Here is a 144,179-nt window from a genome sequence, read left to right on the forward strand (position 1 = left end):
GAGGCATCTACCTCCAATAGGAAGGGTTTAGATGGGTCAGGTCTGGAGAGCACGGGAGCAGAAGAAAAGGCAGACTTGAGACGTTTAAATGCATCTTCCGCTTGGGGAGACCAGGACTTGGGATTGGCATTTTTCTTGGTTAAAGCCACGATAGGAGCCACAATAGTGGAAAAGTGTGGAATAAATTGTCTGTAATAATTGGCGAAGCCCAAAAAACGTTGGATAGCACGGAGTCCGGAGGGGCGTGGCCAATCTAAGACGGCAGAGAGTTTGTCTGGTTCCATTTGTAATCCCTGGCCAGAGACCAAGTATCCTAGGAAAGGAAGAGATTGGCATTCAAACAGACATTTCTCCATTTTGGCATAAAGTTGATTGTCTCGAAGTCTCTGAAGAACCATGCGGACATGTTGGCGGTGTTCTTCTAAGTTGGCAGAGAAAATCAGAATATCGTCCAGATAAACCACAACACAGGAATATAAGAGATCACGAAAAATTTCATTAACAAAGTCTTGGAAGACAGCAGGGGCGTTGCACAGGCCAAAGGGCATGACCAGATACTCAAAGTGTCCATCTCTGGTGTTAAATGCAGTCTTCCATTCGTCCCCCTCCCTGATGCGGATGAGATTATAAGCACCTCTTAAGTCCAGTTTGGTAAAGATGTGGGCACCTTGAAGGCGATCAAAGAGTTCTGAGATAAGAGGTAGGGGGTAGCGGTTCTTTACCGTGATTTTATTAAGTCCGCGGTAATCAATGCAAGGACGTAGGGAGCCATCTTTTTTGGACACAAAGAAAAATCCAGCTCCGGCAGGAGAGGAGGATTTGCGGATAAACCCCTTTTTTAAATTTTCCTGGATGTATTCAGACATAGCAAGAGTCTCTGGAGCAGACAGAGGATAAATTCTGCCCCGGGGTGGAGTAGTACCCGGGAGGAGGTCAATAGGACAGTCATAAGGCCTGTGAGGAGGTAAAGTCTCAGCTTGCTTTTTGCAAAACACGTCAGCATAGTCCATATAAGCCTTAGGAAGACCGGTTACAGGGGGAACCACAGGGTCACGGCAGGGAGTACAGGGAACCGGTTTAAGACAGTCCTTGAAACAAGAGGTACCGCAGCTCTTGATCTCTCCTGTGGACCAATCAAGGGTTGGGGAATGGCGTTGAAGCCACGGTAATCCAAGAAGAATTTCGGAAGTGCAGTTGGAGAGGAACAAAAACTCAATTTTTTCGTGATGAGGTCCGATGCACATTAGGAGAGGTTCCGTGCGGTAACGCACGGTACAGTCCAATCTTTCATTGTTAACACAATTGATGTAGAGGGGTCTGGCGAGACTGGTCACTGGGATGTTGAACCTGTTGATGAGAGAGGCCAAAATAAAATTTCCTGCAGATCCGGAATCCAAGAAGGCCATAGCAGAGAAGGAGAAGGTAGAGGAAGATATTCGCACAGGCACAGTAAGGCGTGGAGAAGCAGAGTTGACATCAAGAACTGCCTCACTTTTGTGCGGAGTCAGCGTACGTCTTTCCAGGCGGGGAGGACGGATAGGACAATCCTTCAGGAAGTGTTCGGTACCGGCACAGTACAGGCACAGATTCTCCATGCGGCGTCGTGTCCTCTCTTGAGGTGTCAAGCGAGACCGGTCAACTTGCATAGCCTCCACGGCGGGAGGCACAGGAACGGATTGCAGAGGACCAGAGGAGAGAGGAGCCGGGGAGAAAAAACGCCTTGAGCGAACAAAGTCCATATCCTGGCGGAGCTCCTGACACCTTTCGGAAAAACGCATGTCAATGCGGGTGGCCAGATGAATAAGTTCATGCAGGTTAGCAGGAATTTCTCGTGTGGCCAGAACATCTTTAATGTTGCTGCATAGGCCTTTTTTAAAGGTCGCGCAGAGGGCCTCATTATTCCAGGATAATTCGGAGGCAAGAGTACGGAATTGGATGGCGTACTTGCCAACAGAAGAATTACCCTGGACCAGGTTCAGCAGGGCAGTCTCAGCAGAAGAGGCTCGGGCAGGTTCCTCAAAGACACTTCGAATCTCCATGAAGAAGGAGTGTACAGAGGCAGTGACGGGGTCATTGCGGTCCCAGAGCGGTGTGGCCCATGACAGAGCTTTCCCAGACAGAAGGCTGACTACGAAAGCCACCTTAGACCTTTCAGTAGGAAACTGGTCCGACATCATCTCCAAGTGCAGGGAACATTGCGAAAGAAAGCCACGGCAAAACTTAGAGTCCCCATCAAATTTATCCGGCAAGGATAATCGTAGGCCGGAAGCGGCCACTCGCTGCGGAGAAGGTGCAGGAGCTGGCGGAGGAGATGATTGCTGAAGCTGTGGTAGTAGCTGCTGTAGCATCACGGTCAGTTGAGACAGCTGGTGGCCTTGTTGCGCTATCTGTTGCGACTGCTGGGCGACCACCGTGGTGAGGTCGGCGACAACTGGCAGTGGGACTTCAGCGGGATCCATGGCCGGATCTACTGTCACGATTCGGCTGGCAGGTGGTGGATCAGAGAGGGATTGGCGTGGACCGTGCTGGTGGACCGGTTCTAAGTTGCTACTGGTATTCACCAGAGCCCGCCGCAAAGCGGGATGGTCTTGCAGCGGCGGTAGCAACCAGGTCGTATCCACCAGCAACGGCTCAACCTCTCTGACTGCTGAAGATAGGCGCGGTACAAGGGAGTAGACAAGAGCAAGGTCGGACGTAGCAGAAGGTCGGGGCAGGCAGCAAGGATCGTAGTCAGGGGCAACGGCAGGAGGTCTGAAACACAGGCTAGGAACACACTAGGAAACGCTTTCACTGGCACAATGGCAACAAGATCCGGCGAGGGAGTGCAGGGGAAGTGAGGTATAAATAGGGAGTGCACAGGTGAACACACTAACTAAACTAACTGCGCCAATCAGTGGCGCAGTGGCCCTTTAAATTGCAGAGACCCGGCGCGCGCGCGCCCTAGGGAGCGGGGCCGCGCGCGCCGGGACAAGACCGACTGAGAGCGAGTCAGCTACGGGAGCCGGGATGCGCATCGCGAGCGGGCGCCTGCCGCATCGCGAATCGCATCCCGGCTGGGAGAGGTATCGCAGCGCACCCGGTCAGCAGGTCTGACCGGGGCGCTGCAATTGCGAGGATGTTGCGAGCGCTCCGGGGAGGAGCGGGGACCCGGAGCGCTCGGCGTAACAGTAAGTTTGGGTTACATTGCAGTTTGGTAATCAAACAGTAACTCGTGTAGGTGTGATATATAGACCACCTGGCCAAGTTAAAGAATTAGATGATCTACTAGTTGAAGAAATAGCTAAAATGACAATGAAAGGAGAAGTTATCATTATGGGAGACTTCAATCTTCCAGATATAAACTGGAAAACCAAAATAGCTAGTTCTGCCAGGAGTACAGATATTCTAAATTCGCTACTGGGATTATCTCTACAACAAGTGATTGAGGAGCCAACCCGGAGGGAGGCCATTTTGGATTTGGTATTCACAAATGGGGATTTGGTACATGATGTTATTATAGGTGAAAGCTAGTGATCACCATCAATTAGGGAGGTAGACTAAGGAATTGTTTGATGCATGTGTCTTTACAGAGGAAGAGGTTCTATGTTTGCTTCTAAAGTGAAGACAAATAAGTCACAGGGGCCTGATGGGATACACCAAAAATCATTAAAATAGCTTAGTGGTGAGCTAGCAAAACTGTTAACAGATTTATTTAACGAATCAATGGTAACAGGAGTCATCCCGGAAGATTGGAAATGAGCAAATGTTGTGCTCATTCACAAGAAAGGTAGTAGGGAGGATCAAGCAACTATAGGCCAGTAAATCTGACATCAATAGTGGGGAAATTAATGGAAACCCTACTAAAGGATAGGATTGTGGAACATCTAAAATCCCATGGATTGCAAGATGAAAAACAACATGGGTTTACTTCAAGGAGATCATGTCAAACAAATCTTATTGATTTTTTTGACTGGGTGACCAAAATAATAGATGGCGGAGGGGCAGTAGACATTGCATATCTAGATTTTAGTAAGGCTTTTGACACTGTCCCACATAGAAAACTTATCAATAAACTGCAGTAATTGAGCTTGGACTCCCATATTGTTGAGTGGATTAGGCAGTGGTTGAGTGATAGACAACAGAGGGTTGTAGTCAATGGAGTATATTCAGAGTAAGGTCTTGTTACCAGTGGGGTACATCATGGATCTGTTCTGGGATCAATTTTGTTCAATATCTTCATTGGTGATGTCGCAAAAGGTCTCAATGGTAAGGTATGTCTTCTTGCTGATGACACAAAGATATGTAACAAGGTTGATGTTCCTGGAGGGATATGGCAAATGGAAAAGAATTTAGGAAAACTAGAAGAATGGTCAGTACTCTGGCAACTGAAATTTAATGTGGACAAGTGCAAGATAATGCACCTGGGGCGTAAAAACCCTCAGGTAGAATATAGAATATTTGACACAGTCCTGACCTCAGTATCTGAGGAAAGGGATTTAGAAGTAATTATTTTTGAAGACTTAAAGGTAGGAAGACAATGTAATAGAGCAGTGGGAAATGCTAGCAGAATGGATGTATAGGGAGAGGTATAAGCAGTAGAAAGAGAGAAGTGCTCACGCCGCTGTACAGAACACTGGTGAGGCCTCACTTGGAGTATTGTGCACAGTACTGGAGTCCGTATCTCCAAAAGGATATAGATACTTTAGAGAGAGTTCAGAGAAGAGCTACTAAACTAGTACATGGACTGCAGGATAAAACTTACCAGGAAAGGTTAAAGGACCTTAACATGTATAGCTTGGAAGAAAGAAGAGACAGAGGGGATATGATAGAGACTTTTAAATACATAAAGGGAATCAACACGGTAAGGGAGGAGAACATATTTAAAAGAAGAAAAACTACCACAAGAGGACATAGTTTTAAATTAGAGGGGCAAAGGTTTATGCAGTAATATCAGGAAGTATTACTTTACTGAGAGAGTAGTGGATGCATGGAATAGCCTTCCTGCAGAAGTGGTCACTGCAAATACAGTGAAGGAGTTTAAACATGCATGGGATTGCATAAGGCTATCCTTCATATAAGATAGGGCCAGGGACTATTCATAGGATTCAGATATTGGGCAGACTAGATGGACCAAATGGTTCTTCTCTGCCGAAACATTCTATGTTTCCTGGCATGTCCGTTGTAGTAAATTGTTGTATTCCTCATCCAGTTGTTTCGGTGTACCCTTATTTAGCACTATTAACTGTTAGCTATAGCTGTGACATCACTATGTTTATTATCCATGATCTGTGACATCTCTGTACACTTCCATGACTGTATGTGCTCAATAGCATAAAACCTCTTAGCATTATATCATTTTCCAGTACACTCCTGTTTTTGTCTTCTGATTCGGGGCTCCACATTTTCTGCATAAACAGAGAACAGAATTAGAACATTCTGCTGCCTTCAGCCACTACTAACTCTCTTCCACATGTTGACATAACTGCATCCTACATTAGGTTGAGGTGATTTGCAACTATGTACACTAGTTGTATTCATTTGTGTGCTGCTTCCCAGCCTGCGGTGCGTCACAATATATTGTATATATGTTTATAATGACTGACTACTAATAAAGGCAGAGAGGATATCTTTGTGCAGTTGCTGTAAATTAGATGGAGGTAGTGACATCCTCTGAAGAGACTGTTGTTTTGTACCTTGTCACAGATTATGATCTAGGACCATGATGAAGCGAGGAAAGCAAAGAAACCTACTGTTTCATTGAAGCAATCCACGGCCATATGACCCTTGTGGCATGGTGAAGTTTTCCTATTTATCTTGTCTAGTGAGTCTGATGGCATTCTGATGACTGGCTGACTTTAAATGGCAATCTAATTGTAATTTTAAAAAACTATTGACATGTAATGCAGGCATGCCAAAAGTTTTAATTGGTCAGGGTCTCAGAGCTGAGATCTCTAGATATAGCCAGCAGAAACAAATGACAGTCCGCTTCACTGAGACCCGACTGATGAAAACTTTTGACATGTCTCCGTGACATGGTCAAAAGTTTGGAGACTGGGATCCCATGCTGAGAACCCAACTGATGAAAACTTCTGATATGTTTCTGTGACATGGCCAAAAGTTATTTTTTTTAAAGGACAGGGACATGTTATGGTACTTTCCTTTATGGTACTGTGATGAGCAGGACATGTTTTTGAGGCTCTTCTGTCTCTACATACAATCTAAGAGTTGTTACCCGAAATGCGTTATTGGTCACAGTTTAAAATAAAACGTATTCTAAATCGACATCCTCTTCTTTGTGACTGTCCTTTGGAACCACAGCGCCTATATAGGGTTTTTTCATTTCTACATCTGATTCTGTACTACAGTGGTAATTCCCACTGAAAGATCTACCCCAAGACCCAAGTTCTGAATGGTTATACAAAATCATAAACCACTGTAATTTTCTAAAATACTGTAGATACCCATGAAAAAATATAGCATTAGAGATATAACATGGCAATCCCTCTTTTAGAAATAACACCCAGATGTATAAGGTGTGTAAGAGTGTCATAGTGTACACATTCCATTATAACATTTCACATGGGATGGGGGGGGGGGGGGGGAGGAGTTAGGGTATCCCCCCAGAATTCCTCTCATTCTGGGTATGAGTGCCAACAGTGGCTCACAGTCCTCACATACCCCCAGAACATACCGTAGGGGGAACAGCAGATATAGTTGGACCAGCAGTCATGCAAGAAATACATACAGGTTGGTATCAAATGTCAGAGGTAAAACCAAATGGTAACTCAGCAGCCACATAAGGCCCCTTTCACACTACAGGTATCATCCTGTAAAAAAACCTCCGTTATTACTCCCGGCAAAAAGTCCTAAAAACGGCCGTCAAAAAATCCCATTCATGTTAATGGGATTTTCTTAACATCCTTTGGCATCAGGCATGTCCGTGTTTACTAATGTCAGTTATTTTTGCTGGCACAAAAGACAGTGCACGCTCTAATTTTTGGTCTGGCAAAAAAAATTGTGAAAAACCGGACGTTAAAATCTATGGGAACTAGATGTTCAAAAAAAAAAAACATCCGTTATCATCAGTTATTGTCAGGTTTTTTAATATCCGTTTGATCCCCTCAAACCAGACACTGCAAAAACTGGGCAGGGACCAATAATCTCGTAAATACCACAGAGTGGACTATGACATGTGAGATTATAAACATTTCACCAAAAAACAACTGCCACTGGAAACAAGATGCACTCCACTAAATTGACAACAATATCTTTATTAGTACAAAAACACGGATCAAGTTAACAGACATATTAAAACCATTTAAAAGGCTCCTGAAGAGCCACAACACAGCCTCAGAGCAGGGCCATGACCCCCTGCTCCGGGTAAATGACCCCGTCCTACTGAAGATATAATATTAATAAATAGTGTCAACCCAGTGTGGCTACACAAGACAAATAAGGGCACAGTAAAACCACAATAATGTAGCATAAGGAATGTTTCTATCTAGAATACAATGGTAGCCTATAATACTGCCCTATTGCCAATATACAATACCAATACCACCTTTTTTTTTGACACTAGTAGTTGGTGGCGACACTAGTAGTTGGTGGTAGCACTTCTTATTGTACACATCCTTTCTTCGGTAGTTTGGTGCTTTAACGTTGGTTGCCAGGGGTTACCGCAGATAAGCTGCGCATGCGCTCCCATGTTCATCCGTATTACAGATGAAGTATGATGTCCTGTCACCCGGTGGTGACGGGGAGAGCGCATGCGCACCACTCCATAGAAACCATGTTTCCTGGCGCAAACGGGTCACGTGGCACGAGTTGTAAGAAGCGTGTCACGTGACCCAGGTCATGTGATTAGGCGTCCGGCTCCCGGAACTATATGGGTGGATCGAGAGGTTACACAGGAAGTGGGAGTTGTGCTGTGGCACGGATCTCCCCACCTCTACGCCAAGCCTAAGCACATGGGGCGCACCTGCCAGGTATTTTCATTAATTTTCATCCACCGCATCAGTATATAAGTAGGTTCTACACACAGTAACTACAACACCCCTGAGGAAGTCGCTTTGCGACGGAATGCGTGGGGTTTAGTGACCCCGTCCTCTGTCGCAGTATCTGTGTCGTTGGCCCATGTGGAGTACATTTACGTGTGGTATTGTATATTGGCAATAGGGCAGTATTATAGGCTACCATTGTATTCTAGATAGAAACATTCCTTATGCTACATTATTGTGGTTTTACTGTGCCCTTATTTGTCTTGTGTAGCCACACTGGGTTGACACTATTTATTAATATTATATCTTCAGTAGGACGGGGTCATTTACCGGGAGCAGGGGGTCATGGCCCTGCTCTGAGGCTGTGTTGTGGCTCTTCAGGAGCCTTTTAAATGGTTTTAATATGTCTGTTAACTTGATCCGTGTTTTTGTACTAATAAAGATATTGTTGTAAATTTAGTGGAGTGCATCTTGTTTCCAGTGGCAGCTGTTTTTTTGGTGATATGATGTATTGCACTGAGTTGCACCCACGTCTATATATTGTATTGCAGTGAGCCCCCCCCCCCCCCCCCCCCATAGTGTTCTCTCTTGTTAGATTATAAACATTGACATCCGTGATCTTAAACTGGAGACCTCCAGATGTTGCAGAACTACAACTCACAGCATGCTCGGATAGCCAACGTCTGTCCAAGCATGCAGGGAGTTTAAGTTTTTGCAACATCTAAAAGGAGCACTCCTGTGGAAAACTTTTTTTTTTTTTTAAATGAACTGATGCCAGAAATGTAAACAGATTTGTAAATGACTTCTATTAAAAAATCTTTCCCTTCCAGTACTTTTTAGCTGCTGTATGCTACAGAGGAAATTCTTTTATTTTTGAATTTCTTTTTTGTCTTGTACACAGTGCTCTCTGCTGACACTCTTTTTTTATTATAAAAATACAAAACAATTCCAAAAAACAAGAACACAAAACAAGCTTAACTAGCTACAACAGAAATGTAAAATAAAATAAAACCCTGCCTAACCGGCCAGCCCAGCTTTAATAAATTCCAAAATATACCAAACTACAACTATACTATACCTATACACCTAAGCAAACTATGAAATTCACACTCACTCACACACATAACAAAAATAAATAAATAAATAAATAAATATTATTTGCTCAACTTGGCTAATTAAATGAAATAAATAAACCAACATAAAATTCAGCACCACCTGGCTATAACTCAAAATCATCCATACTTGGGAAAATAAATAAATAAATAAATAAAGCAACAGAAAACATAACACACGCATAATCTCCAAAACTAAGAAAGACACACACACACACATATATTGAGAATGAAAATAACAACAGCACAACTTGGCTTATTAAAAAAAAAAAAAAAAAAAAAAAATGACAAATAAAAAAAAACAAAATAAAAAAAAAAAAACACAATAATAAAAAAATAAAAAAAAAGCACACCTCTGCTTTTTAAATAAAAGTTATATATACACACAGACAAAAAACACCTATATACAATAATAATACTACATAACTACAACTGGTCCGACTGCCCTTTTCTTATGGCTAATGCAACAATATAAAACGAAATACATGACACAATATACCAACAAATAAATAAAATAAAACAATAATATAAAACAATATACATAGCACAGTATACATACAAATATAATAAATGTGCCTCACAAAAATACCTACAAAAACCCAAAAATAAATCCTACACTAAAACTGTGCCCTCTCCCACACCACCCCTCCTGTACATGGGCCAGTCCATAACCGTTCGTACAGTTCTTAAGTCCAGTCCTTAACTGACCCATGTCAGATCCCTTAAGGAAGAAAGAGAAAAAAAAATAAATAAATAAATAAACAACACCCACAAATGCCCCCTCCCCACCTAGCACTCCAACCAACCAACTAAATACAACCTTACATACAAGACCACAACCCAATTTAGGCCCAAGTTCAGTGCCTGTAAGCCCTTCATACCATATCAGCTGAAAACAAAACAAAAAGCTATGGTGCACATGCAACAACCCACCACCAGGGAGAAGGATGGCAGATCTGATACACTGAAGAAATTTAAACTCTTTCCCTAACTCCCCCTACTATTCTCCCTAATTCTATCCCTTCATCAAACTGACCCTACTATCACCCTATCTCTATCCCTGTATGCCTTTCCTTAACCAAAATAAAGGTACTCTACCAAAAAGGTCTAGTACCTAGGGCACATCAAAAGAAAACCCTCTCCATAGGAGAGAAGCCCTACTGGTGTCAAGACTGCCATACTCCAAAGACCTGATCTTCCCGAGGTCACCGGTGATGTTCCTACAGACCTCCACCTCGGAGAGGACTTTCTGCTGGGTTGACACTAAACACCGTGCATTCCACGTGTGATACTTAACCACTAAGCTAACTAAAAATAAAGTGCCCCGATCTCGGCCACCGAGGGTCCTGAATGCCCCATAAGCCCACTCCGGATAGGTAAGGCCGACAAGCTGACTCCAGCCAATGGAAGCGCCCACCCGGTTGTAGACCCCTACGTTAAAGGGACAATGAAGCAGGAAGTGGTCCATGCTTTCCAGCGTGTCCACACACTCTTCTCGGGGACACCCCCGGTCATCAGAGTTCCTGTACTTCAGGTTGTCCCTTACACCTAGCTTCCCCTGAAAGCAGCGCCAGGCCAAGTCCCAAAACTTCTGGGGGATCCTTTTCAAGTTTAAAAGATACAACCCCACCCTCAGATCCCGACCTGGGCAGTCCCTGAGCGCCAGAGGCTTCTGGAAGTGGGTCAACAGAACCCGTTTGTCAAGGAACTGCCTTGACTGGGTCCTGATCTCCCACACTCCCAGACCCCACCGACGTAACGCCTTCAGAGTCGGGGTAGCGTAAGCCGGAAGATATCCATGGGGTGTACGGAGGTCCTTCACTTGCCCTCCTCTCTCCCATTCCTGGAAGAAAGGCCGAAACCATTCCCTGCAGGAGAGTACCCACGGAGAAGCCCTCTCTTTCCAGAGGTTCGAGATGTTAGCTTTCAAGAAGGTGTTTGTTAAGAACACCACAGGGTTTACCATAGATAAACCCCCTAGTCTCCTCGTACGGTATGTAACCTCCCTCTTGACTAGGTTCAACCTGTTCCCCCATAACAGTTGGAAAAACAGGCTGTAGACCCTAGTGTAGTAAGCCTCTGGCAAGATACATACACTGCCCAGATAGATAAACAAGGGGAGCAGGTATGATTTGATCAGGTGTACCCTTTCTCTGAGAGTCATAGACCAACCCTTCCACTGGTTCACCCTCTGAGTGGCATCATGGAGCTTACCGTCCCAGTTTTTGGTGGGATAATCATCCTGGCCGAATGTGATGCCCAGAATTTTTGCTGAGTCTTGGGGCCCTGGGAGGGTGTCCGGGAGATCAAATGTGGGATCCCCCCCTCCCAGCCAGAGACTTTCACACTTTTCCCGGTTGATCTTGGACCCGGATGCCTCCGAGTAGCGCTCCACCTCTGACATCACCACATCGACCTCCTCCCTCGAGGAGACGAAAATAGTGACATCATCAGCGTACGCCACCACTCTCTGGGTGACATCCAGCTCCACCAGACTCATGCCGACTCCCGCCAACGGCCCACGATCTACTCTCCGGACGAAGGGATCAATCGAGAACACGTATAAAAGCGGGCTCAAAGGACAACCCTGACGGACTCCGGACCCCACCTCAAAAGAGCGGCCAGACCACCCGTTCACCAGTGGGAAACTCTCTGCCCCGGCATACAAGATCTTAAGCCAATTCACAAAAGTACTCGGTAAGCCATATCTCAGGAGGACGGACCAGAGGTACTCGTGGTTCACCCGATCAAATGCTTTGGCCTGATCCAAGGACAGCAAGTACCCCTTCCAGAGACCCGCACTACTCCGCTCCACTGCCTCCCTGACACTAAGGACAGCACTTAAGGTGCTTCGGCCTGGAACAGAGCAGTGCTGAGCCCCCGAAAGGAGCCGGGGTGCAAACTTCACCAGCCGATTAAACAGTATCTTGGCCAGAAGCTTCCTGTCCGTATTGAGAAGAGCTATGGGCCTCCAATTCTCAACACGGCTAGGATCTTTACCTTTTGAGAGAAGAATCAGGGCTGACCTCCTCATTGACTTTGGCAGAGTGTCCGAGGAGAGACACTCATTGAATACCTTGGTCAAGAGGGGAGCTAAAGACTCCTTAAAGGTCTTATACCACTCGGATGTTAAGCCATCTGGACCTGGCGACTTCTTGGGGGCGAGCCCCTCGATCGCCAGTCTCACTTCCTCTTCCCTGATATCTTCTGCCAAAACATCAAGAGAGGGGTCTACCCCTGGCTCAGGAATGGCTTCAGCCAGGAAAACCGACATCCTGTCTCGATCTAGATCCTTCCTCCCCAAGAGGTGTGAGTAGAAGGATCTGACGACCTCCAGGATCCCTGATCTGGACCGATTCAGAGATCCTGTACTATCAACCAGTCCTGAGACTACTTTACTACTCACTGACATCTTGCAGTTCTTGTAAGGGTCGGGCGAGCGGTACTTCCCGTAATCCCTCTCAAAAACCAAAGATGCGTGCCTATCGTACTGACACCTCATCAGCAAGGACTTCACTCTGGAGATATCATCACGACTACCTCCAGTCGAGACAAGAAACTCGAGTTTCCTCCTCAGACCCTGATACAGGCGATACCTATTCAGGGACCTGAGGCTCGAGAGCTGGCGGAAGAACCCCGCAACCCTCTTCTTGAATATCTCCCACCACTCTGACTTACTACTACAAAGGCCCAGTAAAGGTACCTGACTCTGAAGAAAATCCTCAAAGGACTGTCTTATCTCCGCTTCCTCCAGGAGGGACGAATTCAGCTTCCAATAACCTTTACCCATCCGGGGGGTCTCTGAAACATTCAGGGAAAACAAAATCATACAGTGATCAGAGAACTCCACCTCAACCACGGACACTGCGGAAGAGACGGCTTCCTCCTTTAAATAAAACCTGTCTATCCTAGACCTGCGACTACCTTGATGATAGGTGAAACCCGCGTGGCCTGAGGGGCTCCGGATGTGGGCATCCTCTAGGCGAGCTTCCCTAACTATATTATTAAGGGCCACACTATCGCAATCCAGCGGACCGTTGGAGCCTCTCCTATCTTGGGACCTTGTGACATTATTGAAGTCCCCTCCAAAGATCACCAGCCGGCTAGTAAAAAGGAAGGGCTTAATCCTCATAAAGAGATTTTTACGGCCCAGCTTTGTTTGTGGGGCATAGATGTTTATGAGCCGGAGCTCTTGTCCCTTCATGAGGACATCTAAGATCAGGCACCTCCCCATTTCTAACTCAATAACCCGTCTGCATTCAACCGGAGCGGTAAAAAGGACCGCCACCCCACTATACGGCTCAGCCGCAAGAGACCAGTGGGAGGGCCCGCGCCTCCACTCTCTTCTGGCTTTCACCAGAGAGGCTAGATCTGACAACCTGGTCTCCTGTAAAAGGAAAATGTCGGCTTCAACACGGCCGAGAAAATCGAAGGCTGCGAATCTAGCCGTATCCGACTTTATACTGGCACAGTTAATAGATGCCAGCGTCAATGGGGTGAGTGCCGCCATCATTGGTGATTGAGTTAGACGGCCACACCTTTACTTCTGCTTCCCCTTCTTTTTTGCCCCCTCATCCCCTGAAGAAGAGGAAAGGGCAGGACCACTTTTCGACCTTTTCTTAGACTCTGATTGGTCCATGGGGTCCCCGTCTCCGTCCGGCCCCAGTCTAGCCCTGCCCTCCGAGGAAGGTGCCTCCGCAGGACAGGGCCCAGTTCCCCCCAGAGGCTCTCTCACCCTAGGCACCCCGCCCTCACCTTCCCCCTCCAAGGAGGGGGAGGAGATGGTATCGAGGACGAGGTACCGGTTTGACAGGTCAATCAGAGGGGGGGCAGTCAGGCTTCCGTTTTGGACCTGGCCCGTAGTACAAGGCTTAACAGAGGGCTCCGACCTCTTCTTTCTCCCTTTTCTTTTGCCCTTGTCTTTCTTTTTTGGCCTCTCCCCACTCTCCTCATCCACACTTTCATAGTGGGAGGAATCGGAAGGGTCGGCCATATTGCCTTCCTCTCTGCGCAGCCTCCTGATCTCCTCATTCAGCACATTCTCCCCCAGAGCTTCAGTGGTTACAGGGCCAGCTTCAGGACCAGGGGCCGGAGCTACCCCAGTCACCTGGGCACTCTCCAGCTCCCTATTCCTCCTACGAGTTTCCTCCCGCCTTAGTTTGGCGGGGCCCTTTATCCTCGTCACTAGCCCTGTTGTGCCCCCATCCCTGCTCGTACCCTCCCCAGCCGAGGCAACTTCACAGCTCTCCCCGGCCGGAGCAGTCGCAGCACGGGCGAAAGCACTCGGACAACGGCTGAAAGGGTGCCCGAGGACACCACACAGGTGGCACCGAATCTGCCTACAGGATGCGGCCAGATGACCCACCCCACCACACAAAGCACAGACCTGTACAGTACAGGCTGCGCTAAAATGGGTGGGGCTGCCGCACCTGTGACAGACCTTAGGCTGCCCCTGGTAGAAGACCTGGATCCTGTCACGTCCAAGGAAGGCGGCTGACGGAATGTGGGCAACTGTACTACCTGAACGTTTGAGTTTGACGGAAAACGTCCAGGCCCCGGACCAGATCCCGTGCTCATCCAAATTTTTCTTGGGCATGTCCGTCACATCCCCATATCGACCGAGCCAGGTCATGATGTCATAACAAGAAAGTGACTCATTACGGGTCAAAACTGTCACTTTCTTGACTGAGTTCTGACGGGAAATCGCCTTTACAGCAAAATCCCGCCAGCCGGGCTCGTTCTTCGCCACTTCGTAGTTTGACCAGAAGAGTTCGAGACCCTCCGGCCGAACGAAACTGACGTCAAACTCAGACGAACCGTAGGGGTGGATCAGGGCAAAGATGTCACTCGCCCTGAATTCCATCTGGAGGAGGAGCTCAACCACTTTAGCGCGAGGCGGGCACGCATCCTCGCCCCTCCAAATCAGACGGACCACATTCCTACGGTTATTGTCCTGCCCGGGTGTCGGGAGGGACCAGACCACCTCCCCATTCTGCTCTCGGAAAGCCCCCAAACCGTGCCTCTCTATCCAGAAAGACAGGTCGACCTCACCCCTTCCCTCTACCTGGATCGACCTGTCGCCCCTACGCAGAGCCTCCAGGAGGCGCTGTTGCAAGTAACCCCCGGGGCCGGACGGAGATGGGGACCCCACCGAATCCCCGGCAGCAACACTGGCATAGCTCCTAGGAGCAGTCACTGCCGGGGGGGCAGCCGGACCAGACCCAGACCCAGGAGCACCATTCACACCACAACTCCCATCATCCATACCAGATGTTGCATTCACACCACCACTACTCCCACCATCATTCACTCCACTGGCACTCCTCCCAATCACAACACTACCACCCCCATCATTCTCACAACCTGCACTCACTTCCTGCCTAACATATCCTGGGCTGGCTGGGACCTGTAGTACCGCCGGTTTTAATACAGGTTTTCTTGCTGGCTTAGCTGCCGCTGGGGTCAACGCTGATGGCTCCTCCTTCATAGGCGATGTTACCACCTGAGTCTGGGGCTGCCCCACCGGGCGCACCCCAGCTCCTCCCACAATGCCACCACTAGGCTTGCCCGACCGTTCAGGCTCTGCTGATGACACTGACGCCCGGACACTCTCCCCCCTTACAGAGGAGTGCCCCGCAGCGCCCGCAGAAACCACAGTACTCGGGGGACCGCCCCCCGAGCACACCGACCGACCTTTCTCTGCTTCCGACGCCCGGACACTCCCCCCCCTCACAGGAGAGTACCCAGCAGCGTCGGTAGTGCCCACAGCACTCGGGGAACCGCCCCCCAAACACACGGCAGCATAGCTCTTCTCTGGCATTTGGACATGCCCCCCGCCACCCTGGGGCGTCCCAGCAGTGCCAGAGTTGCCCAACATGAGCCCATCCTGCCCTTCCCTACCGGCAGGACGGGTGGGCTTCACATCTATTGCGTCCATAGCCATTTCAGACGCCATTCTATACCCCCCTTGCTGGCCCCGCTCCACCACAGGAACGGCGTCTTGCAGTTTGGGGGGCTCAGCAGCCTGAACCAGCTTTGCAGCTGACCCAGACTGCTGGAAAGGTACGAACATGTACTGCACAGATTGTTGGGTCTTCTGCTTCTTTGCTTTACGCCTGACTTTTCCATCCTCGCACTGATCTTCACCGAAGGTGAAATTCTGGAGGTGGACTGGGGATTCCTGCATGACAATTGCCCTCAATAAACCCCCAGCCTCACTCTCCACCTCGTCCTCCTCACTGTCAGTCACAGGGAGCGCCACTTGGGCCGGCTCTATGTAGCTGTCCTGGGTGTCACAGGGCATAGGAACAGACACAGCATCCTCCACCACATGCGCTCCTTCCTCTACCTTCTCCTTAACTCCTTCACTGCCATCCTCACTATCTTCACCGCCACTACTCTCCCCATCATCCACCTCAACCTCCACCTTACCTGGGGATTTCATGGCGGCAAACCTTTCATCATTTGCCAGCTTCTCTCTTAGGAGACCGCTGCCCTCCAGGATCTCTGCCTTCCTCTCCTCCAGCTTGGCAATCTGGGCTTTCAGGGCTGTGATCCTTTTCTTCAGCTCAGGCTTGCTTCTCCTGGACCCAGAGTTTGCCAGACTCTGAGTCCCACGCAGATCTTCTCTTGCAAGCCTGAGCTCTTTACTGCAGCGGTCGTATTCCGCAAAGCGTGCGGCCATGCGGGAGCAGTAGGTCTCACTTGATTCTTTGGGGCCTCTTTCAGCCCACATCTCCAAACTCTTCCTCCTTGTTTTCCTTCCACCACCAGATCTCTGACTGGCACCTGTTGCCTGATGAGCAGAGCTTGCATTGCTGCAGACTCTGCTGGATCTTCTGCCTCCGGCTGGAACAATGGCTGTAGCAGTTTTCTCTCCACCCCCCGCCAGCCTTGAAGAACGGGGAATGGAGGCCTGAGGCTCCATGCAGGAAAGTTCCCCCAGGGAGCCTGCCACACCCCTGGGAAAGCCTTGATGTAAAATGCTGCTTCTCTGGATGTCTGGAGCTCAAAAGAGACACACCCGACAGCTTCTCACACAGAACTCCTCTGGACTACAGGATGTGCTCTCTGCTGACACCTCTGTCCGTGTCAGGAACTGTCCAGCGCAGCATGGGTTTGCTATGGGGATTTTCTCCTGCTCTGGACAGTTCCTAATACGGACAGAGGTGTCAGCAGAGAGCACTGTGGACAAGACAAAAAATAAATTCAAAAAGAAAATAATTTCCTCTGTAGCATACAGCTGCTAAAAAGTACTGGAAGGGTAAAGATTTTTTAATAGAAGTCATTTACAAATCTGTTTCACTTTCTAGCACCAGTTGATTTAAAAAAAATAAAATAAAAATGTTTTCCACCGGAGTACCCCTTTTACGGTCCACAGTTTGGAGACTACCGATTTTCATGATAGAGTTATAGCCTGAGTTGCATTTTTCTATCAGAATTGGGTGAGGCGCAGTCTGTTTCTCTTTTCTTCTTGCTGGGTGCACTAGTGTATTCAAGGTGGTGCCCAACTTTTCTTCTGCTTTGTTTCCTACACCTTATTCCAGTGCTTCCCAACCACGGTGCCTCCAGCTGTTGCAAAACTACAACTCCCAGCATGCCCGGACAGCCTTAGGCTGTCCGGGCATGCTGGGAGTTGTAGTTTTGCAACAGCTGGAGGCACCCTGGTTGGGAAGTTCTGCCTTAGTATATGTTGGCATACCTTTTGCTGGTATCCAGACATGTACTTCTGGGGCTTTGCTGGAAGAGAGTGTAAACCCAGCCTTATACTGTAGAACAGTGGCCAGCTATAAGGTTTATGGGACCACAACTCCCAGCATACTAGAAGAAGTGCTGCAGCAGCACGGGCTGCACACCACTGTTATAGATCCCCATGTACATTGCTCAGGAATAGGTATAACAACTAAACTGTCCAGTGTGAACTCAGTCAAGGCAGTATTCACATCTCGTTTTTGCAATACGGTTCCCATATCAGTTTTTTTGTACAAAAACATATGTCTCAAAACAACCGTATATACCTCTCTACGGTTTTAAACAGTATACGGTTTGAAAACGGATGTCCGGTTGCATACGGTTTAATATGTTTTATGGAAAAAAACCAGATACGGTTTTATGTTTGTCCTTAATTAAAGTTCTTCTTGTTCTATTAGTGGGAAGAACTTTCGGCGGCACTGCGCATGTGCAAACTGCAAAACCGTATCGTGGAAGTCGGATGGAACTGTACGCACATACGGTTCGGTACGGTTCCCACTGACCACCATTTTACAAAAAACGTATACGGGTTGTATCCAGTTTTTTTTTACCCGGACATAAAACCGTAGTAGACTACTGTTTTGTGTATGGGAAAAAAACAGATAAGGCCGCATTCACATCTCGTTTTTACACTACGGCTGCCGGATCAAACGGTGACTCCGGTCGGCTCATTTTTGATCCGTATCCAGTTTTGTGACCGGACCTAAAACCTTGGTATACGTCCCGTCACAAAACTGGATACGGGTTAAAAATGAGCCGACCGGAGTCATCGTTTGACTCCGGTCGGCTCATTAAAGTGCATGGAGTTCAGTGCTGGTCCGAATTGGGTATGGGAGAGCCCGGTTTGCCCGTCCCCCAGCCGGATCAGGCAGCCATAGTGTAAAAACGAGATGTGAATTCAGCCTAAAACCGTATACGGTTTTCAATGACATGTCTATACATACGGTTTGCAATACAGTTCAATACGGTTTTGACACTGAAACTGGATACGGGACCCGTATTGCAAAAAGGAGATGTGAATGCAGCCATGTCACAGGTTGCTATTTTCTCACGATTTTTGCAGGAAGTTTCATAAAATCATGACGTGTGACTGTCCCCCTCCCCAACTCTGCTGTACTCCTGAGGAGTGTTCAGACTGGTAGCTGCCCGTCTATATGTTGGCACGGTACCCCAGGCGTTCCGTGCCCCTTGTTTTCCTGCTCCCGGGGTGAGGCGGGAGGGGGCAGGGAGCACAGCTGGGAGCAGGGCACGGGCGGGGGGAAGGAGAAGGAAGTGGCCGCGACTAAGCGCTCCCCATAGGACCGCACTGTCAGAGCGAAACCGCACAGCGACTCCGGGGGAGGCAGGACACTACAGGGCGCAGACATCCATGTGCGGCGGAGAAGGGAGCGGCTACTGAAGTGGGCACTTGACTGCATGGCATGTAGAGGGCCAGGAGGAGAGCGGCTGATGCCAATGGTGATGAGGGAGATTTCTCCGAGGGACAAGCGGCCGTAGGAACATGAAGGTCTGGCTGCTTCTCACCGCCGCCCTCTGGATTACCGGGGCTCTCTGCAGGGCGCTGCCTGGCATCCAGGTAAGACTGTGCCCCTCACACCTGAGCTCAGGTATGGCCGTCAGCAGATGGACAGCAAAGCGGGAAACTCACCAGGGAAAGTCTCTATTTACTAAGTGCCCAGAAAGGTGCCAGATAAACCATGGGCAGCCACAAAGCTCCATGATGATGTGAGGGCAGTGGGCACCACATGTGTGTTTGGATTAGGTTGGGTTCACACTGCGTTTTTCTTACCGTACATGGTATTATATTCTGTCTGTGACATTTCTCATTTTTTTTATACCATATAATTTACTATAGTAACATGCGCTATTGTATCTTCCATAAAAAACAACTATAGGTTACATTGCATTTTTTTTTCTTCTGTAACGGTAAGTCCATGGGAAACTGATTCGGCTCTATGGCACACAGTAGAAGCAATTGGTAGCACCTAAATACCAAACACAGTGTGAACCCAGCCTTATATGGGCTCTCCTGAAAGTCCTGGGCATGGGGGCCACAGTATTCATCACAAGATGGTGCACATAGCGGTCAGATTGAAGCCCTCCTGTCCTGCGAGGGGGACCACCGTAATGTTACACCCCTTGTTGGGTGTCATCCCCATGCTAGACACCTACATAGCAATGGGGGGTTCTGAGTATGAAACTCATAACTATAATAATTCCTATTTATAATGGTATCACCATTGATCTAACCAGTCAGTATTCTGCATTCATAACCTGTCAATATGCATCATAACAGTCTTTAGATATATACTACTCAAAAAAGGGTATACATAAAAAAAAACATGAATGAAAAATATACAATACAAGGGAAGAAGAAACTCCACTGAATGAGAAAATGAGCGCCACTCCTGGAAGAAGGACATGCCGAAATGTGCGTTGGGGTGGCACCACTCCAGCAGACCATAGTACATTCTTTTGCGCCTTATTGGTATCTATGTATTCTTTGCTTGCTCTACCATGGACATAGTGGGGGGAATGTTCCACCTATAGCTACATATAGTGCATGTGAATACTTTTACCTCGGAGATTTCTTTCATATCTGTGACGAGTGTTTGGTCTGGAGTGGCGCTCATTGTCTCATTTAGTGGAGTTCCTTCTTCCCTTTTTTGTATATTTTTATTTCATATTTTTTTAATGTATACCAATTAATATATATATATATATATATATATATATATATATATTTTATAGTGTAACAAGTGACTCCGTCCCTTTTATTTGAGTAGTATATTGTGTATTGGAGTAGACAGTAGGCCATATGCAGCTTATGCACATGCAAATATATAGTGATGTTTAGTAGCAACATTTGCCTTAGTGTTGTATAGTCTTTAGACGTAGCCCATTGATAGAAACCCGGCTGCCATTACCAGATAATGGCGTGGAGAGGACAATGGTGGGTTATCCTCCTCGGATCCCCAATATTCTCATATTAGAGTGACACTATCTAAGCACTTCCATACCATAATGTTATTTTAGAACAGTTCCAGGTGAGATTTTTTGTATAATGGCAGACACACATGCTTTACAAGAAAGCTCCAGCTGCGGAAACTCCCCACATCCTACCATTGTGCAAGGAACAGGATCTAGCTGCATGCACTTCATATATATCACTGTATGCAGTCCTGGACTACGGGGCCTTCTCTGCCTGTCTGCCCCCACAGTATTCCAAGAAATGGGAGTCACGGTTTTCTTACTTCCTTTTTTTTTTCCTTACTCAAGTTATGACATAAAACATGAGAATACGGGAGAATGGAAAGAGCTGTGGTGAGATAAAAAGCACCCAAGTTATAGGCAGTTCAGTTTCTTTTTAGTGTATTAGTCATGGTAAAAGGTGACCTAATTGCACTACTGGGTGCTCGTCTAGGATGGGTTCCCCTTTAAAGATAGAATGGCAGAATGTTTTTACTAGGACAGATGACTTCTTTTTCACAGCACAGGAAGCATGAGATACTCTACAGGTTGTGCCCGAAGTGACTGCTGACTTTCTCCACTGGCAGTCTGCTTCTTGCCGCAGCCTGTTCTGCCTAGGCCAGTGTTTCCCAACGAGGGTGCCGCTGTCTAGGATGGCTGCGGATGAGGCCTTAAAATGTGCGTGACTGCTGCTGTATACTGATTGCCGACACAAGAAATATACACCAGACAAAAAGTTGGTATAAAACTCTTTCTCAGCGAGAAACTCAGAGAGTTCCCAAGTGTTCTCAGAGAGAGTTCTGTTTATTATACGGAAGTGCATTTCTTTTTACATTTGACAAAAAAGGGAGGTTAGTTATCACGTCAAAATCATCATGTTACATTTTGATTGGTTATTTGAGCTTTGTGTCTGTATATATTAGCATATGTAAGCATCTATTTCTTTCTTGGCCAAAGTAAAAAAGCGAGGTTAGTTATCACGTCAAAATCATCATGTTACATTTTGATTGGTTATTTGAGCTTTGTGTCTGTATATATTAGCATATTTAAGCATCTATTTCTTTCTTGGCCAAAGTTCACTTATGTGGCTCTCTCACTCTTCATACTGGACAATCCCAGATCTTTGTCCTTCTATACAATCTGTATCTTCTTCAAATATTTTGTCTTCTGACGTCTCATCTTGGGCCTCCTGGCGTCATCCCAAGGTCTCCATCTTAGTTGCAAGCAAATAGCAAGCTGATATATGGGTTATTAGGAAAATAATGTTTTTCTGCAGCTTATTAGCATATATTTCTATTTCTTTATATATATATATATATATATATATATATATATATATATATATATATATTGATCAGTAATCAAAATGATAAGGTCATCCCTGTCACCACCAGCTGTTGCAAAACTACAACTCTCTGCATGCCCGGACAGCCAAAGGCTGTCTGGGCATGCAGAGAATTGTAGTTTTGCAACAGCTGGCGGCACCCTCGTTGGGAAACAATGGTCTAGGTCCTACTTACAGGGTTGCACCAGTCACTTTGTATAGATGGGCCCTGCTTCACTGTGGATCATCATCACTACCACCATTCGCTTAACGGCCTTGCATACTAGTATGGTCCTTAGATTTTGCACCATCCAGGCTCTAATCCTGGGTTAGGCTGGGTTTACACCATGTTTTTGCAATACAATTCCCATATCAGGTTATAGATTAAAAAAATAAAAAAAATCTCAAAACTGGACTAAACTGTATCAAAATGTGTGTACAAATTTTAACCCGAATACAGTTCAAAACTGTATACGGTTTGAAAAACGATGTCCAGTTGCATCCGTTTTTTAAGAAAAAAAAATGTATACCTTTTTAGCTTTTCACTCCATTATGAATAAAGTTTCACTTGTTTGATTGAAATTCCAAGAAAAAAACTTTCGGTGTGCAAAGTCAAAAACCGTATGGTGAAAACATACGCACATACAGTTCTGTACGGTTCCCATTGACTCCCATTGACTCCCAAAAAACGTATACGTTTCAATACGTTTTTTCACTTGGACCAAAAACCGTGGTAGGCTACGGTTTTGGGTATGGACAAAAACGGACAATACCGTACAAGACGCAAAAGGGACACAACCGGATTCATCGTTAGGCATACGGTTTTCAATATGGTTCCATGTGATTTTCAAATTGAAAACTTATACGGGAACTGTATTGCAAAAACGTGGTGTGAACCCTGTCTTAGTGTTTCTTTAATGACCGCTCGCTCTGGATGGCTTAACAGAAACATGGTGGTATGATTGTACTTAAAGGAAAACTGTCATCTTGCTCCCCCCACACTAACCAGCAGTACTGGCTGATAGTGCTGATCAGTTTGATGCTTATTATGCCAAGATCCGCACGGCATCTTCGTTTTTCCCTGTATGCTAATTAAGTGCTAACTGGCACAGGCAGGGTTACTGGCACTCTCACGTCATCGACGCCGGCCGCAGCGTAGCCCAGATCATCAATATTCCTCCCCTCCCTCTTCCTATTGAAAAAAACAAAAGTTGAATTCAAAATGGCTGACTTCAAAATGGCCACCATGGTCACCACCCATCTTGAAAAGTTTCCCCCCTCACATATACTAATGTGCCACAAACATGAAGGTAATATCACCAACCATTCCCATTTTATTAAGGTGTATCCAAATAAATGGCCCACCCTGTACTTTACCAGACTGGATCTCATAGGCCATTGTACAGTCAACCTTCTTCTATCCACTGGTCAACAGTTTCCTGTAGGCTGGAGTCCCACACAATCCACACATTACTGGTTCACTAACTCTTCACAGGACACTCTTATGTAGCTTACTGTCCGCCCTCCCATGACAGGTCTCTTGCCATGTGCTACCTCTCTGACCCCACTAGTTCTCTCTCATATTCAGGTGACCCAGTGCATAGCCTGGCTGTCTCATGTTCCAGTCTCTAGCCCACTGATGCTCCATTGAGGGTCAAGCCTGGAACTATAGACCATGCAGGCCAATGACGAAATCCTCCACTCCCTGTCCCTCTCTACAAGATCACCCCTTTCAGAAGACCATGCCCTTATGCAGACCTGACTTAATGTGACCGATTTTCACTGTACATTATGTATAGTGACCATTTTCTTTAAGAAGACCACACCCATTTTTAATACCATTTTTAAGTCTTCCCAAAGAGGTTTCACCTATAAAAATGCTATACTCATGGTTCTTTTGCTTGGGGGGATGTTTGCCCCTTATTCTTATATTACATACTGGCTATAATGTATATAAAGGAGTCATGCTACATTAGCTGTAGTGCTGCAGAAAGTGGTGTGTGCAATATATAGAGATAATACTGTATATGGATGTCTTTTTGTCTGCTGGTAGTCTGCATGTGGGTGTGTTTGGAAATAACAGATACACACCATGGGGATATTTATCATTTTCACCTGTTGTCAGTTTCTTTTTACCTGTTTTTTTTACTTTGCTTTTTACGGACATGTGCCAAATTTATCATTTGACGCATACCATATTCTTCCTTTGGTATGTGTGTTTTCCATGTCAGAATATTGTTGGCAGTGATTTGCGTCTAAACCGACAAATTAGCGCCAAAATACAACTGGCGCAAATTATAAATTACTGAGCACTGCAAAATACACAGGACTGTCAAAATCCTAGTAAGTTTACAAAATGAGAGTGGAGAGAATGCGCCATATTTTGACGAAAAAGATACTGCGTCCAAAAAATGCGCCAAACGTACGCAATAAAAGACACATAAATCCATTGATATATTCAGCATATACAGCAATATAGGGATGAGATGTAAGCATTGGTATATTTCATTTATTATGTGCCCAATAAGTATAATAGGTATATTTTCATAGGAAATACCAGTCATAGATGCAGGAACATTATTGCCTTGGATGTTACTATCTGTGTCCTGGAGAATCACATATTAATTTGTGCTGGGTTTGTGATAATACATGTTGGTGTCAGCAAACGTATGTATATTCTTTCAATATATTTGTAGAAATGCTGGGTGTTCCATAGAGGGAAAGCCGCGATGCGCAGATCTGCCTCCAGGAAAAGAGGTCCCGTAATGGGCCCCATGCATCTGTGGGCCTCAGTCTACAAGTTATACTGTTTTTGTCTACAGCAAGCAGAGCTCAGATTTACCAGAGCACTTTAAGAAATGAAAATCATGCTATGATTGGCTGCTATGGCAACAAAGACAATTCTTCTTTTATGCAGTTTTGATTGCCTAAACCTAATAATAAGCTAACACTTCCTTTTCTGTAGAGATCACTTCTCAGCAGACTACACAACTACAATGAGGATGACACCTACAGTACAGACCAAAAGTTTGGACACACCTTCTCATTCATAGTTTTCTTTATTTTCATGACTGTGAAAATTGTAGATTCACATTGAAGGCATCAAAACAATGAATTGACACGTGGAATTATAGACATAACAAAAAAGTGTGAAACAACTGAAAATATCTCATATTCTAGGTTCTTCAAAGTAGCCCCCTTTTGCTTTGATTACTGCTTTGCACACTCTTGGCATTCTATTGTTGAGCTTCAAGAGGTAGTCACCTGAAATGGTTTTCACTTCACAGGTATTCTGGTGTGGAGGAGGAGGTGTGATGGAGTGGGGGTGCTTTGCTGGTGACACTGTTGGGGATTTAGTCAAAATTGAAGGCATACTGAACCAGTGTGGCTACCACAGCATCTTGCAGCGGCATGCTATTCCATCCGATTTGCGTTTAGTTGGACCATCATTTATTTTTCAACAGGACAATGACCCCAAACACGCCTCCAGGCTGTGTAAGGGCTATTTGACCAAGTAGGAGAGTGATGGGGTGTTGTGCCAGATGACCTGGCCTCCACAGTCACTGGACCTGAACCCAATCGAGATGGTTTGGGGTGAGCTGGACCGCAGAGTGAAGGCAAAAGGGCCAACAAGTGCTAAGCATCTCTGGGAACTCCTTCAAGACAGTTGGAAGACCATTTCAGGTGACTACCTCTTGAAGCTCAACAAGAGAATGCCAAGAGTGTGCAAAGCAGTAATCAAAGCAAAAGGTGGCTAGAACCTAGAATATGACATATTTTCACACTTTTTTGTTATGTATATAATTCCACATGTGTTAATTCACAGTTTTGATGCCTTCAGTGTGAATCTACAATTTTCATAGTCACGAAAATAAAGAAAACTCTGAATGAGAAGGTGTGGCCAAACTTTTGGTCTGTACTGTATATATAGACAACAGATAATCCATCATTCACAATACGTAATGATTATAGATCTCCCCCTCTCCCTACTTACCTACAGGTCACAGAGCATACCCGTAACACATACCCGCTACAGTCATTAAAAAAAAACAGCTTAGAAGAAAGAACATGGATCACTGCTTGGTTTTATCTGGTGAAAAATGTAGAGGATACATTCCCTTTACCTTTGCCACATAAAGGCTGACGTGGAATGCCTTTTTTTTTATTACTTAACAACCATTGAGCGGGGAATTCTGGGTAGAAATATGGCAGCCATAGTGATCTGATTTTATATAATTTAAAGGGGTTATTCCAACTCTACAATCCCTTTAAAAAAAAAAACAACGTCCTTGTAATGTTGCCTTAGGTCTTGCAGCAGAAACCCTGATGAATTCTTGGTCAGCCACACATTTTAAAAGTTGCAGGGAAGAAGATGTAGTATTACATGGCTCTCATTCAAATGTCAATCAATGTCAGGAGCCGGAGGTACTCTCTAGATAATTGAGGGTGCCGAGTGGGGTACCACCTTATATGATGTCTATGCGCAGTTTACAATTAAACCACATAAAATTTGACCACATGCTTTAACCCTTAAGGACCACGGGCATATGGGTACGCCCTGACGTCCTGGTACTTGAGAACCAAGGGCATACCTGTATGCCTGTGGGAATTCCGGTCCCCGCAGCTCGCGGGGCGGGCCAGCGAGCGGTGGGGACCAGAATTCCCAAGGGCGTACAGGTACGCCCTTGGTCCTTAAGTACCAGGACATCAGGACGTACCCGTACTGAAAAGGGCATGCTGGGAGTTGTTGTTATGCAACAGCAGAAGGCACTACTACAACTCCCAGCATGCCCATTGGTAGTTTGTGCATGCTGGGGGTTGTAGTTATGCAACAGCTGGAGGCACATTTTTTCTATGAAAAGTGTGCCTCAGACAATTGCATAACTACAAACCCCAGCATGCACAAACTACCAAAGGGCATGCTGGGAGTTTCAGTAGTGTGCCACCAGCTGTTGCATGACTATAAGTCCCAGCATGCCCTTCGGCTGTAAGTGCATGCTGAGAGTTGTAGTTTTGCAACAGCTGAAGGCACGCTGGTTGTGAAACACTGAGTTTGTTACCTAACTCAGTGGTTCGCAACCAGTGTGCCTCCAGCATGCACTGATAGACTTTACATGCTGGGAGTTGTAGTTTTGCAACATCTGGAGGCACACTGGTTGCGAAACACTAAGTTAAGTAACAAATTCTCAGACTTTTGCAACCAATGTGCCTTCAGCTGTTGCATAACTACAACCCCCAGCATGTATGGTCTGTCAGTGCATGCTGGGAGTTATAGTTTTGCAACAGCTGAAGGTTTGCCCCCCACCTGGCCCAGTACAGGATACATTCACACGGGTTGGGATTTACAGCGAGTTTTCTGCTGCAAGTTTGAGATGCGGCAAATTTTCCGCCGCAGCTCAAACTCCCAGCGGGAAACTCGCTGTAAACCCCCGCCCGTGTAAATGTACCCTAAAAACTAGGGTTGTCCCGATACCGATACTAGTATCGGTATCGGGGCCGATACCCGCCATTTTCATGGTATCGGGTACTCGTTTTATGTCCCCGATACCAAGGCAGACACCTGCTGCACTGGCCGCATCCCCGTTCTGCCATCCGCATCACCGTCCTGCCATCCACATCATGGCGTCCTATGGAGGAACATGTGACACACACGTCACTCCACCTCCTCCCCTGCGCCCAGCGTAACGCTACGGAGGAAGGAGGAGTGACTTATATTTCACATGCTCCTCCATAGGAGGCTATGATTCTGATGGCAGAATGGGGATGCGGGCAGCGGGGCGGCAACTGCAGGTGAGCAACTACGGGGGGAGGGGAACTGCTGCTGCTGCTTACAAGGGGGGGCTGCTGCTGCTGTTTACAAGGGGGCACTGTGTACAGGGGGGCTGCTGCTGCTGTTTACAAGGGGGCACTGTGTACAGGGGGGGGGCTGCTGCTGCTGTTTACAAGGGGGCACTGTGTAGGGGGGGTCTGCTGCTGCTGTTTACAAGGGGGCACTGTGTACAAGGGGGGGGGGCTGCTGCTGTTTACAAGGGGGCACTGTCTACAAGGGGGGCTGCTGCTATTTACAAGGGGCACTGTGTACAAAATAAAGAACATCTTGTACGCCACTGTTTCCAAAACGGAGCCTCCAGCTGTTGAAAAACAACAACTCCCAGTAATGCCGAACAGCCACGGAGGCTGCTGGGAGTTTTGCAACAGCTGGAGAAACCATGTTTGGAAAACACTGTGGTAGGATATTTTGGTGGTGGAAGCAAATCCCCAATGTAGGCCTCAAATGCGCATTGCGCTCTCTAGCTTTGGAGCCCTGTCGTATTTCAAGGCAACAGTTTAGTGCCACATATGGGGTATTTCCGTACTCGGCAGAAATTGCGTTACAAATTTTGGGGGGCTTTTTCTCCTTTTACCCCTTATTAAAAGGTAAAGTTGGAGTCTACACCAGTATGTTAGTGTAAAAAAAATATATATATTTTACACTAACATGCTGGTGTTGCTTCATACTTTTAATTTTCATAAGCAGTAAAAGGAAAAAAAGACCCCCAAAATTTGTAACGCAATTTCTCCTGAGTACGGAAATACCCCATATGTGGACGCAAAGTGCTCTGCGGACGCACAACAGGGCTTAGAAGTGAGAGCGCACCATGAACATTTGAGGTCTAAATTTGTGATTTGCACAGGGTTGGTTGATTTTACAGCGGTTCTGACATAAACGCAAAACAATAAATACCCATATGTGACCCCATTTTGGAAACTACACCCCTCACGGAACGTAACAAGGGGTATAGTGAGCCTTAACACCCCACAGGTGTTTGACAAATTTTCGTTAAAGTTGGATGTGAAAATAATAAAAAAAAAAATGCTGGTGTTACCCTACATTTTTCATTTTCACAAGGGAAAATAGGAAAAAAGCCCCCCAAAATTTGTAGTCCCATTTCTTCTGAGTAAGAACATACCCCATATGTGGATGTAAAGTGCTCTGCGGGCAAACTACAATGCTCAGAAGAGAAGGAGCGCCATTGGGCTTTTGGAGAGAGAATGTGTCCGAAATTGAAGGCCATGTGTGTTTACAAAGCCCCCTTGGTGCCGGAACAGTGGACCCCCCCCCCACATGTAACCTAATTTTGGAAACTACACCCCTCACGGAATGTAATAAGGGGGGCATTGAGCATTTACACCCAACAGGTGTCTGACAGATTTTTGGAACAGTGGTCCATGAAAATAAAAAATTACATTTTTAATTTGCACAGCCCACTGTTCCAAACATCTGTCAAACGCCAGTGGGGTGTAAATGCTCACTGCACCCCTTGTTAAATTCTTTGAGGGATGTAGTTTCCAAAATGGGGTCACATGTTGGGGAGGGGGTCCACTGTTCTGGCACATGAGGGGTTTTGTAATCGCACATGGCCCCCGACTTCTATTCCAACCAAATTCTCTCTCCAAAAGCTCAGTGGCACTCCTTCTCCTCTGAGTATTGTAGTGCGCCAGCAGAGCACTTTACATCCACATATGCGGTATTTCCATACTCAGAAGAAATGGGGTTGCAAATTTTAGGAGGCTTTTTCTCCTATTACCCCTTGTGAAAATGAAAAATTTGGGGTAACACCAGCATTTTAGTGAAAAAAATCAAAACTTTCATTTTCGCATCCAAATTCATCGGAAATTTGTCAAACACCTGTGGGGTATTAAAGGGGTGATCCAGGAAAAAAAACTTTTTTTATATATATCAATCAACTGGCTCCAGAAAGTTAAACAGATTTGTAAACTACTTCTATTAAAAAATCTTAATCCTTTCAGTACTTATGAGCTGCTGAAGTTGAGTTGTTCTTTTCTGTCTAAGTGCTCTCTGAGGACATCTGTCTCGGGAACTGTCCAGAGTGGAAGCAAGGGTGTAGTTTACAAAATTGTATGCCATGTGTTTTTTGTTGTTGTTGTTCTGGCACCATAGGGGCTTCCTAAATGTGACATGCCCCCCAAAGTCATTTCAGCAAAATTCATTCTCCAAAATCCCATTGTCGCTCCTTCCCTTCTGAGCCCTCTAGTGCACCCACAAAGCACTTTACATCCACATATGAGGTTTTTCGGTTACACACATATGAGAAAATTGGGTTACACATTTTGGGGGTCTTTTTCTCCTTTTACCACTTGTAAAAATTCAAAAACTGGGTCTAAAAGAACATGTTAGTGTAGTTGAGATTTTGAATTTTCTCCTTCACTTTGCTGCTATTCCTGTGAAACAGCTAAAGTTTTAACAAACATTCTGAATGTAATTTTGAATACTTTGAGGGTGCAGTTTTTATTATGGGGTCATTTATGGGGTATTTCTAATATGAAGGCCCCTCAAATCCACTTCAAAACTGAACTGGTCCCTGAAAAATTACGATTTAGAAAATTTTGTGAAAAATTGGAAAATTGCTTCTGAAGCCCTCTGATGTCTTCCAAAAGTAAAAACTTGTCAACTGTATGATGCCAACATAAAGTAGACATATTGTATTTGTGAATCAATATATAATTTATGTGGTATGTCTCTTTTCCTTACAAGCAGAGAGCTTCAGAGTTAGAAAAATGCAAAATTTTCAAATTTTTCACCAAGAAATGATGCAAGCATCAACAAAAATTTACCATTCTGTTAAAGTAGAATATGTCACAAAAAACTGTCTCAGAATCAAATTCAGAAATAAAAGCATCCCAGAGTTATGAATGCTTAAAGTGACAGTGGTCAGATGTACAAAAAATGCTCTGGTCCTTAAAGGGGTAGTCCAGTGGTGAAAAACGTATCCCCTATCCTAAGGATAGGGGATAAGTTTGAGATCGCGGGGGGTCCGACCGCTGGGGCCCCCTGCGATCTCTCTGTACGGGGCCCCGGCTCTCCGCCGAGATAGCGGGTGTCGACCCCCGCACGAGGCGGCGGCCGACACGCCCCCTCAATACATCTCTATGGCAGAGCCGGAGATTGCCGAAAGCAGCGCTTCGGCTCTGCCATAGAGTTGTATTGAGGGGGCGTGTCGGCCGCCGCCTCGTGCGGAGGTCGACACGCCCCCTTCCCGCGGGCTGTCGGGGCTCCGTACAGGAGATCGCAGGGGGCCCCAGCGGTCGGACCCCCCGCGATCTGCAACTTATCCCCTATCCTTAGGATAGGGGATAAGTTGCTCACCACTGAATCACCACTGGACTACTCCTTTAAGGTGAAAATGGGCTTGGTCCTTAAGGGGTTAAAGGATGATGCGTAGATGAGCCATAACATTAATGCCACAAAAAAATGTAGGAAATAACATTGAATATCTTGTGACTATAGCACCTGACAAGGGAGGAATATGTTAGGCAGGAAGTGAACAGACAGATCTTGAAATTGATGTATTTGACACATGGAGCCATGGAGTGATTAGTACCTACCAAAAGTGGTCTTGGGAACCACAACCGGTAAACCTGCAATCTGGGGAAGGCTGTCAAAAGTTCTTACAGTGGACAGTTGAGCATCAAAACTGAATTACAGAGTTCTGGGAAATGTCCTGCTGGAAAACTATTGGTTCTGGCATTCATGTAGATGTTACTTTGACATATACCATCCACCTAAACATTGTTGCAACCCTTCATGGACACAGACCATAAAATTCATGACAGCAGATCAGCTATCTTGGTTCCAATCATAAGTCTGGTGTCCAGAATCTCCAGTTTATGATGATGTGACTTTCTATGTACTAGCTTTGGGGGGGGGGGGGTATGGTCACCATACGTGTCACCCAATTCCTACAGTTTGTGAGTGGAGCTTGGCATAGTTTTCTCTGTACAGTTCATGAACTTTAGGTGCAGCGTGCCAGCTAATCAGTCTGTTTCCATTGTTTGCAAAAGGAGGGAGATTACAGTTGGGTACATCCGGAAGGCTGAGATTTTGGGATTATTTGATGCAGTCAACTGAGAAATATTGTTAACTTTATACATCAGTATTAAACACTTTAAAGTGTACCTGTCATCAACAAAAACTTTTTATATAATGTAGATAATACCATTATATGTATATTTATAATATGCATTGGTAAAAAAAAAAAAAAAGTTTATATTGCTGGGTGAAAAAATGCTGTCTCTGCAGCTATTGCATGTGTGTCTCTATGAGGAGTCCAAATACAGGAAGTGTGAGGGTGGACAAGCAGGTCTCTGTGCGGTGAGGATAAGCAGGGTTCTGTACACTGAGGACAAGCAGGGCTTTGTACACTGAGGACAAGCATGGCTCTGTACACTGAGGACAAGCAGGGCTCTGTGCATTGAGGACAAGCAGGACTCATACACCTATGGAGACTAATAAAGTGTAAAAAAAAATTAAAAAGCAAAAAAAAATCCAGTTGGGTATCGCTGTGTGCAGAAATGTCTGAACTATTAAGATATAATGTTAAAGAGTACCTGTCACCAAACTAAACTTTTTATATATTATTCCTTGTGGAATTATAATAAATATGTAGAAAGAAAGAAAACAAATACAGATGGCGCCGTTACCAAAGGCAACAATTCATATAAGAAGAACAGTTGCACATGCCTGATGATAATGTGCTAAGAGCTCAACATCTTTGTGCGCATATAGAAATAGATGAGAGCGGGGCAGCCTCCAACCTGGACCCGACCATGGAAGGGTTCTGTAAACGAATCTTATAGTCACTGGAGTATCCAGAGTAGCAAAAAGGGGTTTTCTATGGGGCGCGTGCTGCACTGGTAACCGGTACAAACCGTGGACACCATGTTTAAATTAGAAAAGGTTTTGTTAAGAAGCTGACAATACATTTCGGGAGCATGTTCTCTTGAAAAAGGGAGCACATGCTCCCAAAACGTGTTTTCAGCTTCTTAATAAAACATTCGGGTCCTGATTGGAGGCTGCTCCTCCTCTCATCTATTTCTGTATGCGCACAAAGATGTTGAGCTCTTAGCCCAACATCATCAGGTACGTGTAACTGTTCTTCTTATATGACTTGTTGCCTTTGGTAACGGCACCCTTTTGTCCCTTTTCATCACATAACCTTAACATCTCTAGTGAACGGATAAGTCATGACTTACAAAAAAAATCTATATATATTTTTTGCAGACACTGGAATTAGAATTTCCGCGCCAGATGTCTTGCTGTGGAATCTCCGTGTGGAATCTCCGTGTGGAATTCCAATACGGAATTTTGCACGGAAATTCCATTGTGTGAACATAGCCTAAGAGTAGGTTCTCATGTGCATACCTTGCTGCGAATTTTGCACAGATTTTCCACAGGATATTTTGCTACCCATTGAAGTTAAATGCAAAATATGCAGCACAATATGCACATGTGAATATACTCTAATGCATTTTTTATTTTTCAGACGATATTAGGAAGCATTGCTTGTACCCATCGGCTGTTGCTAGATGGCTTTGCTTTCTGTAGAGACAATGCAGCTTGCAGGTCATAGCTTCCTACAAACTCTTTCCTTTTAATGGTCTAGAGATAAATTAATTATATTCTTGGGAACGTTTTAGGTCAATTTTTCACAGTAAATTGTAACCCTTTCTCATATCTCTAAAAATCACATATTGAAATGCTGGATAAGCAGTTCTTTAATCCCTAGTGTGCCTAGCATTGTGCTATTTTGGTAACATTCGACTATAGCTTTCCTGGGAAAATGTTTTTTTGGATTGGGCATTTAGAGAAACAAGTAGGCTAAGTAGTTTTTGTGGTGTTTATTGTGAATTTAAAATGTTGATACATTACAATATATTTCTTTCATGGCTTAAATGCTTTATTTCTGAAATAGATGGACAGTTTAAAAGGGGTACTCCGGCCCTAAGACTTCTTATCCAAAGTATAGGGGATAAGATGTCTGACCGTGGGGGTCCCGCCGCTGGGGACACCCGCAATCTTGCATTCGGCACCCACCTCTTTGAGCTGCATGCCGCGATGCCAACTCACAAACTGCCGGTGCCGACCACAGGGCCGGAGTATCGTGATGTCACGACTCCGCCCCTGTGTGGTGTCACACCCCGCTATGCAAGTCTATGGGAGGGGGCGTGACTGCGATTTCTGAAGCTCCAATCGCCTGAAATTGTATCTGTGCATGGATAGGTACAGACAGATACGGACAACTTAACTATTATAGGGCTGCGGACCTGATCGTAGTCTGCTAGTGACTACGATCTGGTCATTTTCTCAGGGGATCCAATTTAATTTTTTTTATTATTAATTTTTAATTATATTAAAGTATATGGAAAAATGGTTGTCAGTGCACAAATTGTATATAAAAAAAAACTTCATACACTTTCATAGAACACATTACTAGATTGAAAAACTGTCACTTTGTTTACCTACTTTACTGACGTTTTTTATTTTTATTTTACACTGGGAACACACCTAAAGATGTGCAAAACATTAAGCAGCATGAGCCTCTGTAATAATTCTGGTGCATTCTTAGACTGTCTAGTCTACGTTTACTCTGTCTGAGTATTAGAGAGTATTAGTAAATTTGCCCCAGAGTGTACTGTATATACTGGCAGGAGTTCATATCTCTCCAGTCACGTCCTTGGCACATGTCTCAGACCCTACGTTATCTTACTCCTGAACAATTTCATACTGGTTTCTTTTAAGGTAAAATGACTGGTGCGTGGGCGTGTGAGCCTGCAGAGTGCAGAGTTCTTAGGAAAACACACATTGTTGCATTTGGGAAGTGATCAAGTAAGCGAGGCAGATGTGTTTTTTGCCAGGGAACATGTTTTCCTGTTTTCATGCCACCTATGAACTTAATTGGGTGGAGTACACAATCTTAAATCTGTTGAGCAGATGAGCTGTATTGTACATTGCTACCGTACATGTATTGTAGGAGTATCAAAGAATTAGTACTGCAGGCTATGTTTCTGGTTGGAAACAGAATGCCAAACAAGGGTATATTTTATAACTACTCAGTTAATCTGCAGATTCATTTGTATTTATTCAGAATGGAAAAATGGGAATTTAAAAAGAAAGTTTTCCCATAACTTTGCAGTGCATTTTTTTGCGCGAAATGTTTTAGATTGTTAACAGGAGATGACACAGTGGAAAGTTTTAAGACGTGCACATCACACAAGACATCACCCAGAGACACCTGAACAATCAGCTCGGCCAAACATTCATGTGCTCTGAATGGGGAGAAGGGGGTACGTGGCTGCTTATCTCCTTAAAAACTGTACAAACAAGCAGTTGAAATTCTAGACAACCCCCCCCCCCCCCCATACACATTAGAGAGTCAGCTTGTCCCCCAGAAGATGACGGGTTTGGCTTACTTCTTACTATTGTGTGTGGGGCTCTAACAATCTAATAAGAATCACATGAAAGTCGAAACAAACATAATAGTACCATGAACTTGAACTGAGTTTTAACCCCTTAGGGCCTATTTTCACCTTAACCCCTTAAGGACTGAGTGATTTCACGTTTTTGCATTTTCGTTTTTTCCTCCTTGCCTTTAAAAAATCATAACCCTTTCAATTTTGCACCTAAAAATCTGTATTATGGCCTATTTTTTGCGCCACCAATTCTACTTTACAGTGACATTAGTCATTTTACCGAAAAATCCACGGCGAAACGGAAAAAAAATTCATTGTGAAACAAACTTGAAGAAAAAATGCCATTTTGTAAATTTTTGGGGCTTCCGTTTCTACGCAGTACATTGTTCGGTAAAATTGACACCTTATCTTTATTCTGTAGGTCCATACGGTTAAAATGATACCCTACTTGTATAGGTTTGATTTTGTATTACTTCAGAAAAAAATCATAAATACATGCAGGAAAATTTAAACGTGTCAGGATCCGGGCTGGCGGAGGGTGAGGACACTGGAAGTGGATCTTCTGTGCCAGAGAGGTGATGGTGTGGGCTGTACCAGGGGAACGGAGTCTAAGGGGTTACTGGTATTCACCAGAGCCTGCCGCAAAGCGGGATGGACTTGCTGCGGCAGGTAACCCCCAGGTCGTTCCACCCGGTAGCGACTCAACCTCTCTGGCGGCTGAGATTGCGCGGTACAAAAGGACAAGGCAAGGCAAGGTTAGACGTAGCAGAAAGGTCAGGGCAGGCGGCTAGGTTTGTAGTCAGGGGCAACAGCAAAGATTCTGGAAACACAGGCAAAGGACACACTGGAACGCTTTCACTGGGCACTAGGCAACAAGATCCGGCAGGGACAGGAAGGGGAAGTGATGTTTTATAGGGAAAACAGTGATTAGACTTGATTGGGCCAGGCACCAATTAGTGGTGCACTGGCCCCTTAAATTTCAGAGAGCCGACGCGCGCGCGCCATAGAGAGCAGGGCCGCGCGTGCCGGGACGGGACAGAGGAAGGATGGGGCAGGTGAGAAGAGACATGGGATGCGATCCGTGAGCAGGCACATCCCGTCCCGCGGATCGCATCCCCTCTGGTGACAGGGTATCAGCGCTCTCGGTCAGCAGCGCTGACCGGAGCGCTGCAAGCAGAGTAACGCCGCGATTGCCCCGGGAAGCAGCGGGACCCGGAGCGCTCGGCGTTACAATACGTTTAAAATTGTCATTTTCTGAGCCCTATAGCTGTTTTATTTTTCTGTGTTCAGGGCGTTATGAGGGCTAATTTTTTGCGCCGTGATCTGAAGTTTTTAGAGGTACCATTTTTGTTCTGATCAGACTTTTTGATCACTTTTTATTCACTTTTTTGTGGTATAAAAAGTGATCAAAAATGCTCTATTTTAGACTTTGGAATTTTTTTGCGTGTACTCCATTGAACGTGCGGTTTTAAAAGTGGTATATTTTTAGAATTCGGACGTTTACGCACGCGTTGATACCACATATGTTTATTTTTATTTTTAATTACACTGTTTTATTTTGTTACTAGGAAATGCCGGGTGATTTAAACTTTTAATTCAGAAGGGAATACCTGAAAGGGTTAACTTTTTTTTTTACACTTTTTTTTTGCGAGCTCATAGCCCCTATAGGGACCTATGAGCTTGCAATGGCTGATTGCATACACAGATTGTTGCCTTGCCATTGCATGGCAACAAGCTTTGTAATCGGCGGTTGATTGCTCCAGCCTGTAACTCAGGCATGGAGCAATTAATCGGAGCCCGGATGCCGACGGAAGAAGGTAGGGACCTTCTTCTCTCTGGGTAGCTGATCGGGGCATCGCGATTTTATCGTGATGACCCCAATTAGCTCGACTGAGCATCCGGGAAGCATTAACTTTCACTTTCGATGCGGCGCTCAGCTTTGAGCGCCACATCGGAAGGATTAATAGCGCATGGCCGAACGATCGTGGCCGCGCGCTATTAGCCGCGGGTCCCGGCTGTGAATAGGCAGCGGGACCATCCTGCTATGACGCGGGGTCCCTCCGGTTATAGACAGAGACCGGACTATAGACGTACTCATACGTCCTAAGTCCTTAAGGGTTTAAGGACTCAGCAAATTTTCGTTTTGGATTTTCGCTTTTTCCTCCTTCCTTTCTAAAAATCATAGCACTTTTAATTTTGCACCTACAGACCCATATAAGGGCTTGTTTTTTTGCGACACCAATTGTACTTTGCAATGACATCACTTATTTTAGAATATAATCTGCGGCGAAACCAAAAAAAATTATTTGTGGGGTGAAATAAAAATAAAAAACTTTTGGGGGCTCCCGTTTCTATGCAATATTTGGTAAAAATGACCCCTTATTTTTATTCTGTAGGTCCATACGGTTATAAGGATACCAAATTTTTTTTTTTTTCAAGTAAAATTTTTTTTTATTTCAACAGTAAATCGTACAAACAATCATTAGAAGAGGGTTAATCATATGAGCCGAGCAGATATCTGAAGAAGGCAAAAACATGCTGTCTGATCAGAGCACCACATAGTATATTATCTATGGCAACGGTGCAGGAATATGACCGCATCCTAACTGGTAGCATGGGAGATGGCGTCCTAGTCACATATCTTTTCATAGAGACCATATTTATCTTGGCAACAAGACATAATTAACAACGTAGCATACATAGACAACAACATATGGTCCTAAGTCGTAGATCGAAAAGCATCTCAATGTGGTGGTATTTAGACCTCTGCTCATCTCAAGCTAGGGGAATGAAACCAGGGCAGGAGTGGGGAAGAAAGAGGGAGGTATAAAAGAGAAGAGAAAAAAAAAAAAGGGGGGGGGGGGTTCCCTGTCCTAGTAAGAAAGGGAAAGTGGGCAGGGACAGAGAGAGGATAAGAGGGAAGAGAGGATACAAGAACATAGGTAGGATCAGTGGGACAAGTGGGCTTACCTCGCAGGCCGGCTCGGCTTCTCCCCCCCATGGCAGTTGTGCAGGCAGTTCAGTAATTAATGGGAAGGGTCGTGGAGAGGGGTGTGATACGTGGAGCGTGAGGAAAGCACATCTATGGGACTGTTAGGATCGTATATGGGCTAGGGTTCAGTCAGATGAGTGGAGGAGAATTCCTGAGAGTGTGGGAAAACAGTCCAGGGATGCCAAATGGCTGTGTGGCGCTGTATGTGGTTGGTTGTGTCCGCAGTCAGTTCTTCCATTTTGTGTATGTGGGACACTTCTTTTAGCCAGCTCGAGATCGTTGGGGGGATCACTGATTTCCACAGTCTAGTGATGACAGCTCGGGCCGCCATTAAAAGAAAAGTTATCAGTTTCGCAGTGTTTCTAGGCATGTTGGGAGGTAATATGGACAAAAGGACAATTTCTGGTGTGAGGTCAAGTCGTATCGAGGTGATACGCGCTGTCACATCGGCCACCCCCCTCCAAAAGCCCATAATAACAGTAAATGTCAGCCAAACATTGATCATATCCCCTCTGCCAGAGGCGCATCGCCAGCACATATCTGATACACCCTGGTAGAAAGACGCCTGTAGAACCGGGACTCTGTACCAACGGGTCAAGATTTTGTAGTTAGTCTCTTGAGCCTTGCATGAAACAGAGCTCTTGTAGCAAGAAATGATGGCCCTGCACCACTGGTCATCAGGGACAGGGTGACCCAGATCTCTCTCCCAACCCTGTTTAAAGGGAAGGGGGACGGCGGTTACAGCTTCTAGGATGGTAGAGTAAAGGAGGCTGACGGAATGACTAATGGGATGGTTGGAAACACATAGAGATTCAAATTTAGTCAATGGCCGGTGAAGGCGTAATTTATGCTTTATCGACTGGTAGTAATGGCGCAATTGCGTGTACTGGAAGGTATGTGTCACCGTGGGGACCGTGTCTGGGAGAATTCCCTCAATGGCTTGCAAGGATGTTTGGGTGGTAATGGCACGGAAAGTAAGTCTACCTGTGCGTGGGTGGCCCAAGAATCGGCTGCTATGTTGCGCTGGGGGAAATGCAGGGTGTTCAGGATGGGGGTCAAGGGGCCGTCTTGTGGGAAGAGTCCCAGTTTGGTCAAATAGGCCTTACGGGCTCGATGTATTGAAGAGAGTACCGGAGGGAGTGGCAGGGCTTTTTTCGGAGGCGGACTACAGCGAGGTTGCCACAGATATGCCATTAAGTCACAGCCTACTACCATGCCCTCTAACCCCACCCATTGCTTGTCATTTTGGTGGTGACAGCAGTCCAGAACTCTGGTCAATATGGTCGATAGGTGATATGATAGGTAGTCTAGAAGTGCCAGGCCTCCTTCTCTCTTCTTGTGAATGAGCACATGCCTAGCCAGTCGGGGGTGTTTGGAGGCCCATACAAAGGAAGACTGCATTCTAGAGACTTCACTGAAGAAGGATCGAGGGAGGTGGATAGGCAGACAAGAGAACAGATAGAGAAGTCTTGGCAATATGTTCATTTTCATAATATTTACTCTACCCAACCACGAGAAGTCTTTGTTATTCCACCTCGACAAGTCCCTCCTCAATGAGTCCAGTAGGGGCGGGTAGTTGAGTCTGTAGGTGTGTAGGTGTGTGATAGATTAGCCGGCACTTGGACGCCCAAATATTTTATGGATGTAGACTACCATTTAAAAGGGTATATCGACTTCAGATGTTGTACTACTGAGGTCGGGAGAGTGAGGTTGAGAGCTTCGCACTTGGATGGATTAAGTTTATAATTACTAAATTGAGAGAATCTTTTAATTGTCGCCAACAGGGAGGGAAGCTAGGTGTGAGGGGATGAGAGATATAACAGCAGGTCATCAACAAACGCTGAGCATTTATAATGGTTTGATTCAATGGTAAGCCCTTTGATATCTGGGTTTCGCCAGATATCAATCAGAAGGTGCTCCATACATAATACGTATAGAAGGGGAGAAAGGGAGCAACCCTGACGTGTACCATTACAGATACCAAAGGGCTGGGATAGGCGACCATTTACACGGATTTGTGCTTTGGGTTTTTAGAGTATAGGGCCATTATGCGGGAAAGCATGGTCGTGCCAACGACTAGCTGAGACAGTGTGGCTGACATGAAGCCCCAGTCTACCCAGTCGAAGGCCTTTTCGGCATCAAGGGAGAGAAGGAATAGAGGGAGTTTCCTCTGGGTTACATGGTGAACCGTCGAGAATGTGCGGAGGGTATTATCCCTTGTCTCTCTACCTCTAATAAAAACCGACCTGGTCCGGGTGGACAAGGGATCCCATGTGAGAAGACAGTCTATTGGCTATCAGCTTGGCAAATAATTTAGTGTCAGAATTCAGGAGGGAGATCGGTCTATAGCTCGGGCACAATAATGGATCCTTGCCGGCTCCAATTCCACAGGAGAAAACGGCATCTCCAGTTCTTGGGTAGCTAGAGGGCTAAGGCGAGGGAGGGCTGTATCCGAGAGATATTTGGATAGGAACACGGGTTCGATACCCGACGAGTCTAGGCGGGTGGGAGGGGGTAGGTTATATAGGGATATGTAGTATTGGCGAAATGCCTCAAGTATGTCCGGTGTAAGCGAGCAAACAGAGCCCCCTGCATTTCTGACTGAGGGAACAAATAAAGACTATCTTTTCTCCTTGAGAGCATTAGCCAAAAGTCTACCTGCTTTGTTCCCCCACTCATAAAAGAGGCGCCCCGTGAGCTGCTTGTAAAATTTATACTTGGAGGACAAACTCACCAGGAGCTCGCTGCGAACTTGTATAAGTTCTCTCATGACCGAATCCTGCTGGGTTTGCTTATGTTGTGTTTCCAGGGTCAGTAACCTCTCATGTATGCTCACTAGCTTCGCCGACGCTTCCCTCTTCAGCAAGGCACCATGTTTGATCAAAACTCCTCTGAGTACGCACTTTAGCGCTTCCCATTTAATCATGGGAGAGGAGGTATCAGTCGAGTGATCAGAGAGGAAGTATACGATAGTGGCCTTGAGATCCTCAAGGCATACCGTGTCTCGTAGGAGTGATTCATTCAGTCTCCAGGAGGATTGTGGCCGCAACAGAGAGGGGAGCGTCAGCGAGCAGTAGATAGGTGCATGGTCTGACAACAGTCGTAAGCCTATATCCGTGAAGACCATGGACGGCAGTAGAAAGTGTGGGCAGAAAATGTAGTCGATGCGGCTATATGACTGTCTAGGCGGGGAATAGAACGTAAAATCCTTATCATGAGGATGAAAGGTCCACCATGTATCACTTAGTTGCATTTCATGCAAATGTCTTCTAAGCGCTCTAAGCTTGGCATGGGAGATAGTGGAGTTGCCTGAGGATGTATCCAGGTGTGGGAACAGCGGGAGGTTCAGATCTCCTGTAAGGAGAATCGGGCCTGTGGCAAATTAAGGATACCTAATTTATGTAGGTTTTATTTAATTGTAATACTTCAAAAAATTATAAACTACATGCACCAAAATTAGTATGTTTAAAATTGGCATCTTATGACCCCTATAACTGAAATTTTTCTGTGTACAGGGGGGTATGAGGGCTCATTTATTGCGCCGTCATCTGTAGTTTTTATAGGTACCATTTTTGTTTTGACGCTTTTTATTAATATTTTTATGGTATATGAAGTGACCAAAAATGCACAATTTTGGACTTTGGTATTTATTTACATTAACGCCATCGACCATGTGGTTTAGCTAACCTAATATTTTAATAGTTCGGACATTTACACACGCAGCGGAACCACATATGATTATTTTTATTCTTTATTACATTATTTTATTTTTAAAAAATGGGAAAAGGGGGGTGATTTAAACTTTTTATAGGGAATGGGTTAATTAACTTTTATTTTTTTTTTAAATGTACACTTTTTTTTTACTCCCATAAGGAGCTAAAACATGCAATTTTCTGATTGCATACACTGATCAGTGCTCTGTCATTGCAAAGCACTGATCAGTTTAACTGGCGCTCTGCTGCTCCTGCGCAGGCATAGAGCAGTAGATCGCCGATCGGACAATGGAGAGGCAGGTGAGGACCCTCCCGTCGTCTGGTAAGCTGATCGGGACATTGCTACTTTGTCGCGATTGTCCCAATCAGCTCCGCTGAGCTACCGGGATTCTTTTACTTTCGATTTAGACGCCGCGATCAACTTTTATCGCGGCGTCTAAAGGGTTAATGCCTAGCATCAGCACGATCGGCCGTGCCCGGCATTAGCCATAGGTCCTGGCTGCCCGTAGCAAACGGGACCCACCGGGTTTAACCCGTTCTCTGCTGGTGAGAACAGCTTAAACCCGATAAATGGGACCAGGGCATACAGGTACGCCCTGATTCCTTAAGGATCGGGGATGCAGGGCGTATGCATATGCCCCGCGTCCCCAAGAGGTTAAGTGTAATTATTTTGGATTTTTATGTAAATGCTGAAGTGTTGAACAGAAGGGAAAAGAGCTTCTTTATACCGGTAGTGAGGAAGTAAAAAAAAAAAGATTAAATGCATGTCTTATACACATGTATTCTTATATACAGTTCTTAATATCATTATATTATTGTCTCACCTTAATGGACCTATCATGATCTGCAGAATTCCCTTTTCCCCACATTGTTTTATTTCAAGCATTGTAGTTACTGAACTGCCTCTATCATTATAACTCCCTTATGCAGCAGCATGGAAATATAAACAATGTAATACATGTGGTCTGAAAACATACTGTGAATATTTTCCTCTGCGGTGGTCTTAAGGCATAGCAGTGTCTACCTTGCAAGACTTCACCCATGAAGGAGGTTGGCAATGACTTTTCTTCTAATTTACTGTCTTTGTGCAAAGGGGCCAAAAGACGCTACAATTTATTATCCGAGTAATTTACAGTTTCTTCTGAATTGAACTACAAAAACACTGATAACAAGAAAAGGCTATATTGAAAAGTAACTTAAAGTGAGATGAATTGAAAACATTCCAAACTTACAAAGCATGTTAATAGTGAAAATTCCGATAACAGCGATTAAGAAGCACCTATTGTACTTGAATTTATTGTATTCATTTTAGAGCAGTTTCTTCTTATATATTGTAATCATAATATTTATGTAATTGGAGGTTGTGTTTAGTTAGTAACATACATAATGTTGTTCGAGCCCCAAATGTTGTGTAATATTCAGATAGAAAACTAACTTGCAGTGAGATAGCTGCAAAGATTGTGTGCCTTTTATATGCTTTGCTGTGGCCTTTGCATACATTTCAATTAAAACATTGCTGCTCCTCAATGGACAACCAAGCCTGCCTGCCACCACCAAACATATTTTGTTTCTGTGCTTTTTTTTCTTTTCACCAGGGAGCTCATGGCTATGTTCTGCATGGAAAAGGCAGTTAAAGTGAATGTGTCACCAAATGTGATTTTTTTTTAGAGGTTAAATAATTTTTTCACATTTTTTAAATATTTTTGGATCATAGGTATACCTCAAATATGAGAGACAATGAAAAAAAAATCCATCAAATCACATTGTCTGATCTTTTAAGAATTTATTTGCAAATTATGGTGGAAAATAAGTATTTGGTCAATAACAAAAGTTAATCCCAATACTTTGTTATATATCATTTGTTGGCAGTGACAGAGGTCAAACGTTTTCTGTAAGTCTTCACAAGGTTTTCACACACTGTTGCTGGTATTTTGGTCCATTCCTCCATGCAGATCTCCTCTAGAGCAGTCATGTTTTTGGGCTGTGTTTTTGGGCAACTTGGACTTTCAATTCCCTCCAAAGGTTTTCTATGGGGTTCAGATCTGGAGACAGGCTAGTCCACTCCAGGTCCTTAAAATGCTGCATGCAAAGCTACTCCTTCGTTGCCCGGGCAGTGTGTTTGGGATCATTGTCATGCTGAAAGACCCAGCCATGTTTTATCTTCAATGCTCTTGCTGATGGAAGGAGGTTTTCACTCAAAATCACATGGCCCCATTCATTCTTTCCTTTACATGGATCAGTCGTTCTGGTCCTTTAGCAGAAAAACAACCCCAAAGCATGATGATTCTACCCCCATGCTTCACAGTAGGTGTGGTGTTCTTTGGATGCAACTCAGCATTCTTTCTCCTCCAAACACGACGAGTTGAGTTTTTACCAAAAAGTTCTACTTTGGTTTCATCTGACCATATAACATTTTCCCGATCCTCTTCTGGATCATCCAAATGCTCTCTAGCAAACATCAGACAGGCCCAGACATGTACTGGCTTAAGCAGGGGAACATGTCTGGCACTGCATGATTTGAGTCCCCGGCGGCATAGTGTGTTACTGATGGTAGCCTTTGTTACTTTGGTCTCATCTCTCTGCAGGTCATTCACTAGGTCCCACCATGTGGTTCTGGGATTTTTGCTAACTGTTCTTGTGATCATTTTGACACCACAGGGTGAGATCTTGCATGGAGCCCCAGATCAAGGGATATTATCAGTGGTGTTGTATGTTTTCCATTTTCTAATAATTGCTCCCACAGTTGATTTCTTCACACCAAGCTGCTTGTCTGTTGCAGATTCAGTCTTCCCAGCCTGGTGCAGGTCTACAATTTTGTTTCTGGTGTCCTTCGACAGCTCTTTGGTCTTGGCCATAGTGTAGTTTGGAGTGTGACTGTTTGACGTTTGAGGTTTATACTGATAACAAGTTCAAACAGATGCCATGAATACAGGTAATAAGTGGAGGACGGAGGAGATGCTTAAAGGAAAACTGTCTGCTTGCTACCCCCGCACTAACCAGCATTACTGGCTGGTAGTGCAGGGACGCCGATCATTTTGATGCCTACCATGGCCTGATCCGCTGCGCCTTTCGTCCGTTATCTTCTTTCTTCTTGATATGCAAATTAGCTGCTAACTGGCACAGGCAGGGTTACTGCCTTCATCTGGCAATGTGACATAACCGCCGCCCGGCCTGCAGCACAGCCTGGCTTATGAATATTCATGTTCTCCATCATAATCTCCCTCTCCTCCACTGCGCATGTGCTGGCTTCCTGTTTAAACTCAGAAGCAGCTTCAGCGTGGCTTCATTCCAGTTGAGCTGAGCTTCAGTAAGGGTGTAGGCAGGTTCATGCCTGCTAGAGATGAGCGAACGTACAGTAAATTCGATTCATCACGAACTTCTCGGCTCGGCAGTTGATGATTTATCCTGCATGAATGGGTTCAGCTTTCAGGTGCTCCCATGGGCTGGAAAAGGTGGATACAGTCCTAGGCAACTCTTGCCTAGGACTGTATCCACCTTTTCCAGCCCACCGGAGCACCTGAAAGCTGAACTAATTTATGCAGAATAAGTCATCAAGTGCCGAGCCGAGAAGTTCGTGACGAATCGAATTTACTGTAAGTTCGCTCATCTCTAATGCCTGCCTTCATTTAATAATATGTTATTATATTGCCCATAAATAAAAAAAATACTGTATAGTATTGTACATTGTATGCTGGAATGAAGCCGGGCTGAAGCGGTGTAGACAGGAAACCAGCACATGCGCAGTGGAGTCCTGAAATCAGCGGAGAGGAGAGGGAGATTATGAGAGAGAACATGAATATTCATAAGCCGGGCGGTGCTGCGGGCAGGGTGGTGGTTACGTCACAGTGCCAGATGAAGGCAGTAACCCCGCCCGTGCCAGTTAGCAGCTAATTTGCATATCAAGAATAAAGAACATAACGGGCGAACGGCGCAGCAGATTGGACCATGGTAGGCATCAAACTGATCAGCATCCCCCGTACTACCAGCCAGTACCGCTGGTTAGTGCGGGGGGAGCAAGCTGACAGTTTCCCTTTAAGGAAGAAGCATGTGAGAGCCAGAAATCTTGCTTGTTTGTAGGCGACCAAATACTTATTTTCCACCATAATTTGCAAATAAATTCTTAAAAAATCAGACAATGTGATTTTATGGATTTTTTTTCCAGGAACTGTCTAAAGCTTTAGAGGTTTGCTATGGGGATTTGCTCCTACTTTGGACAGTTCCTGAGACAAGCTGAGGTGTCAGAAGAGAGCACTGTTGTCAGACAGAAAAGAACAACTCAACTTCAGCAGCTGATAACTACTGGAAGGATTAAGATTTTTTTAATAGAAGTAATTTACAAATCTTCTTAACTTTCTGGAGCCAGTTGATATAAAGAAAAAAACCTTTTGTCCTGGAATACCCCTTTAAAATGGACCTGTGATGTTTTCCCTTTCTATCTTTTTACCATATAGGCATTTTTAAGGTTTCTCTTTTGAGGTTAAGTGTATTTATACATGCCAAGGCAGCTTGAACTAAGCACATTCGGTTTGCACTTAAACGACACGTATACCTTGAGAACTTGGGGTTGTAAGTATCATGATTAAACAGAAATTTGCTTAGTTGCTGTTTAATCTAGAAGTACTCTTAAATGGACACTGCCAGTTATAAAAACATTTTATATGTTGTACATCTTGGCAAAATGTACGTCATAAAAAAAAAAGTATTTCCTTTTTATAGAAATCATGGCTTTGTCCAAGCTGTCCTTCCTACGTGCCCCCAGCTGCCTATTTAGTGAAGAGGGGGCCAGCACACAATCTTTCACTTTCTGCATCTTCTCTCTACAACTATTGTGAATCTGGTCTTTAGCACCGAGCCTGACAACCATGGACTCACAATAGCTGCAGAAAGCAGAAGATCGTGTGTGCTGGGCCCCATCTTCACAAAACAGACTGCATGTATACATAGTGATCACTGCAGGATATGGTGTGTGCTGGGCTCTTCACTAAACAGGCTGCCGAGGACCACAGTTGCATATATACATAGTGATAATCGCTATATGTATGTGAACTTTAGAAATTGGCCGACCAACTAATCGACAAACCAATTGATCAATTATAAAAATAGTTGACAACTATTTTAATAATGGATTAGTTGCAGATTAATCGATTAGTTGTTTTAGCCCTAGTTCACACACCATAAAATTATGCCTGCTACCACCCCAGACTCAGACCGTCATTTCTAACTGTCTAGGCCTGTTAATACCCGGCTCTTCCCAGTCCCCTGGTACCGAAAGTACTCAGGTAATAAGGAGGGGGGAGAGGTTAGTGTTAGCCCAAAACCCCAATCCCCCCCTCCCCGGTTATCTTCTGAACGGGCGCACTCTGCCATGAGACCGCTGAAAAGACCTGAGTACAGCACTCTGCATTATCAGCGTACTCATAGAAATGAACGGAGTGCATGCCGCCTACAGGTAGATGACACACTCCTCACTGAGAGAGCCGGGGTCCCGTCTGGGAGATCGTGATCAGCTACTTATCCCCTATCCTGTCGATAGAGGATAAGTTAATTTTCGCTGGCGTTCTCTTTTAATTTCTACCCGATAAAAATGACTGTTATTGCAAAACTTGTACACCAGTAGTATACTTGCATGTTGTAAAAATCCTTTATTTAGGAGCAGATGTGGGAGGGAAAATGTAGTTGGCAGGAGAGCAGATAATATAATAGACATCTGTTTTGCAGATGGGAAATAAGAGACAAATATATGCATTTTATAGACAATGCTGGCTCCCCAGTATTTTCTATAAAATGCTTATATTTGTCTGTTATATTATTTATTAAAACCTGTGAAGAGGAAGAGTGGTGCAGTTGCTTATAGCAACCTATCAAATTGCTTCCTTAATTAAAAAAAACCTCTAAAATATGAAAGCAGCAAGCTGATTGGTTGCTATTGGCAACTGCACCAATCTTCCTCTACACAGGTTTGAATAAATCTTCCCCTAAGTTCTTGAACTATGCTTCTGCAGTTATGTGCAAACAGTACTTTATTGTCTGGTTACAAAAATATGTTTTTGAAGAATTTTTTTTTTATGAAAAGAAGTACAATCTGTTTTAGTTTATATGTATTAAAAACTGTGATATTCTGTTGAATGTGGTTCACTGGAATCATTTGGTGTTCATACCTTGCCAAACCCAAACTGTTCAATTGGCAACCCATTTTATTAGCCAGAATACAGATTTGCCTTGTTTGGCAGACCCAAAACCATGCTTACTGTGCTTTCCTTATTCCCATCACTAGCTCCTTCCACTTTTTTGACCCCCATATTTTTTTTAAAGGGGTACTCTGGTGAAAACCATTTTTTTTTTATCAACTAATGCTAAATTAAACAGATTTGTAAATTACTTCTATTTAAAAATCTTAATCCTTCCAGTACTTCTCAGCTGCTGTATACTCCACAGGAAGTTAAATAGTTATTTTTGTCTGACCCCAGTGTTCTCTGCAGACACCTCTGTCTATGGGGAACAAATCCCCATAGTAAACCTCTCATGCTCTGGACAGTTCCTAACATGGACAAAGGTGTCAGCAGAGAGCACTGTGGTCAGACTGGAAAGAGCCATTCAACTTCCTCTTTAGTATACAGCAGCTGATAAGTACTGGATGGATTATGATTTTTAAATAGAACTAATTTACAAATCTTTCTAACTTTCTGGCACCAGTTGATTAGAAAAAAATAGTTTTCCACCGGAGTACCCCTTAAGTAAAGATTCTTAATTGGCGGTCCAGCATATGATCACTTGACCACTTTTATTATGTTAAAAACGACATTGCCCATGGACCCCTGTCTGTGGAAGTGGTGCTGATTGTGCTTGTGTATGACTACTTTATACTCACAGAGAATAGAGCTAGATTGCATGCGCAGTATTGAAAGACACAATTTTCATCCTAGAATGCCTGGATCACATCTGCCCATTCTTGTCCTGCAAAACAAATATTACAGTATGCTATAACCAATGGCAGCTTTATAAATGATCGGAAGGATTCAGGGCACTTGGGCCAAAGTTTTATTATGAAGGATGCTATTTTGCTAATAAATGTCAGTTATATTTATCAGTTTTATTTACTTACTATTTACTAAGTCTTGTTTTTAATTTGGGGATACCACTTTAGTATAGAATGCATTTGGAAAATTTTCAGATCCTTTCACTTTCTCACAATTTGTTTTGTTGCATCCTTGCGCTGAACTAAAAAAGAATTCCTATCATTCTGCACTTAATACTCAAAAAATATTTTAAAAATGAAAACTTAAATTTTGCATGGACACCTGAAATTTAGCACTGGGGCCTCTCATTTCTCTTGATAATCTTGGAGATGTTTCTACACCTTGATTGGAGTCACCTGTGTGGAAAATTCGGTGGACTGGACATGATTAAAGGGGTACTCTACTGGCCAGCATTCGGAACATTTAGTTCCGTCAGGCCGTCACACCCCCTCCCATAGACATGTATTGAGGGGGCGTGGCCTGCAGACATGTGGAGCATAGCCAACCCCCGCAGTGCACACACAGCGTTCAGAACTAAATGTTCCCAATGCTGGCCAGTGTTGTAGCCCTTTAAAGACACACTCCTGTCTGTATAAACTCTCACAACTAACAATGCATATCAGCAGAAAACAAGTCCAAGAGGTGGAAGGACTGTCTGTAGAGCTCAAATACAGCATTATATAAAGATACAGATCTGGAGAAGGGTAAAAAAAAACACTTCTACTGCGCTGAAAGTTTCCTAGAGCAGAGTGGCTTCCATAGATCATAAATGAAAGAAGGTTGGAACAACCAGGACTTTTCCTTGAGCTGGCTGGGAGTGGCCAGAAAAAAAGCCCAGCTAAAGGTTGCAATAAAGGGATGAGGACAGGGAGAATTTTTAGGGTTGAGGAAAAGCCACAGACCACTTCTCAGTTCCTATGCTTCCTGGCTGATGTTTTGGTCACTTTTGAATGCTGGCGGTGCTTTCACTCTAGTGGTAGCATGAGACGGAGTATACAACCCACACAAGTAGCTCAGGTAGTGCAGCTCATCCAGGATGGCACATCAATGCGAGCTGTGGCAAGAAAGTTTGCTGTGTCTGCCATTGTAGTGTCTATATCATGGAGGCACTACCAGGAGACAGGCCAGTACATCAGAAGACAGAAGACGTGGAGGAGGCGATAGGAGGGCAATTGGCCTATAGCTAGAACAATCATGAGGGTCCTTATCAGGCTTAGCCCCTCCCCCCCCCCCCCCCCTCCACCCTCGTGAAAGGAATTGAAAAGAGTCATAAGTCTAGGGAGAAGAATAGAGGAAAAGGTTTTATAGTAAAGATAAGTGAAGCCATCTGGTCCAGGGGAACGTCCAGAGGGGAGAGATTTAAGAACTTCCGTCAGCTCTTCTAATGTGATAGGGGCGTTGAGAGATTCCCGATCAGCAGCAGAAAGGGAAGCATCAAGAGTGGAACCACGTTCCACTGGATCAGAAGGAAGCTGAGAGTAAAGAGTATAAAGAGTAGTAACAGAGGAAAAGCTTAGAGATCTCATCAGGATGATAATGTTAAGTGCCAGAGGAATCCCTCAAAGCAGAAGGAGACTGGACAGCAGCCCGGTCCCGTAGACGCCTAGCCAATATGGTATGGGCCTTATTACCTTTTTCACAGAAACGCTGTTTAGCATAAAGCAATTGGCGTTCCACTTTTTGGAGAGCTATGTCACCCAATTGAGACCGGCAGCCACCAAGCACCTCAAAACCGAGAGGGAAGGAGCAGAAAGCAAGAGCGCTTCAAGTTTGAATATCTGTGCACGGAGCTCCCGGGAATGAGCCACGGCATCACGTTTCAGCCTGGAGCCCAAGGCAATGCAGTGACCCCGTACAACTGACTGAGCAGAGCCGAAGAAACAACAGATCCCTCATTAGTGGCAAAATTTTCAGTTAGGCAAGCCAGGATCAATTCCCGGGAGGACAGAAATTTAAGAAGGGAGTCATTTAGGTGCCAATGACAGCACCAAGAGAAAGGAGAAAAGGAAAGCAGAAAAGGGCTATGGTCAAACCAGGAGATATAGGCTCTAGAGATGCATCAGATGGCATGCGGACCATGGGTAAATTGTAGAAAAAATTTTTTTTATGCGAGTGTGCAATTTATGGGGATATGAGTAAAAAGAAAACAACTGGTCCGTCGGATGGTTAATGCGCCAGAGATTATATAACAAAGACCCTCTCACAAGCCGGTGGAAAATTGTAACAGAGTGACGATCCATGGAGGGCGAGAAGACCATATTAAAATCCCCAGCCAATAGCCAAGCTGATGGAGGGTATTTATGTAGTCTAGCAAGAACCCTAAGTAAAAAGGGAATCTGGGATATATTAGGGGCATAGAGATTACAGAGCAGAAGGATTTTACCTCTCAGAGAGCCCTCAATTATAACAAAGCGTCCTGCAGGGTCAACATAAGAGGAGGACACCTGAAATGGGCAAGAGTGGGAGATTAACACAGCAACCCCAGCCACCTTCTTGCCAGAGGAAGCCGAAAAGACCAAAGGATAAAGATGTTGAAGAAAAATTAAAGCCGTTATGGTCAAAGTGCGTCTCCTGGAGAAAGACTATATCGGCGTGCAGCGATACCAACTCCCACTGAAGGAGGCACCTCTTGGGGAAGTTAAGGCCCTTAACGTTCAAAGAGACGCACTTAGCCATAACACAGGGCATGAAGGAAAGACCTAGCTAATAAAAGAAAGTACTTCCTCAGATGTCCAAGAATGAAGCTCAGGACTGAGAAGGAGACAGGAGACCAGCCAGAACTTGTGTGCACAACAAGAAAACATAGACACCATCCAATTTCCGCCATCATATCCACCAGTGGAATCCCGCCCCCAAGGCCACCACAGGTAAAAGGGCTGAAAAATTAGGTGATCATAAGTACATTGGGAAACAAAAAAATGCCACAGGTGACCCACAGCTCACCTCGCAGTCTTTGTCGTCAGTGTTCTGGGTGGAGGAAGCAGCTGGAGGGGGGTCCGTCACCGCCGCAGCCTTCGGCGCAGCAAGCATAAAGATGGAGGAAGGAGCTGCCAGGGGAAGTAAAGCCGCTAAGAGAGCCGGGTCATCTGCGCAGCTTGCGGAGGAGACTTGCCTGAGGGGATGAGGTCGGTCACTGCAGGCACCAGGGAGCTCCGCAGGGGGAACGGGAGATGGAGTTTGGCCAGGGCCCTGAGTCCACAGAGAGGGAGCAGAGGCCCTGCGCTGGTCCCAAGATGGCTGGGGTACAGCAGAAGGTGGGAGGATCTGCAGGCTTAAGGAATCATTTAATGCTGCCAGGAGGTGCAGAAGTGTCCTGGGATACAGGTGGGTGCTTCTGGCGTCTCTTAGGGGTTCTCCCCATAGGAATGTGGCAGTTCAGCTTATTCAGCATAGAAAGCTTAGGGAAGCAGGGGTAGCGGTCTCAGTTGGCCATCACCATCGGCATCAAGCCACACCTCCCCAAGCCAAGATTTTTAACATTCTGTTTTCACTTTGTCATCATGGAGTATTGAGTGCAGAATGATGGGGAAACTTTCTTTTTTTTTATTTTCACACGGCCATAGCATAACAAAATGTGAAAACAATTATAGCGTCTGAAAACGTACAATGCATTGTATAACACCGAAAAGTTCTTAAATTATTAAAGCCTAAGAATACTATAGTATTTAATTTCTATTCTTTTTTTTTTTGTAGTTAGTTTTAGTTGATTAAGGGTGCGTTCACACATGCAATATATGCACATGTGAACATACCCTAAAGATATTTTCCCCCTTTATATAAAAAAGATTGATCATAATTCTTGTTGACAGTAACTGGGACATAGAGTTCCTGTTCTATGTCCCAGTGGATAAATGTGGATAAATGTAAAGTTATGCATCTGGGTACTGAGAACATGCATGCATTGTATGTCTTAGGGGGGATTAAACTGGCAGAGTCACTGGTAGAGAAGGATCTGGGTGTACTTGTGGATCACAGACTACAGAATATCATGCAATGTCAGGCTGCTGCTTCCAAAGCCAGCAGGATATTGTCATGTATAAAAAGAGGCATGGACTCAATGGACAGGGACATAATACTCCCCCTTTATAAAGCATTGGTACGGCCTCACCTGGAATATGCTGTTCAGTTTTCGTCGCCTGTTCATAAAAGGGACACTGCGGAGTTGGAAAGGGTGCAGAGACGCGCGACTAAACTAATATGGGGCATGGAACATCTTAGCTATGAGGAGCGATTAAAGGAGTTACAATTGTTTAGTCTTGAGAAGAGACGTTTAAGGGGGACATGATAAACGTATATAAGTATATAAATGGCCCATACAAAAAATATGGAGAAAAACTGTTCCAGGTTAAACCCCCCCAAAGGATGAGGGGGCACTCCCTCCGTCTGGAGAAGAAAAGGTTTAGTCTAAAGGGGCGACACGCCTTTTTTACCGTGAGGACTGTGAATTTATGGAACGGTCTACCTCAGGAACTGGTCACAGCAGGAACAATTAACAGCTTTAAAACAGGGTTAGATACATTCCTGAAACAAAATAACATTAATGCTTATGCAGAATTATAAAACTACATCCCTTTCCCTTATCCCCTTACGCCCTTCACTTCAATTCCCTGGTTGGACTTGATGGACGTATGTCTTTTTTCAACCATACTAACTATGTAACTATGCTCGTTTCTTGTCATGTGTAAAGAGAAAAAAGTAAATTAAATAAAATTAAAAAACTGCTTACAAAATAGTAACTGTTACGCCTAGCGCTCCGGGTCCCCGCTCCTCCCCGGAGCGCTCACGGCGTCCTTCTCCCTGCAGCTCCCCGGTCAGCGCTGACCGGGAGCGCTGCTCTGCCATGGCCGTTGGGGATGCGATTCGCACAGCGGGACGCGCCCGCTTGCGAGTCGCATCCCAGGTCACTTACCCGTTCCCGTCTCCTGCGGTCATGTGCTGGCGCGCGCGGCTCCGCTCTCTAGGGCGCGCGCGCGCCAGCTCCCTGAGACTTAAAGGGCCAGTGCACCAATGATTGGTGCCTGGCCCAATTAGCTTAATTGGTTCCCACCTGTTCCCTGCTTATATCTAGTCTCCTCCCTTGCACTCCCTTGCCGGATCTTGTTGCCTTAGTGCCAGTGAAAGCGTTCTTTGTGTGTTTATACCCTGTGTACCAGAACTATTGCTATCTCCCCTGACTACGAACCTTGCCGCCTGCCCCCGACCTTCTGCTACGTCCGACTTTGCTTCTGCCTACTCCCTTGTACCTCGCCTATCTTCAGCAGCCAGAGAGGTGCCGTTGCTAGTGGATACGACCTGGTCACTACCGCCGCAGCAAGACCATCCCGCTTTGCGGCGGGCTCTGGTGAAAACCAGTAGTGTCTTAGAACCGGTCCACTAGCACGGTCCTCGCCATCCCTCTCTGGCACAGAGGATCCACCTCCTGCCAGCCGGCATCGTGACAGTAGATCCGGCCATGGATCCCGCTGAAGTTCCTCTGCCTGTTGTCGCCGACCTCCCCACACTGGTCGCCCAGCAAGCCCGACAAATTGCCCAACAAGATCACCAGCTGTCGTACTTGACCACCATGACTCAGCAACTCCAGTCGCAGCTACAGCAGATTCAGTCTCAGCTACAGCAGCAGCAACCATCTCCTCCGCCAGCTCCTGCACCTCTTCCGCAGCGAGTGGCCACTCCTAGCCTCCGCCTGTCTTTGCCGGACAAATTTAATGGGGACTCTAAGTTTTGCCGTGGCTTCCTTTCCCAATGTTCCCTGCATCTGGAGATGATGTCGGATCAGTTTCCTACTGAAAGGTCTAAGGTGGCTTTCGTAGTCAGCCTTCTGTCTGGAAAAGCCCTGTCATGGGCCACACCGCTCTGGGACCGCGATGACCCTGTCACTGCCTCTGTACACTCCTTCTTCTCGGAAATTCGAAGTGTCTTTGAGGAACCTGCCCGAGCCTCTTCTGCTGAGACTGCCCTGCTGAACCTGGTCCAGGGTAATTCCTCCGTTGGCGAGTACGCCATACAATTCCGTACTCTTGCTTCTGAACTATCCTGGAATAATGAGGCTCTCTGCGCGACCTTTAAAAAAGGCCTATCCAGCAACATTAAGGATGTTCTGGCCGCACGAGAGACTCCTGCTAACCTGCATGAACTCATTCATCTAGCCACTCGCATTGACATGCGTTTTTCTGAGAGGCATCAAGAGCTCCGCCAGGAAAAGGACTTAGATCTCTGGACACCTCTCCCACAGTCTCCACTGCAATCTGCGCCTAGGCCTCCCGCCGAGGAGGCCATGCAAGTGGATCGGTCTCGCCTGACCCTGGAAGAGAGGAATCGCCGTAAGGAAGAGAATCTTTGTTTGTACTGTGCCAGTACTGAACATTTTCTGGTGGATTGCCCAATCCGTCCTCCACGTCTGGGAAACGCACGCTCGCACTCAGCTCTTGTGGGTGTGGCGTCTCTTGATGCCAAGTCGGCTTCTCCACGTCTCACGGTACCTGTTCGGATTTCCACTTCAGCCAGCTCTCCCCTCTCAGCCGTGGCCTGCCTGGACTCTGGAGCTTCTGGGAATTTTGTTCGGGACTCCTTTGTGAATAAATTCCGGATTCCGGTGACCCGTCTTGTCAAGCCACTCCACATTTCCGCGGTCAACGGAGCCAGGGTGGACTGTACCATACGTTTCCGCACGGAGCCCCTTCTTATGAGCATCGGATCTCACCACGAGAGGATTGAACTTTTGGTCCTCCCCAATTGCACCTCGGAAATTCTCCTTGGACTTCCCTGGCTTCAACTTCATTCCCCAACCCTGGATTGGTCCACTGGGGAGATCAAGAGTTGGGGGTCCTCTTGTTCCAAGAACTGTCTAAAACCGGTTCCCAGTAACCCTTGCCGTAACTCTGTGGTTCCTCCTGTATCTGGTCCCCCTAAGGTCATTAAGGACTCTGCCTGCCACAGGAAATGCCCCTCCCCCCCTCCCAGTTCCATCAGGCAAGCTTCTGTGTCCCCTCATGGCCCTCGTCCTGGTGTCACACTGCCCCGTGCCAGGTCCCGCCCTCTGCCCTCTCTCCCCATTCCTACTCCTGCGGTTCTGCCTGCCGTTGAGGAATCCCTCCATCCTTTCCCGGTGTCCTCATCCCAGGGGAGGCAGTTACCCGATAAAGAGAAGGGGAGACCTAAGGGGGGGGGTACTGTTACGCCTAGCGCTCCGGGTCCCCGCTCCTCCCCGGAGCGCTCACGGCGTCCTTCTCCCTGCAGCTCCCCGGTCAGCGCTGACCGGGAGCGCTGCTCTGCCATGGCCGTTGGGGATGCGATTCGCACAGCGGGACGCGCCCGCTTGCGAGTCGCATCCCAGGTCACTTACCCGTTCCCGTCTCCTGCGGTCATGTGCTGGCGCGCGCGGCTCCGCTCTCTAGGGCGCGCGCGCGCCAGCTCCCTGAGACTTAAAGGGCCAGTGCACCAATGATTGGTGCCTGGCCCAATTAGCTTAATTGGTTCCCACCTGTTCCCTGCTTATATCTAGTCTCCTCCCTTGCACTCCCTTGCCGGATCTTGTTGCCTTAGTGCCAGTGAAAGCGTTCTTTGTGTGTTTATACCCTGTGTACCAGAACTATTGCTATCTCCCCTGACTACGAACCTTGCCGCCTGCCCCCGACCTTCTGCTACGTCCGACTTTGCTTCTGCCTACTCCCTTGTACCTCGCCTATCTTCAGCAGCCAGAGAGGTGCCGTTGCTAGTGGATACGACCTGGTCACTACCGCCGCAGCAAGACCATCCCGCTTTGCGGCGGGCTCTGGTGAAAACCAGTAGTGTCTTAGAACCGGTCCACTAGCACGGTCCTCGCCATCCCTCTCTGGCACAGAGGATCCACCTCCTGCCAGCCGGCATCGTGACAGTAACAGTAATACAGTAATTTAGCATATATCGCTGATGTCTCTACCAGAGATCCCTTTCTGCTTTTTCAATTGTGGATAATTTTCTGGACCTTATGGAAATGAAAGATGGGTTTTCCATGGTTCTTTTTCTTCTTTTCTCTGAATCATTTTTCTGGGAAAGAAAACGAAAGCATTCACCCAGAGATGATCACTGACATAAAAGCTGATGAGAGTTATCATGTCACTAGGTAACATTCTTGTTTTCTCTTGACTTGTGTTCATTGGGAGGGTGATACTCCCATGGGTCAGCTTTACATGGAAATACCCTGTTATATTGCTCTCCTCACCTGGCAAATAGTCTGTCACAATTGCAGAAACAGCAAACCACTGTAAAGGTGGGAACAAATAGTAAAGAAAAACCCCAAGCTCCTCAGTAGTGCCGGGAAATGGTGCATTTAAGTAGAAACAAAACTTACAGCTAGACATGAGTTCTTGCCCTTTTCAGGTTGACACTAGTTTCTAAGTAGTAGTAGTATTTTGAAAGTATAACAAGATACTAAAACATTTACATTAAAAGACTAGAACAAAGTATACTTAGTGTAAGATGGCTGCAGGACATGTCAGTGGCACCATCCAAATGTGGTGTTTCGGTACAAAACTCGACCCCTTATGCCGAAACACCAAATTGAAGTTGCAGAAAAAGGACAAAATCCCGCTCAGGATGCTTCAAATCACGGCTTTATTTCAGGCCAGTGCACATAGACAGGTAGACAATTACGCGTTTCAATCGCAGGTGCGCTCTTAGTCGTATACTGCATCGCATTGGTGTGCCATCCAGCACTTGCATCTGTGCTGCGGCCATTATGTTGGGGTGATCTTGTGTAGCTCTCTTTGACCAAATTGAAGTTGTGACTGCTGGAACCCCACATGATCTCCTGCCCTGTACCCGGCTCTCCTTATGCACGGAGCGATCTCTGCTCCGTGCACGGATTACTGTCGACCACCGCACAAAGCGGTGGATATCCAGTGGGTAGGAAATAAGAACTTATGTATTAGAGTTCCCCTTTAAGGGGTCTTTAGTGCACTTTGGGCATTTCCTAGCCCCTTGGCGCGCAGGTACTTCTTTCTTGATGGTCCCTGATAAATTATTATAATCTCCCTCTTCTGCATGTAGCACTGCAGTATTTGAGCCAAAGTCAGAAGTATATTCAAAAGGAATGGGACATATAAAGGAAGAACTTCTATTTCTCCTTCCTTATGGATCCACTTCTGACCTTGGCTCAAAAATTGCAGTGGCAGTTTGACAAAAAATGCCAGAAAAAACGTGTGGAAACCTAGCCTAATGAAAATGTTCCAGTATGAAGGTACAAAATTGCCATTTATTTTTCATCTACATTTATATGTGTAGGCTTTAAAATCATTTCTATCATTGATGTTCTATGTACATTTTTGTGTTATCTTTCCAATACAAAGGCTTGTCTAGCCTAGGTGGTTCTAGGAAATTTCAGTCAGTAGTAGGACTGCCCTAAAGTTTCTGAAACCAAATCTATACATTCAGTCACAGGCTTTACATTGACCCACAATCCCTCGGAAGCCCTGCTTAATTTACCAATCAAAGAAAACATGAATTAGGGTGCGTTCACATGGCCGTTTGCCCCCGTTCCGTTTATTTAAAAAAATGGATAAAAAAAAAAAAAAGGATAGAAACGGCTGATCAAACAGTTTTTTAATCCGTTTTTTTTCTTATTTTTTTTTTTTAAATCAGCCACCTACAGACTCAAGCAGCCAGGACTACTACTACTCCCATCATGGAACAGACTTGTTTCCATGGTGGGAGTAGTAGTTCCTACTGTTCCATAATGGGGGTAGTAGTACAGGGGCTGAGGGATTGATCGCACCGGGTCTCACTTCTGAGACCCAATCCGATCGAAGTTATTAAGCAGGGGAGCGGGCGGCATGGTCCGCAACATTGCGATGTACACAATGTCTTTTACTTTCATTTTTAAATTCCCCGCAGGGAGCTCTGAATGGCCAGTACTGAGGAGCCAATCAGGGCTCCCTGCGGGATTTTTAAAATGGACAATGTATATTAAAAGCTCTGTGGGGGGCAAGATATATAGTGCTATATATCTAGCCCCCCAGCGCATTTATAAAGATATAACCCCCGCCAGCGCAAAAATATATACCCTGCAGTATATATATGTGACCCCCCGCATGCGCATTTATAATTATATACCCCCCGCAAACGCATTTATGTGACCCTCCGCCAGCGCATTTATGTGACCCCCCCACCAGCGCATTTATGTGACCCCCTGCTGGCGCATATGTCATTAATGCAGCGCTATCTGTGAATAGTATTTTACTCGCAGAGCATTGCACCAGACGCCGCTGCGATGCTGCTGATAGAATACTATTCATACATAGAGCTGCAGGGGCATATTGTATAGTAGTGCTGTGGGGGCCAGATAATACTATATATCTCGCCCCCACAGCACTTCTATATAATATTCCCCTGCAGCGCTATGTATGAATAGTATTCTATCAACAACATCGCGGCGGCTGGTGCGATGCTCTGTGAGTAAAATACTATTCACAGATAGCGCTGCATTAATGACATATGCGCCAGCGGGGGGTCACATAAATTCGCTGGCGGGGGGTCACATAAATGCGCTGGTGGGTATATATTGATAATTGTGCCGGCAGGGGGTATATAATTATAAATGCGCCTGCATTATATATATATATATATATATATATATATATATACTGCGGGGGTATATATTTTTGCGCTGGCAGGGGTTATATCTTTATAAATGCGCTTGGCGGCTAGATATATATCATTATATATCTTGCCCACCACATCGCTTTTAATATACATTGTCCATTTTAAAAATCCTGCAGGGAGCCCTGATTGGCTCCTCAGTACTGGCCATTCAGAGCTCCCTGCGGGGAATTTAAAAATGAAAGTAAAATACATTGTGTACTTCGCAGGGTTGCAGACCATCCCGCCCGCTCCCCTGCCTAATAACTTCTGATCGGATCGGGTCTCAGAAGTGAGACCTGGTGCGATCAATCCCTCAGCCCCTGTACTACTACCCCCATCATGGAACAGTAGGAACTACTACTCCCACCATGGAAACAAGTCTGTTCCATGATGGGAGTAGTAGTAGTCCTGGCTGCTTGAGTCTGTAGGTGGCTGATTTAAAAAAAAAAAAAAATAAGAAAAAAAACGGATTAAAAAACAGTTTGATCAGCCGTTTCTATCCTTTTTTTTTTTATCAATTTTTTTAAATAAACGGAACGGGGGCAAACGGCCATGTGAACGCACCCTAATTCATGTTCTCTTTGATTGGTAAAATAAGCAGGGCTTCTGAGACCCGGTGCAATCAATCCCTCAGCCCCTGTACTAAAACCCCCATCATGTAACAGAGTCTGATCCATGATGGGGATAGTAGTACAAACACTAATGTAGTTCCCCCCCAGCCACCGGCAAACTCCCGCAGCTGGGGAATTATTACTCCCATCATGGAACAGACTTGTTTCCATTATGGGAATAGTAGTAGTCCCACAACACTGTAGGAGTCTGCTGATGTCACCTCTTCTGAGCATGCTCAGATGTAATTACAGATATTTTAAACCCGGGTGAAAACGGATGACATTAAAGGTTCATCCGTTTGCCATAGACTTCATTGTTAAAATTATGATGTCCGTGTTTTCTTCCGTTTTTTCATGGAAGAAAAAATACTGCATGTGCCGTTTTTTTCTTCCATGAACGGGTGCAAACTGGTGCACGGGTGCAAACTGGTGCACAGGGATGTAAACAGATTGTAAAAAAATCCCATTGACATCAATGGGATTTTTTAAAAACCGTTTTTAATCCGTTTACAGTCTACAAAAACGGAACTGAAATGGGGATAAAAGAACGGGGACAGACGGCCGTGTGAACACACCCTAACAGAAATAAATTAATAACTTTTATGTTTCTTGTTGCAAAACAAATTATTGGAAAAGTAGGGAAACAACATTCCTTATACCCTTCTATGGGATGGATTACTGTATGTTCAATTTAAAACATGCTTCTCTATCCAATGATTTTTCCGGGGGAAAAATTCAGCAAAATATTGTCCCAGTCATCCTAGATTCCTCTGCAAGCCAGACTCTAAAGCCATCCTGAACCTCCATGTCTAGTCTAGGTTCATCATGTTGTCATGTCTTTATCTGTTGTTATGATGTTTTCTTTCATTTATTTCTGTGAGAATTGTAGTCATTTAATTTAAAACTACTTGAGCTCTTGCGTGAGCCTTTTTGATCACAATGTTAATCTTATTGTTTATTAACCACTTAACGACCACGAGCGTAAACTTACGCTCGTGGCCGATTCCCGTTATGTGAAGCACCATCAGGAGCTGAGCACGCTTCATACCTGGAAAATCCCAGTTGCTATCAGCAGCCAGGACCCGCGGCTAATACCGGACATCGCTGATCGGGCTGATAACCGGTATTAACCCTTTAGAAGCCGCAATCAAAGTTGACCGCGGCGTCTAAAACAGGAGAAAATTATTGCCGGTTAACTCAGTGGGCAGTTTGGGACCGCTACGATTTCACCGCACAGCTGAGAGTACAGCGGGAGGTTTATTAACTTGTCTCTCGCCGTCCGATGGTCACTCTACTGCTCCGTGCCTGAGATCCAGGCTGGAGCAGCAGAGCACCGATAACACTGATCAATGCAATGCTATGGCTTTGCATAGATCAGTGTCTGCAATCAAGGTATTGCAAGTTATAGTCCCCTATGAGGGCTATAACAGTGCAAAAAAAAAAGTGTAAAAAAATAGTTAGAGTAGCTTCAACCATCCTTTTTTTTTTTTTCTTCTGTCCCTGCCTATTACCCATCTATTCCTAACCCCCTCCCTGCCTTTAATTAAAAAAAAAAAACTATTTTAGAAATGTCTTTTTGTCTGCCTGGTAGTGTGCTCACTTACCAGGCAGACGTCCCCAGCAGGCACAATGTCACTGATGTCTGCTGGGGCCGACTTCCACCCTTAGTTCGCCTATACAGGGTGCCTCCAGCTGTTTTACCACTACAACTCCCAGCTTGCCTTGACATCTATTGGCTGTCAGGGCATGCTGGGAGTTGTAGTGGTGAAAAAGCTGGAGGCACCCTGTGGTGAAAACAATAACTTTGTTATGGCCGTGGCGCTACCCCTGCCCCGCTGAAAACAATAAATTTGTTATGGCTGCAGCGCTACCGCCGCTGAAAGCAATACATTTGTTATGGCCATGGCGCTGTGCAACACTCCCCCCCCCCCCCACGCTGAAAGCAATACAGTTTTTTATGGCCGCAGCGCTAAAATCCCCCCACCCCAACCCAAAACAACTGTCTTATTGATAGGCAGGGAGCAAGCGCAGGCTGAATGAATTCAGACCAATTGCCTGGCCGCCATCGGTCTGAATTCAGGCGTAACGTCACGCCAGCCTGCAGCCGGCCACTAGGAGGGAGACCCCTAGTGGCCGCTTTTCAAACGTAAATTACACCATATTAATAAAAAAAATTATAATGAAAATATATTAGAGATATGTTGTAGTACATATGTACTACAACAAATAAAATAAAAAGTTGGTGACAGTGCCCATTTAATAAATGTGATTTAACCCCTTCCCTAATAAAAGTTTGAATCACCCCCCTTTTCCCATTTAAAAAAAAATTTTATTAAAAATAAACATATGTGGTATCGCCGCGTGCATAAATGTCCGAGCTATGAAAATATAATGTTGATTAAACCGCACGGTCAATGGCGTACACATAAAAAAATTCCAAAGTCCAAAATTGCGTATTTTTGGTCACTTTATATACCCAAAAAAAATGTATAAAAGGCGATCAAAAAGTCCCATCAAAACAAAAATGGTACTGATAAAAACTTCTGATCATGGTACAAATAATGAGCCCTCATATATCCCCATATACGGAAAAATTAAAAAGTTATAGTGGTCAGAAGATGACAATTTTGCATATACTAATTATGGTGCATGTTGTTAGAATTTTTTTTAAGTAGTAAAATAAAATAAAATCTATATAAAGTAGGTATCCTTGTAACCGTATGGACCTTCAGAATAAAGATATGGTGTCATTTTTACCAGAAAGGGTATTCCATAGAATTGGAAGCCCCCAAAATTCACAAAATAGAGGGTTTTTTTTCTTCAATTTTGTCCAACAAATATTTTTTTTCTAGATTTGCCGATGTCATTATAAAGTACAATTGGTGGCGCAAAAAATAAGCCCTCATATGGGTCTGTAGGTGCAAAATTGAAGGTGTTATGATTTTTAGAAGGACACCACAAATACCCTTATTAAGGAAGGCAACTATGTACAAAAAAAAATGTGCCAACAATGCACAAAAAAGCCTGTTACCCCTAATAATAAAACTTAACTTTTATTCAATATGTATATATATATATATATATATATATATATAACAGACGTAAATTAAAAATACCTATATTGTCACAGTCTTATGGAATTTTATAGTGTAACACAGTGTGAAATGTGTTGGGAAAGATATCTAGCGCCCAGTACTATAGCCAATGCCACCAACACTGTGATGTAATTAGAATATGTATTAGTTTAGCCTAAGTAGTTTTAGAAGGGGATGAGGAAAAAACGAAAATACTAAAACTGAAAAACCCTGCGTCCTTAAAGGAGTACTATGATAAGCAAATAAATATCACCATAGAATAGGGTTCGTAAATACCTTTAAATAGAGGTGGTGATCTCCAGGATCGGTCCAGCGGTTCTCCCGCTACAGCCCCCGGTAATATTGCATACTTCCGGGTACTGTACGTCTGAAACTGACGTCATAATTGACGTTACCCATCATTCCTAGCGCATATGATTCCGGTCACAAGCCCTCCCTCAGTCTTTCTCCTCACCCCAAATATTATTCTTCACAACGCCCTTCACTGCCTCGTATTTGCCTCCCCCTGTCTCTAGCCAACACCCAGAGCCACTACGCCATATCCTCCCCCCTGCGTCCTCCAATCATGCTGAAATTGCGCTGCATATTGGCGTAGGTTTCTTTGTGAATATAACAGATAGTTACATGTCCGGTCACATGTCCATTCCTTGTATGCTGGCGAGTGCGCATGCGCGCGGCTCGCCGGATGATAGGAGGGAGGTTAGAGAGGCGTTTACTCAGCCCAGTGAATGCCAGCTGAGTAAACGAACAGCGTTATGAATATTCAACTTGGGGCGTGACATGGACGCACTGTCTGGGGAGGGCTAATAGAGGGGAGGAACGGAGAAACGATGACGTTTCGTTGCAGACATGGCCGTTGACACGCACATACTGAGTGTAACTCCCCTCCGGAGCGCTCGCGGCGTTACTCTCCTTCTTGCAGCGCCCCGGTCAGCGAGTCTGACCGGGAGCGCTGCTCTGTGTCCCTCGGCGGGGATGCGATCCCCGTGGCGGGACGTGCCCGCCCGCGGGTTGCATCTTGTGTCACTTACCGGCCCCGTCCTTCTGCTCAGTCCCGGTGTGCGCGGCCCCGCTCCTTAGGGAGAGTGCGCGCCGGGTCTCTCAGATTTAAAGGGCCAGTACACCATTAATTGGTGCCTGGCCCAATTAGTTCTAAGCACTCCCCACTCCATAAAAACCCACTTCCCCTTCCTGTCCCTGATGGATCTTGTTGCCTTGTGCCCTGAGAAAGCGTTTCTGTGTCTTCCATTGCCTGTGTATCCAGACCCTTGCTGGTGCCCCTGACTACGAACTGTTGCTGCCTGCCCAGACCTTCTGCTACGTCCGACCTTGCTCTTGCCTTGTCCTTGTGTACCACGCCTGTCTCAGCAGTCAGTGAGGTTGAGTCGCTATCGGGTGGAACGACCTGAGGGTTACCTGCTGCTGCAAGTCCATCCCGCTTTGCGGCGGGCTCTGGTGAAAACCAGTAACCCCTTAGATTCCGTTCCCCTGGTACGGCCCACGCCATCACCTCACTGACACAGAGGATCCACTACCCGTGTCGTCCCTGCATACCAGTCCGGATCCTGACACTGAGGAACGATAGTCATAATGCTGTGAGGGAGGCTGCACTTCCGGATTCGCTGTAAAACAACGATGCGTACACAGAAGGCAATGGAGGTAATTGGGAGTATTATATAACTTTGTAAATCAGAGCTAATGGTGTTAAAAATATTTAGTTTAGAGTACTCCTTTAAGGGGTTAATAAAACATTTGATGAAGTCAGATACGTGGAAGGAGTTACAAACAAGTGCAAGTGTACACAAGCCTTTACTTTAGTTAGGGGAAAAAAAGAGATATGGACAATATTATTTAATTTTTGCGTTACACTTTTTACCCAAAATAGGTAGTCAAGGTCTGTTGGTTAACCTTAATGTTGTCATCAGTCTCCAAGATCACTTGCACCCAAAGATTATTTTTACTATTTATTTTTAGAGTGCACATTTTTCGAGGGTGTACTTAAATGGGTACTGTCAGCTATAAAAACTTTTTATATGTTGTACATCTTGGCAAAACAATAGTTTTTCTAATATACTTCTTTTAAAAATTTTCACATTTTATTAAAGAAAACTGCCTTTGAAAATCACACCACTGGGGGGTCACCATACCTCCTGAGACACTGATGAGTCCCACAGCAGCATGAGCATGTCCAAGGGTCATGGACACGAGATGGCTGATTGATGGCTGTAACACAGAGTTTTACCAAACATGTGCCTCCAGCTGATGAAAAACTACAACTCCAAGCATGCCTGGACAGTCAAAAAATGTCTGGGCATGCTGGAAGTTGTAGTTTTACAAAAGCTCTAGGCACACAGGTGAAGGTGACACTGCTGCAAAAAAAGTTATCAAAAGTCCCAGCATTACAGAACTGGCAAAGGATGATACACATAAATGACAAAGGAAAAATATATAAAAAGTAAGAATAAAAAAACACTGTACTTTTAGCACTAAACCTTTGCACTAACTTAGGAAGATGTAATTTATGCACTCAACATATTGTCTTATACACTCAACATATTGAGTACAGGCATTCTCCAATAATCATTGTGTGTGTGTGTGTGTGTGTACAGCTTAAAACCAGAGAGGAAAGGGTTACAGAGAGCAGTGAGTCAGCAGAGTGAGGGAGGGGGATCATCACAGTGCAGACAATAGGACACGCCCCTTTCCTTTTGGATAGATGAAGAAGACATTGAGCAGCTGTAATATGCAATATTTTTTGTAAAATAGGGGTTATAAATACATCAAAATCACATATACATGATCAGGATGAGGTACTGAGTAACATATAGCAGTTTTGTATTTTTTGTGGGATCTGATAGGTACACTTTAAATGATAAAATGTTAAGATACAGAGCATAACAAAAAAAATCAAACATAGTAAACATGAATAAATTAAATAACAAACTGATACAAGAGAGAGGACCCTGATCTTGAAGGCTTGCAATTTACAAGTTTAAGGGAGGGAAATAGTATTGAAAGCAACTGGTCATCTGTGAGCAGTTAAAGAGAACCTGTCACCAAACTAAGCTTTTAATATATTGTTCCTTATGTAATTAGAAGACACTTTACTATTTACTTAATGTTAAAATTCTCAACCTTTATATGTTTTTTATGTGATTGAAAAAACAGCCACTAGGTGGCTCTGTTCTGTTCCCTGCAGCAAGTCAAACAGTTAGTTTGGTCTCCTCCCGACCTGACAGAAGACCAAACTCAGGAAGTGCGTGCGGGGCATGGCAAGGCACAGCTCTCACAAGCGTAAGTGATGTTGAGCCTACTGAGGAATGCCCACTTTCTCCTGCAGGGAGCTTATGCAATGTGAGCAGGGGAAATGTATGATACAGAGCTTTTTAAAGTAGCAAAAAAAAAAAATTAAAGACAGGAAGCGTGTTAGGAGTAGTTAGGGAATATAATCTGAGTTAGTTTAGAAAATATGGTTTGATCACAGGTACTTTTTAAGGAAGCAACTGTGCATTGAGCAGTGCAATGGAAGCAGAGTTATTGTTGGTTGTAGGCTAATCTCAAAAGATGGGCTTTCAAGTTGCTTTTGCAGATTGTGATGGTGGGACAAATTTGGATTTGTTGGCAAAGTGAGTTCAAGAGTATGGAAAAAGCTCAGGAGAAATATTGGAGATAGTTGTGTAAGAAGTATACAAAGGAAGAAGACAGACAAAGGCCCTGTTAGGATCAGAGAATGTGCAAGGGGAAGTTTCTGGAGACCGGGAGATGTATAGAGGGGACAGGTTGTGTACAGCCTTGTATGTCATTATTAAAATGTTTAAATTGAATTTGCTGGTCAATTAGTAGGGATTGGCTGAGGGAAGAGGCAGAGGAGAAGCTAGGGGAGAGATGGATTTATCGGCAGTTTAGAATGGATTGGCCACAGAAGAGGTTGTGGCAGTAGTCCAGACAGATGATTATGAGCTCATGCCAAAGTATGAGGCCAAGTAGAGAAAAGAGCAAACTAGAGAAATGTTTTTGAGGTGGAGGCAGCAGGCAGTGTTAATGGTTTCGTTGTGTAGTTTAAAAGACAGAGAATGATTAAAGGTTATTCCAAGGAAGCAGATTTTTGGTGCTAGGGACAGAGTGGATCATTTGATTGTAATTGATAGATCTATTGGGGGTGTAGTGAGATTGGGGAAAATAATGTTTTCTGTTTTCTACATGTTGAGTATTAAAAACACAGACATTCTGGCATTCTGTATAGCAGAGAGGTAAATTTGAGTGTCAATAATAGTAATATTTGAAGACATAGGCTGGCATTTATCATTGTGTACACCTTTTTTTCCATCTACATTTTTTATTTTGATGTTAGTGTTTTTTTTCCGCCTTTTATGCGCCCAAGTAAGTACACATTTCTGCAGATTTTGAGTTGCTATCCACTGATTTCGATTGTACGAATGCTGTTGACGGTATTTTACCAACTGTGCCTTTTCTGAAAAGGTGCTAAAAAAAAGCGCAAAGAGCAGATTCCTGGTGAAAATGTACACCATGCACAGGGTGGTGTGGCAAAATCCTTCTACAGGTCGCCTCATTATTCATTCCATTCACAATGTGCTCTCCAGGCCACAAACAGTATTTTAAACCCAGTTGATGGCCTAAATTTTTACAGCATCAGTGCCCTAATGGAATAAGTATCCCCCAAACCAGTGTAGAGGGAGAGTGGTCCTGGTAACTGTAGCAACCATGAAGATTGCTTAGCTCATTTTACACTATGCCCTTTTACACATCCCAAAATCCTTACTTTGGTTGCTAAGGACAACTGAACCGCTATTCCTAGTCACTGGTTTGGAGACATCTACGAACATAAAAGCAGCCATAACAACCGCAAGTAAGTTGAATTGGGCAAGGGTAGACTTTGACACATCATAATATGCATGGATAATGCAAAATCACTAAAGCTGTGCGTTGGAAATGGCAAGCTGCAAGAACTTGCCCACACTTTATCAATTGGTACTAGTGCAATAGTTAGTAGATAGATCAGAAACACTTCAGCAAAGGACAAAAGAATGGCATAGACCTTTTGTAAAAAGGGAACATAGGGGCCAAGCAACACAAAGAAAAAGAAAAAAAGGATCACACAATGATGACTCTTCTGCAAGAGACATGCAAGAAAACAAGGCAAAATTTACACCCTGAATAGAAACAACTTTTTCAAACCTACAACACAATTCAAGATAAACTTACCTCATCCACAATAATTTCCATCTCCCGTTCTGAGAAATTGCATTTCTTCATCCCCCGGCAATGACCACTTGCACCCCTAGATGCTGGATCAGAGGTCTCCCCACTGATATCCACCTGACAAGTAACATCACCTATACTGGCACCCCTCATAATCTGTGGACAACTCGTCAAACAAGAGGTAGAAGGGGTGGGCTCGTTTCTAGATTGACCTAAGCAGGAGGACACCATTACTGGCTTCATCTCACAGTTCTGAACACTCTTCCACCAAATTCACTAACTCTGAAGCTGGTCAGACGTGCACACACTGAAGCGTATATCAGAATAGTGTGAGGTAGAGGTTTGTGTGGAAGTACCTAACTGAGCCAAATTTATCAATAAGTGCGGTTAAAAAAAAAAAAAATATATATATATATATATATATATATATATATATATATATATATATCTCCAGTGCACTTACAATGATAAATGACAGCCATAATATTCTCTCATCTATCACTGGCCAAAAGTATAAATGGAGAACATAAGGGGCTCCAGCCTTTGGGGACTCCAACAGTGAGCGGGTTAGGTTAAAAGCCGGTGTTTGAGGTGAACACACTGAATGTTTGGCTGCTGTGGAGATTTAGGAGAAGGACAAGTCTGTATGACACCAAGGGGTGAAAGGGTGTGTAAGGCAAGGGGGTGCTTAAAGGGGTTCTCCGCCCCTAAAAATCTTATCCCCGCGACCCCCGTGATCTCCCTGCTGCACCAGCCGTTCGTTAAAAGCATCTGGTGCAGCACCGGAGGCTCGTGACTTCACGGCTGCACCTCGTTCGTGATGTCACGGCCACGTCCCCTCAATGCAAGTCTATGTGAGGGGGTGTCATGAGCGGGGTGTGACGTGACATCACGAGCCTCCGCCCCACATCGCCAGTCATCCAGCACGGAGCGAAGTTTGCTCCGTGCACCGGATGTCTGGGGTGCAGCAGCCGAGATCATGGGTTCCCCAGCGGCAGGACCCCCGCTATCAGACATCTTAATGTCCAGGGATGGGGTACCCTTTTAACTGTATCAAAAGGCAGAGTAAAGGATAAAAAGGAGCATACAGTATTGTGTAAGGTTTTGGCCACTTTGGTTAGGGCAGTTTCTATAGAGTAGTGCATGGGAGATGAGAGACAGTTTAAGGTAGACTTGTTGTTTAAGATGTTTTGAAGCAAAGGGGAAAGTAAGATAGGGATCTAGCTGGACAAAGAGGATGAGTTTAGGGGTGTTTTTTTGGGCATGGGTGTTACAGTAGCATGTGTAACCCCTTAAGTACAGGTACTTCCTGGTCCCGTTACTGGGGCTTAAAGCGTTCTCACGAGCGGAGAACGCTTTAAGCCCGGTGGGTCCTGACTGCTATCAGCAGCCAGGACCCGAGTTAATGCCGGGCACCGCCGATCGGGCCGATGCCCGGCATTAGACCTTTAAACCATAATGAAAGTGAAAGCATCCAGGCAGCTCAGCTGAGCTGATCAGGACCATCACAATGAAATAGCAATGTCCCGATCAGCTGAGAGGATGGCTGGAGGGCCCTTACCTGCCTCCTCGCCGTCCATTCGGTTCTCTGCTGCTCCCAGCCAGCCATGCAGGTTGAGGCAGCAAAGCACCGGTAACATAGAAACAGAATGTGTCGGCAGATAAGAACCATTTGACCCATCTAGTCTGCCCAATAATCTGAATCCTATCAATCCCCGCACCCTATCTTATATGAAGGACATGCATGTTTAAACTCCTTCACTGTATTTGCAGCGACCAATTAGCATTGAACAGTGTATGCAATCAAAAGATTGCATTGTATAGCCACCTATGGGGGCTAAAAACAAAAGTAAAAAGTGTTTAAAAAAAAAAAGTTAATAAATGTGATTAAGCCCCTCCCCTAATAAAAGTTCAACTCACCCCCATTTCTCATTTTTAAAATAAAATAATGTAATAAAAATAATAATTATCATATGTGGTACCGTGCGTAAATGTCCAAACTATTAAAATATAAGGGTAGCTAAACCGCACAGTCGATGGTGTACACATAAAAAAATACCAAAGTCCAAAATTGTGTATTTTTGGTCACTTCATATACCATAAAAAAAATTATATAAAGTGATCAAATAGTCCCATTAAAACAAAAATACCAAAAGTACCAATAAAAATGACAGACCATGGCTCAAAAAATGTGCACTCATATAGCCCCGTATGCATAAAAATAAAAAAGTTATAGGGGTCCGAAGATGACAATTTTAAACCTACTAATTTTGGTGCATGTAGTTCTAATTTTTTTAATTAGAAAAATAAAATAAATACCATGCCTTAAATTGGTATCCTTGTAACCGTATGGACCTAAAGAATAAAGATAAGGTGTCATTGTTACCGAAAAATGCACTGCATAGAATCGGAAGCCCCCTAAACTTACAAAATGGCATGTTTTTTTCACCCCACAAATACGTTTTTTTTTTTTGTTTTCCTGCAGATTATGTTATAAAATAAGTGATGTCATTTCAAAGTACAATTGGTGACGCAAAAAACAAGCCCTTATATGGGTCTGTAGGAGCAAAATTTAAAGGGATATGATTTTTAGAAAAAACTAAAGTGCAAAAAGGAAAATGTGCTGGGTCCTTAAGACCAAAATGGGCTGAGTCGTTAAAGGATTAAATAACATTTTCAGTGGGTTTGTATAGGTAGACCTTGTATAGAAGGCGACCAGGATGTGTGCACAGGTGTTTTCCGAAATGCCACTGCCCGAGCCATTGTCACTTATTGAATATGAAGGGCAGGGCTTTTTTTAATTGAATATCCAGGTTCTGACTATATCTGTGGTATCTGAAAATAAAAAAAGCCTCCAGCATGATTGTTAAGTAGATAAAACCAGATAGCATGATTGATGGATCTTTACAAACATTCCATAACTTACTCAGGCCCCTTTCCCTCTACCGTTATTACACAATAGTGTACACAATAGCCATCAGGGCCGCCAGGGAAAATAGCAGGAGAAAAAATACAGCTTATGCCGTCTTTTTCAGTCAGGAAGGATAAGTTGATCTATAATTGTCAAATTCAGGGGCAAGAGTTAAGATGAGCAGTTACACATGTAATTGCCTCTGCACAGAATACAGGACACTTGTGGACAAAGACACATAAAAATAAGTCATACTCACCTACTCCAATCCCCTGCAGCTGCCATTCCGACTGCTCCCCATTTCTGCTAGTCCGCGCTGCTTTCTTGGTTGCTTTGACGAGTCCTCTCAACAGAAACTGCTCACTCAAGCAATCACTGGCTGAAGCTGGTCACTGCTGTGGCTAGAAATGGTAATTGTGTGTAGACATGATAGTTCCAATGTTAAAGGGAACCTGTCAACAGATTAAGCTGCGGGGGCGTGTTTACAGCAGGACTAGGTGAGTATAGCTCCCCGCACAGGAGACTACTTAAGGGGCCAGCGAGAAACACTCTCAAACATCACATTCTCATCATCCTTGGTGGCAGAAACATCTCTCGGGAATGGCGAGGAAGAAGATTGTACTATGTATAACTCGTTGAACCAAACAACTCCCAGAATGGGTTAGGGTCAATATTAATCATGAATCCTTTGGCCCCGGGAATCCCAGGGTCAATAATACCCTTTTGTTCCCACCCCTAAAACTTAACTTTTATTATATCAAAGTGAAAAATATACAGTGAGTAACACATTATTAAAATCACGGGCCTCAGTGTGTTTAATATCTTATGTTCAGTCCCATATTCACATACAGTATTGGCACTGTTAGTTTGTGACACTGTGATCAGTGGTCTGCAGCACCACTGTCTAATACACACATGGGGCTCCGAAGTTAAAACAGCAGAAATGTCCCCTCTACATGTTTTGTCACTTCCGTGACATCATGAGGAGAAAAAATGGGCATCAACCAGAGCAACCAACCAGGTAGGTATATATGGTGTCATCCAGTCCTCCCCCTTTAGGTAATTATCCTATCAGATCCCACAATATTGTCTACTAATCAATCAACTCCTATCCTCCTATCAAAGCCTATGATCTGTTACCTCCATTAACATGACGTACATCACCAGCGCCACTGTCTGGCACATAATTGCGTTCTCCACCTTTCGTCATACAGTATCTCGCCTACATCATCTTATTCCCACCTTATTCCCATTCCCATTCCTGAGATGTTAACAGCGGAGTGCCGTGTACACCGCAGGCGTACCTCGGACCAATGGGTGGATCACGTAAGCGCCTGCCCACTGCCCTGGTTATCACACTTAGACTCCCTTTCGTCAGCACGGTCAACTGAGCATGTCCACTAAGTCCTTCTGTTTGTGAACGCACATTCTGCCCTTCTCCGCACTTAGACTCCTGCAGATTACTTAATCCTACTGCGCATGTCAGATACAATTCTATGTCTGCTTTCATGCTCATATATTACTTATACACAAAAACATTCTATAATGAAGCTGTCTATTAGAGCACAATAGTCCATTGGAGCATAATAAAAGCAGATTTGCAAAGAATTGTAAATACAGACATATTTTAATATGTGTTAAGGCTAATGCTTAGCCTGTGTTTGTGGGAAGGGCATGGGCTTTACATGCTCCCGGCCGGCTCTCCCACTTTGCACGCCGGTAATTGCTTATGAGGTCTCCTCGTACTTGGCATGGCTTCGGCGTCTCTTACAGGGCTCCATCCTGTTCAGCGGCAGGTCGGTCTCACTCCCGCTTGTGAGTATGCTTGTCGGCGCACTTTCGTTTGCTCCGGGCAGCGCAGCTCACAGAGGTAAGCTTGGTTGCGTAGCCTTGGATGTCAGCGTTCTGTCCCGGCTCACTGCCTTTCCGGATGACATACTGCAGCGCTCTGCTCTCGGGCTCACGCCAAGCCGTGCTAGTTTTCCCTGTCATCCTGGGCTCGGCTCACGTGAGCCCCTGCCTCCTGATCCCGTTATACTCAGGCTTATACAGTCTAGGGGGATTGCAGGCTTGCTTCTCTGCTTTACCTTTGTCACAGCCTGTAGTTCTAAGTGACAAAGGTTTTACTGTTTGCCTAGAGTGTTTATTGTCATCAGTTAATATATGGTGGGGCTGCTTATTTATTCAGTAGTGGATCATACCTTTAAAAAAAAACAAAAAAAAAAACAATATATATATATATATATATATATATATATACACATACACACCGTATATACTCGAGTATAAGCCGAGTTTTTCAGCACAATTTTTCGTGCTGAAAACACCCCCCTCGGCTTATACTCGAGTGAACTCTCCACCCGCAGTGGTCTTCAACCTGCGGACCTCAAGAGGTTTCAAAACTACAACTCCGAGCAAGCCCGGGCAGCCATCGGCTGTCCGGGCTTGCTGGGAGTTGTAGTTTTGAAACCTCCGGAGGTCCGCAGGTTGAAGACCACTGCGGCCTTCGACATCATCCAGCCCCCTCTCACCCCCTTTAGTTCTGTACAGTACTCGCCTCCGCTCGGCGCTGGTCCGGTGCTGCAGGACTGTCCGGTGAGGAGGTCGTCCGGTGGGATAGTGGTTCCGGGCTGCTATCTTCACCGGGGAGGCCTCTTCTAAGCGCTTCGGGCCCGGCCCCAGAATAGTCACGTTGCCTTGACGACGACGCAGAGGTACGTTCATTACCAACGTACTTCTGCGTCATCGTCCAGGCAACGCCTCTATTCCGGGCCCGCAGCGCGGAGAAGAGGCGGGGCGCGTGAAGATAGCAGCCCGGAACCACTATCCCACCGGACGACCTCCTCTCCGGACAGCCCTGCAGCACCGGACCAGCGCCGAGCGGAGGCGAGTACTGTACAGAACTAAAGGTGGTGAGAGGGGGCTGGATGATGTTGAAGGCCGCAGTGGTCTTCAACCTGCGGACCTCCAGAGGTTTCAAAACTACAACTCCCAGCAAGTACAACTTGCTGGGAGTTGTAGTTTTGAAACCTCTGGAGGTCCGCAGGTTGAAAACCACTGAGGGCGGATGATGACAAGAGGATGATGAAGGGGGGTGGGGATGATGAAGGGGGGTGGGGATGATGACAAGGGGATGATGAAGGGGGGGGGGTGTGGGATGATTACAAGGGGATGATGAAGGGAGGTGGGGATGATGACAAGGGGATGATGAAGGGGGTGTGTGGGATGATTACAAGGGGATGATGAAGGGGGGTGGGGATGATGACAAGGGGATGATGAAGGGGGGGTGGGATGATGACAAGGGGATGATGACAGGTGATGATGATGAGGGTCTGGATGATGACAGGCGGTGATGATGATGAGGGTGTTAATGACGGGGGTCTGGATGATGACAGGGGGGGATGATGTATTTCCTACCCTAGGCTTATACTCGAGTCAATAACTTTTCCTGGGATTTTGGGTTGAAATTAGGGGCCTCGGCTTATACTCGGGTCGGCTTATACTCGAGTATATACGGTATGTATTAAATGATGCTTAGTAAATGTATATCACATTTATATCATGTATTATCACATATATGTGATAATAGCCATTATGTTATAATCACAGTTTCATTGACATATTGCCTGCTTTGTTAGGTCTCACTTCACAGATTGTTTATTATAGTCTTATTTTCAGGTGTGGTTCATCTTCAGCTGGAGGCATCATCCCTGTGGTCAATGATATCGCATTGTCTCTGTATTGGTAGGAAGCTAAGGGCCTTAGGTTTTCTCTAAACACATTTTTTTATCTTGTCACTCTTTAATTTTGTTATAGCAGGGGCTTGTTTCCTGTCCCTGACTTCTGTACGTTTCCGTTTACTGGTTACCACCAGTGGACTTTTTGTCATTTTGTCTTTAGGTAAGGCTTTGTATGCTCTTATTATCTAGTCTGTCTCATGGTCAGTTATTTATTGTTAGTTTCCTTTTAGTATTTCTAGAGTCAGTTCCCATAAACCTGGCTCTTTGTTCTTAAGTTCCTGGTGTTAGGATTCGATTCTTTTGTCACTGGTAGGTTATTCTTTTAGCTAGTCGAATAGCAGTCCGGTCTTTTGCTGTACTAATTTGGATTATGTATTTAATCAATAGGCCTCCTGGTGCTTTCTGTCTGCAATTCAGTTTGCCCGCAGCCTTGGCTTCTACCCAGACTGTCTAGCTCTGATTCATGATCATTATTACGTAGTGGTAAGCAACCGGTTGCTTCTCGTCCACTTAAGCTGTCTGGCTATCTGTTTTAGTGTCTCTCCTTAATTCAATTTTGTCTTTCAGCTTCGGACCTTCCAGTCAATCTCCACCTCGTTATCAGTTTCTTTCTCACTTCTCCTCCCATTTTAGCCTATAGTGGTTTATCCTGTCTCGTCTATAGGACACACATTCCCTCACTCGGTTTCTTTTTTCACGTTATGATGTGTGATTAGGGTTAGATGGTATGGGTGTGCTGTCTTGAGCGTCAATCAGCTCTGTTTTTCTCTTCGTCACCTCGTTGGCCACATGGTCTTAGTTCCAGTTTGTTTTTTCTGGTAAGAGGTGATTCTCGTGTACCATTCCGATTCATCTGCTTTCACTTATCCTGTTGTGGCGCACTACAAGTGGTTCGGGGTCCTTCTCTAGTATTCTTCTTATAACTTCTCACTCTAGGCATTTGTCAATGTTTAGTCAGGTTATGTTCTTTTACTTTTAGGTTGGGATCTAGTCAGAGTCTGGTTCTCTACCTGGTTTTTCATCTTCTCATTCACGGGATGTTTCAGTTGATTGCGGTAGGTCTGGCTGGTTAAGGTGGAATGCTTAGCCATGTCGTGCAGATTGTCGTACTTTTTATGGTCTGTGTTTCAGGTCATTCCAGTTCTTCACTTCCCCATTTGCCAATTATTACGATCAGCATATCTGTGACTTTGTCATTCAGGTGGTATGCAAGGTCTGCTTCTCTGCATACAAACCTCTGATGTGTGTTGTTGTTTCTGTTCTGTTTTCATAACCGTTTACCATGTCGCAAGGCTCAGACATTGATGAAACTTCCTCACTTCTGGAAAACGTCGATAGAATCTCGGACCACGGCAGAATACCTTCTCTTAGAAATTGGACAATTCCAAAATTAACCTCTGAACTTGCTAAAAAGGGTATTCCGTACCCAGCCATGTCTAGGAAAGCTGAATTATATAGATTGCTTGAGCCCGAAACTGCTAATACCAGTCAAGAAGTTCTACCTGACCAGACGGTCCAGACCTTTCTTGTACAACTGCACTCAATGCTTAATAATCTGACCTCCTCCATCAACGAAATGCAGGCTAGGTTAGAGTCAGTGGAAGCCAGGAATGTGTAAGCTCTTCATACCACGTCAACCACTCCGACGGCGCCTGTTCCTCAGTCCAGCTCAGCAGGTACCTCTTGTGTCATCCCCAATGTTAATCCAGCTCATTTCATTCCAGGTAATTTAAGGAAAGACATCATTGAGGGAAAGGATATTAACCTGGGTTCCCTACTCATTGCTAACTAGGACCTCATTGAGAACAAGGTCATCGCTTGTTGCGAGGTTTCTGTGGTTCTGCCTAGTAGGGATGTCAGGTTGAACAAAAAACTCTATCACTGAATTTGTGTTAGCATTTAGTCTTTTCAGAGATGTTTTATGTTCCATTCGGCCTGACAGAAGGGAGGAGTTAAATCTGTATTTATTCAAAGTCACAGATTTAGCGCATAAGCGCAGTGGATCAAGTTTTTATGATTACCACCGCTCCTTTTCCGCTAAAGCGGCAGCAGCACTGTAGACACTTTGTGGGTCTCAGGGCCCCAACTTGTTCCGTCTGTCAATCAATATCACACACCGCTGAGTGGTGCAATAATATAAATTTATCCACTGATACTGCTGCTCCCAGGGTACCTTCTGTAGCTGGATCGGGAACCCCAAAACTACAGGGGTGGTTAACAAGTTGGGAAGACCTATCAAATATCTAGGGTAGACACAGATTTTCAATAGAGCTGGGCGGTATGACCAAAAATGCATATCGCGGTATTTTTGGAAATTATGGCAGTTCCACTGTATTTAACGGTTTCCCCCCCCACACGCTGGGGTACTAATCATAAGTGACCCGCGGGCGCTGCTCTGCTTCTCTATCCCCCCTCCCACCACCCCCAATGAATTATCAGCTGCTGCTGCACTGTCCCCCACATCGGGGAACTAATCATATCTGACCCTCCGATGCTTTAAATGAATTAGTAGCGTGCCGCGGCGCTGGAAATTATTAATAAAGGACATCTGTACTGTGCTCGGGTGTTACAGCTTGCGCACCGGCCGCACATGTGGGCCGCAAGCGCATTGTCCCTGCTCCCGGCAGGGCCGGGATTCGCATCACGGAACTTACCCGCATGCGAATCCCGGTCCGTCACTTACAGTGGGGATCAAAAGTTTGGGCACCCCAGGTAAAAATTTGTATTAATGTGCACAAAGAAGCCAAGGAAAGATGGAAAAATCTCCAAAAGGCATCAAATTACAGATTAGACATTCTTAAAATATGTCAACAAAAGTTAGATTTTATTTCCATCATTTACACTTTCAAAATAAAAGAAAACAAAAAAATGGCACCTGGAAAAGTTTGGGCACCCTGCAGAGTTAATATCTTGTACTGCCCCCTTTGGCAAGTATGACAGCTTGTAAATGCTTTTTGTAGCCAGCCAAGAGTCTTTCAATTCTTCTGTCTACTAAATATATCCGTTTCAAGATATACAGTTATAAACTAGGTCCTCGTTATTTGGGTCCCTATAAAGTCAAGAAACGACTCAATCCTGTGGCTTATTCCCTCCATCTTCCCTCCTCTCTCCGGATCCTGAATTCCTTCCATGTTTCCCTCCTGAAACCAGCCATCTTCAACCGTTTTTCTCAAAGGGTTATCTCTCCTTCTTCAATCTCTGGTACCTCAGATGTTTATGTTGTTAAGGAAATCTTAGAATCTTAGTTCGTCAGAGGAAAATGCTTTTCTTGTTGATTGGGAAGGTTTCGGTCCAAAGGAGAGGTCTTGGGAGCCACAGGACAATATCCTGGACAAATACCTTCCCAAGAAGCTTTGAGCGCCGGAGCTTTGAAATTTAAAGGGCCAGTGCGCCCATAATTATCACTCACACCTGACACTATTCTTTAAAGTTCCTGCACCTCCCCCACTTCTCTGCCGGATCTTCAGTGCCATTTGCCTGAGAGAAAGCGTTCCTGTTGCCTGTTTGCCATTCCCGTGTATCCAGACCTTCCTGCTATGTTTTTTGACTACGAACCTTTGTCACCTGCCTTGACCTTCTACTACGTTTGACTACGCTACAGTCTCATCCTTCTGTACCTCGCCTTGCCCAGTTACCTGTGTGATCGAGCCGTGTCGGGGGTAGCGACCTGGGTCTCGCCTGCCGCAGCAAGTCCATCCTGCCTTGTGGCGGGCTCTGGTGAAGACCAGCGGCACCTTAGACTCCGCTCCCCGATACGGTCCAAGTCATCAGCCACACAGCTGACAGTGACCACAGCTGAATGACCCTGTTACCTTACTTGCTAACCTACCCGTTGGTCTATCTTCCTGCTTCAGATGACTATGTACTAGCACCTTGCCGGAAGGTCACATTAGGTCTACTGCCCACTACATCTCTCAATCTCTCCGGATCCCTTGACAATAAATGCCAGTGTTTACGTAATATGGTCATGATCTAATTTGTTTGCCCTTCATATGTTCCTATGTAGCGTATCGTCTGGTGAGATACTGGCTCCGGCCGTGTCTGCATGAGAAGATCCCTTCTCTCACTTTCTCTTGCCCAATTATAGGCTACCTTGAGATGTTTCCTGGCGTACCCCCTCTGTCTTAAATGACGATACAGTTCCTTGCTCTCTCTCTGAAACGATGCGTCCAATTAGCAATCTACATAAATGTGTAAATCAAGGAAATGTATGGTCTGACCTCCGATCTCATAGGTAAATAACATACCTATATTATTGGTATTAAGTGCTGAAATAAAATCCTGAAAAAGTGCCTCATCACCAACCCACAAAATTAAGACGTCATCAATATAACGTCCCCAAAATAAAATGTGTTCTGTGTAAGTGCTCAAAGTGTCACCAAAAACAATTGTGTCTTACCACCACCATAAAAACAAATTAGCATAATAAGGTGCACATGATGCACCCATGTGTTTGGTGATAATATTTCCCATTAAAAAATAAAATAGTTATATGTCAACACAAATTCCAAAAGTGAATAAACAAAATCATTGTGCTCAGAAAAATATGTGCTCTTAGTGCTCAAAAAGTGTTTGACAGCTTTAAGGCATTTAACGGATGTTACTATATAAACTTTCTACATCAATGCTGGTCAAAATCATAGAATATGTGACAGTGATATTGTGAATCTTAATCAAAGTGTCTTTCGTGTCCCGTAGGTGTGAAGGTAGTGAGGTGACAAAGGGTGCTAAAACCTTATCTAAGTGCACACTCGCCCCTTGTGTCAAACAATCCTTCCCAGACGCAATGGGGCGTACCTTAATGGGGTTCATGGATTTGTGTGTCTTAGGCAGTGCATAAAACGTGGCTATGGTGAAGTCAGGATTATACATAAATTTAAACTTCAATTCCGAGATCAGAGATTTGTCCTTTGCTTCAACCAGCAATTTCCTAAATTTCTCAAGATAAGCATTCGTAGGGTCAGATGAGAGTGTTTCATATTTTTCTCTATCAGACAAAAGATTCATGAAAATGTCAATGTACTGTTTCCTGTCTAGGATCACTACATTACTGCCCTTGTCTGAGGGCTTGATGACTATTGAGTCATCAGCCCTCAGACTTTCTAGCACTAATTGTTCTTCCCGACTTAGGTAACTGAATTGCATGCCTCTCCCAACATTAATTATTTCAATATCCTGGGTAACCACTTCTACAAATGTTTCCACCTTTGGAAACTGGGAAAATGGTGGTGTCATTAGGGACCTCAGTTTTGGATCCGTGAAGGGGGCTGTAAAGGACAATTGATGTCCCTCACTCTCTAGCCAGAGCTTATTGAGGTCATGGCGTACCTGTTCCTCCCTCTGTTAGAGGCTCCTTGCATCTTGATCATGTTGATTATGCCATTTATGGAGCACTACCTTTCTGGAAAAAAGATTAACATCTTTAATTCAGAAAAAATTGTCAAACCTGGGAACTGGTGCAAATGTCAGTCCCTTACACAACAAATCCCCCTCAATATTGTTCAACTCCCTTGAGGATAGATTGTATACCCGTAGTTTATTATCAGATTCTCCGTTAAGTTCTTATCCGTTCTGCTCAATTGGGTCAATGGAGTTGGCCCTAAAAAAGGCATCCCATTTGTAGAGGATTCTTGTGGGCCTTGTTACAGAAACATGGATATTTGTGGTGTACCTGATGTTACTCCATCTGTCCTGACCATCTGACATGCGCAGTAGGATTTAGTCATCTGCGGGAGAAGTGTGGAGAAGTGTAGAATGCGCGATTGACAGCAGAAGAACTTAGTGGACATGCAAAGTTGACTGTACTGACAAACAGGAGCGTAAATTTGAAAACCACGCTTGCGCAATCCACCCATTGATCCAAGGTACGCCTGCGCTATACACGGCACTCCACTGTTAACATCTCAGGAAGAAATGAGGAACGGGAATAAGATGAGATAGCTAAGATACTGTATGGCAATAGGTGGAGGACGCAATTATGTGCCGGACAGTGGCACTGGTGATGTACGTCATGTTAATGGAGGTAACATGATAGGCTTTGGTGATAGTTGATTGATTAGTAGACAATATTGTAGGATCTGATAACTACCTAAAGGGGAGGACTGGATGACACCATATATACCTAGCTGGTTGGTGGCTCTGGTTGATGCCCATTTTTCCTCCTGATGATGTCACGGAAGTGACGAAACATGTAGAGGGGACATTTCTGCTGTATTAACTTCGGAGCCCCATGTGTGTATTAGACAGTGATGCTAACCACTGCAGACCACTGATCACAGTGTCACAAACTAACAGTGCCAATACTGTATGTGAATATATGACTGGACATAAGATATTAAACACACTGAGGCCCGTAATTTTAATAATGTGTTACTCACTGTATATTTTCCACTTTGATATAATAAAAGTAAAGTTTTAGGGGTGGGAACAAAATAAGGGTATTAGTGACCCTGGGATTCCCGAGGTCAAAGGATTCATGATATATAACTCATTACACGTTATATATGGTAAAATCTGATGACAGGTTCCCTTTAAAGGCTCTTTAAAGGGGTTGTCAAATTTAGTAAACCTATTAACATATAACCTGTTATAGTATTTTAAGTAAATACAAGTGTCCTTTTTTGGGGATCCTCCTCTCTTGTGCAGAGAAGAGAGTGGTTACAAGTATTGTCTGTCATTTTGGGGCCCTGTCCTGTCCTGTATTACGCAAACAATACATTGACTTGAAAGGGCATTCTGCAGAGCTTGAGTTTCCCTTTGGTGGCACTGCAGGAAAACTAAACACCTACTGTCGTACATTTGTGCTGACTGCTGGGGACATTATGGATCTGCTATTGACAAGGGATAGTGTCAATAAAAAGAGAACCCTTTTACCATGCTAACATTTTTTCCTGTGTTGTTTCAGAACTCTCTGAAATGTGACCCAGAGAAGCAGTATGAACATCATGGACAGTGCTGCAATAAATGCCCGCCTGGTACGTCTTAACAAAGTCTGCTAGGAGATATCTTTTCTTTATGGTATAAAGCTCAATTTTTGACTCCTTTCTAAGCAGGATTTGTCAGCGAGCAATCATGTATAATATGTTTATAGTCATTTGGATTAGACAGTCAAAACGTATATGGACCTATGACAAAGCAGCATAAATTTATATTTCAAGAATTTAACTACATACAGTACAGACCAAAAGTTTGTACACACCTTCTCATTCAGAGTTTTCTTTAGTTTCATGATTATGAAAATTGTAGATTCACACTGAAGGCATCAAAACTATGAATTGACACGTGGAATTATATACATAACAAAAAAGTGTGAAACAACTGAAAATATGTCATATTCTAGGTTCTTCAAAGTAGCCTCCTTTTGCTTTGATTACTGCTTTGCACACTCTTGGCATTCTCTTGTTGAGATTCAAGAGGTAGTCACCTGAAATGGTTTTCACTTCACAGGTATTCTGGTGTGGAGGAGGAGGTGTGATGGAGTGGGGGTGCTTTGCTGGTGACACTGTTGGGGATTTAGTCAAAATTGAAGGCATACTGAACCAGTGTGGCTACCACAGCATCTTGCAGCGGCATGCTATTCCATCCGGTTTGCGTTTAGTTGGACCATCATTTATTTTTCAACAGGACAATGACCCCAAATACACCTCCAGGCTGTGTAAGGGCTATTTGACCAAGTAGGAGAGTGATGGGGTGCTGCGCCAGATGACCTGGCCTCCACAGTCACCGGACCTGAACCCAATCGAGATGGTTTGGGGTGAGCTGGACCGCAGAGTGAAAACAAAAAGGGCCAACAAGTGCTAAGCATCTCTGGGAACTCCTTCAAGACTGTTGGAAGACCATTTCAGGTGACTACCTCTTGAAGCTCAACAAGAGAATGCCAAGAGTGTGCAAAGCAGTAATCAAAGCAAAAGTTGGCTAGAACCTAGAATATGACACATTTTCACACTTTTTTGTTATGTATATAATTCCACATATGTTAATTCATAGTTTTGATGCCTTCAGTGTGAATCTACAATTTTCATAGTCATGAAAATAAAGAAAACTCTGAATGAGAAGGTGTGGCCAAACTTTTGGTCTGTACTGTACCTCCGAATGTCTGCCATCAGTAGTACAGTCTACTCGGCTAAAGGGATTGTCTGATTTACTTAATAAGTCAACAGCAGGCAGCTGGAAGTACAAAATTCCTATCTCTGCCATACTCACCTCTCATGGTCCAGCATCGGCATTGTGTACCACCCCGGTGCTTTTGTTTACCTACCTCGATGACGTGCTCTCCTGATGACGTTCTGAACAGCTGCAGCGGTTTCAGAATGTCATCAGCAGAGAGAGTGTGCATTATTGAGGTAAGTAAACAGAGGGACCAGGGCAGACTAGGGTGTCAAGGATGGATCCACAGAACTTACAATAAGAATGGTGCAATGTAAAGACATTGTAGAGAAAAATATACAAAAACTGCTTTTTGTTCTTCATAGCAACAAATAAGGGTTCACACTACGGAATTAAGCAAGGAAAATTTCCTCTCTTAATTCCTCTTAAGACCTGCACTTTTCTACTTATTGGTAAATGGAGCAGAAATTATTCCACGATGATTTGCACCAGAAATAAGCTTTTAAGGGAAAGTGACAATGCCTTTGCCCATATACTTCTGCCACTGCAAAAAATAGAGTGATGATGTTGTTATGTAAATGTGCCATGGTATGAAAACCCATCTTTTATTCTGTATGCTAATTCAGTTCCTTGTTGCACATGGACCACACCCATCTCCTCCTGTAGCCCCCTGACCTCTAAGCCTGAGCCGCCCCTCAACAGTAAGGCTATGTTCACACGCTGCAATGTCCGCACAGAAAATCTCCATACGGACATTCCTCATTATATTCCGGTGCTGGGACCGCACAGAAATGCGTTGTCTCATAGACAGCTATGCATGAACAGGTTCATTCTTTCTGTTGACATGGAAAACCGAATTTCCGTGCTGGAAACATCTGTCACATAAATTTTCCCGTTTGCACAACGTAGCAGAATACATTTGAATTCAACAAGACTCTGCTGCAGCGGAATTTCCACTTGAAATGTACGCACAGATATTCCAACATGTGAACATGGCATAAAGTGAAGCCATGGCCGATGCGAGATCTTGTGTATACACTGTGTTTTGTTGGGACTTTCACATCGCTTTATGTCACTGCTGAGAGGCAGCTCAGGCTAAGTGGTCAGGTGGGGCTACAGGAAGAGATGAGACAGGTCCAGGCAATTGCCCCCAGTACACCTAGGACTGAATTGGCATACATAATTAAAGGGGTATTCCAGGAAAAAACTTTTATTTTTTTTATATCAACTGGATCCAGAAAGTTAAACAAATTTGTAAATTAAATAAATATCACCCGCGCTGGAGGAAACTGTGGGCTATATCCTTGCTGCGTTACTCCTGTACGCTTCCCTGTAAGGCGTACAAGTAGTGAATAATACAAAATTAGAAAAATAGGAGTATGCGCTAGGAAAAATAGTAATAGTGAGATGAATTAAATGGAACCGTGTCCTACCTTGCAATGAGTAGTGTGGTACTGAACTGAAGCAGTGATTTGCTAAAACAACTCTGTTGTGCTCATATTTCAGAGGACCACTGCTTCAGTTCAGTACCACACTACTCATTGCAAGGTAGGACACGGTTCCATTTAATTAATCTCACTATTGCTATTTTTCCTAGCGCGTACTATTTTTTTCTAGATTTGTAAATGACTTCTATTAATAAAATCTTAATCCTTTCAATAATTATCAGCTGCTGAAGTTGAGTTGTTGTTTTCTGTCTGGCAACAGTGCTCTCTGCTGACATCTCTGCTTGTCTCGGGAACTGCACAGAGTAGAAGAGGATTTGCTTCTAAACTGGGCGGTTTCCGAGACACGTGTCATCAGAGAGCACTTAGACAGAAAAGAACAACTCAACTTCATCAGCTCATAAGTACTGAAAGGATTAAGATTTTTTAATAGAAGTAATTTACAAATCTGTTTAACTTTCTGGAGCCAGTTGATATATAAAAAAAAAGTTTTTTCCTGGATAACCCCTTTAAAGATGGGTTTCTATACCATGGTGCGCCACATTTACATGACAAAAAGTATCGCTTCAATTATTTTTGCAGTATGTATGGGCAACGGTGGTGTCACTTTCTCTTTAAACAAGTTTGCTTGCGGACTTAGATCCACAGAGGATATTTCATAAACAGAAATTCCACAGTGGGAACTGAGCTGCAGCCTTGCATTGAAAGCAGTGGGAAGCTGCTACATGACATATTCACAATAAATTTCAGTTCAGAACTTCCGTAGTGTGAATGTACCCTAAGAGTCTCTCTTGATTGCTTGGAAATTAAAGGGCACATGTCACATATTGAAAAGGAAGTTCAATTTGCAGGCATTTCATACAGGGATGAGCTGTGCAGATTAAATATATAGTATTGTAGTGTTACATACTGCGCTCCGGTGGTTAGCACCGGCCATGAGCGCAGTAGCCTTGTGCCCTTGCTCACCGGCTGTGAGCACAGGAACCCCGTGTCCCCGCTCACCAGCCGTGAGCACAGTAACCCCGTGTCCCTGCTCACCAGCGGGGCCGGGATTCGCATTGCGGGATGCGCCCGCATGCAAATCCCAGCCCGTCACATACCCACGTCCTGCTGCTGCTGCTCCGTCTCAGCCTCGGTGCGCGTGCCCCCGTCCCTTAGGGTGCGCGCGTGCCGTGCTTTGAAATTTAAAGGGCCAGTGCGCTCATAGTTAGTAGTGCATCTGAACACTATATTATAAATCCCTGAACCTCCCACACATCCCTGCTGGATCTTCAGTGCCTATTGCCTGAGAGAAAGCATACCCTATTGCCTGTTTGCCATACCCGTGTACCCAGACCTTTCCCGCTACTTTTTTGACTACGAACCTTTGCCGCCTGCCTTGACCTTCTGCTACGTTGACTACGCCTCTGTCTCATCCTCCTGTACCTCGCCTTGCCCAGTACCTGTGTGGTCGAGCCGTATCGGAGGTAGTGACCTGAGTGCCGCCTGCCGCAGCAAATCCATCCTGCCTTGCGGCGGGCACTGGTGAAGACCAGCGGCACCTTAGATTCGGCTCCTCGATACGGTCCGAGTCATCTGCCACACAGGTAAAGGATCCACTACCTGCTCCGTGACATCCGCATCCAGGTACGTGACATGTAGAAAAGGTTTCAAGATAACTTCTCACTTATTCATGTTAAACTCTGCTCATTGTGTGCTGAGTATTCATGTGGATAGTCCTGTTCAGTGTTTGGCACCTCTCTATATGCACACTTATCCACAGATAGCTGGCAATGAGGAGGACAACCAACATGATTAATTAGCCCAAAATGACCGGAGGTTTATATGAATAAATGACAAGTGGTCCTGAAACGTTTCCCACAAAACTTTATATCAATCTGCTCAGCTTCTCTTTCTCTACTACATGCTGCATGCAGATTACACTGGATGATCAATGTGTCAGGCTCCCTTTAAGGCCACCTTTTAATGAGATTGTTTACCCCTGGCAGGGCTTCTAAATATTCTCTTAAGCCTCCGTTCAGATTCGCACCAAGGAATCTCCAGCCAGAATTTTTGCTGGAGATCCCGAGGGTTGTGCTAGGACCTCACAGACTGCATTGTTGTCCCCATAGATGGCAATGCATTTCTGAGCGGAATCACCAAAAGAATGTTCATGTACACACATTCTTCTGGCGGATCCATTCAGAAATGCATTGCCATTAGAGATGAGCGAACTTACAGTAAATTCGATTTGTCACGAACTTCTCAGCTCGGCGGTTGCTGACTTTTCCTGCATAAATTAGTTCAGCTTTCAGGTGCTCCCGTGGGCTGGAAAAGGTGGATACAGTCCTAGGAGACTCTTTCCTAGGACTGTATCCACCTTTTCCAGCCCACCGGAGCACCGGAAAGCTGAACTAATTGCCATCTATGGGGACGTCAGTGTAGTCTGCGCAAAGATTCTTTTTATTTACCTAAGTGAGCATAAAACCTAACATGTTTAGGCAATCTTTATTGTCACCAAATGTATTTAGCTGCCATGTTTATAAGCACGCAGTCCGTTATCTTCAATGGGTACTATATAATGCTTCTTTTTTCTCCAGTGGTTGTTCTACAGATGGCCTGAACACTTGTTACCATGTTTTTTTGTCACAAAAGCACAAAACTATTAACATGGCTGACACACAAATATAATAATACGAATTATATTATGAAGTACTTGCTATAGATAATAGTTGCACTTATTAAATCTAGGAACATTCATGAAAGCCAAATGCACCCCCTTTGCAAACACTACTTGCCATCCCTGTGGCCCTAATGGATACATGAGCGTTTGGAATGAAGATCTGAGTTGCACACTTTTCATGGTTTGTGATGCAGGTACGTAACAATTTGCCACAGTCAACACAGCCTGTGATGATTATGTGTGTTCTGATCACTAACCTCAGTCTGAGTGCCATTGCGTAATTCTTAAGATTTGTATTAGAAGATGTTGTTGACAATAATTTTTCGAGGTAAAGGATTTTAAAGGGAACCTGTCAACAGCTTCATGCTGCCCAAACCACCGAATCATACTTTTAAAGCATGCCAGGAACAGGGCTGTGAGTCATCAGGGTGGTCCCAAGCTGTCAGCTACTACCTTACCCCCAGTCAGCCTTGACTGATAGATCTCTCCCTGTTTGGCTATACACTGCTCAAAAAAATAATGGGAACACTAAGATAACACATCTTAGATCTCAATGAGTTATCTAATCGTATGAAATACTTTCGTCTTTACATAGTTGAATGTGCTGACAACAAAATCACACAAAAATTATCAATGGAAATTAAATTTATCAACCCATGGAGGTCTGGATATGGAGTCAAATCAAAGTGGAAAACCCCACTACAGGCTGATCCAACTTTGATGTAATGTCCTTAAAACAAGTCAAAATGAGGCTCAGTAGTGTGTGTGGCCTCCACGTGCCCATATGACCTCCCTACAATGCCTGGGCATGCTCCTGATGAGGTGGTGGATGGTCTCCTGGGGGATGTCCTCCCAGACCTGGACTAAAGCACCCGCCAACTCCTGGACAGTCTGTGGTGCAATGTGGCGTTGGTGGATGAAGCGAGACATGATGTCCCAGATGTGCTCAATCGGATTCAGGTCTGGGGAATGGGCGGGCCAGTCCATAGCATCAGTGCCTTCCTCGTGCAGGAACTGCTGACACACTCCAGCCACATGAGGTCTAGCATTGTCTTGCATTAAGAGGAACCCAGGGCCAACTGCACCAGCATATGGTCTCACAAGGGGTGTGAGGATCTCATCTCGGTACCTAATGGCAGTCAGGCTACCTCTGGCAAGCACACGGAGGGCTGTGCACCCCCCCCCCCCCCCCCCCCAAAAGAAATGCCACCCCACACCATTACTGACCCACCGCCAAACCGATCATGCTGGAGGATGTTGCAGGCAGCAGAACGTTCTCCACGGCATCTGCAGACTCTGTTACGTCTGTCCCATGTGCTCAGTGTGAACCTGCTTTTATCTGTGAAGGGCACCAGTGGCAAATTTGCCAATCTTGGTGTTCTCGGGCAAATGCTGAACATCCTGCACGGTGTTGGGCTGTGAGCACAAGCCCCACCTGTGGATGTCAGTCCCTCATACCACCCACATGGAGTCTGTTTCTGACCGTTGGACACTTGCACATTTGTGGCCAGCTGGAGGTCATTTTGCAGGGGTCTGGCAGTGCTCCTCCTGCTCCTCCTTGCACAAATGCAGAGGTAGCGGTCCAGCTGCAGGGTCGTTGCCCTCCTACACGTCTTCTGATGTACTGGCCTGTCTCCTGGTAGCGCCTCCATGCTCTGGACACTATGCTGACAGACACAGCAAACCTTCTTGCCACAGCTCGCATTGATGTGCTATCCTGGATGAGCTGCACTTCCTGAGCCACTTGTGTGGGTTGTAGACTCTGTCTCATGCTACCACTAGAGTCAAAGCACCCCCAGCATTGAAAAGTGACCAAAACATCAGCCAGGAAGCATAGGAACTGAGAAGTGGTCTGTGGTGACACCCTGCAGAACCACTCCTTTATTTGGGGTGTCTTGCTAATTGCCTATAATTTCCACCTGTTGTCTGTTCCATTTGCACAGCAGCATGTGAAATTGATTGTCAATCAGTGTTGCTTCCTGAGTGGACAGTGTGATTTCACAGAAGTGTGATTGACTTGGAGTTACATTGTGTTGTTTAAGTCTTCTCTTTATGTTTTGAGCAGTGTAGAAAGAGATCTATCAGTGAAGGTCAGCAGGGTGAGGAGAGGGCATCATGGACAGTCCTGATGACTCAGAGCAGACAATTCGCAGTGTTTTAGAATGAATCGTACAACAATGAACCAAGGGAGTTTTTTCCTGTTTCAAGACACCCATGATTTGAGCCACATGAAACTGTTGACAGATTCTCTTTAAGACAGTTTCCATATTACTTATCCTTGCCAATTCCATGTACCTGATTCCTATTCAGCTAGTGCTGTCTTAGAGTGGCTTTTTTGGCATTTAACATAACTTTTTTAGGTTTTGCAATCAATGTGTAATCTGCAGAAGGGTCAGATTCCTAATAATAGCAGACTAGACTATTAGACTTGATTTACTATTGTAAAGAAGACAGAAAGACAGAGAGACAAAAATGACTAAGGATGCATTCCCACTACGACTGGCAGATAACGATATTCAGTCCAGGAAGAAAAACTGATACTATTCAAAAATGAGCCGACCGGAGTCACTATCTTCAAATGAATGGGATAAGCCAATGGCCGTATATTTAAGTTTCCCCGCCGGATCCAGCAGCAGTATTGCATAATCGTGGTAGGAATTTAACCTTACATGAATTGTACTGTAACTTTTAGACACTTTTTAAGCACTTTACTGATGCACTTGTAAAAAGGGTGGGTCCTTTGTGAAAGGTGGGCAGACCTTCACTAAAAGGGTGCAGCTTAAGATCTGCCACCATGTGGAAAAAATGTGCCAAAATTGTGGCACAAAATCCTGAAGCAGTTTAAGCCAACTAACAGTTGGTCTAAACTAAGACTAGACAGTTTAATTAATTGTAAGAAGTTTGGCACATTGTTGCCAGGTACAGCTTGTAATTGTACAAATTAATAGTTTTCTGCAATGAAATGATCTGCAGGTATTTTATGATACTTCATTGTATCTGTGTCAATAAATGCTAAATGTAGGACGGATTTAACAGTTTGCTATGATTGCACTTGTACAGTAGCCAAAAGGTGGTGTATGTGTGTCTAGTATGCAATGAGTTGTATTATATAGCATGCCCCATCCCATCATGTGGAAAATGTTACTGGAAATATGATTCCTGTGTTTCATTAGTCAACATTGTTAGAAAGTGATCTGAAACTTGTTTTGTATTTGTTAGCGCTCATTCACTCTACTGATTTCAGTGAGAAAAATGTCCTCTTTGAATATCTCTTTGAATCCGCACCCTTTCTGCTCCATGGTAAATGGAGCAGAAATGATGAGGAATTGGGGCTTATTTTGCATGGAATTTGCAGCAGAAATAAGCACCAAAAATCAAAGTCCCATTGACTTATGGGCTTTTGTGACGGATTCCAACAGAAGATTAAACATGTCTGCCAGGATTCGCAACCTTGTCATAAAAGTCAGTGAGAAAATGATTCTATATAAAAAGAAATGGGAGTTTGGTGGCAGGTGCAATCCATGTGGAGTTCCTTGCAGACATTCCATGCGAATTCCACCTTGCTTTTCCATAGTGTGACAACACTGAGGATGTGAAACGTGACTGTGCAAGAAAAAGTCAGAACAGGCCATTTCAGAAATGGCTCTACAATAAAATAGTGGAATTCATGGGTTTAGGCACAGAAAATCTCACCTTTACTAACTTTACAATTAGATATTAAACACCCTTATGCCTAATTTTAAAATGTTCCCAAATATTTTTAGATTTTCATTCTCTATCATTTTTACATGTACATGTTTGTGGTATTGAATTGTGGAGCAGGTTCGGGCCACATGAAGTGAGGGTTTATATTCACGCATATGAAACTTCTCTTCTGGCAGGGAAAGCTTTGCGCATATCTTTTAAGGGAAACAGCACATACCCTCGGGAATGTGAGTGCTTTGATGGGTACCACTTTGATACAAAACTTGAACTATGTCTGGAGAATTCTAAGTGTCCCCTTGGCTTTGGAGTGCAGATACCAGGTGACTATCATGTGTGATATTAGTAAAATTTTTATATATAGTGTGTGTGTATATATGTACATATATATATATATATATATATATATATATATATATATATATAGTGTGTGTGTTTTGTGTGTGTATGTGTTTCTTGATTTTGTACCTTACAGTTTTATTTTTTCCTAGTCCAATCAAATAAAAATACTGTCTGCGTACCATGTCCTGTGGGATATTATTCCAACACTTCATCTGCAACAGGAGCATGCACCCAATGGACAAAGTAAGTGCTCATGTAGCTCACTATGGGGGACATTTATCATTGAGTTTACCCCTTTTTCTTGTGTATTTTTTTGCGTGTTTTTTGTGCTTTTTAATTGATAGTTTTCCTATATTCTCTACGTGCTCGTGAACCGTAGAAAAAAAAATGCTTTACGCACTAATTTACTATTGCACATTTTATATTTAGATATTAAAACTTTGTGCAAAGGCAACAGATTTTGGGCAAATATAGAACACTGAGGAGTGCACGTACCAATGTGTCAGACGGTAGAAACATGAAAGAATGTCTATGTTTATTTTATTTTTTTAATCAGCTCTATTTTTTCTAATCCTGGAAAACCCCTTTATGTAGAAGTCCAAATGTTTGACATAAACGAGTATTTTTCAGCCATCAACCAGCACAGGGCCCCTGCCTCTTAGACAGGCTGCCAGTATATGTGACAGATACACATTAAAGGGGTACTCCGCTGTTCAGCATTTGGAACAAACTGTTCCGAACGCTGGAGCAGGCATCGGGGACTCGTCACGTCATAGCCCCGCCCACTCATGATGTCACGCACCGCCCCCTCAATGGAAGTCTATCGGAGGGGGGATGCCCCCTCCCATAGACTTGCATTGAGGGGGCGGGCATGGCACCATGAGGGGCGGGGCTATGACGTCACAAGCTCCCGGAGCCAGCTCCAGCGTTCGGAACAGTTTGTTCCAAATGCTGAGCAGCGGAGTACCCCTTTAATTATCTGAATCCATCCAGTGCTACAGATATGCAATAGTAAAGGGCTCTATGCAAATGGCTCTAGGATAATGTTTGCTTAGTATTTTCCTGTCATTGCGTTCTGTTTTTCCTCTTAATCATGTAATGTTTGTTTACTCTTCACTGGAGTATTTGATCTGATACAGATTAAAGTGGTTGTTGGCTTTTAGCTGCATTGCTTTTCTCATTTTTCATGTGTAGGCAAGATTTCTCAGAGCTTCGGAGTGAGCAGGTTAGATTCACACGGGGTGGTAATGTTAGGGGTGTTTCCATTTGATGCAGTGTGCTGGATATCACAAAAGGTACAATGCAAAACAAAGGCATGTTTACTGGAGTTTTCCAAGAGGGAAATCACAGTCACATAACACCTTGGCCAAAGCAGCGATATATTTACCAAGAAGTTTGCTTCTGTGAAATAATGGTGTTTATCACCCCGGGCAAATGTACACTTACTGATACCCAGCAGTTGCCCTGCATAAAATAATACCATGGCTTGGATGCATCACCACCATGTACCTGCTTATGGTTTGTATATGGAATATACAATGTAGGGAAATTATGTACTGTATACCAATATTTCAGTGCCTCATAATTTTGCAGAACTTTGAGGAGAATTTATCAAACCATTTAGACAGCTTTTTTCATCTTAATTTGTCGCATGAAAAATCACAGGCAGGCCCCGTGTGAAATTTTTCTGCGATTTCATTTGGAACGTTTAAATTTCATTGCCACGAAGTGTTCTTATTCAGAGCTTTTTGTGCAGTGGCCACTGATTTGTCATGTGCGACATTTTGTGAAATGTCGCATAAATTTTGCAAAAATGTTGCACAGCCCAGATTTAGAAGTTATCACAGGGCAGGTAATCCTTGTCCTATAAAACTATGCGACAGTTATATTACAGGGGTATTCGGGGCAAAAAATGTTATCCTCTATCCAAAGAATAGGGGATAAGATGTCTGATCGCGGGGGGCCCGCTGCTAAGACCCACAGCGATCTCCCTGCAGCACCCGCATTCTGTGGGTCTACTAGGTCTACTAGGGACTGCATCTCTAGTTTTGTAAACCTCCGAGTTTCAGGGACTGGGGACGTGACGTCACTCCATGCCCCCTCCATTCATAGACACGAATAGACATGAATGGGAGGGACCGTGGTGTGACGTCACGTCCCCAGTCCCGGAAACCTGGAGGTTTCCGAAACTGGAGATTCAGCACCCGCATAGAATGCAGGTGCTACAGGGAGATCGCTGGGGGTCTCAGCAGCAGGCCCCCCGCGATCAGACATCTTATCCCCTATCCTTTGGATAGGGGATAAAATATTTTTGCCCGGAATACCCCTTTAAGGTCTGTGCGACATTTGATACAATTGTCACACAGCAGTTACTTCTCTGGGACATTTACCCAGAATGAAGTATAACAGTTCTATGGTGATTTATTAAAGTCCAAGCGTCATTTGATTAAATTGGCGCACGTCCACCACTTTCTCCGTGACATTTGCAGACTAAATAACGGCCAAAACTCCCACCAGATTTGATAAATCCCTTGTTGTGTATATAATTTTGATATAGTCTATTTGTTGTTACCTGACAGTGTTTCTGTGTCTCTTACAGCTGTACAGATGTTGGATTAAAAGTAATTGTTCCTGGCACTGACATATCTGATGCTAAATGTGATCGGCAAAGTGTCCTACCAGATCGTACGTGTCTGATTTTTAAAGGAAATTTAAACATGATGTTATGTAATATAGCTATATTGATGTGTGTTTTACCAGAATAAGGCACTTAAGCAGCCACTGGCTGCTAGTGTGACCTCACTCAAAAGATTAATACAAATGACAAATAACCCCCTCAAAAGGAATATAAATAAAACACATTCTGTTGGGAACATTTTCTATTAAAAGCTGTCCCAGTGTTTATCTGGTCATCCAGCTTCTGTAACTGCATCTGGCAACCGAGCCTGACCATTCATTTCCAGTGGCTAAACATGTAATGGATAGCTGGATTGGTTCTACCTCAGCGCTTACATTTTGGCTCATGGAAGCAGGAAACCCTCTTTATGACTCCAGTATGCTATATTAGGTCAAATTGGCATGGTTATTTTAACTAATTTACAAAAATGTACATACAAAACATTTTAAAGATAGGGTCACAAAACGATAAATAAACAGTTAAATAAAAAAAGATAGGGTCACATGTGGCGTATCTTGCTGCGTATTTTCCTGCCCATTGTAGTCAATGGGTAGGGTAGCAAAATCAGCTGCGCATTTTGCTACTCATTGACTTCAAGAGTAGGAAAATATGCGTCAGCAAATATGCATCAAAATACAGCATGTGTGACCCTATCCTAATCGAATAACTATATTCTGTATATATTTCAGATTTCATGAAACTAGTTTTTTTTTTGTATATATACATTTCTTTATAAGATTTTGGAGGATGCTGAATAAACCTGAGAACCCTTAGGCTATGTTCATATGCTAGAATTTTTCGCATGGAATTCTGCATTAATTTATAGGCAATACACTTCAATGGGATTCTGCTGTCCCATTCACACAGCAGAATGGGATTTCTGCTGCAGGAATTCCATTGAAGTGAACTGGCTAGGTTCCCACACAGTTTTTTTTTTTTTGGGGGGGGGGGAAACTGCCACTGCAGTTTTTCAGCCTAAGCCAGAAGTGTGTTAAACAGGAATAGGAAATATTAAGGAAGAACTAATATTTCTCCTTCCTTCTGGATCCACTTTTGACTTAGGCTAAAAAACTGCAGTGGCAGTTAAAAAAAAGAAAAACCTGTAAGAAAACCTAGCCTTACATTTACCTACTCATTCACTACTGCATTCCTCTATATAATAAAGCGCTTCATTATGATGATCACATAGCTGCTACATGACCACAGACATTTTTAATTTGAACTTTTTTAAAGGGGGGGGGGGGTTTAAACGTTTACTAGGGAAGGGTTAATTCACATTTATTATTATATTTTTTAACAAATGTTTTCACTATTTTTTAGTTACAATTTTTTAATAATCTGTAGGTTGCATACACTGATCGATGCTGTGCCATAGCATAGCATTGATCAGTGTTATCCGCGCTCCTTTACTACTGCATGCCACGGCTAGCTGCAGGATAGGAGCGACGATCGCATGGCTCGAAGCACGGTAAGGGACCTCTGTCCATTCCTCTCAGCTGACTGGGACACTGCCGTGATCCCGATCAGCATCCCTGAGCTGATCGACAGTTAAGTTCAGGACTTTTAGACGCCGCAATCAACTTTCATTGCGGCGTCTAAAGGGTTAATTCTGGACATCACCATGATCAGTGATGTTTGGCATTAGCCACAGGTCCCGGCTTTGACACACGCTGCATAGCACAGGGCATGCAGAGGGTCCAGCCGCCAGGTATCGGATTAGGTATCGAGTACTCGTGCAAATGTCCAGTATCTGTATCGATACTGGTATCGGGACATGCCTAATTATTATTACAACAGATTCTGTTGTACTATTGTACAGTCATGGCTGTAAATGTTGACACCTCTGAAATTTTTCAAGAAAATTAAGTATTTTTCACAAAAAAGGATTGCAGTAACACATGTTTTGCTATACACATGTTCATTCCCTTTGTGTATATTGGGACTAAACCAAAAAACGGAGGAAAAAAAGCAAATTGAACATAGTGTCACACCAAACTCCCAAAATGGTCCGGGCAAAATTATTGCCACCCTTAATTTAATATTTGGTTGCACACCCTTTGGAAAAAATTACTGAAATCAGTCGCTTCCTATAACCATCAATAAGCTTCTTACACCTCTCTGCCAGAATGTTGGACCACTCTTCCTTTGCAAACTGCTCCAGGTCTCTCTTATTGGAAGGGCACCTTTTCCCAACAGCAATTTTAAGATCTCTCCACAGGTGTTTAATGGGATATAGATCTGGACTCATTCCTGGCCACTTCATAACTCTTCAGCACTTTGTTGCCATCCATTTCTGGGTGCTTTTTGATGTATCTTTGGGGTCATTGTCCTGCTGGAAGACCCAAGATCTCGGACGCAAACCCAGCTTTCTGACACTGGGCTGTAGAGTGCGACCCAAAATCCATTGGTAATCATCAGATTTCATGATGCCTTGCACACATTCAAGGCACCCAGTGCCAGAGGCAGCAGAACAACACCAAAACATAATTGAACCTCCACCATATTTCACTGTAGGTACTGTGTTATTTTCTTTGTAGGCTTCATTCCATTTTTGGTAAATGGGGCTGCTTATCAACCATCCGGACTATCTTGCGTTGACACCTTTCATCAATTTTTCTCTTCCGTCCACGCCCAGGGACACTAGCTACAGTGCCATGGGTTGCAAACTTCTTGATAATGTTGTGCACTGTGGACAAAGGCAAATCTAGATCTCTGGAGATGGACTTGTAACCTTGAGATTGTTGATATTTTCCCACAATTTTGGTTCTCAAGTCCTCAGACACTTCTCTTCTTCTCTTTCTGTTGTCCATGCTTAGTGTGGCACACACAAATACACAATGCAAAGACTAAGTGAACTTCTCTCCTTTTTATCTGCTTTCAGGTGTGATTTTTATATTGCCCACACCTGTTACTTGCCCCAGGTGAGTTTAAAGGAGCATCACATGCTTGAAACAATCTTATTTTTCCACAATTTTGAAAGGGTGCCAATAATTTTGTCCAGCCCATTTTTGGAGTTTGGTGTGACATTATGTCCAATTTTCTTTTTTTTCCTCCCTTTTTTGGTTTAGTTCCAATACACACAAAGGGAATAAACGTGTATAGCAAAACATGTGTTACTGCAATCCTTTTCTGTGAGAAATACTTCATTTTATTGAAAAAGTTCAGGGGTGCCAACATTTATGGCCATGTCTGTACATCTGGCCATCAAAAAGCATTATATACCCAATGGGTACCATGTGAAATATTTATGCAACTTCTGATTCTGCATTGTTCATATTTGCACTTTACTTTTTTGTTATTATTATTATTATAATGTATCTATTATTTGTGTTCTCTTTATGCAGTGACAAAGATGGTAATTCTGATTATTTTCATCATTGTGGCAACAGGGATTGTGATATGCATCATCTACATTGTGCACTTTAGGAAGAACTACAGTGCGTTCATAGGTATAACTCTACTTGGTATCTATTATAAGAGCCTGTCATAAGCAGTAAAGAGGTGCTTATTTTGTTATAATAAATATAAACTTTTTGTTAGCTCCCTCCAACAAAATGCACATGTCTGTGAGCTGCTACAGCTCCTATATTACTAAGCTTGTGAATAAACTATATGTTTTGCATTTTAAGGGCAAGAAAAGCAAAGTTATGACCAAGTACATAAATCTCAGGTATGACACACACTGTAAAAACCGTAAATTGTCTGCTACTGTTCAACATGCATGTCATCTGGGTTTGCTGCCAGGCACCACAAGGACACCCCACAATAATTATTAAAGAACCTCTGTAAGAATTGTGGAATCACTTGCCATACTATGTAGCTGAACATACATGTTAACATGTCTCATTTTTTATAATAAGTACAGAGAGCATTGCATGATCACACAGTTCTGGTCGTCAGTAGTGCTCAGTGACCATACACATTTAATCCTCTGCATTATCTTTGAATAGCCAGTTTTATGATAAAACACAGGAATACATATGCTTCTGCTTAAGCCATTCCTATGTACAATTTTTATATTTTAGGAGAAAGTATTCAGTAAACAGATTGAGTCAAAAGACTGCATACACAGAGTTCACTCTTCTTCAGGAGACCATGATCCTCTAAAAGAATCAGTGACTTACCAAGGCAGGTTGATTCCAACAGAAGATGAATACATGGACCAGAGAAAGTCGCCTGAACCAGAAAATGGGAGCATGGCTGCAGGCACAGACTCAACTTCAGATATTGGCTCTCTCGGAACAGTCTATGGTTTTTCTGATACCAGTTCTGATAGACTGCTTCCTCCTTCGCAGGAAGAAGGTGTTAGCATTCCTCTGTATTCCCACCACCATTGTGGTCAGTCTGCAAAAGAAATCCAGGACAACTATGCTAGAGGTCCTGTAGCGTGTAGCCATTGTGCTTCTCAGCAAACATTTCAGGGATTCTCACAGGCAACACATCCGACCCCAGAGAGAAATGATGGAGAGGAGCCATGTTTTTGCTTCACTGACAGGCAGTACTCAAGAAGTGAAAGCAGTGCCAGCAGCACCACTACCACAGATCCACCATCACCTCCGTCAGGTGAGATACAGTAACAATTGCATTATTAAAGTTTAAGTAGAGGAGTTTTTCTTATTTTATCAGTTACCATTCGGTGTAATCCTTTTTTTTTTCTTTGACTTAAAGCTAGGCTTCAAGCCTCCATATTTTTCTGTTTTAAAGCGTTACTGTCGTTAGAAACAACTTTTTTTTCCATTTAATATAGTACTACCTTATAAACTAAGCATTTTCCTACATACTTCATTAAAAAATTTGATTGCTAAAGATGTAAAAAAACAGGTCTTAAAAATTGCCACTAGGGGTCTCTGTCTTTTTAATTTTGTAAACGAACCCAGAAAATTCTGCATTTTGGCTTTTTTTAAAAGGACCAAAATCTCTGAGGAGAGGGGGAGGGAGGTGTGGTTATCTCCATGCTGTTCCTCAGAGCACAGACAAGATGCAGACAGCTTGCAGCCTCTTCAGGAGAAGCATTCACATACACAGTTACAAGCAATACAAGGTGCTAAACTATTATTTATATGCAAAATTATTTCTCTTTGGTCATTTTATGAACTTATTTTTTACTATGTGCACCAAATAGCTTCCACATGGCTTCTTTAGGGTTATAAAAAGCATGCACTTTGGTTACAAAGCTGTGAAAATTTAAAAACCTTTTTTGTACAAAATGTAGGGTTTTCTTCTGTCCGTGCACCATATAGTGTCACATGGCTGCAGTAGAGTTATGTAGAGCATGCATGGCTGCATTAGAGATATATAGAGAATGCATTCAGCCAGTATGCTTTGTAAATGTAAAAATGTTTGTCCAGATTTCATGAGGGGAGGGGGGAGGAGCTCATCATACTCCAAGGGAAACACCCCCAGCCTCTGAGAGAAATTCAGAAGACTAATCACAGATATACGGTACATAGATCAAAATGTATTTTACATATTAACACATGCATTGTATTATGCATACAGGTTTTAGGGCACATTACTACACTGATTTAAGCATTTTTTTTCTTACTAATGACAGTAATACTTTAGGGAATAGAATGTTCCTATTTTGCATCCGCTTCCAATCAGATGCTACAGAAGAGAGGAGGCTTTTGGATAAGTTTTTTTTAGCAACAAACAATTGGAGCAAGCGTGTGAGCTTGCTGGACCAAGTGTGTTTGAATACAAAATGTGGGAATTTAAGAGTAAAGGACTTTATATTGAAGGAATTTAGAGCAAATCTCATTGTATTAATTGTAATATTTACTGTCTGATTCTGTCTGTTTGATATCTTTGCTATCCCTATTACTAAAATATCCTCCATGTTTGACAATGCTGTCCTGTGTACATTTTGCCTGATGTTTGCAAGTTGATCAAAAGGAACAACTGGCAAGACTGAGATACATTGACAACTTGAAGAGGAGTCTGTGGCTCACTGCGCAAGCGCTCCCTGAGGCAGAGGGGGGAAGGATAATGGTATGAAGACATAGAACAATCAGGCAGCTAGCCAGGTTACAGTTAGAAAACAGTGTAGGAATAAAAGTTTCAGTAAAGCTAGTCTTAATCTGGCACACCCCAACAAGTTTACCCGGTTGGCAGATGAGGGAGATATCAGTTTAAAGTTAGCACTGCTGCAGCAAGGCACTGCCTCTGACAGCCAGGGAGGTCTCTGCACCAGTAAGTTGGTGAGTAGGATAGGAGGGCAGCCCAGACTGGTGCTGGTAGTGGGGACTCTGTTATTAGGGGGACAGACAGGGCAATCTGTCACAAAGATTGGGCACATTGAACAGTGTGTTGTCTTCATGGCACTCGAGTTTGGCATATTTTAGTATTCCAAAATACTACCTGTGCCACACCAGAGAATTGCATGCTGACTAATGCTAGAAGTCTGACCAATAAAGTTATGAAAAATGATGACACAGTGGGCATAACATGACTGGTGGTGGTTAACTTACAGGGTTATAGTTTATTCCGGAAGGATCATAAAAAAGTGAGGGGCTTGCATTTATGTAAAGTCCAGCCTAAAGGCCACACTGCAGGAAAATATATGTGAGAAAAATTATAATGTGGAGTCGTTATGGGTAGAATTATATGGAGAGAAAAATAATAAATACTGAAAGTGGTTTGCTATAAGCCGCCAAATGTAATGAAAGCGGCATAAGATCAATTATTGAGGCAAGTAAGCAAGGCAGCAAAATACAATGAGGTGGTTATTAGAGGGGACTTTCTCTATACTGATATAAATTGGGAAACTGAGACCTGTGAATCTCAATAAGGACATTTTCTAAATATAGCTAAAGATAATCATCTGACCCAAATGGTGCAGGACCGGACATAGGGAGCACCCTACTGGATTTAACATTAATTAACAGACCTGACAAAGTAACTAATGTGCAGGTAGGAAGACACCTAGAAAATAGTGACCATTGAGTATAATACATTATAACTTGTCCTGCAATAAGGGAATGTTTCAAGGAGCCACAAGAGCAATAAAGTTTAGGAAGGCAAAGTTTGATCAGCTCAGAGAAGCACTTAACCCCTTAAGGACCCATGACGTACACCATGAGTCCCGGTCCTGCGATATAACGCGGGGTCACACGGCGACCCCGCATCATATTGCGGCAGGCCCGGCGTCATAGTGAATCGCGGTGCCGCCCACTATTAACCCTTTAGCCGCGCACTCAAAGCTGAGCCGTGCGGCTAAAAACTAAAGTGAAAGTTCCCGGTTAGCTCAGGGAGCTGTTCGGGATCGCGGCGGCATAATCGCCGCATCCCGAACAGCTGTAGCACAGGAGGAGGTCTTCTTACCTTCTCAGTTATTGCAATGTTATAGCCCCCTATAGGAGCTATAATATTGCATAAGAAAAGTGTAAAAAAATCATTAACCCTTTGAATTATCCCTTCCCCTAATAAAAGTTTAAATCACCCGGCATTTCCAAGAATTAAAAAAAACGGTGTTAATAAAAATAAACATATGTGGTATTGCCGCGTGCAGAAATGTCTGAATTATAAAAATATGTATAATGGTCTCCAATCTAAAAAACACTACATATACACATACCCCTACACAGCCCCTTCCCCTCCCCCCAAAAAAATGAAAAACGTCTGGTAAGCTACTGTTTCCAAAACGGAGCCTCCAGCTGTTGCAAAACAACAACTCCCAGTATTGCCGGACAGCCATTGACTGTCCAGGCATGCTGGGAGTTGTAGTTCGGCAATATCTGAAGGATCAGATGTTGCCGAACTACAACTTCCAGCATGCTTGAGCAGTCTGGTATGCTGGGAGTTGTAGTTTTGCAACATCTGTAGGTCCACAGTTTGGAGACCACTGTATAATGGTCTCCAATCTGTGGTCTTCCAGATGTTACAGAACTACAACTCCCAGCATGCCTGGACAGACTGAGCATGCTGAGATTTGTAGTTTTGCAGCATCTGGAAGAGCACAGATTGGAGACCATTATACAGTGGTCTCCAAAACTGTGGACCTCCAGATGTTGCAAAACTGCAACTCCCAGCACTCACAGAAAGCCAAAGGCTGTCTGGGCATGCTGGGAGTTGCAGTTTTGAAACTCCCAGAGGCAGCGGTGAGATCACTTTACGGCGATCTCACTGCTGCCAATGAAGATGCCGCCCTGCTGCCGGAAACTCACCGCCAGGACGCACCACCGCCGGGACCGCCTGGAGGACGCTGCTCGCGCCGGGACCGCTCGGGACACCGCATGGCCGGGTAGGTGACGCCGGGGGGACGGGTAAGGGACACTTAGCAGAGCGGTGTGTGTCCCAATCCCCGTGATCGGGACTCACACACCGCGCTGCTAAGTATTCTGATAGCGAAACGCTGCTATCAGCTAGTCAGATTTGACTAGCTGATAGCAGTGATCGCTGGGGGGCGGGGGGGGGGGGGTGATGGATGAAACCCCCCGTGGTCACATGGTAAGATGGCTGGCTATCAGTGATAGCCACCATGTTACCGGGCGCTGCGGGATGCCGCGAGTAGCGGCAAAAATGTTCATGATGTACCTGTATGTCATGGGTCGGAAACACCTTGCCACTCATGACGTATAGGTATGTCATAGGTCGGGAAGGGGTTAAACGTATAAATTTTCCTGCATGTATTCATGATTTTTTTCTGAAGTGATACAAAATCAAACCTATATAAGTAGGGTATCATTTTAACCGTATGGACCTACAAAATAAAGATAAGGTGTCATTATTGCCGAAAAATGTACTGCGTAAAAACAGAAGCCCCCAAAACTTACAAAATAGTGTTTTTTCATCAATTTTGTTGCACATTTTTTTTTTCCCCGTTTCACCATAGATTTTTGGGTAAAATGACTAATGTCATTACAAAGTAGAATTAGTGACGCAAAAAATAAGCCATCATATAGAATTTTAGGTGAAAATTTTAAAGAGTTATGATTTTTTAAAGTTAAGGAGGAAAAATTGAAAATGAACAAACGGAAAAAGCCCGGGTCCTTAACCCCTTAAGTACCGAGGGTTTTTCTGTTTTTGCATTTTCCTTTTTCCCTCCTTGCCTTTAAAAAATCATAACTCTTTCAATTTTACACCTAAAAATCCATATGATGGCTTATTTTTTGCGCCACCAATTCTACTTTGTAATGACGTCATTGTGAGACAAAATTGAAAAAAACCCTGCTGTTTTGTAACTTTTGGGGGCTTCCGTTTCTACATAGTACATTTTCCGGTAAAAATTACACCTTATCTTTATTCTGTAGGTCCATACGAATAAAATGATATCCTACTTATATAGGTTTGATTTTGTCGTACTTCTGGAAAAAATCATAACTACATGCAGGAAAATTAATACGTTTAAAATTGTCATCTTCTGACCCCTATAACTTTTTCCGCGTATGGGGCGGAATGAGGGCTCATTTTTTGCGCCGTGATCTGAAGTTTTTAGCGGTACCATTTTTGCATTGATAGGACTTATAGATTTTTTTCATGATATAAAAAGTGACCAAAAATGCACTATTTTGGACTTTGGAATTTTTTTGCGCGTACGCCATTGACTGTGCAGTTTTATTAACGATATATTTTTATAATTCGGACATTTCCGCACGCGGCGATATTATATATGTTTATTTTTATTTACACTGTGTTTTTTTTTTTTATGGGAAAAGGGGGGTGATTCAAACTTTTAATAGGGAAGGGGTTAAATGATCTTTATTCACTTTTTTTTCACTTTTTTTTTTTGCAGTGTTATAGCCCCCAGAGGGACCTATAACACTGCACACACTGATCTATTACATTGATCACTGGTTCCTCATAGGAAACCAGTGATCGATGATTCTGCCGCTTGACTGCTCATGCCTGGATATCAGGCACTGAGCAGTCATTCGGCGATCGGAGAGCGAGGAGGCAGGTAGGGATCCTCCAGCTTTCCTGTAAGCTGTTCGGGATGCCGCGATTTCACCGCGGCTATCCCGAACAGCTCCTTGAGCTAACCGGCATGCTTTCACTTTCACTTTAGACACGGCGTTCAACTTTGAACGCCGCGTCTAAAGGGTTAATAGCGTGCGGCACCGCGATCAATGCCGCACGCTAAATTAGCCACGGGTCCTGGCCATTGTTAGAGGCCGGGCCCGACCCGCCACGCCGTGGCCCCACGTTATAGATTGGTAGCGAACTCATGACGTACCGGTACGTCATGGGTCCTTAAGGGGTTAAAGGGGTATTCCGGGAAAAACTTTTTTTTTTATATCAACTGGCTCCAGAAAGTTAAACAGATTTGTAAATTACTTCTATAAAAAAAACTTAATCCTTCCAGTAGTTATCAGCTGCTGAAGTTGATTTGTTCTTTTCTTTTGGACAACAGTGCTCTCTGCTGACACATCTGCTTGTCTCAGGAACTGTCCGAAGCATTAGAGGTTTGCTATGGGGATTTGCTCCTGCTCTGGACTGTTCCTGAGACAAGCAGAGGTGTCAACAGAGAGCAATGTTGTCAGACAGAAAAGAACAACTCAACTTCAGCAGATGATAACTACTGGGATTAAGGATTAAGTTTTTTTTTAATTAGAAGTAATTTACAAATCTGTTTAACTTTCTGGAGCCAGTTGATATAAAAAAAAGTGATTCCTTGGAATACTCCTTTAACATTATAGATTGGGATAATGTCCTCAAGAACAAAAAGAACACTAAATGGGAGATTTTTAAAAATAAGAATAAATTCTCACTGTTAGAGGTAATAAATGAGAATAAAGGTGTCAGAAACAATAGAAATCCAATGTTAATGAAGAAAAATTTTAATGTGGGCATTAAAGGACAAAAAAAGCATTTAAAGGAGTACTATGGTGCTTTTTTTTATTATCCATCTTTACAGCTGATACTAAGCTCTGTAAAATGGTTAACACAATAGAGGACAGTGCACTGTTAAAAATGGATCTGGATAGGTTCGAGATTTGTGCCACGAAGTGGCAGATGAGGTTCTACATGGATTAATGTAAGGTTATTCACAATGGGAGGAAAACTCCAGGCTGGGAATATGTATTTAAAACAATAGGGACAATTCACATGGAAAATAATTTTAGTCCACAATAAATTTAACTGTAGCAACCAGCATCAGGCAGCTGCTACCAAGGCAAATAAAATCATGGGGTGCATCAAAAGGGGCATAGATAGACACAACAATGAAATAATTCTACCACTGTACAAGTACTAGACCACACATGGAATAATGTGTACAGTACTTGGCATCAGTGTACAAGAAAGCTATTGTGGAGCTGGAGAAAATTTAAAGACAGGCAACCAGAGTAATACGAGGAATCGGAGGACTACAGTACCCAGACTACAGTACTCAGAAAGATTATCAGAATTAGGGGTTCTTTACTGTAAGAGCAGTGAGACTATGGAATACTCTGCCAGAGAAAGGGTCATGGATACATTTCTGGAGACTAATAACATTACAGGTTATAGATAATAGATTTATAAGGACAGTACTGTACTTTCCGGCGTATAAGATGACTGGGCGTATAAGACGATCCCCAACTTTTACAGTTAAAATATAGAGTTTGGGATATATTCGCCGTATAAGACTACCCCTCTACCGCGATGTACGGTACCTTACCAGTGATTGGCTGGTTGTTATATACAAAGCCTGCTTGGATTGGTCATCTCTCCCTGCCGGCCCAGCCCTCCCTGTCTCCAAGACTATCAGAGCGGTACATGCCTCTTTCACCCGTCTGGCCCACCCTTGTATCCTTTTACCATACCTCCTTCTCTGCCTCTCAGATCTCCCACATGAACCACCCTTTTATCCCATTACCCTACCTCCTTCTTCGCATCTCTGATCTCGCAAATGTGCATCAGCGCCGCCTGTCATATTTCGCACATGCGCACCTGCGCCGCCTCTCAGATCTCGCACATTCACGCCTGCGCCGCCTCAGATCTCGCACATGCACGTCTGCGCCGCTTCACTGCAGTCCTCAGGAGCGAGATCTGAGAGGCAGAGAAAGAGGTATGGTAATAGGATACATACAAGGGCGGCTGGACGGGTGAATGATGCGCGTTTTTCTGGGCACAGCGCCGCTCTCTCCAGGGGCAGATCCAGAGTCTAGTCTCGGGAGGGGCACTATCAGAGTATCGTGCGGTGATCGACACGCCCCCTCCCATAGACTTGCATTGAGGGGTGATGGTGAGAGGTGTGGTGTGATGTCACAAGGGGCGTGGCTGTGATGTCACAACCCCCGCAGCCCGCACCCAGAGTTTGGAACAAAATGGGGCAGTGGAGTACTCCATTAAGTATGCAGCATAGTTCCCCCACACTAGGTAGGCAGCTTATTTTCCCCATACTAGGTTGTCAGCATAGTTCCCCCCACATTAGGTTGTCAGCATAGTTCCCCCAACATTAGGTTGTCAACATAGTTCCCCCCTCCTCCCACATTAGGTTGTCAGCATAGCCCCCCCCCACATTAGGTTGTCAGCACAGTTCCCCCCACATTAGGTTGTCAGCATATTCCCCCCACATTAGGTTGTAGTTCCCCCACATTAGGCTGGCAGTATAGTTCCCCCCACATTAAGTTTGCAGTATGTTCCCAAAATTAGGTTGGCAGTATAGTTCCCCCACATTAGGTTGGCAGTATAGTTCCCCCCCACATTAGGTTGGCAGTATAGTTACCCCCACATTAGGCTGGCAGTATAGTTTCCCCCACACTAGGTTGTCAGCATAGTTCCCCCACACTAGGTTGTCAGGATAGTTCCCTCCCACCCCCATTAGGTTGTCATCATAGTTCCCCCCACATTAGGTTTTCAGCATAGTTTCCCCCCACATTAGGTTGTCAGCATAGTCCCCCCCACATTCGGTTGTCAGCATAGTTCCCCCACATTAGGCTGTCAGCATAGTTCCCCCCCCCCACATTAGGTTGTCAGCATAGTTCCCCCACATTAGGTTGTAGTTCACCCACATTAGGTTGTAGTTCCCCCACATTAGGCTGGCAGTATAGTTCCCCCCACATTAAGTTGGCCGTATGTTCCCCAAATTAGGTTGGCAGTATAGTTCCCCCATGTTAGGTTGGCAGTATAGTTCCCCCACATTAGGTTGGCAGTATAGTTCCCCCCACATTAGGTTGGCAGTATAGTTCCCCCCACATTAGGCTGGCAGTATAGTTCCCCCCACATTAGTTTGGCAGTATAGTTCCCCCACATTAGGTTGGCAGTATAGTTCACCCACTTTAGGTTGGCAGTATAGTTCCCCCCAAATTGGGTTGGCAGTATAGTTCCCCCCCACATTGAGTTTCCAGTATAGTTCCCCCACATTAGGTTGGCAGTATAGTTCCCCCCACATTAGGTTGGTAGTATAGTTCCCCCACAGACATACATCCTTCAGCCATATACAGTGTATGGCTGGAGGCTGTATGTCTGTGTACTGTCCCATCTCAGTGCTCTACCACCACTCCTCCGGTCAGGGGTCATGACCTACTGCTATGGCCTATAGCAGTAGGTCCCGGTACCAGACGAGCTGTGGTCGGAGCACCGAAGATGACGTGCCGCTGGTAACTTACCATGCTCACATCCTCGCTGCTGCGCTTCGCTCTGCTGTTTCTATGGGTGGCCCCTGCATTTTTAAAGTTAACGCGGGGCCGCAGAAAGGTAACCGGGACATCATTGTGTCCTGAAAAGATCTTTCGGGACACAGGGATGTCCCTAATGTGTGGGGGGGATTCTCTCTTGGCAGACTCTATCCACACCCCGGGCACCCCACTCTATCTATATCCATACCCCAAGCGTCCCGGCCGACTGCAGCACCCGCCCTATAAGACGACACCCGGCATATAAGACAACCCCAGACTTTTGAGAACATTTTCCTGGGTTAAAAAGTTGTCTTAAACTCCGGAAAATACGCTATATTGATATAGGGATTTTATTTTTGTTTCCATATTTGCAGTCGGAAAGGAATTTTTCCCCCCCCCTGGTATGGGGCAATAGGCATAAGCCTCATAAGGGTCTTTTGCCTTCCTCTGTTGACCAGCAAAGGAAGCTTGCATAAGGAATCTGGAAAAGGCAGGCAATTTGTAAATTGATTGCTGTAAATTTGGCTTTGCCCGTCTACCTGCTGGTGTCTCACACCTCCCTTCTTCCAAGCCATTCCTGCTTGATTGACACTCTATGTGCCGGAAACTTCATGAAAAGCCCAGCACTTGGAGTGTGAATCAAGCAGGAGAGGAGAAAGGTGGCAGTGTGACTACATGCGCCTTGGCTCCACCTAGGGGATACTTACCCAGTGCTGAGAAGCAGCTATTAAATATGTTTTTAAGAATTGTGGATAAGCAGGTGGCTGTGATATTTAGTCTCCAAGGCAACCTGGCATTTATCAAGACACAATGTATCATTTCATAGCGGTTCTCCCCTCTGTGGCACTCCAGCTGTTCCAAACTACAACTCCCAGCATACCTGGACATGTAAAGGCTTTCTGGGCATACTGAGAGTTGTAGTTTTTCAACAGCTGGAGAGCCACAAGTTGGGGAATGATGCTCCAGAAGAGTCTAGAGAGGGGACAGCACGCTTCTCCACAGCACGCTCAAGCCCCCACCCTCAGAGATGTACTACCCACCTGAGTACTTCATTAAAGAAAATGTGTTCCTTTTTTTTTGTTATGTAAAAAACTAGCTGAGTACCCAGTGTTGCCTGGTTTTTCCTTCCTAATCCTTGTTGGGGAGGAAAAATCAACAAAGGAGGAAGCTTTTGACTTCATATCCCATCCTCATATATTGTTGTCATATCCCATCCTCTTATATTGTTGTAATATCCCAACCCCATATCCTGTCCCCATATCTCTTTTTTGTTATATATATATATATATATATATATATAACTGTTTATTTATGATTTTACAGTTTTATAAAGACAGTAAACATAAACAAAATAACAGACATAAGAAGTACAGGCTCTCAATTACCTATCTATCCGCTACGGTTAGAGGACAGGATGGTATCATCGGTGACCATAGCTGAAATAGTATCACTTATAAACCATAATATAGCTTTTTTATTACAGTCTACTAACGGCAACCAATATCATAAATAATTTTATAACCAAGAGTCAAGGGTCAACACTATAGTCACAGCTTTTTATATATCACCTGTAGAAGAAAGGGCTAGAGGCCCTAAAGGGTTAGAAAAGAAATAGAGAATTAACTAGGGTACTAGGTATAGAAAGCAAAGAAATTTAGTGTGAAAAGGGAAATAAAAGGGTGAAAAGGTAAAGAAAACAAGACACCGTCCCCATATCTCGACCTAATATCCCAACCTCATATCCCATCCTCATATGTCGACCTCATATCCAGTCCTCATATCGCGTCCTCATATCCCGACCTCCTATTCCGTCCTCATATCACATCCTCATATCCCGACCTCCTATCCCGTCCTCCTATGCCGACCTCCTATCTTGACCTCATATCCCGACCTCATATCCCGTCCTCATATCCCGTCCTCATATCCTGACCTCATATCCCGACTTAATATCCCGTCCTCATATCCCGACCTCCTATCCCGTCCTCATATCCCGACCCCATATCCTGTTCTCATATGCTGTCCTCATATCCCGTCCTTATGTCCCATCCTTATATCCTGTCCTCATGTGGAACTGATTTGTAATGAAGATATTGTAAGGAAGGGGACGTGGCATTGTGGGAATGGATGTGATTTGCAAGCCAGACCGATGCACAAAAAGGTAGATCATAAAAGGGGTGGGGCTTAAACAGTGGGTGTTCCTTTGTGAGATAGGGTGTGGCTTGCAAGCCGGACTGACACATTCATCAGGAAATGCAGGGCGGAGCTTGTGGAGTAAGGTAATGAAAGTCCCATATACAGTCATGGCCGTAAATGTTGGCACCCCTGAAATTTTTCTACAAAATTAAGTATTTTTCACAGAAAAGGATTGCAGTAACACATGTTTTGCTATACACATGTTTATTCCCTTTGTGTGTATTGGAACTAAACCAAAAAAGGGAGGAAAAAAAGCAAATTGGACATAATGTCACACCAAACTCTACAAATGAGCTGGACAAAATTATTGGCACCCTTTCAAAATTGTGGAAAATTAAGATTGTTTCAAGCATGTGATGCTCCTTTAAACTCACCTCGGGCAAGTAACAGATGTGGGCAATATACAAATCACACCTGAAAGCAGATAAAAAGAAGAGAAGTTCACTTAGTCTTTGCATTGTGTGTCTGTGTGTGCCACACTAAGCATGAACAACAGAAAGAGGGGAAGAGAACTGTCTGTGGACTTGAGAACCAAAATTGTGGAAAAATATCAACAATCTCACGGTTACAAGTCCATCTCCAGAGATCTAGATTTGCCTTTGTCCACAGTGCACAACATTATCAAGAAGTTTTCAAACCATGGCACTGTAGCTAATCTCCCTTAGCATGGAGAGAAGAGAAAAATTGATGAAAGGTGTCAACGCAGGATAGTCCGGATGGTGGATAAGCAGCCCCAAACAAGTTCCAAAGATATTGAAACTGCCCTGCAGGCTCAGGGAGCATCAGTGTCAGCGCAAACTATTTGTCGACCCAGGATGACCCCACTGCTGACACAGAGACATAAAAAAGCAAGACATTTTGGCAAAATGAACTTGAGTAAGTCAAAATCCTTCTGGAAAAACATCTTATGAACAGATGAGACCAAGATAGAGCTTTTTGGTAAAGCACATCATTCTACTGTTTACTGAAAATGTAATGAGGCCTACAAAGAAAAGAAGACAGTACCTATAGTGGAGGTTCAATGATGTTTTGGGGTTGTTTTGCTTCCTCTGGCACTAGGTGCAAGGCATCATGAAATCTAAGGAATACCAACGGATTTTGGGTGGCACTGTAAAGCCCATTGTCAGAAAGCGGGGTTTGTGTCCGAGATCTTGGGTCTTTCAGCAGGACAATGACCCCAAACATACGTCAAAAAGCATCCAGAAATGGATGGCTACAAAGCGCTGGAGAGTTCTCAAGTGGTCAGCAATGAGTCCAGATCTAAATACCATTGAACACCTGTTGAGAGATCTTAAAATTGCTGTTGGGAAAAGTTGCCCTTCCAATAAGAGAGACCTGGAGCAGTTTGCAAAGGAAAAGTGGTCCAACATTCCGGCTGAGAGGTGTAAGAAGCTTATTGATGGTTATAGGAAGCGACTGATTTCAGTTATTTTTTCCAAAGGGTGTGCAACCAAGTATTAAGGGTGCCAATAATTTTGTCCAGCCCATTTTTGGAGTTTGGTGTGACCTTATGTCCAATTTGCTTTGGGGGGTTTGGGGTACAGTTGAGGGAGAGATTGCGGGGTTCCCAGCGGCGGGCCCCCATGATCAGGATAGGGGATACGATGTCTAGGGGCGGAGTACCCCTTTAACCTCTGGATCGATCTTCCTGCTGTCCGCTGCTGCTAGTAGCTTAGATCACAGCGGTGGCTTCTGCTAGTAGTTTATATCAGCTTCTGCTAGTAGTTTAGATCACAGCGGTGGCTCCTGAACTCCCATATAATGGTGTATAGCTCCCGTGTTTGTGATGTCTGCATTATTCTGTGCATGACATTGATCATGTGCAGAATACACATAAACAGTACACTACACTAACTTTTTATCATCATTTTATTTTATTTAAAAAAAGAAAATAAAATGATGACATATTTCCTTTAAACAGGTGCTGGAGGAGATTTGGGTATTGTTTGGGTGCATTTGGAGCAGAGTTTCATTCTTGTTTTTTGGTGATTACAAAGTAGAAAGGTTATGCACCTGTGGTTGCAGCTATAAATTCTATATACGTGTGCCTGATAAACCCTTTTTTCTCCTCTCTGTCATATTAATAATATAACAGAAACAGCACCATCTTTGTAATAATGGGGTAGCGGAGCGTCCCTGTTAAGTCCCAATCTCTGTGCAGCGAAACAGCATATGACCAGACGCGTTTCGGGGAGCCACGTCCCCTTTTTCAATGGTGAGGGTAAGAAGACTGAGTGTACATGGCTATGGGATTGCAGCCTTATATAGCCTAACCAATTACTAGAATGTCATACAGGTGGAACAGAAGCTCTGGTTTTGGATTTCTCCTGGGAGCTTCTTAATTACTTAAACCAAATACAGCTGTACCGAACTATTTATAAAAAGGTGTATTTGGGGAGCTATAGATGTGTTATAGGGCATGTATAATGGTTAAAAGAAGCGTCTTAAAATCCACCTGCAAAAACTACTTAAAAAAAAAAAAAACTACATTTCAGTGCTTCTTTTAATGTGGGTTTTTATGTAGCTTTTCATGCTTTTTTTTAAAGCTCCCATTCATTTCAATGTGAGCTTCAAGTGGAACCAATCTGAAAAGTGATATGCAATCTTGAGTGATATGCAATCAGGAGCTGAGCATGGGTCATAGCTGGGTGGTCGTGGTAGCTATCTGCCACCAGGACCCATCTATAATGCCAGACATCACCGATCACGGTGATGCCCGGCTTTAACCCCTTAGACACCGCAATCAAATTTTATTGTAGCGTCTAAAATGCAAGTAAAAATGTCCAGGCAGCTCTGTGAAATTAAGTAAAAACACCTAACCTGCCAAATTCAGGACCCGGAAAAGTGTCTACTTCCCTCTCTCACAAGTGTCTAGAAAAAGTATATGTGGTAGAGCTTTTCCCACCACAGCAGAGCTGCGCAAAATTCATCACCCTGCTGCACCTTCTTGATAAATAAGATGCACGCTAGTCAAACCCACCACCCAAATAAACGTGGGAAAATAGCTCTACCATAGACATTCTTTGATAAATCTGGGCCCATATGCTTTTTTTTTTTAACATATGTCAATGAGAGTTAGAAACCCATATGAACATACTCTAGACAAAAATGTTCTGCTCTGAACAAATCATATGCCTCCATGCTTCTGCTCTGTCCACAATGTACTGTTACTCTAGAGGGATTTTTGGTCTCTGAATGCTACAGGCCACTGGAAGTTCAGATACCATTATTATTTTCTTATTATAAGATACATGACGCAAGTAATCACACTTATCTATTCATTGAACAATGTAGTAAATTTATTGGGGAGAACCCACCAATCCAGTCTGAGATCTATACTATGTATACTAAAAGAGCTAAAGCTTCTGAATCAATACATATTTTTAGAATCCCTAGTGCATATAAAGAATTCTGCATACGTTATGAGAGGGAAATGCTATCATTGGATACTAACTCTGATTTTCTTCCCCCAGGAAATGTGACAGGGAATCATAACACAACAGTTATTTCTACTGCCCCAGTCATGAACATTAAGACAGATCTTGTTGTGGTGTACTACAATTCAGCCTCCCAGGAGACACCCACAGTGAATGAAAATGTGGACACCATGAGGCGGCCAACACAAGAGGAGAGCCAGAGCCATTATGACAGCTTTGTGGGCAATACCCAGCCTCCCAGATACAGGGACATTCCATGTTCTTCTGTATCTGATACGGACAGTAAAATGTTTGTACATCAGCTCAGCAGCCAAGACAGCCTGGACATGTTTAGTCAGGAACAACCCAGTATCTTTTTATCTCCAAATGCAAGCTTTTTACCTGTGCAAGAAGAAGGAAAGCCAGAATTTTATCTTTGAGAAAAGTTTTCAGTTTTTGCTTTCTGTGAAATCTATGCTCTCGTCATCCACTAATATGTGAAATATTCAGCAAGTCCCCAGCTAGAGTGTTTATCAGAAGCATAGGAAACAGCAGGGAGTTATCTGGGTATAAGGGTCCAGTGGGATAAGATTAGTCAAACATTTTTAACATTTTCTGCTACTCTAACTGTCTGTCATCTGTGGTCTGGTGCTTATTTTCCAATACGTCATATATTTATTTATCCGTGTTGTGAACTTGGAAGGGGAATTTGTACTCTCTGTCACTTTTATCAAGCTTCATTTCTCAATGTTGTACAAAGTAAAATATATTTTTTCATGCTAATTTAGCTCATTTAAATTTAAATGTATTTTAATGTATTAACGCTAACCCTTACATGATTTGGAGCAAAATGTAACCATTAAGAATGTACATGGTGAATTGTATATAAAATCTGTGTGTGTGTATTGCCAAGAAACTAATTTTGTTTCTTGTCAGTTTGTGACACCCGGACCTTTTGTAACCATTGTTATCCTAGAGGGGTTTTCTCAGCGTAAATAATGAAGTGACTAGTGTGTCAAATGTCCTAAAGGTCCTATTACACATGGGGGTCAAATAGGCCCATATCATCCTGTGTAATAGGGCAAGTGACCAGCCAATGAACAAGCAAACAATAGTTAATTAGTTGACCCGTAAACTGGGAGGAAAAAAAATCACACATACATGTATTTTTCAGTGTAGTTATTTACAGAGTGAAATGTTTCACCTGTTAACAAGTTACTGCCAATAACTGCAGAACTGCGGCAATTATCAGTAAGAAAATTAAACTTGAGGGTTTCACACACCGCTTTTTGTGGCAGTTTTTCTTTCAGTTTTGAGACAAAGCCAAAAACAAATTCAAAAGAAATGGTAAAGCTAAAAAAAAGTGTTGGGGGCTGTATTATCAATATTGGACTGGACTGGACGACTCCACAAAAAAAATTAATTCCGTAGTTAGTCATTATGTTACATAAATATATGCCTAAAATATTTGTTGTGTGTGATCTGCTCTTGTGCTGTAGGTGGTATTTAGTAAAAAAAATACCCTATGAAAAATGCAGGTAGATGATGATGATTCAACAAAGTCAATTTCTACAGCACAATTATTGGCTAAAGTAGAATAATACCTTGAGATAACAAAAAATAAACAAACCCATCAATGTATCCATAGGCTGTCCCTTTAGTATTCATATATATACTGTGTAGAATAACATGGACTGCCATGCTGTTCAGTACTGTAAAAGAAGGTATACATTATATTGTAGGGCTTTTATGATATTGGATTACCTGTATGTCTAACATTTGGTGCACCAGGGGCCTTAACCACATGACAACATCGGACGTACATGCATGGCATGGCAACCTTGTACTTGGCTCACCGTGCAGTGAGTCTATGAAGTGAGTGCATGGGCTGCACTTGCTTCATAGATGTAGAGTGATGGCAGCTATCACCTTGAACCCTTTAAATGCTGCGATTGCAGCATTGAAGTAGATCCGTAACAGGAGTCACTTGTCCTATCAGTATCCCTGGAGTGTGACTGCAGGATGTTGATCAGTTTCCATGGCAGCTAGAGTCCTAGAAGGACTTAAAGGGGTACTACGCCCCTAGACATCTTATCCCCTATCCAAAGGATAGGGGATCAGATGTCTGATCGCAGGGGTCCTGCCGCTGGGAACCCCCACGATCTCTCTTGCAGCACAATGTCATCTGGTACACGTAGTGAGCTTTGCTCTGTGCCTGATGACTGGTGATGCAGGGGCCGGAGGATAGTGATGTTACAGCCCCTCCCCCTTGTGACATCACGCCCCACCCCCTTAACGCAAGTCTATGGGAGGGGGCCTGGCAGCCGTCACGCCGCCTCCCATAGACTTGCATTGAGGGGGCGGGGAATGGTCACGAGGGGGCAGGGCTGTGACATCACTATCATCCGGCCCCTGCATCACCAGTCATCAGGCACAGAGCAAAGCTCACTTTGTGCACCAGATGACAGGGTGCTGCAGAAGAGATCATGGGGGTCCCCAGCGGTAGGACTCCCGCGATCAGACATCTTATCCCCTATCCTTTGGATAGGGGATAAGATGTCTAGGGGCGGAGTACCCCTAGTGTAATAAAAAAAAGCCCTCACCTTAACAAAATTCAAACAACCCATTTTTTTTCAAATAAATAATAAATATAAAAAAATCTGTATTCACACTATTAAAATTGTCTCAATTTCTCCCACAAATACATTCTCCTTTGTTTCTCCATATGTTTTATGGTATAATCATGGGGGGGTATCAAGACCTGTACAGAGGAAGAGCTGGCCAGTTGCATATAGGTAGCTTCTTTTATTTTTCAGAGGCTTTTAAAAATGAAAGACATACTCTGGTTGCTGTGGGCAACTGCATTGCTCTTCCTCTACATAGTTTTTGAGAAATTTCAACCCAATCTCTTAACCTCTTAAGGATGCAGGGCGTACGCAGGGTTAATAGCGCACAGCACAACGATCTGTGCCGCGTGCTATTAGCCCAGGGTCCCGGCTATCAATAGCAGCCGTGAACCCGCATCACACCGGGTCAGTCCCGGCTGCTATTGATAGCCAGGACCTTGGGCTAATAGCGCGCGGCACAGATTGTTGTGCCGTGCGCTATTAACCCTTTAGATGCGGCGATCAAAGTTGATCGCTGCGTCGAAAACAAAACTAAAAGCTTCCCGGCAGCTCAGTCGGGACTATCGGGATAAAATCGCCATGTCCCGATCAGCTAGGATGCGAGCGGAGGTCCCCTTACCTTGCTCTGTCGCGTCCATTTGGCGTTTGATTGCTCCAAGCCTGAGCTACAGGCTTGAGCAATCAACCCCCTAATACGCTGATCCATGCAAAGCTATGGCTTTGTAGGAATCAGGGTAAAAGATCAGTGTGTGCAGTGTTATATCTCCCTATTGGAACTATAACAATGCAAAAAAAAGTGAAAAATAAGTTAATAAAGGTAATTTAACCCCTTCCCTAGTTAAAGTTTTAATCACCCCCCTTTTCCCATAAAAAAAAACAAACTGTGTAAATAAAAATAAACATGTGGTATCGCCACGTGCGTAAATGTCCGAACTATAAAAATATATCGTTAATTAAACCACTCGGTCAATGGCGTACGCGCAAAAAATTCCAAAGTCCAAAATAGCGTATTTTTGGTCACTTTTTATATCATAAAAAAATTAATAAAAAGCGATCAAAAAGTCTGATCAATGCAAAAATGGTACCGATAAAAACTTCAGAACACGGCGCAAAAAATTAGTCCTCATACCGGCCCGTACGTGGAAAAATAAAAATAGGGGTCAGAAGAGGACATTTGTAAATGTATAAATTTTCCTGCATGTAGTTATGATTTTTTTCAGAAGTACGACAATATCCAACCTATATAAGTAGGGTATCATTTTAATCGTATGGACCTACAGAATAAAGATAAGGTGTCATTTTTACCGAAAAATGTACTACGTAGAAACGGAAGCCCCCAAAAGTTACAAAATTCATTTTTTTCTTCAATTTTGTCGCACAATGAATTTTTTCCCGTTTCGCCGTGGATTTTTGGAAAAATTACTATTGTCACTGCAAAGGAGACTTGGTGCAAAAAATAAGCTATCATATGGAATTTTATGTGCAAAATTGAAAGCGTTATGATTTTTAGAAGGTGATGAGGAAAAAATAAAAATGCAAAAACGGAAAAAACGCTGAGTCCTTAAGGAGTTAAAAGGTGGGGAGGAAAACACAAAAATCTGTTGCACCATAATGCACCAAATCACATTCACTTGTCTTGGTTTGTTTATTTTGTGGGCTATGTAAATATAAAAACTTGTAATATTTTCCTTTTGTAATTACTCAGGGAATTGTGAAATAGAATTAAACTAAAAGAAAGCAAACCTGAGTGATGTTGTTTTATATACCTATTAAATGTTATTCAGAAATGGAGCAAAAAAAATTGCTTGTCAGTTTTCTAGTGCACACATTTTGTGGCACTAGCACTGTGATATGTGAGTTAGACAAAATAACTAGAACACCCAAAAAAAGGGTTTGGAAATCCGTTTACACATAACACAATAATCACAAACAAAAAACATAGCAAAAGAACATTTTACATACATGGGCACAATTTTTTTTTCTTTTGCTAGACAAATTTACTTACGTCAGAAAAATTTTGTTGCATTTTACTTTGCCTCAGTTTGAGAACAAAGCATTTTGATTATTATAAATGCCCCAATGTGTTTTTTAACTGGAATTTGTAAATCTTTAGCACCCCCTAGTGCCTGTATACTAGAAAACAGAGCAGCTTCCACTGTAATTACTAAACATAAATCCAAAGCACAGAATAGGATACCAGAGGTACTGGGGAGTGGTGGGAGGCCTGTAATCACACTCTGCAGTCATGATTGAAAGGCAAAGAGGCTTCTATATCATGGCGGTATGAGAAGTAGAAGCCTCTTTGCCTGTCAATCATGTCTGCAGGGTGTGATTATAGGCCAGCCACCAAGATTGTTACTGATCTAGTTTGGTAATCATGCAGTAACTCGTGTAGGTGTGATATATAGACCACCTGGCCAAGAGAAAGAATTAGATGATCTACTAGTTGAGGAAATAGATAAAATGACATTAAAAGGGTAAGTTATCATTATGAGAGACTTTAATCTTCCGGATGTGACCTGGAGAAAAAAAGAAAAAAAAGAAACTGGTTCTGCCAGGAGTAGAGATATTCTAAATTCCATACTGGGATTATCTCTACAACAAGTGGTTGAGGAGCCAACCCAGAAGGAGGCCATTTTAGATTTAGTACTCACAAATGGCATAACTGTAGGTGAAAGCTTGGGATCTAGTGATCACCAGTCAGTGTGGTTTAATATAAGAACAGTGAAGGAGTCACACCACACAAAAAAAAAAATGTTGATTTAGGAAAAAACGAATTTTCTAAAATAAGATTAGTGGTAAATGAGTTCCTATCAGACTGGAACAGTTTCAATGGAGTCCAGGTGAAATGGGACTTCTTAAAATTTGCATTATTAAATACAACAGATAATTGTGTTAGGCTTGTCAGTAAAAGCAAAAAAAGGAAGAGACCACTGTGGTACTCTGCAGAAGTGGCCAAAATCATAAAAATCAAAATGCTAGCATTCAGCAATTATTTTAAAAAAAACAAAGCAGTGAAGATACGGAAATCTATAAGATTAGGCAGAAAGAGGCCAAGAAAGTTATAACAGCTTCTAAAACGCAGGCAGAAGAGAAGCTAGCTCAGTCAGTGAAGAAAAGAGATAATACATTCTTAAGCTATATAAATGAAAAAAGGAAATGAAAACAAGGAATAACTAAGTTAAAAATAGAGGAAGGAAGATATGTAGAAGATGATAAAAGACTAGCTGACTGCCTCAATAAAATATTTCTGTTCAGTTTTTACAGAAGAAAATGAAGAAAGAGAAAGGACCTCAGTTAGGAAGAATGACAAAATCTTTTAATGCATCTGTCAATACAGAGGAACAGGTTTCTAAGTCAGCGGTCTAAAGTTAAGACAAAAAAGTCATATGGGCCTGATGGTATATACCCAAAGATACTAAAAGAGCTTAGCGGTGTTCTAGCAAAAACGTGAACAGATTTATTAAACCAATCACTGGTAACAGAAGTTGTCCCCATTCATAAGAAAGGTAGTAGAGAGGAATCAGGCAACTATAGGCCAGTAAGTCCAACATCAATAGTGGGGAAATTTATGGAAATGCTACTAAAGGATAGGATTGTGGAACATCTAAAATCTCATGGATCGCAAGATGAAAAACAACATGGGTTTACTTCAGGAAGATCATGTCAAACTAATCGTATAGATTTTTTTGATTGGGTGACTAAAATAATAGATGGCGGAGGGGCAGTATACATTGCATATCTAGATTTTAGTAAGGCTTTTGACACTGTCCCACATAGAAGACTTATCAGTTTCAAAAATGGGGTCACATGTGGGGGGTTCCACTGTTCTGGCACAATGGGGGCTTTGTAAACGCACATGGCCCCTGACTTTCATTCCAAACAAACTCTCTCTCCAAAAGCTCAATGGCGCTCCTTCTCTTTTGAGCATTGTAGTGCGCCAGCAGAGCACCTTACATCCACATATGGGGTATTTCCATACTCAGAAGAAATGGGGTTACAAAATTTGGGAGGCATTTTCTCCTATTACATCCAACTTTAACAATAAGTCGTCAAACACTGTGGTGTGCAAAGGATCACTGTACCCCATGTTACGTTCCTTGAGGGGTGTAGTTTCCAAAATAGTATGCCATGTGTTTTTTTCTTTTCTTTTGCTGTTCTAGCACCATAGGAGCTTCCTAAATGCAACATGCCCCCCAAAAACCATTTCAGTAAAATTCACTCCTCAAAATCCCATTGTCGCTCCCTCCCTTCTGAGTCCTCTAGTTCACCCACAGAGCACTTTACATCCACATATGATGTATTTCCTTATTCAAGAGAAATGGGGTTACAAATGTTGGGGGATTTCTCTCCTTTTACCCCTTGTAAAAATAAAAAATAAATGGCTCTACAAGAACAAAAAATGAAGATTTAGAATTTTCTCTGTCACTTTGCTGCTATTCCTGTGAAACACCTAAAGGGTTTACAAACATTCTGAATGTCATTTTGAATACAATGAGGGGTGCAGTTTTTATAATGGGGTAATTTATGGAGTATTTCTAACATGAAAGCCCTTCAAATACACTTCAAATTGAACTGGTCCCTGAAAAATTCAGATTTTGAAATTTTCATGAAAAATTTAAAAATTTCTGCTGAATTTTGAAGCCCTCTAATGTCTTCCAAAAGTAAATGAAAAAAGTAAAACAGCGCGCGGCATCGATCGTTGTGCCGCGCACTGTTAACCCTTCAGACGCGGCGATCAAAGTTGACCGCCGCGTCTGAAAGCGAAAGTAAATGCTTCCCGGCAGCTCAGTCGGGCTGATTGGGACATCGCGATAAAATCGCGATGTCCCGATCAGCTAGGACACAAGTGGAGGTCTCCTTACCTGTCTTCGCAGCGTCCGATGGGTGTTTGATTGCTCCAAGCCTGAGCTACAGGCTTGAGCAATCGATCGCCTATCTCACTGATCCGTGCAAAGCTATGGCTTTGCAGGGATCAGCATAGGAGATCAGTGTGTGCAGTGTTATAGGTCCCTATGGGAGCTATAGCACTGCAAAAAAAAGTGAAAAAAAAAAGTTAACAAAGGTAATTTAACCCCTTCCCTAATAAAAGTTTGAATCACCCCCCCTTTTCCCATAAAAAAAAAAACTGTGTAAATAAAAATAAACATATGTGGTATCGCCGCGTGCAGAAATGTCCGAACTATAAAAATATATAGTTAACTAAATCGCACGGTCAATGGCGTACGCGCCAAAAAATTCCAAAGTCCAAAATAGGGTATTTTTGGTCACTTTTTATATCATGAAAAAATGAATAAAAAGCGATCAAAAAGTCCAATCAATACAAAAATGGTACCGATAAAAACTTCAGAACACGGCACAAAAAATGAGTCCTCATACCGGTCCGTAAGCGGGAAAAAAAAAAGTTATAGGGGTCAGAAGATGAGAATTTTTAACATATAAATTTTCCTGCATGTAGTTATGATTTATTTCCGAAGTACAACAATATCCAACCTATATAAGTAGGGTATAATTTTATCTGTATGCACCTACAGAATAAAGATAAGGTGTTATTTTTACCGAAAAATGCATTGCGTAGAAACGGAAGCCCCCAAAATTTTTGGGTAAAATTACTAATGTCACTGCAAAGTAGAATTGGTGGCGCAAAAAATAAGCCATCATATGGAATTTTATGTGAAAAATGTAAAGTGTTATGATTTTTAGAAGGTGATGAGGAAAAAATGAAAATGCAAAAACGGAAAAACCCTGCGTCCTTAAGGGGTTAATGCAGGTACTACAGCTCCCAGCATTGAGCAGAGTGTGCTCCATGTTGGGAGCAGTAGTACCTGCAGTTAAGGAAAGATCACAGCGGATGTCACTCCTGACACCCGGTGTGATCCTCCTGTATAATGTATAGATGCAGCCGGCAGCTCTTCTATGGTCCCCTGCACTGACGTATATATATATACACATATTCATATTTCCCACAAAGAGCTGTGATTGGCTGGAACCATCTGGCCAATCACAGCTCTCTTGCAGGAAATATGAATAGGTGTATATATATACGGCAGTGCAGGGGACCATAGAAAAGTGGCCGACCGCATCTATACATTATACAGAAGGATCGCAACGGACCCGAGTGATCTGCCAATTAGTACAGGTACTACTCCCATCATGGAACAGTGAGTTCCATGCTGGGAGTAGTAGTACTACCTAAAAAATGTAAAAAATAAAGAAATTAAAAAGTGAAAAACACACACACTACATTTTTATTATTTATTATTATTATTATTGTCAGCTACATTATTAGGTCCCCGCCCACCCACATAAATTGATCCCTGTTTGAAAAATTTATAGAAATTTTGTTATAAAAAAGATACATTTCGTTAGATACAAATTTTTCCATCACTACTGTGTCTTTTTTTATTTTTTATTTTTTTATGGTACCCTATGAAATTTTATTAAAAAAGGTATCTCCATCACTTTTTTGGATCGCTAAAGTCCAAAAAAGAATAAAAACCGCCTGCAAAAACGCCAAAGTTAAAACCCACATGTCGTTTTTCTTGGCATTTTTTCACTCACATAGACATCTATGTAAGAAAAACGCTACAATTTCAGGGGAAAAAACGCCATTTGCTCAACATACTGCGACTTTGCAAAACCGCCAAGGAGCTAAAAAAGAGTGAAAAAACACCAAAAGGATTTTAAAAAGTGCCAAACTGAATAACACCAAGTGGAAAAAGAATTTTGCGATTTCTCATTGATTTACAGCTAACATCTGGCCGCAGCGTTTTTTGGCCGAAAAAACTCCATGCGTCAGAATTGGCATTTTTCTTGGCATTTTTCCCCACAAAAAAAAAAAACAAGTAGAAACTTAGCCTAAGGGGACTAATAAAGTGTAAAAATTAAAAGTTAATAAAAGTTTAAAAAAACACCCATTAACCCGTTCCATATTAAAAGTTTAAATCAGCCCTCTTTTTCCAAATTACATATAAAAAATATATTAACATAGTAAAAATAAACATATGTGGTATCGCCGCTTGTGTAAATGTCCAAACTATAAAAATCTAATATTAATTAAACTGCATGGTCAATGGTGTACATGTAAAAAAAAAATCAAAAGTACAAAATTGCTTATTTTTGATCACTTTGTATACCATAAAACATTTTATAAAATGCAATCAAAAAGTCCAATCAAAACAAAAATTTACTGATAAAAAACTTCAGATCACGGTGCAAAAAATGACCCTCATAAATCCTTGTATATGGAAAAATAAAAAAGTTATGGGGGTCAGAATATGACAATTTTAAACATACAAATTTTGGTGCATGTAGTTATAATTTTTTTAAAGTAGTAAAATAAAACAAACCTATAAAAATTAGGTATCCTTGTAACCATATGGATACAGAATAAATATATGGTGTTATTTTTACCGAAAAGTTCTCTAGGTAGAATCGCAAGCCCCCAAAGTTTAAAAAAATAGCTTTTCTTTTTTCAAATTTTGCCTCAAATTTTTTTTTCTGGTTTTGCCGTAAATTTTATGATGAAATGATTGAGGTTATTACAAAGTATAATTGGTGGCGCAAAAAACAAGCTCTCATATGGGTCTGTAGGTTTAAAATTGAAAGTGTTCTGATGTTTAGAAGGTGAGGCGGAAAATATCGTACATATGCAAAAATGAAAAAAAAAATTGTGATCCTTAAAAGCGGTACTACCATGCTGACAACTTATTCCCTATCTAAAGGATAGGGGATAAGTTGCCTGATTGCGCGGGGTCCCGCCGCCGGGGACCCCCATGATCTCGCACGCAGCACCTCGCTCTCATCAGGCCCCAGAGCGAACATCGCTCTGGGTCTGATGACTGTCGATCACGGGGCCGGAGTGTCGTGACGTCACGGCCCCGCCCCCATGTGACATCATGCTCCACCCCCTCAATGTAAGTCTATGGCAGGGGGCGAGACAGCTGTCTCGCCCCCTGCCATAGACTTGTATTGAGGGGCAGAGCGTGACGTCACACAGGGGAGCGGAGCTGTGACGTCACGATCACCTGCCCCGTCATCAGACCTGGAGCGGATGTTCGCTCCAGGGCCTGATGAGAGCAGGGTGCTGCGTGCAAGATTGTGGGGGTCCGCGGCGGCGGGACCCCGCACGATCAGGCAACTTATCCCCTAGATAAGTTAGATAGGGGATAAGTTGTCAGCACGGTAGTACCCCTTTAAGGCGTTAAAGTAGAAATGACGGGGAGTACAGCATGCACCGATCCCGTGATCCACCAAGGGAGAACGGTCTGTGGTACTGTAGAAATGACGTGGAGATGCAAGAATCCCCGAGTCCAAAAGGGGGTGCTTCTGAGCGGCGCTCTCCTCCTCTTAAATCACGGCAGTTATTAGGGCATAAAAACCGGCATGGAAGCGGACTTATAGTAAAACAAAGGAGATTTATTTAAGAAAGGGAACAACGCATTTTGAGGGGCGGGGACCCCCTCTTCGTCAGGTTCCGGTTGGTAGTGCATTCTGACGTGTCTTATATACACGTCAGAGCCCGCGAAAATCACTTCACATAATTATATCCTATGAAAACCTTCACAACGATACAAATTAAACATTGATTCTTACATTCTAAAAAACATAATAAAAATGAATATGTGATGGTACTCAGAGTGTTAGAACATTTAGTGTTTTCCAATGGAATTGTCAGTATCACTTGGAAACTGGGCTCTTGAGGACAATCATTGTCCGAATCAGTTTCTACATTACAGCGCTTCAGTAGGTGCGCGCTCTAAATGAATGAAAAAGACGATCTCTGTGAACATTCACAGGATCGGCCATGGTCGAGATGGGAGACCTCCTCGGGTCAGAGGATATTTTCATACTTTTATCCAAACAGTGAGTTGATGGACTTTTGATGTTCGTAGTATGTTATGGCGGGGGAACGAGTCGCACCGCCGTGGCTGTCAGCTGTGGGCGGAGGGACCTACTAGCTTTCTTAGCAAACCCCAGAGCTGGCAGCGCTGTGGATGGGAAACATCGTGGCAAGGACCAGTGTTAGTGCTAGCCGTATAAGGGCCAAGAACATTCAAATAGGGTATATATTTAGATATACAAATATAATTCTAGCCGCTGCAGTAATCAGTGTTATAAAGGGAAAGGGACATTTTGTCCCAATACGGAATTACCGGGGTGGTTAATATATGGACAAGCTTATTACTGACCAAAATTAACGGGGTATGCAAATACAGATCAAGTTCTCATATAAACTCATTGTATTGGGGGGGGGGGAAGGAAGAAGAGGGAAAACTGGAAAACTTTAGGATGGATACAGATAAATGCGCATGAATCCTATATAAATATCCATAAATACACATTTACAAGGGGTGGGTCCCATATAAATGCATTGCGATAGATGGTAAAATATCATGTGAATCAAGTGATTCACATGGTAAGCAAGAGGAGGAATTGGTATAGAACAAATTACAGAACAAATTGATATCAACAGTTTTTTTTTTTTATATATTTTTAAAACCCTGATATCTCAGGTATTATCAGGTTCTATGTGTGGATATATGTGTTGTATATTGTCGTTTAAATATATTGTCATTTTTATATCGTTCTTTTGTATGTTTTTGGGAGATTGATATATTCGAATATGTTATATTCCTTCTTACTACAGGGATGAAAGAATGGGGGATGATTATGTATTGATTTATTAACTTATAAGTTCCACTGCTTCATTTAGCCCATATTGCTGGAGTGTTTGGAGACTATAAATCGAATACATTTCTTTCCTGGCAATTGTCTCGAACCTGTTCCTATTTTCTGATGGGATTTGTTCTAACGGAGTGATGGAAAATTGAGACAATATTCCCTCATGTGCTTGGCAGATATGTCTTGACAGACCATGGAACATATATTTCCTTTTTATATTGGATCTGTTTTGGTTTAACCTCAAATGTAGAGGTTGAGTGGTCCGTCCCACATACTGTTTGCCGCATTGGCATTCTATAAGGTAGACCAAAAAGTCTGTTTGACATGTAAGAAACTGTGATGGGAAAGGATTCTTTTGTATGCGTGCTGGTAAAATTTTTCTTTCCATTGCATATGGTTAAACAGGACAGGCAACAGGTTTTATTGCATTTGTATGATCCTATGGTCCCTAATTTCTTTGATTAATTGGTGGTTTTTTGATGTTGTTTTAGATTGCTGGGAGCAATCATCCCCTTCAATGTGGGAGCATATCTGAACGTCAGTCCTGGCTTGTCTGGTAGGTGCTGTTTTAGGTAAGGGTCTGTTGGTAATATCTGCCAATGTTTTGATAAAATATTCCTGATTTTTCTCTGTCCAGCGGAATATGTAGTGATGAAATTACAACCATATTTCTTTTTCTCCTCTTTTTCTTTTTCCAGGTGAGAGGTCCCCACTTGTGGCTTATCAAGACATTCGTCCTGGGTAAGTTGGCAAGTTCTTTCATATGCATTATTGATAAGGTCCTTGTGGTATCCTTTCGCTGAGAAACGTGTATCTCGGCTTGTTTAACAAATATGGAATCGGTGGTGCAATTTTTCTTAACTCTCTTGAACTGTCCATATGGGATGTTTTGTTTCCACTTTTTGTAGTGTCCACTTGAGAAAGGAATATAACTATTGGAGTCAACCTTCTTAAAGAAGGTTGACGTGTGGAATTTGTTATCTTGGTGAGTTATATGTAAGTCCAGAAAATCAATGGATTGTGAGGAGAAGGAGGGGGTAAAAGTCAGTCCCCAGCTGTTGCTGTTGATTTCAGCGACAAACAAGGGGATTTCTTCTGGTGGTCCCTTTCATAGGAGGAATAGGTCATCAATATATCTCTTATATACTGTGATGTATTTCTGAAAGAAAATGGTATTTCTGATGACCTGCTCCTCAAACACACCCATGAAGAGGTTGGCATAGGAAGGTGCCACTCTAGTCCCCATGGCCGTTTCTCTTATCTGATAATATAGAGTACCATTATAAGAAAAAAAAGTTGTTATGTAAGACTAATCTGAGGCATTCTGTAAGGAATGTCAATTGTTTTGGTGGAATGGCAAGGTCTTTCTCAAGGAAAGAGGCTGTGGATTGAATACCCAGATGATGCTGGATGTTAGCGCATAGGGATGTTACATCCATTGTAAGGAGGACCATGTTTTCTTCCCAAGGAATATCTGTTAATATTGAAATTAACTGATCAGAATTTTTCAAATGGTTTGGTAATTGGATTACATAATCCTGTAACATTAGGTCCAGGTATTGAGATATATTACATGTTGGGCTATTGATGCCTGAAATTATCGGCCACGGCGGTGCGACTCGTTCCCCCGCCATAACATACTACAAACACCAAAAGTCCATCAACTCACTGTTTGGATAAAAGTATGAAAATATCCTCTGACCCGAGGAGGTCTCCCATCTCGACCACGGCCGCTCCAGTGAATATTCACAGAGATCGGCTTTTTCATTCATTTAGAGTGCGCACCTACTGAAGCGCTGTAATGTGGAAACTGACTCGGACAATGATTGTCCTCAAGAGCCCAGTTTCCGAGTGATACTGACAATTCCATTGGAAAACACTAAATGTTCTAACACTCTGTGTACCATCACGTATTCATTTTTATTATGTTTTTTACAATGTAAGAATCAATGTTTAATTTGTATCGTTGTGAAGGTTTTCATAGGATATAATTATGTGAAATGATTTTCGCGGGCTCTGATGTGTATATAAGACACGTCAGAATGCACTACCAATCAGAACCTGACGAAGAGGGGGTCCCCGCCCCTCGAAACGTGTTGTTCCCTTTCTTAAATAAATCTCCTTTGTTTTACTATAAGTTCGCTTCCATGCCGGTTTTTATGCCCTAATAACTGCCGTGATTTAAGAGGAGGAGAGCGCCGCTCAGAAGCACCCCCTTTTGGACTCGGGGATTCTTGCATCTCCACGTCATTTCTACAGTACCCCAGACCGTCCTCCCTTGGTGGATCACGGGATTGGTGCAGGCTGCACTCCTCCACAGCCGCCTTCTTCCCCAGGTGTGGGAATCAAGCGACATTAGGTGTTGTGCTCTAAGTACAACACCTTAAGGTGAGTGAAAAATTTAACTTCACCTATTTCACCCTTGTCAAAAATAATACTGTGCTTAGATGCGCATGGGTCTGTTCCGTTTTTGTCTCTGCATTTGCTGTTTAAGGGGTTAAAGGGGTACTCCAATGGAAAACATTTTTTAAAATTAACTGGTGCCAGAAAATTTTTACAGATTTGTAAATTACTTCTATTTACAAATCGTAATTCTTCCAGTACTTATCAGCTGCTGTATGTTACAAAGGAAGTCCTTTCATTTTGAATTTCTTTTCTGTCTTACCACAGTGCTTAGTGCTGACACCTCTGTCCATGTCAGGAACTGTCCAGAGCAGAAGCAAATCCCCATAGCAAACCTCTCTTGCTCCGGGCAGTTCCTGACATGGACAGAGGTGTCAGCATAGAGCACTGTGGTCAGACAGAAAAGAAATTCAAAAAGAAAAGAACTTGCTGTGGAGCATACATCAGCTGATAAGTACTGGAAGGATTAAGATATTTAAATAGAAGTCATTTACAAATCTGTTTAACTTTCTGGCACCAGTTGACATGAAAAAAATGTTTTTTCCACTGGAGTATTGTTTTCCATTTTTGCCTTAAAAGGTCGGAATACCCCTTTTTCATTTTTGAACTTTAGTTTTTTTCCTCCTGCCTTCTAAATAAGGATTTCAATTTTGCACCATCAATGGGGTGGAATAAATAAAACAAAACACCATTTTGTAACTTTTGGGGGCTTCCATTTTTACGCAGTGCACATTAGGTAAAAATGGCACCTTGTCTTTATTCTGTATGGCCATACGATTACAAGGATACCCAATTTATGTAGGTTTTATTTTATTTTACTATTCAAAAAAATAAATCCTAACTACATGCATTAAAATTAGTATGTTTAAAATAGTCATATTCGGATCCCTATAACCTTTTTATTTTTCTGCATACAGGCTTATATGAGGGCTCATTTTTTGCGTTGTGATCTGTGATCTGTTTTTATCAGTACTATCTCTGTTTTGAAGGGCCTTTTTGATAACTTTTCATACATTTTCTTATGGTATATGAAGTAACCAAAAATGCACAAATTTGGACTTTGGTATTTTTTTTATGTGTATGCCATCAACTGTGCAGTTTAACTAACCTTACAGTTCTGACACTTTTGCACATGGCAATACCGTATATGTTTATGTTTATTTTTGATTACATTATTTTACTTAAAAAATGGGAAAAGGAGGGTGATTTAAACTTTTATTAGCCGATATCATTGCGATGGTCCCTCAGCTCCACTGAGCTGCCGGGATTGTTTTACTTTCACTTTAGACGCCGCGATCAACTGAGCGACTTAATCAACTGATCAACTTAATTCTGGGCACCGGCCCCATCGGAGATGCTCATCATTAACCCATGGCAAGTAATTGGAAAAGGCGGTCTAGGAGGCGCTGCTCGAGGTTGCTCACAGTAAAACGGACACAGGCCGGCACAGGACAATAAATAATTTTATTGAAAAATATGGACAACGCGTTTCGGCACTCGAGATTGCCTTCCTCAGTTCCAATTTGTCAGTACTAAAAAACACACACATGGATAAGAATGTATACATATACATATACAGGGTGGGCCATTTATATGGATACACCTTAATGAAATGGGAATGGTAGGTGATATTAACTTCCTGTTTGTGGCACATTAGTATATGTGAGGGGGGAAACTTTTCAAGATGGGTGGTGACCATGGGGGCCATTTTGAAGTCGGCCATTTTGAATCCAACTTTTGTTTTTTTCAATAGGAAGAGGGTCATGTGACACATCAAACTTATTGGGAATTTCACAAAAAAACAATGATGTGGTTGGTTTTAGTGTAACCTTATTCTTTCATGAGTTATTTACAAGTTTCTGACCACTTATAAAATGTGTTCAATGTGCTGCCCATTGTGTTGGATTGTCAATGCAACCCTCTTCTCCCACTCTTCACACACTGATAGCAACACCGCAGGAGAAATGCTAGCACAGGCTTCCAGTATCCGTACTTTCAGGTGCTGCACATCTCGTATCTTCACAGCATAGACAATTGCCTTCAGATGACCCCCAAAGATAAAAGTCTAAGGGGGTCAGATTGGGAGACCTTGGGGGCCATTCAACTGGCCTACGACGACCAATCCACTTTCCAGGAAACTGTTCATCTAGGAATGCTCGGACCTGGCACGTTCCCTGAGTTTTTCCAGCAAGATGGTGCACCACCACATTATGGGTGTCAGGTCTGAGCATTCCTAGATAAACAGTTTCCTGGAAAGTGGATTAGTCATTGTGGGTCAATTGAATGGCCCCGAAGGTCTCCCGATCTGACCCCCTTAGACTTTTATCTTTGGGGTCATCTGAAGAAAAAAAAATGACTTGTTTGTCAATTCAAAGGGCTATAATACAAACGGAGGGAGTATATATATATATATATATATATATATATATATATTGGCATATTATATATAAAAAGATATAAAATAAAGATAAATAATAGTCCATGTGTTGGGTAAGACGGTTTTGCCATGACCAACAAGGTGTGGAGCTCGTAGGAATTGGTAGGATTCCCAGGGATTGTTTGCGTATATGTATAGTCTACGGGCACTTATTGGGACGCTTAGCAAAATACATATGCAAGAGAGGTAGTAGCGACAGGCATTATGAACATTGCAGTCATGTGCACAATATAGGCAAAAAGAAAAATAGCCAGCACAACAACCTAATACACGGGTGCACACTGCTATGGCAGATACAGAGTATACAAAAAAAAAGAGGATTGCAGCAGCAAAGGTGCGCAAAGAGCCTAAATTTTTTTTACCAATGTGTGCTGCTGCAATCCTCTTTTTTTGTATACTCTGTATCTGCCATAGCAGTGTGCACCCGTGTATTAGGTTGTTGTGCTGGCTATTTTTCTTTTTGCTTGTTTGTACAACTCAGGGGGCATAGCACCCTCTTTAGCTGTGCACCCCTCCCCCTTTTTCACAGGTGGTGTTTTAAATATTTTAGCGTTAGGCTCAGAATTTGTGCTAGGGTCCTATCCTAAATGAAGGGGGACACGTTTTCATCAAAAGGTGCGCTAAGAGCCTAAATTTTTTGACCATTGCTGCAATCCTCTTTTTTTGTATAATGTGCACAATATAGGTGGGCTCAGGGTATAAGAGCAGTGGCAGCAGATACTATGGATATTACAGACAGTGACTATTATGCACACCGTATAGGCAGGCTTGTTAATATAGGCAGGCTTGGTACTCAGGGGTAGTAGCAGCAGATATTATGAGTATTGTGGATGTAAGATTTAGTCAGGCTTAGTGAATACTGCAGACAGTACACAATATAGGCAGGCTTGGAGCTATGATTTATCTTTATTTTATATCTTTTTATATATAATATGCCAATATATGTATACATATATACACTCCATCTGTTTGTATTATAGCCCTTTCAATGGACGAACAAGTTATTTTTTATCCATAAAACAGAAAATCCTTCTTTTTATCCACACTTTATTTTACATATCTTTTATTTTTATTTTCATGGAGCTTCAACCATATATGCATATATGTATACATTCCTATCCATGTGTGTGTTTTTTAGTAATGCCAAATTGGACCTGAGGAAGGCACCCTCGAGTGCCGAAACGCATTGTCCGTATTTTTCAATAAAATATTCATTGTACTGTGTCAGTCTGTGTCCGTTTCACTGCGAGCAAGCTCGAGCAGCACCTCCTAGACTGCCTTTTCCAATTACTTGCTCATTTCCAAGCTGGTCCCCTTTTGGGAACCCAGAACCGGTCAGAATGCAGCAGCTCTAATCCCATTTATCCAATTGCTCCTCGATCACCACAACCCGCCATAGTCGTGGAATCGACACGTCATCACCAAAAGGTGAGTATATCACTTAGGTGTGGTGGAGGGATCACAACGAGTCAATATATGCTACAAGGGAGCGCCCCCCTATCTCTCTCTTTTTATCCCTCTCATCCTAATTCTGCATTAACCCTGGGTCCTGGATGCTGATAGCAGTCGGGACCCACCGGGTTTGAAGCACACTCAGCCCTTGAGTACGCTTCAAACACCGGTAACAGGACCAGGGCGTACAGATACACCCCTGGTCCTGAAGGACATATCGCCTGAGCAGCTGGTTCAATTGTACAGGGGCCCAGCGTGTGAGGGGAAAGGGTGGCCCTACCATGGGACCCAGTGCAGGCAATGTGGGGAAACTATGCTGCCTAATGTAGGGAATCAATGCTACCTACTGTGGGGAAACTATGCTACCTAATGTGGGGAAACTATGCTACTTAATGTGGGGAAACTATGCTATCCAATGTGGGGCAGCCTCCGCCTCCTCCCTGGTCTCCTCCAGACTGACTGTGTACAGCATGCACTATGACCTCATGGTTTACGAAGTCAGGTCACATGACTGTGCAGCTTGAGCTGAGTCAGGTCACATGACTGTGCAGCGCAGACTGTTGGAGACCAGCAGAGAAGGCACTCACTTCGGGACACCCTAGCGGATATGGAGAGTAGCGGAGCAGGAGAGGAAGGTTTTATTTATTTATTCTTAGTCTGATCTGAGGTCTGATGGGACTGTCTGTCACTGTCTCAGAGCATCGATATGGGGGAGCCTGAGTGAGCTGCAGCATATGGGGGGGGGGGTCCTCCTGAGCAACTGATATTAGGGGGATCCTCCTGGGTGAGTGACATATGAACTAATATGTTTGGGGGCCCCCCTGAGCAAGTGACATATGGGGGTCCACCTGAGTAAGTGACATATGAAGATATGAAGGGGGGGGGGGGTGTTCCTGAACAATTGACGTATGAGGAGGAGGTGGGGGGCCCAGGCACATTCTTTGCACAGGGGCCATCTGTTGTCCGCTCCTGACCAGGACGCAAGGGCATACCCATATGCCCCTCATCTTTAAAGGGGTACTCTGGTGCTTAGACATCTTATCCCCTATCCTAAGGATAGGAGATAAGATGCCTGATCGCGGGAGTCCCGCCGCTGGGGACCCCCGTGATCTTGCACGCGGCACCCCGTTTGTAATCAGTCCCAGGAGCGTGTTCGCTCCAGGTCTGATTACCGGCGACCACAGGGCCGGTGGCGTGTGACGTCTCGCCTCTGCCCCCGTGTGACGTCACACTCCGCCCCTCAATGCAAGACCTCCCGTAGGCTTGCACTGAGGGGCGGAGCGTGACGTCACACGGGGGCGGAGGCGTGACGTCACACGCCGTCGGCCCTGTGGTCGCCGGTAATCAGACCCGGAGCAAACACGCTCCTGGGACTGATTACAAACGGGGTGCCGCGTGCAAGATCACGGGGGTCCCCAGCGACTCCCGCGATCAGGCATCTTATCCCTTATCCTTTGGATAGGGGATAAGATGTCTGTCACGATTCGGCAGGCTGGAGGGATTGGCGTGGACCGTGTCGGTGGACCGGTTCTAAGTTGCTACTGGTTTTCACCAGAGCCCGCCGCAAAGCGGGATGGTCTTGCAGCGGCGGAAGCAACCAGGTCGTATCCACCGGCAACGGGTCAACCTCTCTGACTGCTGAGATAGGCGTGGTACAAGGGGTAAGGCAAGAGCAAGGTCGGACGTAGCAGAAGGTCGGGGCAGGCGGCAAGGTTCGTAGTCTATAGAAATAGCAGGAGGTCAGGAACACAGTATGGGTAAACACAGTAGTAGCTTTCTCAAGGCACTAAGGCAACAAGATCCGGCAAGGAAGTGCAGGGGAAGTGAGGTAATATAGCCAGGGAGCAGGTGGAAGCTAATTAGGCTGATTGGGCCAGGCACCAATCATTGGTGCACTGGCCCTTTAAATCTCAGAGAGCTGGTGCACGCGCGCCCTAGAGAGCGGAGCCGCGCGCGCCAGAACATGACAGCCAGGGACCGGGACAGGTGAGTGACTTGGGATGCGATTCTCGAGCGGGCGCATCCCGCTATGCGAATCGCATCCCCGCCGGCAATGTCAGTGCAGCGCTCCCGGTCAGCGGGTCTGACCGAGGCGCTGCAGGGAGAGAAACGCCGCGAGCGCTTCGGGGAGGAGCAGAGACCCGGAGCGCTCGGCGTAACAGTACCCCCCCCCTTAGGTCTCCCCCTCTTTTTGTCGGGATGTCGCTCCACATGGGACGAGGACATTGGGAGCGATTGTAGAGTCTCCTTCTGGGGGACAGTGAAGTCCTGGGTATGCCCTTGAACGGCAGACAGTTCAGAAGGAGTGGGAATGGGGAGGGGGGGCAGAGAGTGAGGCTTGGCACGGGGCAGAGTGTTACCAGGACGGGGGCTATGAGGAGGCACGGCACAGTCCTGATAAGCCTTGGGGAGACCAGGCACAGGAGGAGACACTGAGGCCCGACAGACGGGGCTGGGAGCAGACGTGAGGCATTTCTTGCGGCAAGCAGGACCCCAATTCTTGATCTCCCCGGTGGTCCAGTCCAGGGTAGGAGAATGAAGCTGGAGCCATGGCAGACCGAGGAGGACTTCAGAGGTGCAGTTGGGCAGGACCAAAAATTCTATTTTCTCGTGATGCAGTCCAATGTTCATAAGCAGGGGCTCTGTGCGGTAACGCACAGTGCAGTGCAACTTCACTCCGTTAACCGAGGAAATGTAAAGCGGCTTGACGAGACGGGTCACCGGGATGCAGTACCTATCAAGCAAAGAGGCCAGAATAAAATTTCCAGAAGAACCAGAGTCCACGACGGCCACGGCTGAGAAGGAGGAGTTGGCAGAAGGAGAAATCCGCACGGGCACAGTGAGACATGGAGAAGCAGAGTTCGTACCAAGAGACACCAGACCCACGTGAGCAGGGTGCGAGCGTGCGTTTTCCAGACGTGGAGGACGGATAGGGCAATCCACCAAGAAATGTTCGGTACTAGCGCAGTACAGACATAGATTTTTATCCCTACGGCGAGACCTCTCTTCAAGGGTCAGGCGAGACCGATCCACTTGCATAGCCTCCTCGGCGGGAGGCACAGGGGTAGATTGCAAAGGATACCGTGAGAGAGGTGCCCAGGGATTAAGGTCTTTTTCCTGGCGGAACTCCTGGTGTCTCTCAGAAAAACGCATGTCAATGCGGGTGGCCAAATGGATAAGTTCATGCAGGTTGGCAGGAATTTCTCGTGCGGCCAGCACATCCTTGATGTTACTGGATAGGCCTTTTTTAAAGGTCGCGCAGAGAGCCTCGTTATTCCAGGATAATTCAGAGGCGAGGGTACGAAATTGGATGGCGTATTCGCCTACAGAAGAACTACCCTGGACCAGGTTTAACAAGGCAGTTTCGGCAGAAGAAGCTCGGGCTGGTTCCTCGAAGACACTGCGAACCTCAGAGAAGAAGGACTGTACAGTGGCGGTGACAGGATCATCGCAGTCCCAGAGTGGTGTGGCCCAAGACAAAGCCTTCCCAGACAGGAGACTAACCACGAAAGCCACCTTCAACCGTTCTGTAGGGAATTGGTCCGACAACATCTCCAAATGTAGGGAACATTGTGACAGGAAACCACGGTAGAGTCTAGAGTCCCCATCAAATTTGTCCGGCAGCGATAAGCGGAGGTTAGGAGCGGCCGCTCGCTGCGGAGGAGGTGCAGGAGCCGGCGGAGGAGATGGTTGTTGCTGTTGCAGCTGCTGTAGCTGTGACTGAAGTTGCTGTAGCTGTGGCTGAAGTTGCTGTAGCTGTGACTGAAGTTGCTGTGTCATGGTGGTCAAGTACGACAGCTGGTGATCTTGTTGGGCGATCTGTCGGGATTGCTGGGCGACCAGCGTGGATATGTCAGCGATACTTGGCAGCGGCACGTCAGCGGGATCCATGGCCGGATCTACTTTCACGATTCGGCAGGCTGGAGGTGGATCCTCTGTGTCAGAGAGGGATTGGCGTGGACCGTGTCGGTGGACCGGTTCTAAGTTGCTACTGGTTTTCACCAGAGCCCGCCGCAAAGCGGGATGGTCTTGCAGCGGCGGTAGCAACCAGGTCGTATCCACGGCAACGGCTCAACCTCTCTGACTGCTGAGATAGGCGTGGTACAAGGGGTAAGGCAAGAGCAAGGTCGGATGTAGCAGAAGGTCGGGGCAAGCGGCAAGGTTTGTAGTCTATAGAAATAGCAGGAGGTCAGGAACACAGTATGGGTAAACACAGTAGTAGCTTTCTCAAGGCACTAAGGCAACAAGATCCGGCAAGGAAGTGCAGGGGAAGTGAGGTAATATAGCCAGGGAGCAGGTGGAAACTAATTAGGCTGATTGGGCCAGGCACCAATCATTGGTGCACTGGCCCTTTAAATCTCAGAGAGCTGGCGCACGCGCGCCCTAGAGAGCGGAGCCGCGCGCGCCAGAACATGACAGCCGGGGACCGGGACAGGTGAGTGACTTGGGATGCGATTCGCGAGCGGGCGCGTCCCGCTATGCGAATCGCATCCCCGCCGGCAATGTCAGTGCAGCGCTCCCGGTCAGCGGGTCTGACTGAGGCGCTGCAGGGAGAGAAACGTCGCGAGCGCTTCGGGGAGGAGCAGGGACCCGGAGCGCTCGGCGTAACAATGTCTAAGCACCGGAGTATCCCTTTAAAGGTTAAACAAGTAGCCTTTAGATTTTTTGGGAAAACGCCACAAAGAGGATTTCCTTTTATTTCGCCCCTGGCCTCTAGATCTCTAAGGCTGGGTTCACATATGTCTAGCATCCGACATTGGTGAACTCAGCCTAAATCTCAACACAACTGATGCAGAAACTGATGACAACGTTCATCAGTTGTCAGGCATCCGGCATCCATTGTTTCTGGCAATGGACAGGGGAACGCAGCAAGCTGCGTTTCCAACAATTCGGCGTCAAAATTGGGACGCTAGATGATTGTGAACTGTGACATTCAAATGAATGGGATCAGTTCTAGCATGAGTTTGCCTCCGGTGTATGCCAGAGGGAAACTATGCCAGACAACTGATATATGTGAACCCAGCCTTACTAGAACAAAAGGGCCAATTATCAGTAATGGAGAAACATTATCTGGTACATGAATATGGCTATAGCTGGCTCCCTGCTACCTCTGTGTGTCTCTTGATATCGTATCTATTAGTTGACATCACTGTGTTTAAAATTGCGCCCAGTAAGATTCTGCATTCCCTTATCTATGTGAAGTTGGGTGACTGATGACTTACTGATGCGTATGATGTGTACATTTTTGTGTTGTGCTGTTTTTGAAGTGGAGGTTGGGAGAGGGGGATAGATGTAAGTTTAAAGGGGGTTTGTTATCTATATTGTATAATTTTACCTGTGCCTTATGACATGTACCTTTTGTGCCTGAGCTTTTGTAAGGTATCTCACTTTTGTTTTTCGGTCATGTTTTGGGAGTGGAACAATCTTTTTCACTTATTGTAAATTTGAGGCCTATTTAGTCTAAAAGCCTGTGGGGTAGGGAAACATCTTTCTTATCCCCTGCTTTTTAGGATGTTCGAAAGAACTGAATTAAAAAGAAATTGTCCCTCACAGGGAAGAGAGCACAGTTTATTTTTAGACCTTATGTCTCCGGTCCAGTTTTTTAGCCATAAGGCCCAACGTGCTGAATTTGATAAGGCCGCAGAATTGGCTAACAATCTTTGGGTGTTAGAAGTAACATCCTCCAAAAAAGGCAGCAGATTCTTTGTTAAGTGGTAAGGCATCTAGCAACTGGTCATGTGGGACATTATTTTGTACATTTGATGCTAACTGGTTAACCCAAAGAAGAATGGACCTAGCAACAAACCACTTTGTTAGGTTGTCAGGTTTTTTTCCCTCTTTTTTTTTTTATGAGGGAAGAGATACTCCAATGTACAAGAAAAACTAAATGCTTTTTGCTTTCTAATCCTTCAAACATGATATCCTGTACAGTGACCCCCCGACCTACGATGGCCCCGACATACGATCATTTCAAGATACGATGGCCTCTCAGAGGCCATCGCATGTTGAAGGCTGCATCAACATATGATGCTTTTGTATGTTGGGGCCATCGCATAAACGGCTATCCGGCAGCGCAGACTGCTTCAGCTGCCACCGGATAGCCGTTTACGGTGTGCCCCGACGATCACTTACATGTCCTCGGGGCTCCATCGCGTCCTCTTCGGGGTCCCCTGCTACACCGGTGCTCTCCTTCAATGCATCGCGCACGCAGTCCCATCACCCAATAGGAGCGGCGTGCGTAGCGACGTGATGGCGGCGACGGAGAGCGAGGATCCCGGTCAGCAGAGACATTCTGGAGCGACGGGGACACCCCGGGGATGCGGCGACAGCGATGGAGGGCGACATCCAGGTAGCGGTGATGGGTCCGGAGCGACGTGGAAATGTGAGTATTACCTCCTATACTTTACATTGTACGGATCCCTCAACATACGATGGTTTTAACAAACGATGGTTCATTTGGAAGGGATTACCAGCGTATGTTGAGGGACCACTGTTTTATTTTTTGCCTCCTTAGGCTGCTCAGTAGTTTTGGCTCCTTAGCAAGCCTAGTATTTTTTATAAAATTATTAGCAGACCTTTCATTTTTGGAAATAGATGATACTTTGGTCTTCTGACAGGATTATAGCGGCAGCATTTGGGGATGTAGGAGGATCAACCTGTACCGCTAATAGCTTTGCTGCAAGATATTAGTCGCTTTAAATGGGTTCTCCAAAAAATCAACTGGTGCCAGAATGTTAAACAGATTTGAAAATTACTTATATAAAAAAAAAAACCTTAATCCTTCCAGTACTACTTAGCTGCAGTATACTACAGAGGAAGTTATTTTCTTTTTAAATTTCTTTCCAGTCTGACCACAGTGCTCTCTGCTGACACCTCTGTCTGTCACAGGAACTGTCAAGAGCAGGAGCAAATCCTCATAGCAATCCTATCCTCCTCCAGTTCCTGAGACAGACAGAGGTGTCAGCAGAGAGCACTGTGGTCAGACAGAAAATACATTTATAAAGAAAAGAACTTCCTATGGAGCATACAGCAGCTGAGAAGTACTGGAAGGATTATGATTTTTAAATAGAAGTCATTTACAAATCTGTTTAACTTTCTGGCACCAGTTAATACAAAAACTGGATTACTCCTTTAAGTGCATTTTGAATCTCCTTCCTGATCATCTCCTGCATGGAAGACAACAAAAAAGGGACTTCCACAGCCGCTATGTTAGAAATACAGGTCGCACTTGTTTGCTTTTCATATTGTGGGGGCAATTTAGCCTTTACTGAGCCTTACTTTAGATCAATAAAGGGGTAACCATACACCTCTCTATATTGACATCCTGCCCATGACCTTGATTAACAATTATCTTTTTTTAAACCATAATATATAACCAGTAACTCTCCCTCACCTATCTATTACCCTGATATTAGCAGCATTTACCATTGACTATTACATTTTAATAATTACAATTATGTGCACAAGCAACCACTACATATGTTCACAGGCCTATCTATTTTTTTTAACCTCTTAAGGACCCAGCCATTTTACACCTTAGGACCCGGCCATTTTTTGAACATCTGACCACTGTCACTTTAAACATTAATAACTCTGGAATGCTTTTAGTTATCATTCTGAGTCCGAGATTGTTTTTTCGTGACGTATTCTACTTTAACATAGTGGTAAAAAAAATGTTGTAACTTGCATCATTTCTTGGTGAAAAATGTGAAAATTTTATGAAAAATTAGAAAATTTTGCATTTTTCTAACTTTGAAGCTCTCTGTTTGTAAGGAAAATGGATATTCAAAATATTTTAATTTTTTTTCACATATACAATATGTCTACTTTATGTTTGCATCATAAAATTGACAACTTTTGGAAGACACCAGAGGGCTTCAAAGTTCAGCAGCAATTTTCCAATTTTTCACAAAATTTCCAAACTCACAATTTTTCAGGGACCAGTTCAGGTTTGAAGTGGATTTGAAGGGTCTTCATCTTAGAAATACCCCACAAATGACCCCATTATAAAAACTGCACCCCCCAAAGTATACAAAATGATATTCGGTCAGCCTTTTAACCCTTTAGGTGTTTCACAGGAATAGCAGGAAAGTGAAGGAGAAAATTCCCAATCTTCATTTTTTACACTCGCATGTTCTTGTAGACCCAATTTTTGAATTTTTACGAGGGGTAATAGGAGAAAATGTATACTTATATTTGTAGCCCAATGTCTCTCGAGTAAGCACACACCTCATATGTCTATGTAAAGTGTTCGGCGGGCGCAGTAGAGGGCTCAGAAGCGAAGGAGCAACGAGGGGATTTTGGAGAGTACGTTTTTCTGAAATGGTTTTTGGGGGCATGTCGCATTTAGGAAGCCCCTATGGTGCCAGAACAGCAAAAAAAAAAAACACATGGCATACTATTTTGGAAACTAGACCCCTTGAGGAACGTAACAAGGAATTAAGTGAGCCTTAATACCCCACATGTGTTTCACGACTTTTGCATATGTAAAAAAATAAAATAAAATTTCACTAAAATGTGTGTTTCCCCCCAAATTTCACATTTTTTGCAAGGGTTAATAGCAGAAAATACCCCCCAAAATTTGTAACCCCATCTCTTCTGAGTATGGAGGTACCCCATAAGTTGACCTGAAGTGCACTACGGGCGAACTACAATGCTCTGAAGAGAAGGAGTCATATTTGGCTTTTTGAGAGCAAATTTTGCTCGGGGGGCAGGTCGCATTTAGGAAGCCCCTATGGTGCCAGAACAGCAAAATAACCCCACATGGCATACCATTTTGGAAACTAGACCCCTTGAGGAATGTAACAAGGTGTACAGTGAGCATTTACCCCCACTGGTGTCTGTCAGATCTTTGGAACAGTGGTCTGTACAACATTTTTAATTTGCACAGCCCACTGTTCCAAAGATCTGTCAGACACCTGTGGGGTGTAAATTCTCACTGCACCCCTCATTACATTCTGTGAGGGGTGTAGTTTCCGAAATGGGGTCACATGTGGGGTTTTGGTTTTTTTGCGTTTGTCAAAACCGCTGTAACAATCAGCCACCCCTGTGCAAATCACCTCAAATGTACATGGCGCACTCTCCCTTCTGGGCCTTGTTGTGCGCCCCCAGAGCACTTTGCGCCCACATATGGGGTATCTCCGTAGTCGGGAGAAATTGCATTACAAATTTTGGGGGGCTTTTTTCCCTTTTACCTCTTGTCAAAATGAAAAGTATAGGGCAACACCAGCATGTTAGTGTAAAAAATTTATTTTTTTACACTAACAAGCTGGTGTAGACACCAACTTCACATTTTCATAAGGGGTGAAAGGAGAAAAAGCCCCCCAAAATTTGTTAGGCAATTTCCCCACGAGTACGGCGATACCCCATATGTGACCCTAAACTGTTGCCTTGAAATACGACAGGGCTCCGAAGTGAGAGCGCCATGCGCATTTGAGGAATGAATTAGGGATTTGCATAGGGGTGGACATAGGGGTATTCTACGCCAGTGATTCCCAAACAGGGTGCCTCCAGCTGTTGCAAAACTCCCAGCATGCTTGGACAGTCAACGGCTGTCCAGCAATACTGGGAGTTGTTGTTTTGCAACAGCTGGAGGCTCCATTTTGGAAACAGTGGCGTACCAGACGTTTTTCATTTTTATAAGGGAGGGGAGGGGGGCAGTGTAGGGGTATGTGTATATGTAGTGTTTTTTTACTTTTTATTTTATTTTGTGTTAGTATAGTGTAGTGTAGTGTTTTTAGGGTACAGTCACATGGGCGGGGGGTTACAGCGAGTTTGAGCTGCCGCGCAAAATTTGCTGCATCGCAAACTTGCAGCCTGATACTCACTGTAAGCCCCCTGCCCATGTGAATGTATCCTGTGCATTCACAGGGGGGGACCTCCAGCTGTTGCAAAACTACAACTCCCAGCATGCACAGTCTATCAGTGCATGCTGGTAGTTATAGTTTTGCAACAGCTGGAGGCACACGGGTTGGGAAACACTGAGTTAGGAAACAGACAATGTTTCCCAACCAGTGTGCCTCCAGTTGTTGCAAAATTACAACTCTCAGCATTTTCAAGCATGCTGGGAGTGGTAGTTCGGCAACATCTTTAGAGCCAGATGTTGCCGAACTACAACTCCCAGCATGCTTGGAGTTGTAGTTTTGCAACATCTGGAGGACTACAGTTTACAACTCCCAGTATGCCAAAACTGTCCAGGCATGCTGGGAGTTGTAATTCTGCAACATCTGAAGGGCCAGATGTTACAGAACTACAACTCCCAGCATGCCTGGACAGTAAGGGCATGCTGAGGATGTGTAGTTTTGCAACATCTGGAAGGGCAGAGTGGTCTCCAAACTGTGGACCTCCAGATGTTGCAAAACTGCAACTCCCAGCATGCCCAGACGCCAAGGGCTGTCTGGGCATGCTGGGAGTTGTAGTTTACAGGGTCCCATTACAGCAATGCATGTCGCTTTACGGCGACGTGCATTGCTGTAAAGGGCCCGACCGCGGCTGAAGATCTACTCACCTGCCGCTGCCGTCTTCATCGCAGGGATCCGGGTCTTCAGGGACGAAGTAAGTACCGGGGCCGGGCCCCAGCACTCCCCCGTCCCCCGCTGCGTCCTCCGGTCTTCCTCCCGTCCTCTCCGGACTTTCAGGGGCCGGGCAGGACGGGAGGAAGTAACCGCCCCCCCTCCTGCGATTGGTCGGTTAACTAACCGACAGATCGCAGGGTATAGGAGGAGGTGGCCGGCTTGCCACCTCGCTCCTATACTTTAGCATGGTCCTGGCTGTCTGTGACAGCCGGGATCATGCGAAATTACCGGGCGGTCGGGTCCCAGAGACCCGATCAGCCCGGTATCGCCGCAGATCGCAAGGGCGATTTCCCTTGCGATTTGCGGCGATCGCTGACATGGGGGGCCTACATGGCCCCCCTCGGCGTTTGCCCTGGATGCCTGCTGAAGGATTTCAGCAGGCATACAGTTCCGATCTCTGCCCGGCGCGCGGCAGGGACCGGAAAACGCCAGGGCGTATGGATACGCCCTGGGTCCTTAAGGCCCAGGGTGTGAGGGCGTATCCATACGCCCTGAGTCCTTAAGAGGTTAATAAAGGACATGAAGCAAACGTTTCTAATTTTTACAGACATTTCATGTAGAACAGACTGTTGGCAACCTTGTGCATGCATGACCTGTCCTCTTCACTACCCTGATCACCTAAACTTATGACTCTCTTTGCTGTATACCATCTTCCAACCATTTAAACATGATTTTCCTCAACAACAAAAATAAAACAAATCAGTTGCAGCGTAACGTTCTGTCAGCAGGTGGCAGTGAAGAGCCACTGCTGACAAAATCTTAGGGCTTCAACCTGGAGATTTATAAAAACCTGTGAAAAAAAGGCGCAGTTGCCCAAAGCAACCAATCTTCTTTTATTTTACAGGTGGGAACCCATCAACATTCTGTCCTCTCATACAACCAGGTGGTACATTAGAAACATTCTCTAAATAAAGAGGTGAAAGCCCTGATATATAATCAATCAGGGCCGGCCTTAGGTGTTCAGACGCCCTGTGCGAGCTAACCTTGTGGCGCCCCCCCCCCCCTCCCCTATTACCCCATAAACATACACAAAGAGGAAAAACATCTTTGGAACAAATATTCATTCCCATCACCAAAACCCTTGGCCACCCATTCAATGAAAACCTTGCTTCCCCTTAATCAGTCCCCTGTCCCCCTTAATCAGTCCCCTGCCCCCCTTCACCTGTCCCACTTAATCAGTTCCCTGTCCCTTTACTCAGTCCCCTCCCCCCTTAATCAGTCCCATGTCCCCGTTAATCAGATGCAGACCCCCTTTACCATTCCCCCTTAAGCAGACTTAGACCCACCCCCTTCACCAGTCCCATGTTCTTATTACCCAGTCCCCTGTCACTCATTATCACACCATCTCCCCCCTTAATCAGACCCTCCCCCCTTCACCAGTCCCCCTTAATCAGACTCAGACCCCCCCCTCCCCCAGTCCACTTCTCTGTCCCCATTAATCAGACCCTCTCTCTTTATTCCATAATTAGACAGACGGACCCTGCCCCCTTTCACATATCCGCACAGCTCGCACACCCCAAAGGCCGGCCCTGCAATCTTCCAAAAATCTTACCTCCCAGGAATGGAAAGCGTTAAAATGGTTGAGGGTATAAAAGGGTCTAATATTTAGAAAAGCAGAT

At 44.0% G+C, this 144,179-nt stretch overlaps 1 protein-coding gene across 1 annotated transcript; it reads left to right on the plus strand.

Moving 5' to 3' along the window:
* The first annotated feature begins 18,919 nt into the window (after window positions 1-18,919).
* Window positions 18,920-115,503, plus strand: TNFRSF11A (TNF receptor superfamily member 11a). Its single transcript, XM_056520993.1, has 10 exons — window positions 18,920-19,415; window positions 82,204-82,273; window positions 87,581-87,706; window positions 91,394-91,537; window positions 91,706-91,799; window positions 94,156-94,241; window positions 97,578-97,682; window positions 97,863-97,903; window positions 98,259-98,796; window positions 113,441-115,503. The coding sequence occupies exons 1-10, from the start codon at window positions 19,341-19,343 to the stop codon at window positions 113,821-113,823; spliced, it is 1,662 nt and encodes a 553-aa protein (XP_056376968.1). The 5' UTR covers window positions 18,920-19,340; the 3' UTR covers window positions 113,824-115,503.
* The last annotated feature ends 28,676 nt before the right edge of the window (window positions 115,504-144,179 follow it).

Source organism: Hyla sarda, chromosome 5 (assembly GCF_029499605.1).
Source record: "Hyla sarda isolate aHylSar1 chromosome 5, aHylSar1.hap1, whole genome shotgun sequence".
Taxonomy (NCBI): domain Eukaryota; kingdom Metazoa; phylum Chordata; class Amphibia; order Anura; family Hylidae; genus Hyla; species Hyla sarda.

Coding starts and splice junctions, on each gene's coding strand:
- TNFRSF11A (XM_056520993.1), top strand. CDS start 19,341: ATGAAGGTCTGGCTGCTTCTCACCGCCGCCCTCTGGATTACCGGGGCT. Junction 82,274..87,580: donor CTGCAATAAATGCCCGCCTG/GTACGTCTTAAC, acceptor TATTAAATCTAG/GAACATTCATGAAAGCCAAA. Junction 87,707..91,393: donor TTTCATGGTTTGTGATGCAG/GTACGTAACAAT, acceptor CTCTTCTGGCAG/GGAAAGCTTTGCGCATATCT.